Source organism: Saccostrea echinata, unplaced genomic scaffold, assembly GCF_033153115.1.
Source record: "Saccostrea echinata isolate AGI-Se365-2 ecotype Australia unplaced genomic scaffold, CSIRO_AGI_Sech_v1 ptg000015l, whole genome shotgun sequence".
Classification (NCBI taxonomy): domain Eukaryota; kingdom Metazoa; phylum Mollusca; class Bivalvia; order Ostreida; family Ostreidae; genus Saccostrea; species Saccostrea echinata.
The window spans coordinates 7,846,264-7,990,442 of record NW_026889764.1 but is presented as its reverse complement, the minus strand read 5'-3'; the positions used below and the strand labels follow the sequence as shown (position 1 = coordinate 7,990,442).

Here is a 144,179-nt window from a genome sequence, read left to right as displayed (position 1 = left end):
GTAGGAATATAAACAAGAGGCCCATGGGCCACATCGCTCACCTAAGCACATTAGCTAGACACAAATCAGTTCAGTATTGAAAAGATTACTGGGGGTTGGGGGGGGGGGGTGAATTTTAAACTACCTGATGATGCTTCCATGTCAATATAACAAATAGCTTTGTTGTACTTGAGAAGATTTTTAAAAAAAATTTTCCCATATATTCCTTTGTAAAATTTTGATCCCCCATTGTGGCTCCTCCCTATCCCAGAGGTCATCATTTGAACAAACTTGAATCTACACTACCCGAGGATGCTTCCATATCAATATGACTAAACATAGCTTTTCTGTTCTTGAGAAGAAATATTTTTTCTATGTGTTCTTATGTAAAACTTTCGATCCCCATTGGGCCCCAAACTACCCATGGGGGTTATTATTTGAAAAGAAAAAATTGAATTTACACTACCTGAGGATGCTTCCATATCAAAATGACTAAACATGATTTTCATTTCTTGAGAAGAAGATATTTTCCAATATGTTCCTATGTAAAAAAAAATTTTGATCCCCCATTGTGGCCCATCCCTATCCCCGGGGGTCAAACTTGAATCTACACTACCTGAAGATGCTTCCATATCAAAATGACTAATAATGGCTTTGCAGTTCTTCATCAGAAGATACCTTCCTATATATTTCTATTTCAGACATTGATCTTCCATTGTGGCCCCGCCCTACCCAAGGGGGTCATGATTTGAACGAACTTAAATCTATACTACCTGAGGATACTTCCACATAAATATGATCAATCAGGGCTTTGTGGTTCCTGAGAAGAAGATTTTTAAAAGTTTTTCCTATATATTTCTATGTAAAACTTTGATCCTCCATTGTGACCCCGCCCTACCCCCGGGGGTCATGATTTGAACAAACTTGAATCTACACTACCTGAGGATGCTTCCACATAAATATGACTTATCATGCCTTTGCTGTTGTTGAAAAGAAGATTTTTGAAGGTTTTTCCTATATATTTCTATGCTAAACTTTGATCCTCCATTGTGGCCCCGCCCTACCCCCGGGAGTCATGATTTGAACAAACTTGAATCTACACTACCTGAGGATGCTTCCATATAAATACGACTTATCATGCCTTTGCTGTTGTTGAAAAGAAGATTTTTGAAGGTTTTTCCTATATATTTCTATGTTAAACTTTGATCCTCCATTGTGGCCCCGCCCTACCCCCGGGGGTCATGATTTGGACAAATTTGAATCTCCACTACCTGAGGATGCTTCCATATAAATATGACCAATTAGGGCTTTCCTGTTCTTGAGAAGAAGATATTTAAAGGTTTTTCCTATATATTTCTATGTAAAACTTTGATCCTCCATTGTGGCCCCGCCCTATCCCCGGGGGTCATGATTTGAACAAATTTGAATTTATACTACCTGAGGATGCTTCCACAGGAGTTTCAATTTCCCTGGCTTTGTGGTTCTTGAGAAGAAGATTTTTAAAAGATGCTATTAATTTTTCACTAATTCTTTATTATCTCCCCTTGAAAGAGGGCATGGCCCTTCATTTGAACAAACTTGAATCCCCTTCACCCAAGGATACTCTGTGCGAAGTTTGGTTGAAATTGGCCCAGTAGTTCTGGAGAAGAAGTTGAAATTGTGAAAAGTTTACGCCAACGACGACGACAACGACGACAACGCCAACGACGACAGACAACGGACAAATTTTGATCAGAAAAGCTCACTTGAGCCTTTGGCTCAGGTGAGCTAAAAAAGTCGGGTAATTAAGGAACATAATTAGTGCCTATCTGAATTTCAACAATAACATAAAGATTGCTAGCTAGTTTTTGACTTAAATAGCGTCTGTATGAGTTAGGCATTGTTGCAACCACTATTGAAATAACGACCACTATTGAAATAATTATTTCAATAGTGGTTGAGAATGCATTTCAAAACTAAACACAGCTTGTAACCAGTATTGAAATAATGTTCACTATTGAAATAATTATTTCAATAGTGGTTGAGAGTGCATTTCAAAACCCAACATAGGTTGCAACCACTATTGAAATTACGTTCACTATTGAAATAATTATTTCAATAGTGGTTGAAAGTGCATTTCAGAAGCAAACACGGGTTGCAACCGCTAATGAAATAATGTTCACTATTGAAATAAAGATTTCAATAGTGATTGAAATAATGATTTCAATTGTGATTGAAATAATGATTTCAATTGTGATTGAAATAATGATTTCAATAGTGATTGGAATCATTATTTCAATAGTTGCTGACAATGATTTCAATATAAAAACCAAATTGCAAGCCTCATTGAAATAACCCCAATATTGGAAAAAATATAAGGAGAAATTCTTCATTATGTTTTCCAACATAATAAATTAATTAATTGAGTTTAAATATGATATGTAATTTTATGTTTTAATTTCTGTCCAGAAATACTATTAATACACGGATATCTGTGATTTAACTGATCTAGTAATTTTAAGTAATTTTCTTATATAATTTTCATCTTTGTTATTAAATGGGGAAAGTAAAAAATTATAAATACGGATAGTTGTAGAAATTAGAATATCTACATTAAAAAGAAGAAAGAAGACATCTATTGATATCTAATATGTGTACAAACTTTCTGATGAAAAAAAAAAGATTAATTTTAATCAAAAGGATATAGAATAGAAGTAAATTTTCGCTTATATTCTTGGGCTTGCCCACTCTACTAATATGGATAGTAAATCAAACGTTTCTTGTCAATACATTAAAATCAACTATTTGGGAAAACTAAGTATAAGTGTTATAACATCAGAGGTCGTTATTTCAATAGTGGTTACACATATAAAAACCGCTATTGAAATAATTATTTCAGTAGTGACCGTTATTTCAATAGTGATGACAACTTGGTTTAGGCTTTGAAATGCTCTCTTAACAACTATTGAAATAATTGTTTCAATAGTGAACGTTATTTCAATAGTGGTTACAAGTTGTGTTTGGTTTTGAAATGCACTCTCAACCACTATTGAAATAATTATTTCAAAAGTGAACATTATTTCAATAGTGGTTACAAGCTGTGTTTGGTTTTGAAATGCATTCTCAACCACTATTGAAATAATTATTTCAATAGTGGTCGTTATTTCAATAGTGGTTGCAACACTGGATCTTGTTATACCTACATCTACTTCAATATTTTAAAGGAAAATGTTACTAATGTAGTTCGCGAGCTATACCAATGAAGATTTACATTCCATCCAAAAATTTACCAATGTATCAATTCACGGAATCTTCGAAACATTCCCATGACCAATAAATTTTTGATTGTTCATGAACAATGACTCCACGAATTAGAAAAATTCCACAGTAAGTTGAGCTCTAATGATGAGTTGATGCCTGCCAAGTCATCTGGTAATGGCTGTCATGTTAATATTACTAATGTAGTAAATATATTAATTAATGGAGGGATGTGTATGGTATGTGTCAGTTTCACAGATTAAAAGGGAAAATGAGTATTAATTTTTCAAGATTGCTGTTTATTAAAATTCCAATGAAATATGGTGATAACGAACAGTATTCAAGCTCTAAGTCCATTAAAACAATACAAATCGGGAGCAGAACAAACACGGACCACCAAAAACATCAGAGGTGTGATCAAGTGCCATGGAGGAGCGAACATCCCATGCCGACACTCGCCATGTGCTCCTTGTTGTGATGGGGAGATAACGGAAAATCCGTCGACAATTCACTTTGTAAATAATGGCCTAACAAATCTGTCGAAGTCTTTGAAATGTAATATTAACTTGTCTGAAATACACAAAAAATAAATTGGTTTGTAATTTAATATACATTGCCTCACCTAATAAAACGTCTAAATGTAACTGATGTTATGCTTCTATATGTCCAGAAGCTTAATTTGTATTATTCGAATTTCACGTTAATAAGTTAGATTTGGTCGAATATATATATAATATTATCTCGGGTCCAGAAACCACATTCTCTAAAGTGATATCATTTATCAACGCGTTACTTGATAACCAGTGATATTATGAAATTCATTACTTAAGTGAAATGTTTGCTGTGTCTCGGTTGACAATAGTTTTTCTCCGAGCGAAAAAAAATTCAATGTTATCCTGCAATATTTGTACCTGTATTAAAGGTGCCAAGTGTTAATGTTTCTATACGATTACAGGCCTCTTCATCCTCTCTGGTGTGAATTTTCTTCTCAATAATCTTGTTGAAAATTTGCTGTAATACCTCTTGCAGGTACTTAATCTTACCAGTTGTTGATCTCATTCACAATGGTTTTTTTTTAACCTGGACATTTTAACCTTTATCTTTTACCTTTACCTTCACCTAGCTTTACTTTAATATTCTATAAGAATTATCGAAATCTTGTAAGAGCTTCTGTTTAATATTTACCATAAGCATTACCTTGAAGCTTCACGGAGTTTAGGACTGCAAACTCTTTAGTGAGAAAATAGCTCTGCAGAGCTTATGGGTTTTTTTTTTTTGTTTGTTTGTTTGTTTTTTTTTTTGTTTTTTGTTTTTTTGTTTTTTTGTTGTCAAAACCCGACTTGAAATAAAAATTATCTATCTTAACTTAAGGAGTCGAGATCACTCTTCAATTTAGTAATTTAACGTTTAACGAATTCTTCCGTCCAACCATATGTCCGTCTATCTGTCAGACTTGGTTTTCCTATCTTTTCCCTAAACGCTTGTAGATGGTGAGCTAATTTTTAGTACATGAGTGTACACCTTGATGATTTTTTGATGGAATTCCGATCATACCAGTAAGAAACTCAATACTGCTTACAAAGTACTTTGAGAATGTTTATATTTGTTTCTAAATTTAAACACATGACCAAGTTATCAACCAATTCATTTTAGGCCTTTTTTAATATCTAAGATTCATTCCATTCGTAATTGTCATGCATATCACTGGACATTAAAACGTCTTCCCATTCTTTTGGCAATTTATAGCTATTTTTGCTGCGATTTAAGCAGCGGCCGCAGTTTTGCTCATCTAAGGTACAACAGTCTAAAAAATAAATTCCTGCCACATTGAGGCATGTACTGCAATAAAGGAACAATAATTATGTTTGCTATTTATGAACAACATGTAAAACATTCATTTAAGAAAAGAAAGTCGTCCCATAACAGGTTTGAATTTTGTCTCCTAATTATATATGCAATTTTAAATAATAATGAATGTCGTGAATGACAAAGCTTTATCATATATCAAAACAACTGTCCTCTGTAGAATTCATTTTAATTTGTGTATATGATATGCACACTCTGAAACCTTGTCAAATATCGCTAATTAAAAATATGCCAAAATCTCAGCTAATTAAAAATATGCCAAAATCTCAGAACATAGATGTTTATTTTACGCTTAGTGTCATATATTAGAAATAATATAATTAATGTCTTAGAATATATCTTTAAAAGTTGGTGTTTGTATTCGTAAGATTTGCCATATAACACCGCATGTTGCAGTTCACCGACTTAGCGTAAAAGAGTCGCCCACTCGTTTTCATGTACTTCCTTTGATGTGGTGATAATGTGACGTAGTATTGAAACTTTTCGATATGGAAATCGTTAACACGTCATGAACAGAAGAATCCTTATGCTCTATTGCAAAAAGCTCTATTAGAACTATCTCTGTTTCATTTGCAAGACTTAGTAAACTACAGTTTAAAACTTATTGCCAAAACCGCCAAGCACCAGGAGCCAGAGGCCATGAAATTTACAATTTTTGCTTCCATTTGCTTAAAGATGCTATACGTATTTACCAAAAACCTTATTTGCACACAAACAATAATGACAAATTAATTACATCCACACAACTCTAAGAAGAAAAAAAGTTCATAAAAGTACACTTCTGTTCGGATATTCAATAAAATTATATTTTAATATTTGGCTTCAAGAGATGATCGTGGCATTACACAAACGATCAAGGTTTATTTGCCTTAAATACAGCATCAATCAACTTTCATCATATACAGTGTATAAAACGTTAAATTGAGGACCATTCTTATTATAAGCATGTATCATGCACAATCATTGTAATAGCCACCATGAAGGTTATATATGATTTTTACCTACATCATATTTGTATAAGTGTAATGAATATTGACATAATGGAGATACTGTAGAATGGACAAATCTCAGGCGTGATTAATTTCCTCCTGACTTTGCTACAGTGTATTATTTAATTGATCTTTATTTTAATCGCTGGGGTATATTGGATGCAATATGGGTTTCGATGACTGTGCTTGGCGGTGTGCCGAATCATCCAATAATTTTCCTTCTCGTTTATATACTACGTCCTGTTCTGGTATGAGTTATACATTGTGCTATATATGAACAATAAACAATAAACTACTCACACAAAGACTACAAGGAGATACTTTTTCACCAGCAAGTGTTAGGATTGAGGTAATTAAATTTTTACATCTCCGAGCATTTTATATATTTTCAGATGTACATGCAATTGCATAAAGATTTTATCTGCTAACAAAATTTTGAATGTAAACATTGTAGGAGCAATGTAACAATAAAATATTTCTGTATTGAGAAATGTGTTGATATTTAGATTGCTTATCTGTAGGACCATTCACTGTATCAGTTGACATTGGTACTTCAATTTACTTTACTTTCAATTCGTCATTAAAATATTAATAATTAGTCACTATGTTTGTTCTACAGTAAAAAAAGAAGTTCATATAATCGTTTTCTATTAAGTCTGTTTGATTTAAATTCACAAATAGCATATACGGTGTGATGGGTAGTGATAAAAATGGCAAGGTGCACATTCAGCTGAATAATCTCGAACAGGAAAATCTTTTTGGTATAGCCACAGTGTAAATTGTCATCTTTCTGGTATTGCCACAGTGTAAGTTGAACGAAGTTGTTTCTAGTGTAAGTTGTCATTAATTGGCTGGTGGTCTGGCAAATGAATAGAAAACTATAGTGTCATTTGATCTGGTAATAAAGATTTGCGATCGTGTACATTTCTATATATATATTTTGAGTTAAAACAAAACTGCTTCTTGCACAAAAGTTCAAAGTAAAATTAAGCTATGGACAGAGCTATCTTTATTCGATTTCTTGACAGTTTAAATTTGAGTAAGTAAAGCTAGTAGAAACAAACGTTGTTTGTAAATGATTATGTTGTCGCCAGAAAAAATTAAGAAACGATGCTCCACACTATTTCAATACCATTTACATGTATATGTCTATTGCTGGTTTTTATAATTTAAACGACAAAGTTAACTTTTAAAAATAGACCAATCATTCCATAACATAGTGTCTTGAGTAAAACAAAACTGAACAATAGTGTATTAGGGAAGCAATGGGTTGTCTTCTAAAGACATTATTGCATATATAACATCTTCTTTTTGAAAATTAATGTGTAAAGTTTTACACAGCTTAACAGTGAATAATGTTACATCCACTTCTCATTTTTGTGTTATGTTCTGGTTTCAGACTGCATAAAGTATGTGTTCATATAAGACCGCAGAACATTAACTGGCAAGATTGGAAATATGCAGCTTACGTCATTTCCATCTGTTACAGTCGAAACATGTATGTAATCACAACGTCACAAATTAAGTAATTAATGTTGTTATTGATCATATTCATCATTTGGCCTTCTTTGGTTCTATTTGTATGGAAGATTAAGGTGGTTTCAAATACACAAAAGAAAAACTCTGTTAATTTGATAATAATGAGTAAGAATTTTACATTGTCTACTTTACAGAAAAATGCATAATACACAGCAACTTGCCAACTAACCTGTAATTTTTTAAATATATTCACCACATGTCAATACAAGTTTGTCTTTTTCTGTTCAGTTTGTGGGTTAATGTAAGGTTGTTTTTGCGAGCAGACGAGAATAAAAAAGTGATTTACGGTACCAATGAAAATTCGTGGGTTTTGTGTGTATCCATCACCCAAGTATTTACATCTCATCCAACAATTTCCCAACATATCGTTTCATTGAATCTTCGAAACATTCCCACGAACCTGTAAAATTTTGACAGTTCACAAATAATGACCCCACGAATTAGAATAATTCCATAGTAAATTAAGCTCTGATGATAATTGGATGCCTGCCATATTATCGGGTAATGGCTGCCCAATTTTTATTACTTATGTTGTTAACACGTTAATACATGGAGGAATGTGTACAATATGTCTCGGTTTCACAAAGATTACAAGGGAAAATAACCAGCAAGTGAGTATCAAGCTTCAAAGATTGCTGTTTACTAAAGTTCCAATGTGTCGAAGTATTTGAAATGTAAACTTAACTTGTCTTAAATACCCATAAAAATGTTTTAATTAATTATTAAATATGCATCTTTGTATATGTCCAGAAGCTTAATTTGTATTATTACACTTTCATGTTAAATGTTAATGAGTTGAATATGATTGGTTTAAATATATGTAAAATTGTCATGCCCTTGTAATCGAAGATTCGGGAGTATTTAGTTTTAAAATGGTTCGCATTGTATGGTTTTTGTCCTGTCCATCTTCTGTTTTTCCGCAAAAACTTTAACTTTATTCATAACTTTTGATTGGTTGGACCACTGGCTTTCATATTTCACATGTGTATTCCTTGTGACAAAGACCTTCCTTTGGATACATATTTGACCTCTTGATCTTGACTTTGGATTTTGACCTACTTTTGCAAAAAATTACACACTTTAATCTTGGCCGTAACATTTGAAGAGTTGATGCTATTGCTAAGGCTATCATATTTCACATATGTATTCATCGTGACAAGACTTCCAATGACTGCAAATATTTCTTACCTTTTGCCCTTAGAGTTTAATCCACGTTTAAAAACTTCAACCTTGGTCATAACTTTTCAACAATAAGTGCCAGGGCTTTCAAATTTCTTCAAAACTTTCAAGGTATATTCCTTTGCATGTATATTTCTTATGACAAGGTCGTCCCCTGTGTACCATTAATTTTTAACCTTTGAACTTAACCTTGGAGTTTGGCCCACTTTTGAAAAACATTAACCTTGACTACATGTATAACTTTTGAATGGTTGGAGCTTGGGCTTTCATATTTACCATGTTTATCCATTGACACAAGTCCTCTCTTTGGGTAACAAAATTTTTGATCTCTTGACCTTGAAGTTTGACTTGCATTTAAGAAACTTAAATCTTCGCCATAACCTGCCATACAGGTGCATAAGTAATTCATTCCCCATTCCCCAATAAACTAAAGTCCAGGCTTTTTGATATCACTGACAGCTGCTTTTTCAATAAAAAATAGAACTCGTAAATTTACTTACCTTGTCATTCATTTGGTCACTTGCAAAAATATTTTGTGAAAAAAAACATTCTGATTGTCCTCACAAGTACTCTGAAGTTGATATTAAAAAGATGCTTGAGCTTCTAATTGACAATATATCTAGGGGGTTTTTGGAGACCAGGTCTTCCAACAATCTATTGGAATTCCCATGGATTCCAATTGCGCCCCTGTTTTATCAAACCTATTTTTGTATTCATATGAAGCAGAATTTGTTCATAATCTTATATGTGAAAAGAAGAAAACACTTGCTGTGGCTTTCAACTCGACATTTCGATATATCGACGATGTATTGTCAATTAACATTGGTCATTTCCATTCTTATGTCGATACGGTATATCATGATGAGCTTGAAATAAAGATATCACAGAGTTTGACACAAAGTCATCCATTTTATATTTGGATATTTAATTAGAAAAAGACGTTAATGGTAATCTAACAACCAAGCTTTATGATAAACGTGATGACTTTAACTTTTCAATCGTCAACTTCCCTTACTTATGCAGCAATATAACTTCATCACCTGCATACGGGGTATATATCTCTCAGTTGATTCGATACGCAAGAGCATGCTCTACGTATGTACAATTTCTAAAACGAGGTGAATTATTGACAAATAAGTTGATGAAACAAGAATATCAGCTGTCTCGTTTAAAATCATCATTTCGTAAGTTCTATGGTCGATACAATGACCTTGTCAGCAAATACAAATTATCATTGAGTCAAATGCTGACTGACGTTTTTCATACTAATTGTTAGGCCATTATTTACACACTGAAATGTCGACGGATTTTTCCGTTATTTCCCGATCATGACAAGGAGCACACGGCGGGTGTGACCGGTCGGCAGGGGATGCTCACTCCTCCATGCCACCTGATCCCACCTCTGATGTTTGGAGGTCCGTGTTTGCTCTGCTCCTATTCTGTATTGATTAATGGACTTTTGAGCTTGAATACTGTTCGTTATCTCCATATATTTCATCCGTATCTTCTTTTCTGTAACTCCCTGTCTCCTTTATTATAGTCCGTATCTTGTTGTCTGTACTCCCTGTTTCCTTTATTTTAGTCCGTATCTTGCTGTCTGCAACTCCCTGTCTCCTTTATTATAGTCCGTATCTTGTTGTCTGTAACTCCCTGTTTCCTTTATTTTAGTCCGTATCTTGTTGTCTGTACTCCCTGTTTCCTTTATTTTAGTCCGTATCTTGCTGTCTGCAACTCCCTGTCTCCTTTATTATAGTCCGTGTCTTGTTTTCTGTAACTCCCTGTCTCCTTTATTATAGTCCGTATCTTGTTGTCTGTAACTCCCTGTTTCCTTTATTATAGTCCGTATCTTGTTGTCTGTAACTCCCTGTTTCCTTTATTTTAGTCCGTATCTTGTTGTCTGTAACTCCCTGTTTCCTTTATTATAGTCCGTGTCTTGTTTTCTGTAACTCCCTGTCTCCTTTATTATAGTCCGTATCTTGTTGTCTGTAACTCCCTGTTTCCTTTATTATAGTCCGTATCTTGTTGTCTGTAACTCCCTGTTTCCTTTATTTTAGTCCGTATCTTGTTGTCTGTAACTCCCTGTTTCCTTTATTATAGTCCGTGTCTTGTTTTCTGTAACTCCCTGTCTCCTTTATTATAGTCCGTATCTTGTTGTCTGCAACTCCCTGTTTCCTTTATTATAGTCCGTATCTTGTTGTCTGTAACTCCCTGTCTCCTTTATTATAGTCCGTATCTTGTTGTCTGTAACTCCCTGTTTCCTTTATTATAGTCCGTATCTTGTTGTCTGTAACTCCCTGTCTCCTTTATTATAGTCCGTATCTTGTTGTCTGTAACTCAGAGAAGATATATTTTTGATTTAAGTACATGCAATTCATCCTCCTTCAGGTTTGTTTTTATCAGGTCCCCGGTTGTAGGATGAAGCTGCGGCAAGTGTTTAAACCTATACAGTAAATAAAGACAATGCAGCGCTGATAACTTTTTACCTATTCTATAGTTAGTATTTAATACAGATAAAAAACTATAAAATGTTTTAAAGGTGTTATAAGACAATAAATCTTCCCAAATTAAAGATGAAGTATCTCAAGTTTATATCACAGACAGGATTGGGTTACAGTGAGGTTTGTGAGATCTATGGTTGAATGTGGAAGGTGTATTTCTGTCTCTAAAACTTCTGTAGAACTCTGCAAATTATAATCGCTATTATTAAACATCTTAAAATAATGATAAATTATGCAAAACTAATTTATTCTTAGCGTTTTCTTCATATCTTAAAATTGCAAATATAAGTAGTAGTATGAAATTTGCAGAATTCTTATTTTTTGACAAAAAAAGTTTTGTGCTAACATTTTTATTAACTTTTTAGGAATCTTACCAGCGTTTTAGACGTATTTTGAAGTGAAGGCCAATTGTTCTTAAAAGATACAGTAACCTGGAAAAGTCATGATAAAGAGCTTTATTCTGGATTCAATGATGCATCTGATGTGATGGAGATGAGCAATTTTACACTGAATTTAACATTAAATGTGTCGACGAATACCACTGACCATAATTTTAATCAAGATCTACTCTTAAATGGATCAACACAGTTTCTGAAGTTCTTTACTTGGGAAGACTATGACTCGCTTTCGCTCAGATGGCTGGCTATGTCCACTTTAATCATTGGAGCGTTTGGACTTACTGGAAATTTTATTGCTTTTGTCAAAATTGTGTTCAGTAAGAAATTACATACGCCGACATTTGCTGCCATAGGATGTTTAGCATTACCTGATCTTTTTATGATTATACATTGCTACATCATTAGCTTCACGAATATTGAATCTTATTTGCGCGATAAATTTTATTTTGATCAACATCTCGTCTCAGTTTGTGATTTTTATGATAGTTTGTTTTATATGACTTACTACTGTTCCCTTGGCCACGTGATTTTTTTATCCATCGTGCGATATTTATTAATAACTGATCCTCTAAGAAGTAAGAATTATCTTACGGTGTCTTTCGTCGCTCGATATTCAATTATTATTTGGTGTATTTCTTTTATTTTATCCATCAGCACTGTGGCTCTTTTTATGGTAGATATGAATTTGACAAAAGATGAATCTTACCTGATTTTGGCCATCCTTCGAGCTATAGTAGGGTTCATTCCTATTTGTATCATCATTATTTTGCATTATTTAAAACTGAAAACTCTCCGAAATTCAACAGTAAATGGTCATGTTCAGAACAGAATGAGTTTTATCGTCGTTGTTATTCTGTCTGTCTTTACTTCTTATCAAATCTTCGTAATTTTCAAGCCCATTTTATGGGTACTTGACTTAAAATTTAACATAGCAAAGTCTGTTCAAAACACGTTTTATTCCGTATCGCAGCTTTTTGCATTTTTGCATTTTTCCTGCAATCCATATATCTATTTCTTCATTTCTGTTTTTGTTTCTAATCCTAAACGTGAATTAAGCACGCGACATTACGCCATCAATGGTAATCTAGATAAGTCCATAGACGTATAAGAAATATCTTATACCTCTATGATGTCTCAATAGTCAAACAATTAGCTATACATCATTTTGTGCATTATATATATATATATATATATATATATATATATATATATATATATATATATATATATATATATATATATATATATATATATATATATATATATATACATTACTTTTACAACAAATGTTGTTTACAGATAAATATTTTTCATATTTTTGGCAATGGAACATCACTGAAGTGTTTAAAATAAGTGAAGAGCAACACGAATATTTTTAAAACCATAGCCTGTTTATAAGGTCCTTGGTCTGATGTTAAGATTTACAATAAAATCACTTCAATACTCGTAAATTATATTAAATCTACATGCTATTTTCTAGTACATGTATATAAATGTAAACATTCGGGACCACGAATTAATAAAATAAAATATTATACCATGTTATACTAGACACATTTAAAAAAGAATCATTAAATAATATGGATTTGTTTAAAGTTTTTGCATAGGATGTTGAACAGTTTCACAAAGATTTGGTATTTTAAGATTTCCGAATACTCATGCAGCTAATTCATATCTTTTAAGATCATCCAAAACTGCATGATCTTTCGTTTCACAGAATAATTACGGAATGTAAAAATTGAACTCAGATTTTTCAGCAAATAACAAGAATGTGCATTGAAAATTAGTTTAACATTAATTTTTAGTTGAATGTGTTGTTATTTTGAACACAATAAAAGCTTTGAAAAGAAAAAAAATTAATGTGAATGTTTTGTTATTTGGGAGAAAGCGTAAAACTAATGAATAATATATTTGCTGTGGATGTCACAATGTACATAGCTTGTTGAGAAAAGACAAATAAGGGTTCATTTTTTTTTCATATTCTTTCAAAGTCAGAGAAAATTCAGTCCGTTATAATTTTTTTTTTCAACATATTTTGTGTCTGTAGTACACTATGAACACTTTATGTACCTTAATATTGATTTTTATGTAAGTTTTATGTAAGTTTTACTCTTTCTCTTTAATCAATATTTTCTACTTTCATATTCAAAATAAATCACTTTCTATTAATTGCTACGTTTATTATTATTTTTTTTTTTTTGCAAAATACAGCGTATTTTAAGAGGCACATCCCTGAATGTAATGTCATTTATTTCATGAAGTATATTTAATATCTACTAAGATAACAAGAGGCCAAGGGGCCACATCGCTCACCTGAGCACTTAAGCTTTGGCTAAGAAAAAACAGAAATCAGTTCAGTATTGAAAAGTTTAAATATAAAAGGGGTTAAGGGGGGTATGATTTGAACAAACTTGAATCTACACTTCCTAAAGATTCTTCCTAATTAATATGACACATAATGGCTTTGATGATTTTTATTTATCTGATTTAGGCAATCATGCAAGCCTTGTTCACCCATCTCCCTTAAATAATGATTATAACAACTGATGTTTGAAAAATATAATAATAAACATTACAATATCGTATGTAAAATAAATACTCAAAAATAGTATCAATACTTTTGTTCAAAAAAAAGTTTCCTGAAGTCTAAAGCATAAATTGTGACCTTTATACACCAGTAGATAAAAAATCAATGTTTGAAAGCATGTTTCTGAAACTCAATAAAGGCGAAAAGCTAAGTTAATTATTTTTGGCATGAATATCATTGCTATTTCGTATACCTTAGACAAAAGCATTTCATATCTTTTTAAATTAATGAGGTTCGAGATAAATTTTTAAAGACAATTTTTTTTCAAGATTTTTTTTTTTTTTTGGTTTGGTTTTTTGTTTTGGATCTTTTTTTGTTTGTTTTGTTTATTTGTTTTATTTTATTTATTCATTTATTTTTGTGAATGTAAACCTTGTTTTTTTTTTTTTTTTTTTTTTTTTTTTTTTTTTTTTTTTTTTTTTTTTTTTATAAAACATCACTTGGTTTCTTCTTAAATTCTGATTAAAAAACCTAATTAAGATTTAAGTCTGTTCTGTTTTTGTCTGGTGTCTGAAAAAAATCTGTGAATAACACGTTCCCTAATTTTATGGGATGTTTAAAGGCCACTTAAAAATTAAAATAAGCCATTTGTATGCATTTCTTGTTTGAAATCCTCCCGCAAGAAAAAGTATTTCTTTAGCAAAGTCCTTTCTAAAGCATTTGACCTTTTTGTCTTTTAATAACATTGTGATAGTTGTACATGTATATATACAATATTTTTAGAATATGACGATAAATATTATATACTTTGAAAGATATTAAACCAGTTATTTTGGAATCTAGTTGCTGGGGAGTATACTTCCTTAACCACAAAGATGACAATGATAGTAAATGATGAATGCGTATCCTTCCTTTGCATAATTTTACACTTAAAATCCAATTGCAGGGAGATTCAAAACACCAATGACCAAAGTGACCTTGCTGTTCTGGAAAAGATTTTGTTAGATTTTTTTTCTATATTAGCAAGTAAAATTAATTTAAATTTAATTCAGAATTTTTCTCCTTACCATGCTCTAATGTCCATTATTTGGACAAACGTAAATCCACGTGTTTTGTTTATCGATAATTTAGTTTTTACCTCTTTTCTTGATATTTTTTTTATTTCCTATATATACATGTGTACCATTTTGTAAACCTCTACCCTAGATGCCATTATTTGAACATATATGAACTTGAAAAAATTAAAATAAAAAAAAGCATCAAAACAAATGACTTTTCGACTTTTTATACAACCATTCCTCACAATTAATAATTACAAAGCAACCTTCTTCACATCATAGACAACTGCATCGTCAATGAAAATAGAACTGGAAAATTTTCAAACAGTATTTTTTGATTGGTCATGTATAAAATGACTTTGTTAAAATCATTCTAATTAAATGTCATTCTAGACACAAGTACACATGTACTCTGAAGTTTATCTAAAAAGTTACTGAAGTTCTTATTATGTAGTCTTCGGAAACTGGTTCCAATCAGATGGAATTTCCATGGGCATAAATAATGTTTCTTTATCATCCGGCCTTTTTTATATTCTAATGAAACTGAATTTTTTTCCGAAAACTTTCAAATAAGAAGACGAAATCTCTGGCTGTGGTTTTCAATTCAACATTTCAATGTATTGACCGCGTTTTCTCAATAAATAATTCTTATTTTCATTGATATGTCAACTCTATAAATCTTTGAAAAGGTGACTTGGATATTTTACTGACTACAGATGTCAATGGTCAACCAACAACTGAACTATATGTCAAACGGATGAATTCAACTTTTCCATCATCAACTTTTAGTATATATGTAGCAAAAATCCACAACCACTGTGTCATTGGTCATTTGCAAAATTTAAAAACAATCTGATTGTAAACAAAAGTACTCTGAAGTTGATATTAAAAAATGCTTGAGTTTCTGATTGACAAAATCTATGTGGTTTTTGGAGACCAGGTCTTCCAACAATCTGTTGGAATTACCATGGGTACCAATTGCTCCCCGTTGATAGCAGACCTATTTTTGTATTCATATGAAGCAGAATTTATTCAAAATCATTTACATGAGAGAAAGAAATCTCTTGCTGTGGCCTTCAACTTGACATTTAGATATACCGACGACGTAATTTTATATCCAAGTGAGCTTGAAATTAAAGATACCACAGAGTCTGACACATCCATTTCATATTTGGATATTTATTAGAAAAAGACGTCAATGGTAATCTAACAACAAAGCTTTATGATAAATGTGATGACTTCAACTTTTCAATCGTCAGCTTCCCTTACTTATGCAGCAATATACCCTTATCACCTGCATATGGGGTGTATATCTCTCAGCTGATTCGATGTTCTACGTATGAACACTTTCTAAAACGAGGTAAGTTATTGACAAACACGTTTATGAAACACGCAGTCTGGTTTAAAGTCATCATTTCGTAAGTTCTATGGTCGATATAATGACCTTGTTACCAAATACAATCTATCATTAAGTCATATGTTGGCTGACATTTTTCATACTAATTACTAGGCCATTATTTATACACTGAATTGTCGATGGATTTTTCCGTTATTTCCCGATCATGACAAGGAGCACACGGTGGGTGTGACCAGTCGGCAGGGGATGCTTACTCCTCCATGGCACCTGATCCCACCTCTGCTGTTTTTGGAGGTCAGTGTTTGCTTTGCTCCTGATTGTATTGTTTTAATGGACTATGAGCTTGCATACTGTTCATTATATCATATTTCCCTTCACAATTTTGATATTTATGTCTCCCAAATTGTTTCGATATTCGAAAGCATATTCTAATGCGAAAAAATTTAAACACAGGCAGGCTTCCGACATTGCAAGATTTTCAACTGTCTAGTTCAAAATAAGCATTTCACAAATATATTGAAAGGAAAACGAAATGAAATATGGAGATAACGAACAGTGATCAAGCGCATAAGTCCATTGAAAGAATTCCAAATGTTCGCAGAGCAAACACGGGCCTCTAAAAACATAAGAGGTGGAATCAGGTGCCAATGAGGAGTAAGCATTCCCTGTCGACCATTTACACCTGCCGCGTGCTCTTTGTCATGATCGGGCAATCAGACAATCCGTAGAAAATTCAATATTTAAATGAAGGCTTTGCAATTAGTATGAAAGACGTCAGTCAGCATTGGCCTCAATGATAGACTATATTTGCTGACAATGTCATTGACTCAATCATAGAACTTTCGAAATGATGACTTTAAACGAGACTGTTGATATCCCTCTGTCATCAACTTGTTTGTTACGTGGAGCATGCTTTTGTACATCGAAGCAACTGGGAGATATAAACCCCATATACAGGTGAAAAGGGTATATTGCTACATAAGAAAGGGAATTTGACGATAGAAAAGTTAAAGTCATCATGTTTATCATAAAGTTTTGTTGTTATGTTACCATCATCGTCTTTCTCTATAGTACAATATCCAAATATGAAACAGATGTTGTCAACCCCACGCCTGGGGGATGATTTGAACAAATTGGAATCTGAATTACCTGGGGATTCTTGCACTTCAATTTGATTAATCATGGTCTAGTTGTTAAAGAGATGGAAATTAAGTTTATAAAAATTTTCCTATAAATGTTGCACAATTCTTCCACGGGCGGTACATGTGTGATTTGAACAAACATGCAATACATGCATATACTCATTACATTATTCTTTTCTGATCCAGTGGTTCTTTTGAAGATTTTTAAATGATCCTATTCTACTTTCTCTTCATTTGAACAAGCATTCTCTTCACTCAGTAACAACTTTGACAATAGTTGATTATAGTTAACTAAACTAAAGTTTAAAATAGTATGTTATTTTAGGCTCGCTTTCGTCACTGATGTTGAAAGATTTCCATTTTACCAGTATTTGTCTAACTGTCTGTCTGTCCGTTTGTGTATAAATTTTTGGGGGAAATTGTATCTGAATAACCGCCCGTTTAAACCGTTTTTTCAGTCAATTCGGCTAAATACCGGTACGTATTTTTTCTGTCTTCACCACCTTCTTTTTTGCAGGGGGGGGGGGGGGAGGGCTATTCATGGATGCAAGAAGGAATCGTGTAGATTTGCCGAAGCATCACACAAATGATAAATGCATTATTTACACCCACGCTCCGAAGAGGAGAGGGGGTTATACTGTTTGACCCGTGTGTGTCTGTCTAGCTGTATGTGTGTGTCTGGCTGTCCTCAACAAATTTTCCTCGCATTTTTCTCAGCAACTACTCTACGTAGATGCTTGAAATTTGATCATACTCTTTATTTTGGCATGCTATAAGGCGGCAATCATTTCTGTAAGAATTCGATGTCAACTTTCTGTTTATCTGTGCGTGTGTGTTTGTTCGTAACAAATTACCATCGCAGTGTTCTCGGCAACTACCTATGGCAGATGCTTGAAATTCTAGCTCACTCTTTGTTTATGCATGTCATATGGTGGGTTTCATTTTTGTACGATTTTAATGTCAACTTCCTGTTTATTCCAGCGTTGCTTTGGTTCTTATTTTTTGTTACTGTGGACATTGACTTTCTGGATAAACTTGAATGGTGATAAAAGGATGAACCTTAAATGAAAAAAAGAATCATAGTAAGTGCAATATTTCTTAAACTGAACTTGTGTACATTCAAATGAGAGCGTATATTCCCACCAGAACGGGGGTAGACTTCTTGTTTCTTTATTTTTATCTGTATAATTAATTTTCTGCAGAATGCAAAATGAAAAGAGGGGTAACTCCGGCTTATAAACCCTTACAAAAAATGAACTATTGTGAAAGAGAAACTCCAGGCAAACTGTGCATTCACATCTTTTTCAAAAACTCCGAAGAACTTTAAGAAAAATTGAAATTACATTTAAAAAAAGAAACCAAATAAACAAACAAGAAACAAATAAAACAAAAACATTCATAAGTTATGACCTTTCCATGCTTTTTAAAACCATTCCTTACAATAAATCAAAATCAGAGTTTACGGACATAGGCAACTTCTACAATAAAAATGGAATTCAGAATATGTATCTTGTGACTTGTATTTACAAAATCACTTTTAAAAAATCATTTCGTTCTCTGAAGCTGATAATAAAAAGATGCTGAAGTTCCTCATTGACAAGATCTATACCATGTAGTCTTTGGAGATTAGGTCTTCCAGCAGTCTGCTGGCATTCCAGTGAACACTAATTGTTATCCTTTCTTAGCTGACCTCTTTTTATGTTGTTATGAAGCAGAATTTATTCGAAAACTTCTACGAGAGAAGACGAATACTCTTGATGTCGCCTTTAATTCGACATTTCGATAAATGGACGACATTTTTTGAATTTACAAGACTTAGTTATTTTCAGTCTTGTTCGGCTCCGACGGACGGTAATAGCCAACTACATGTAGTTAACAATGAAATTGTCAATTGCCTTCAGCTTTTCCATATAGTCCACTTCCCATATTATATTTATGCAGTCATCATCTCATCATCACGTATCTAAGCATCATTCTAGGAATTCATTTTCAAAATTTCAGAAAACTGTTAGATTTTTCATTTACTCAATCTTTACCTTCAAGAATCTTAAGATTAATCTTGGTCCAGACAACAGAGGGACATCATTGCAAATATACCGAACGCATGTACCAGTATTGCTTTAGACGCAACAGCACAAGTATTCTGTTAATTTCATTCATACTTGTGTACGCTTAATATTCAGTCTGTGGTTCGAAACTGGTTCAAAATCCGTGATAAAGGCGTTTCCGTGATAAACTGTAGTGTAAAAGCGTGTAAGGCGCCTATTTTGGGGAAGGATCGTACCGAGTCCCACGATTCCATAACCATCTGAAAATCTGGTAAACTTTATAAATTTGTCATCCAATGTAATATAAGTCTTGAAAGGCCATTTTATTATACACAATTAACAAAATATAAGTATTTAAAAACACAATTTAGCAGGAAAATAACACGCAATTTTTTATCAGAATGGGACGAAAGATATAACTGTATGTGCTTAAAGAAGATGATAAAAAAAGAAATGGCATATGAGAATTTGCTTTTTTTTAAAAAACCCAATGCATCAATCTGTTTTATTCAAGATCAAAAGTGAAATAAAAACATATCTTCCTTAGATGACCATTATGTAGCTTTTCTGTTATTTTCTAAATGCTTTTTCACACGCAACACGTATTCAATATGAATACACTTCAATTTTTTTCCTTTAAAAATCCTTTGTAAAAAAGAAAAAGCCCACCACACATATTCGTAATTAAAACTTTAATAAACTAAATACATTTCTTAAATATTCGTAATATACAGTACTTGAATGCTATTTTATTGTAATAATATTACCTGTATAATAATATAATAAATACAATTTTATTACATTTTTTACATTTAAATACTGTAATTTATCAACTGAAATAAAACTGTTTATTTTTATTAAATGTCAAATAAATCCCAGTAATATTTGGGCTTTACATACATGTAGCCTGCTGATTCAGCAGTATATCTCTTGCTAACAAATTGCTAGATGATTATGGATTAAAATATGGAAGAATACTTTGTAAATATGATATACATGTATTAATAGCTTTTCAATCATTATATAATATAATCCAATTATATCTTAAAATGTATAGTAACTCTAAAATTAATCATATATTATTAACATATATAATAATGTTTCTTTAAGATGCATATTGCATGTACCTCTACAATTATAATTTAAATGTAAACTCAACGTAAAGAAAAAATACGTAAATATGGAAGTAAAAAAATATCAAAAAGGGAAAAAATGTATACAATGTATAATGGTTGAATCAGTTATGCATAAACTTTTTCGACGTACAAAAGACTCCAGCTCCTTTAAAGCACGAAAATTCTACCTAAGTACATGTAATTCACATTTCTAAACTGAGAAATTCAGCTTGTGGTAAATTTAAGTTTCATCCATAAAATAACCTTGAGAAGTCAATATTTAGCCGCCACATCCACCACACGCTCCACAACTACCACACGACCCGCCACAACCTCCACAGCCACCACAACCCCCACATCCGGCTGTGTCCGGAATATCTGTCTGATTATCGCCATCTGCTCCGTTTTCGACAGGCGTGTCCTCTGCAGCAGGTCGAATTTCCTCAGTTGGATCTGCATTATTTTCTCCTGTTGGTGCCTCATCTGCTGTGGTCTCCATAACATCAATGGGATCTAAGGCATACATATAACCCACGCCATTTTGGTCGGTTTTAGATCCAGAAGCTCCTTCGGCACCATGTTTTCTATATATGTACTGGTTATTTGGTGTTTTTTCTGTGTACCCTGCAGCCACGACGAGTCCAAGGTCTTCCGATGGTAAGTGCTTTATTTCCTTCGAGCCTCTGATAGGAGTCCCGGATATTGCAGTTGCACCTTCTCCTTCCGGTGTCATAGGTCTTGGCTGACATAATACGTGCAGCAAAGCCACTCCAAATGCCAACACTAGATTTTCTGCAATCTCATTCTTCTCAGACACTATCTGAATGACGCCATGTTGTAAGTCAACATCAGTCTCATGAAGGTGAAATTTGAACACGTTTTCTAGGTAGGGTAGGGCCAATTCACTCCAGCTATTACGTGTACACTTGAAGAACCGAATACTTAATGTCCCAGGACTTCCAGGAACGCCTTTTCTTCCCTTCCGATGTTTACCACCTGTCAAAACGAACAAGACTTGTAAAAAGTTGTTCCAATTAGAGGGAAGTTTGTCAATAGAACATTTACAGGGCTCAATATCCATTGCATTCAGGTTCGGTAGAAAGACTCTGTCCCAATTGAAGATTCTCTTGTTTCCTAAAATTTAGGCTAAAATTTCCAAATAACAAGCAAGTGGAATTTTTCGCTGCTTTTTATGTTAAAATAACTTGAATTTTGAGATGATAATGATTTATAAAGACGTAATTAAGAAATAAGTCTACAATCTAACCCTTATCAACAGTAAAACATAATTTTAGTAATATTTTCAAATTTTGCGCCTTTTTCGATTTAAAATTCCATTAAAATTGTACAGGGTATAGGACCCTGAACAAAAAGGTCAATAAAAAGACATCATTAAAACTTAGAAAAAAAATATTATCATAAATTTCACAATTTAATTCGCTTCAAAATTTTTCAATCAATTTCCTCGCACAATGTATACATGTTAAAATAGCACTTTTATTTTGTAGCATTAAATGTTATTAATTATTGGAAATACAACCCTTGAGTGCCATTGGCTTCATCCTTATTGTCCCATCTGTATTAGTAGAACTTTAGCTAGAAATCACACGTTCAAAATATTACAGTGCGACTTCAAAATCAATACGAATCTTGCTCATATTAATCAATATCTTGTTAGTGAAACTTTACAATTAGCAGGAGAATCATATGTCATTTAAGGTAGTTTTTGGTACAAGAGGTTACTGAATCACAGGAATCAAGTTATAAATATCAAAAACTAGAAACTACAGTAACTGATGGTCCTCTATATCACTCATCAAAAAGTACAGGTTAAATGTAACATCACAATCACGGAATAGTAGTATGCTTAAGATGCATCATTGATGCAAGACTGATCAAAATAAAGATACTCAAACAAGTAAGATACATAAATGCTTGGTAGAATATATTCAAGATGTAAAATCTACACAAGATTGGTCAAGGCAATAAAAGCATTGTTTGGGGGGTGGGGGTGGATCAGCTCCAGAGGTATATCTAGAGGTACATGATGATTCATCGAAAAAATATACATGTACATGTATGTGTACCGGTGGAGGTCAGGCACATCTGAAACATGACTGGTAGCATATCTTGATTAAGAATATTATACAACTATTGCTGGTTTTTGAGGTCAATACGATGATTTGGACACCTGAGGAGTACAATATTCACCGAGCCCGAAGGGCGAGGTGAATATTGTACTTCGAAGGTGTCTAAATCATCGTATTGACCTCAAAAAACAGCAATAACTGTTTTATTATATGATTAAATGATAGCAAACACCTACAAGACTGTTTTTTTTTTTTTTTTTGCTTTAATTGAAAGTTTTAACGAGAAATTTCAACAAGAACACATTGTAACATGAAAAAATGGAACAGGAATAATTCATGATATTGACCTGCAATAATTCCTTATATTGACCTGGAAGGTCACGTGATTCATTATATTGACCTGCAATAATTCCTTATATTGACCTGGAAGGTCACGTGTAGGTCAATATAACGTAGTATTTTTCTAACATTGTTGGATCTCAGCCAATCAGAAAGAGGGAAATTATTCAATCATATAATAAAATTCCTTATTGTCATAACCCATGCAAGTTTCATGAACAAAGAAAATATGGCAACTTGGTGATTAAAGGATGTTATCTTAAACAAAAGGTCTTCGGTCACTAGATCAGCATCTGAAATGTTGTTAAACATCTTCAACATTAGCAGATAACTATTCCTTGACAGAATTATATTTTTTTATACCCACAGTAGTGAAAATACAAAAGCCAGTTCTAAGCAAAGCTTTCATAAGGAACCATTCTAGACATAATTTATCCTTTTCAGTCCCTGTGGATTCCTTGGTAAAAAAAAAATCAAAAATATAAATTGTCTCTATGACATGACCAACCATAAGCAAAGAAGATTTTTGCTAGCTTGCCATTACGTAAAATAAAGTAGGAATTCAAGTGACATTTTTATTGTTTGATTCACATCTTGTTAGGCCCCTGGACAACTAGGTTTAAATGAAAACATTCCAAAACCTTATATTGGCCAATTATTCCTATTAACAAAGAAGTCCTTCGGATGAGACCGTATAAACCGAGGTCCCGTGTCGCAGTAGATGCTGCCACGAAAAAGATCCCTCCCTGTTCAATTGCCCTAAGTGCCGAGTATAGGTCAAAATTTGCAGCTCTCCACCGGCAAGTTGTGGCGTCTCCATATGAGTGAAAAATTCTCGAGAGGGACGTTAAACAACGAACAAAACAAACAAAGAATTTGTGCTATTTCTAGGATGAGAGTCGATTATTAGAAGGTTTGATGGATAGGGATAACAACATTAAACCCAAATTTTCTTGAAAAAGTGAGTGTATTAAAATTCCAATCTATGCATAGTTTTAGGTATAACCTTTTAAATAATACACCATGACTAAAAGACCAAGAAGACATAGACAGGTAATGTACAAAATTGTATCCTGCCTAAACAGAGGCAAGCGCTCATTCCCTGGGTCCTAACTACATGTGTATTGTTGTGAAACAGAGAACAAATATTTTAGGAAATATCTTACCTGGTACGCCTGACTTGCCCCTTCTGAATCCTGTCCACTGCCCCGTTAGAATTCCCCAATCTCCCTCCTTGTTCTTGATCAGAAGAGACCGTTGTCCAGAAAGAGGGACAATGGTTGGAAAGCTTCTCGGCTCATCCACCTTAAATAAAAATTTGTTGAGAATAAGCACCGTATTTTTTTTAATATTCCACGTACCTGTTTATTTATTCATTTTGCCGAGAAGTTACTTACTTCAGATGACAAAGGTATTTGGTCTGTGCTGATCACGTGAGCTACAGCCGCCATCCTGTCGTGATAAAAGACCTGAATGGCCGACATTAGTAGAGGGAGACTGTGAATTACTCGACAAGTGAAGGTCAAATCCCCATTATGATTCACAAACCTAAAGGGGAAAGTATATGTGTACATCGAAAATATTTGAATATAAATAATCATAACTTAAAACAGCAAGATTAGGGTATAAGTTGTAAATTGTATACAGTTAGATTTACTTGTGTGTTGCAACGATGCACTGGTTGTCTTTTCCTGTTGGTAGCCTAGGTAAGGGAATTGGTCCCCACATTTGCTTGACATGTTCAGGCATGATGCAAATTCTATTGTCGTAATTTCCGTTTTTCAGAAAAAGTAGACATGGGCCTGTTTTTGGAATCAGTTTAACTGAAGCCTTGAGCTGGATACGAATGCCGTGTTCCTCATCAAGAGTCAGTGTTTCAGAAATCTCTGTTTCGTTTTCAGAAGATGCGTTCTCAACGTGGCTAAGCATCTGCAAAACACACTGTCCTAACTGTTCATAAGTAGAGACACAGAGGGGTTTATGAACTTGAAGAAGTGTGAACTTAATCGTGTTATACAATTTTGTGTCAAATGTAAAATTCAACTTCTTCTTCTTGTCCCATTTCCTGTTTGGTCCTTTAAGAGCGCCGACTTGCAGCCCTTCTTTTTCGTTTGCCATAAGATGTATCTTGATTTTGAATTTTTTCAACTCTTCTGGAAGTCCTTCAATTTCTACATTATCAAGGTTAATGTTTGCAGTCTTGGTTGAGAACTTGCGAACTTCCTCCGTGTTAGGCGGATCTAAAGCGTCATAGGGTGGATCCCCGCGGTACATCGCCCCAGCCTTTGAAAAATTTTCTTTGAAGACCTCTTTCCACAGCTCTCGTGTTTTATCGTCTGCTTTGTTCAACTTTGACCCAGGAGATCTATCAATCACAGAGTCGTCGTGGTTAAATAGCTTCCCCAGCACATTTTCTGTATCTTGTTTGTAACGAACCGGATGTAGTTGATGCGCGTGCCACACAAGGTCCATGTCGTAACATGGAACCAGGAACACACCTGGATTTTTAAATTTCAAATAGAGCATTTTCTTATATCGATTTACTGCCTCTTGTAAGTATTTCCTGTCCTTGAAATGTGGCAAGGACACTTGATAGTTAAAAACACGTTGACGCTGAGCAGCGGCCATTATGTCATACGAAATTTTACTCTCATATTCTGGAATAACTTCCGGAATATTTTCCATATCAAACGGAACATCCGGATACTTGTCGTTCCAAAGATTCTTCGAAACTATTATTTCTTTATCCCTTTCTGCACTAGACAAAACCCTGTGGTCTATTGTATGACCAAACATTTCCCGGCATGCATCTTCGTAATTAAGGGGAGACAACAAGTGACAGTGCCACACCCATTCGATATCCAAGGGGGCTGGCAGAATTTTGTCCTCATTTTCTGCTGCTAAAGGGAGCCAGTAAGTTTCGTAGCGATGAAGTGCGAAATGGATGAACTTTTTGTCAAAGAATTTGCTATTACTTTCGACAAGTTGAATGAAATTCAATTCTTTGAGTGCTGCCTCTATCAAATTTACACCAAATGTTATTTTTTCGTCCAAGTTTTCCGCACTTATTTCTGAGATGTCTTCTTCCGCCATTTTTGATCTGTAAAATGTTAAACATACATGTAACAAAATAGTTATAAAACTAGGTTGATTTTTATCACTTGTCTGTTTACAAACCAGACAAAATTTTTTTCAAAGCCTTCTGGCTGTGTGAAAAAAAACCCTTTTTTGATGGTTTATTTAGTGTTTGTTCACTTATTAGAGAGATGAAATGGGGTTCAAATTCTACAAGCAGCTGAAAAGTCTGGTTAACTGGCATTAATTTTTCCAGAACATCCTAAGATCAATGATGAGTATGGAGAAAAAGGAGATGAGTTAGGAGGCGAATTAAGCTAACTCTGATGATTTATGGTTAATCAAAAAAGGCAGAGGCTGCAGAAACACACCATACGATAATATATATATATATATATATATATATATATATTTTGTGCATGATGACGTATTTTAATTAGGCTTGTTGAAAGCCTTCATAAGTATACAAAGTATGTATGCGATAACATATGGAATTGTGTGTTATGATAGAAAAAACTTGTACATGTGTGAAGAAGGGTAGTATTTTTTTTTATTATTAAAAATGTTAGAGAGGTACATATTATGAAATAAACGTCATTCTAATTAGAATAAAGTAATAATATCTTAGAAGAAGTTTTGTTGTCAGTAGCTTGTACAGAGAGAGAGAGAGAGAGAGAGAGAGAGAGAGAGAGAGAGAGATGTTTTGCAGAGATAGCTATTGAACATTACGCATCTCAGCATTAATAACCCCCGAGTTTTGCTTTCGCTCTGTGCTATCGTTTACATCTTTCTCGGCGTATTTTATTGGATCAGCAAAGCCTATGTCAATTTTATACACTTCAGGCACTTGGGGAAATGTAAATAACACAGAAATTCATTTACAATATAGCCAACTGACGCAAAATCGTTACCCCACAGACTGCTCGCACCGGTCATTCGGTGACCAGATATAAAATGACTAAATAAATGAAAGTCGATACTGAAGAAAAAAAATTCAATAAAAGACAACCCTAGCAGAACGGACTCTTTTTCCACACTAAATATTATTGATAAATTATATTTAATTTCTCTGAGGGATAATAAGTATAAACTTACCTGCTTTAATTATTAGATGGCATTTTCTTCCTTTTTGATACGAACATGCATGTCTAATATCAAGCTACGTTCAGAGCTAATGAAATGAATCATATTCTTAACAGTTGTAATTGTGTGTAATTATGTACAATTTTTCACTGAAGTGGTTGAGAGTAGTTTTAGCCTATTCTGTATTTACAACTGCATGTTGAGGAAAACAGATGAATTTCCCGATGCAGTATTTTGATAAAATAGTGTGTATTATTTTATTAATTTTAACTAAGATGTTCTATTTTGTCGTGGTATCTATATTTGAAACAAAATTCATTATTTATTCACCTAACCTGGTAAAATCATTAATTAACAAACAAATAAATGAGACAATAACCAATCAATGGAATCAATTATCATTACCTGTTTATGAATTCTGACCGGAAGCAGGCACTGTGACGTCACAATCCTTTTGCAGCTAATAGTGCAGCATGTTGTAATATTGTCCTGGCTGGCACCACTTGCTTATAACAGATTGGAATTTTAAGAATATTTCTTCCGTCGGGGAGCCGTGAATATGATCAATAACACTAGCGTAGGCTAATAAGCCAGGAATCGCTAGTGAGGCGAGCAGCGTCAAATCTGCATTGCCTCGCTCGTCTTATCTTGGAAACTTTAGTTCTCTCCTTCACGGCTCTTCGAAGTTCCTTAGGATGCAGCAGAAACTTTATCTAAGATAACATGTGGCAGAGATAGCGGGGAGGGGGGGGAGGGGGTATAGAGAAATGGGGAATTTTTAACCTATATTTGAATACATGAACTATGTTGACATCTATATCAGTATACAATGTACTGGATAGAAAATGAAATCAAACGCAAGAAATACGAGGGGCAAGAGCCTGAACTTAAGAAAGCCTTTATAACTTGTATGCTGTTAAACTCATATATCTGTGTATTTTAACTACAATTATTGTGAGTTTTATAATTAGTTATTGAATTTTTAAGCCCCCCTCCTCCCCCTAAATTCTGCATCCACCGCTGTCAGTATTTTTTTGAAATAATTAATCAAGACATTAATGTACCAGGACATAACTAAATTAAACCAACAAATCTTGTAGTGATGCATATATATTATAAGCGATTATCTGTTAATTTAATTTAAATCGTGTATATACGAAAATTGCACTCCGCCGATATGGGCGTTTGTTCCTCTTAATGATCAGACTTTTATAGTACTTGACTTTTTCTTTAACTATATAGTTAAGGATAACCTATCTGACCTATTCTCTAACATTGTGCATATTGGTAAATTTCCTAAACTACCTTTCCCACCGATTTTCATACCCCGTGTCAATTAATTCCACAATAACGCACGGCGGGGAAGTCGGCGTGTCGCTGAATGCACGGTACCAAATAGACACGTAACGCCATGGGTATCCTATTTTGGGGTAATTTTTCTGCGTTTCAACTTTTTTTTAAAATCTGTTGTTTTTTTTTTACTATCCATCCACTTCGTATATTTGAACTTGCTCTTAGTACTCGGTACATCTATGTGAATGGCGAAATTTTAACGTGCATCCAAAGCACGACTGCACCGATGTGACGGGAGGGCTAGGCGACAATTGATGTGCTTGTTAACAAGGACAAATTAAGGATAAACTAGTGTTTGGTCAATATGCCCTTGAACAAATTCCACTAATTGGACTGGGGGAATCGCCAACTTCACTTTGTTGTCATGATTACAGGTATTTATTTTGGATTTTGTATGGATTCTTTTTTTTCTAAGTGAGAAATTTTTTTTGGGAAAAGCTAATATTGAACTAAATTCTATTGAAACCTAATTTTACTTTGCGCATTTTTTTCTGATAACGTTCTGGGACAATATATTAATAATTTATTAGATTTCATTTTAAGCATATTTTAGATTGTGATCATTGAATATTCAAGCCCTAATACAAAATACGATAGTGATGCATTTTAGAAAGAGAACAGATTTTGATTTTATCGCAAAAAATTTGCTTTATAAAAGCAAAATTTGTCAAAATGAAATAAACTTATTTTTGCCGAATAATCTTAATCTATTATAAATATTGTTGTTTCACCAGAGCATATTATTGGCTTAATGCATTGATAAAAGATATTCTATGTGTTTTAGTTAACTTTTTTTTTAGATAAACATAATTCTCACATGTTGACAATTTGCTGTTTATCACATTAAGTATGTAATTCTATAAGCATATAAATAAGAGTAGCATAGCACACACATGCACCGGAAGTGACCTGACTTGTTATTGCATTGACAGGAAATTATTTGTTCTGTGTATTCCTTACATTATTTTTTACTCCATTCTTGAAAAGTTTCTTTTCCCGTAAATTCCGTTAGCGTTCTATTCAGGGTTGTCCTTCTTGCCGTTGGATTCGTTCGGGACAAGCGATTGATTTCCTAAGCCACTCAGCAGAGTGACAAGTGCTTGATTAGCCTCGGGTTTTGAACACTCTACTAATGAGATTAGAGTCGTCCCCTAAAAAGTGTGCTTAGATTGTCGTTACTATCTTCTACCAAAAGGAAATCGTTAAAACGCAAGAAAAAACAGTTAGTATGATTGGATTGCATTTGGTGCCTTATATTCAAAAATCTCTCGAATTTTCGTGACAACAATAACTTTATACAAAGTGATTTTTTTTTATGTCTTGACTATCTGGTCTGTCGAGCTGAAGATTCTAAATTGTCACAACAGCTATATGTAGCATCGTTTAGCATGTTTAGGTTAAGTTTGGTATTTGGAGCGATGTTGTGATAAACGCGTCGGAGGCGATAATAAGCAAATCAGTACTACAGGCTCTCTTTAATATGCTTACATTTGTTTACCTGTGTTGTGCATGCCTTGTCATACTGTCTGTAGCAGTTATATAACACCAGGCACTTAAGTTACAAGTCATACTGACAAATTATAGATGTCATTTACTGAAGAAGGCAGGATGCCGGGAAATGTGATGCTAGCTCTGAGTTCTTCGTATCGGAGTACTTTTATCAATGAGATTTGAGAGTGATATGTCACAAGAGGAACTTCCGCTCTCAGATGATGATTTCTTGTACGACATCCTCATTAAAGTCTGAAGCCTCTCAAACAGATTGTTTCGTTTATGTGTATTTTGTCGACATTTGTCGGAGTTTTCTGTAACATTAATATTCTCATGACCAGCAGGACCTGTATCACAACCTCTCAGGAATGTTGAAGTGGGTACAAGTTGTTAATGCCAAAGTTAAATCCAAGATATGGAAGTCTAAGGCACTAAATAGTAAGTATCGATATCGAACGCGTTGTTTGTAGTTTGCGAGAATTCCCATGACGTCATGGGTATAAACAAGCGTGCCTTTTTAAATCAATTGTTCCTTTCATTTATTAAAATTAAGAAAAAAATCAAATCACAAAATGCATACTCCTATCTTTTTCCATTCTATTTTTAAAGATGCTGAAGCTAACTTCTTTTGATTCTTGCTTCCATGTGAACACTATCTAAGGAAAGCTATAGGGTGTGCGAAATATCAGTTTGTGCACAGCGTACTACTTATATAATTAGTCATTTTAAAAAAAATCAGACAGTTGTACACAGGTTTTTGAGAAAAATGTTTCTTGTATGATTTATTTGTATCGATTAGCAATATTTCAAAGGCTAATTATGAATGAACTAAACTAAATATTTAGTTTTTATGCCCACATAATCGAAGATTCGATGGCATATAGTGTTTGCCATGTCTGTCCGTCCGTCTTCCTGTCTGTCTGTCTAGCTGTCTGTCTGTTTGTCCTCAAAAACTTTAACCTTGGCCATAACTTTTGATTGGTTGGAGCTATTGCTTTCATATTTTACATGTGAATTCCTTGTGACAAGACCTTTCTTTGGATGCAAACATATTTGATCTCTTGACCTTAGAGTTTGACCCACTTTTGCATAATTTTAACACACTTTAACATTGGCCATAACTTTTGAATGACTGGTGCTAGGGCTTTCGTACTTCACATGTGTATTCCTTGTAATATAAATATTTTTGACCTCTTGACTTTGACCTTGGAGTTTGACCCACTTTACAAAAACTATAACCTTGGCCATAACTTTTGAACGGTTGGTACTAGGGCTTTCATATTTCACATGTGATTTCTCTTTGACAAAACCTTCCCTTGGATACCAACAATTTTGACCTTGACCTTTGAGTTTGACCTACTTTTGAAAACTTTAACCTTGGCCATAACTTTTTAATTTTCACTTGTGTATTCTTTGTGAAAAGACCTTCCCTTGGGCACCGACAATTTTGACCCATTGACCTTGACCTTTGATTTGATCTACCTTTGAAAAACTTTAACCTGACCATAACTTTTGAACAGTTGGTGCTAGGGCTTTCGTGTTCCACAGGTATATTCCTTGAGACAAGTCCTTCCCTTGGACACCAACAATTTTGACCTTAACCTTAAAGTTTGACCTACTTTTGAAAAGTTAAACCTTGGCAATAACATTTGAACAGTTAGTTCTAGGGCTTTCATATTTCACATGTGTTTTCCTTTTGACAAGACCCTCCCTTGGGTACCAACAATTCTGATTTTGTTTACCTTGACCTTGGGAGTTTGACTTACATTTGAGAAACCTTCGTCATGAGCTGCCATACGGGGGAATCACTGTTTCACTACCACTTCTTCATTTTATTAAGAGCAGAAGTGGATCATTTTATTACAGTCTATGGTGCCTGTTTAATATAATGTCCCCTTAGTGTCTGACCCACCTTGACCTTTTGACATGTAAAGTTTGAATACATGTGAAGGACATTTGTACTGATAATATGGACTTTGAGGTGGTAGCAGACAAACAACAAGGTGTACAAATTGTATTAAAAAAAAAAAAGAAACAAAAAAAAAAAAAAAAAAAAAAAAAAAAAAAAAAAACGTAGTATGAATACACCTTACTTTTCCATTGCTAACACTTTGGTGGGATTGCTGCACTAGAGCATTCGTCACTGTTTGACAGCTCTGTTGCAACCACTATTGAAATAACGACCACTATTGAAATAATTATTTCAATAGTGGTTGAGAATGCATTTCAAAACCAAACACAGCTTGTAACCACTATTGAAATAATGTTCACTATTGAAATAATTATTTCAATAGTGGTTGAGAGTGCATTTCAAAACCAAACACAGCTTGTAACCACTATTGAAATAACGTTCACTATTGAAGCAATTATTTCAATAGTGGTTAAAAGAGCATTTCAAAGCCTAAACCATGTTGTCATCACTATTGAAATAACGGTCACTACTGAAATAATTATTTCAATAGTGGTTTTTGTACGTGTAACCACTATTGAAATAACGACCTCTGATGTTATAACACTTATACTTAGTTTTCCCAAATAGTTGATTTTAATGTATTGACAGGAAACGTTTGATTTACTGTCCATATTAGTAGTGTGGGAAAGCCCAAGAATATAAGCGAAAATTTACTTCTATTCTATATCCTTTTGATTAAAATTAATCTTTTTTTTTCATCAGAAAGTTTGTACACATATTAGATATCAATAGATGTCTTCTTTCTTCTTTTTAATGTAGATATTCTAATTTCTACAACTATCCGTATTTATAATCTTTTACTTTCCCCAATTAATAACAAAAATGGAAATTATATAACAAAATTACTTAAAATTACTAGATCAGTTAAATCACAGATATCCGTGTATTAATAGTATTTCTGGACAGAAATTGAAACATAAAATTACATATCAAATTTAAACTCAATAAATTAATTTTATTATGTTGGAAAACATAATGAAGAATTTCTCCTTATATTTTTTCCAATATTGGGGTTATTTCAATGAGGGTTGCAATTTGGTTTTTATATTGAAATCATTGTCAGCAACTATTGAAATAATGATTCCAATCACTATTGAAATCATTATTTCAATCACTATTGAAATCTTTATTTCAATAGTGAACGTTATTTCAATAGTGGTTGCAACCTATGTTGGGTTTTGAAATGCACTCTCAATCACTATTGAAATAATTATTTCAATAGTGGTAAAAAGCTGTGTCTGGTTCTGAAATGCACTCTGAACCACTATTGAAAAAATTATTTCAATAGTGGCCGTTATTTCAATAGTGGTAACAAGCTGTGTCTGGTTCTGAAATGCACCCTCAACCACTATTGAAATAATTATTTCCATAGTGAACATTATTCCAATAGTGGTTACAAGCTGTGTTTGGTTTTGAAATGCATCTCAACCACTATTGAAATAATTATTTCAATAGTGGTCGTTATTTCAATAGTGGTTACAAGCTGTGTCTGGTTTTGAAATGCACTCTCAACCACTATTGAAATAATTATTTCAATAGTGGTCGTTATTTCAACAGTGGTTGCAACACAGCTCATTGTGACCCAATATAAGACAAAACAGCCCTCTAAATGTCCATACATTGTACTATCGATAAAATTGTTATAGAAACACGGAAATCTAGAAACATGACATTTTGAAATTTATCTGATCATTTTGTCGAAATCTTTCTTCGTTCTTGGTTCTCAAAACAAAAATAGGTCGTTGGCAATGTGTTTGGAAGTACTAGAATGAATGCAATAACGAACTGTGAGAATTCTTGCCAAGCATACTAAATGGTAGATTCCAACGACATACACTTATCACCTAACGTAATCCAATAATAGCAAACCCTTTTTTCTTTATCTCTCTCCTTTCCCAACTCTTAGAGGTACTTATACATGTACCTCAATATTTGCAATATCAAAGTGCATTTATTATCTCATATATTTTATCTCATCTGAGCCAAATGTTCTTTTGAGTCTTTTTTATCGAGCACTATACGGTGTTTATATGTATGATTGTGTTCTGTAAACTTAAATTTTCTTCTCCAGAACCATTGAATCTTGACTCGAGATATTCTTGAGTAAAGGGTTTTAAATTTGGACATATAAACTCCGTTTCAGGTGTCCATTATTCAAAAATAGGGTGAGGTCATTTCAAAATCTTACACTCATTAGTCACAGGGCCAATAAAAACGAAGATTGCATATGTTTTCTTATATTGAATAGAAATTTTCATTTACCAAATGTTGAACGCAATTTACAACAAATCAGCGGAGACACAATTAGTCACAATTATTATAAGGAGGTATCCTTATGGTTTGTATATACATGTACTTACATGTAAAAGGAAAGGAACATCAAAATACAAATATCGATTTAAATCTGAATATTAATATAAGAGATTTTTGTTTTTTATCCTTTCCTTTTGAGTGGCTTTAATGATAAATATGTATTTTATGACATAAGTTGCCTAACCGCGTCTTACTTTAGAACTTTGTCAGCGGAATCATGGCCCTTTTCTGAAATTGCAAAGAGGGGAAAACTATTATTAGTCAAGAAACTTAGTCGTGAATATAAACCATGTTTTTTCTCATATTTCACATGTATATTACCTGTGCCAAAACCTTTCCAAATATACTATGATTTTTGACCCTGTGACCTTGAAGTTTCAACTACTTTTCAAAAATTTTAACATTACTTTTACCTTGTTTCTAATTTTTGAACGAGAAGAGATAGGTTTTTCATATTTTACATGTACATTACCTGTGTCAAAACCTTTCCAAATATATTATGATTTTTGACCCTGTGACCTTAAAGTTTGCACTTATTTTCAAACATATTAACACTGGTGATAACTTTTGAATGAGAGAAGATGGGGTGTTCATATTTGACAAGTGATTTACCTGGAACAAGAGGTTTTCGAATATGCTATGATATTTGACCCTGACCTTGTCCTTCAAGTTTGACCTAATTTTCAAAAATTTTATAATTGCTGTTAACATTCGAAGGAGAGAAGAGGGCATTCATTTTTGACACATGCATTACCTGTGACAAGAGGTTTCTAAATGTACTATGATTTTTAACCCCATGACTTTGACCTTGAAGTTTGACTTTTTTTTCTCTTTTAGAAATTTTAACATTGCTGATAACTTTTGATGAGAGAAGACTAAACATTTATATTATTCTTTTCAAGACCTATCTGAATGTACTCTGGTTTTTGAACTTGTGACGTTAACATTAAAGTTTTACCTACAGTTTTTTGTTCATTTTTATGGGCAAGAATTTTTGAATGAGAGAAGATATGGCTTTCATATTTCACATGTATACATAACCTATGACAGCACTTTTCCGACAGGTATATATTTTTGACTTTATGACTTGACCTAGAAGTTTGAAGGGCACATAAACAACAATTACAATATGCCATAAATAATTGCATTCCAATCGCTGACTAAAGACATCGAAAGTGTGGCACCACAACACGCTTATTAAACTTGAATACCAGGAAAAACAAAAATTAACTGTTTCGTATTGCATTACAATGTGTTCAGGAAATTTATTCAAATTCGGTTATCACAAAAAAAAAAAAAAAAAAAAAAAAAAAAAAAAAAAAAACCAGAAAACAATAGGCTCTGTAGAACTTTTGACCGACATTGTTTTTAAAACATGTAAGATATGAATACATATACACATGCAATATACAATAAAACAATGGTAGCAACAAGACTGTTTTCTAAATGATATACTAAAATGATGAGTTTACGTATATTGAAATATAAAGCAGACATGTGGTATACGTCATATACTATATGTCAAGGATATAGAAACTTTATTAAGCATATAACAGCAATAAAACCTGCTGGAGCCGCGCCTACATGTGTACAGGAATCTCCAGTTATTAATTAGAGCTTTGAATTGATTAAAGGTTGAAACATTTCTAATTTCCTCTGGAAACTCATTCTAAACTTTGGCTCCTGCATATCTGAAAGATTGTCAGCCATGTTTTATTGTTCCTATCATAAAAATACTTGAAAGGACATTGAATAACTTGCAAAGACAAATAGAACTAATCTTGATTATCAAAAGCAGGCTAATACTAAGCAAAGTATTACTACGAATTTTGCTGTAACTTCCCCATTGGACCATATGCATGATATGAACAGTCTTGAACTACATTTTATTGGAAAGTTTGCACATTACTAGTAGTTTTTTTTTCTAGTCCTGTTAATCTTTAAAAGAATATTTTCGACTGCTTATCCAACTTTTTTTTTAAATTCTTGATCATCTTTCCTTTGGAGAGACGTGACCCTTCAAATCCCCTTTACCCAATTATGCATTGTGCCAAGTTTGATAGGAATTCGATCGGATGGTCAAAAATTATTCTCTTTAGAAAAGTGGACAGGCTCTCGCCTTTATCCACTTCATGAAGGGGAAAAGCTTGTTCAATTCGGTCAAAAATATGAAAAGTTTACTAGGAGACGCACTGATAAGGACAGGTAGACAAAATATACATAGACAAATTCTAGTTAAGCCTCATTCTTAATTTGTTTTCGTGTTCAGATATGCTAAAACTTGCGCTATAAAAGTGATTTTTTTTAATTAACTGAAATGAAAACGCATACCGGTTCTAGTTTTTAGTAAAATTATAAAAGCTGTTTTGAAAATGCTGTTTTCCTTGGTTATTTTAAACTTGCTTAAGTTGAAGTCTAAGTATAGAAATTGAGAATTCCAAATCAGTGTTTTGATACAAGTAGAATGTTTGTCTTTTTTCTCCTAGAAGTCTGCACATGTATTAAGAATGCTACAAACGTAAGGAACTTGTCTTTTAAAAGATATAAATGTAATATTGGTTGTAAATTTAAAATGTAATTCAAATAAGAGTCCATCATTCTATGTATATATTAATTCCCTGTACTTTTACGCATGAGTGAATTGTTTTTGAAATTCTACCTAAATTAACAATCCCCAAACAGCATAAGATTTCTTACAGATGCCTAAAAGTCAAGTGAGGAGCATAATCGCCTTCTCAATGTACATCTCGTACAAAATTCATTATATTCACAATTTTAAGAGAAAATGTCATAAATGAAATTGTTTACAAACTGGTTTCATCGCGTGTGCATGTATAGTCCCAGTCTTTTTCGGCTATAGAGTTTTGTTTTCCTTCAGGATAGAGTTTGCCTCTGTCATATCCACATTCATGTTTTAATTTTATCAACGTAAAGCATTGCATATGTATTATTGTAGTTAAGTCTTGTACTTGAAATTGTGAAATATATATGATAATAAATTAAATGCAACGCTAAGGAAATAAAAAAAGGATTTTTCTTAAAGAATTTTTAATTATCTGGTTTTATTAGCACATTAATCAATAATGCATTCAGTCCCGTACAATGTACATGTATATACATTACTGTCACGTAACACATGTATCTAGTAAAATTGATTTTCATATGAAATATGAAAGAAGCTGCTTTGAATGGACAAATGCAACATTTGCCTTCTTTATTTGTATTCAGTGGTTTTAATTTAACTTTGAGGATTTCTGTAAAAGTATATCTTGCATGAGTATCTCAGCGCGTGGACTCTTGCTCAGTACCAGACTAGAACCTTTAATTATTTATGTGAGTGAACTTCCTTTTCTCCGTCAAAAATCAAATATAATCCCATTCCATGCACGACTGTCCAATGAAATTGAATACAAAGTAATCCCGATAGGGAAATCCGATTTTCCTCAGTCTGCAATGCTTTACAAAAGAGCGACACTGTGCTTTACATATATGATTGTATTTTCAATATTTCTGAAAGGGCTCTAGGATATCCCCACTCAAATCAATGCTTCAAATTGGTCAACATATCCTTTATGCAATCTACTTTAGTGAATTTATTTGTCTTTTTTTTTCGACCTCCCCAGATACATCATTAGATTTATGAAAAATGTAGAGCAATTGAAAATTGATCTTATAAAATTATAATGCTTTTGTCCTGTATTACAGTATATGCATATTTATTTATGAAATAATATATATAATAAACTTTATATATTATTGTGACTTATGTGTATTAAAACACAGAAAGTTTTTTCTCAATGGTTAATGTCGTTTACAATTTTTCAATTTGATGCTGAGCATGATTACATGTAAAATTAACCCCTCTCCGTCCCCCGCTTTTCTTGTATAGGCAATGTATTTGTGGGCGGATCCAAAAAATAATGATAAGTATAAACATGTAAGTACAAAATCAATACCCTGCCACGTTCTAATAGATTGATGTACCAGGATTATATGGAGGGTAATTGTGGAGTTATGGGTTTTCTCTTTCACTTAATCTCTTTCATTGTGACTGCATGATCCTATCCCAACCCCACTCCAAAAAATAGATTTTAAGCTTAGTGTGGCGTTTTAAGAAACTTAATATAGAGGATGAGGTTTAAATCATTTTTCAATTGTTACGATCATTTTGTAACCTGTAGCATCTCAAATTCATCTCAACTTTTCGGCTTCATTTCTTTATCCACGATTTCTGCATTTTCTTTTTACAGCTTGGAAATTACTGGTAAAATCAAACTATCACTTCACTATAAACAATTAACAAAGATGTTATCGACATGAAATCTACTAGATCAACCCTATTCGCATAGGGCAGTGCACTATTATCAAAAGAAAAATCCCATTATAGATGTTTACTAACAAATACCTTTTTTACAAGCGCATAGTATCTTGTTGATATTAAAAACAAAATGTAATGAATACTTTGATGATAATCAAGTCCTGTTTATCAAGGCGATAAAACTTTTATGGAAAATTAAGCAATTTAGCTCTAGTTTGTGGTTCTCATCCGATGGAATGTTATCGGTCTAAATTGAGTTTGTTTGAAATAGTTTATTTTATGCTATGTCACCCCTGAACTCTTTGTCCGAACAAGGGAATTACATTTTTGGTTTTAAAACCCCTTTTAGCGCCGTCTGATATATGGACAATGACTTGATAAAGTGCATTACGTGTTAGATCTACTTATAAGCACGGGGATTTAGGAAAGGGTGCTTTGGATGTGGAAATATTTTGTGTTTTTGTACCATCGGCAAATATGTGTGAAAAAGTCCGAGTTGTTAGCTTTTAATTGGGTTAATTATCGCTCTGGAAAAGTCGGCTAGTCCTTAAAATGATCAGCCAATATTTATTTATCTCTCAAAAAGAAACTCCAAATGTGTACAAATAAAATTCAAGGATATTCGGCAACAATTCAAATACCAGATTTCTTAAGCAAACAAATTCACTTATGGTTATTTATTTTGAAATGTTACGGAATCTCACCCAGGGGGAGAGATTTTATACTAAATTCATAAGTGTTCATACGAAATTTAATCTCTACTGCATCAGTGCCTTTTTGCAGATCATTCCTTATTACAGAAGCTTAATAAACGACTATTCGAGTCCCGCAAAAGCCGAGTGTTGAATATCTACTTCTCAATTTCACTGACAATAGAAGTCAATCCGCTAGATTGCATTTTATCCGTAGAAAGCCGCATTTATCTAATTTGTAGCTTTCTGTGCGATCAATGGACTATTGTCGTGTTAATTCGGCCTGTGTTAGAGGGAAACATTTCCCCCCTGATTTTATTATTTTGCACATAAGGAGGGTGGTATAGTTTTCTGTGGACTTGAACAAATTTGACATTATTACCAAAGTGTACGGCTCTGTGAGAAAACAAATAAGGGATCTAATTTATCAGGAGCGTAATGTGATTGGATCCGCCATATAAAATGCTGAATAGATACGGATCGAGAATTTATTCATATATTTAAGTGAATTATTGACGATGTGTAAATGTTAGAAAAATTCAATTTTAAATGCTGTGTATAGAACGCGAAAGCTTTTAGGAAATGAATATAACAGCAGTAAGACCTATAAAATGACGCCTGGAGCCTGACGAGTGTTTCTCCTGGGACCTGGTTGGTTTTTTGGACTAGTGAATTTGATTGAAATCTTTCACGAAGGGATTGAAAGTTATTGGCGCTTTCGGTACCTCAGAAACAGAGAGACAATAAAATGACCACCTTTTCTGTGACACTAATTATCTTTCGATATTGGGGATCACGATAAGTTCTGAGAAATGGATCTCGCTAGATCGCGATTTTTGCGAAAACAGAATAGCGCTCCATGCCTGTATTTTCAGTCTCGAAGAGATGGGACAGACGAGGCGGATCCAATGATAAACAGGCGTAAATCGGAGGAAGGTGGCCTGGACGGCGATTCTGTCAGACGCTTGTATGGGAAGTTATTTTATCCCCGTGTCAGGACAATATCCGAGTCGGCTCTGGAGGAAGGTGAGAGAGAGAGAGAGAGAGAGAGAGAGAGAGAGAGAGAGAGAGAGTTTGGAAATAGTTTTTATACGGGTACATATAAATTAGATTTTTTCTTTCACTGATTTCGGAAAGATCGATTGGGCAATGTTATATTTCTTAAACGTTTAAAAATATTTGATATGTAGCAGTAATAAATGTCCTAAAAGTTTAAGATTCTAAGGTATTTTGTTTAAATACACATCTCTTTAACAGCAAATATTCCGGAAAGTTTTTATTTCATTTCAAATAATAAAGACATATCGCAGATTGAGCTAGAGATATTTGTTGATCATAAAGATACTGAAAACTTTATTTAAGTATATATAAGATAAATAACTGCCAACTATTCCTTGCACGCGTCCTACAATTGCATACTGAAAACGATAAATGTTCTGCACCTGGATTACATCAGAGGCACGTGTAATCGCCGATATATTAAGCAACATCGTCTGTGATATCGGAGACATTGATAGAAAATTACAAAATATGCATATTTATCGGGAAGGTATTTAATTAATTGATTGTAGCCATTTAGGTTACATTCTTTCTGGCACATTTTTACAAGTATACGAAAAGGAAATTGTTGAAAGAATTCAGTAACAGCAAGAAATACAAGTTCCATAATTAATGCGAGTTAGTTCCTTAATTAGTCTTTATTTTCAAGAGACACGTGCCTATTGAAATTTCTTTAATAAAATTAATCAAAATTAATGCAGTCTTCATACTTAACCCGACAAACTTTGTGTACCTTCTTCAAATTTTAGATAAATGACCCCTGAAGATAGGATTCACGTCTCTATACAGGGCCTACTTAATCATATACAGTATTTCAAATATATTCTATCTGTATAATACATATATGAATTGCCTTTTTTACCAGAGGACATGAACAATATGCATGGCATATGATCACAATGAACAAGTCAACGAACCGTCTAACAAATTTGTGGTATTCACCTTGGTCTCAGGGTTGATTATGTAACATTTAACACATTATGTATCTGAAAAATTTCTTTACTTCTGGACATCTAGTTAGCAGGAAACTGTTTGCGTGATTTCGATACATAAACGTAAAAACCTTTTTTATGAACTTTCACTAGGTATAACCATGGTAACCAAGAAACAGAGAAATGTTAGGTATTCATACTCACTACAAAGGTTGGTAAAATAAATAACGATAATGATACAAGGTCATTCGGACTAAGTCGTGGGGCGTGGACATTGGAGGGCAGAAGGATAAAACGTTTTATCCTTCTACCATTGGAGGAAGAAGTATGATATTCTATGGAAAGCCATAGGGGACCCCCATGTCATGTTTTATATATTTCATTGTAAATCAATCCTGGCCGGTCAGGATGGCAATAAATATATAGAACATGACATGGGGGTCCCTTATGGCTTTCCATAATATTTTTCTTGAGATCATATTTTAGTAATAGATCAAAACCCCTCTACTGACGGTAGAAATACTCATGGCAAGCGCATATCGTGACAAGGTCAAGATTTCCGGAGGAAAGATATTTTTGTGATGATCGTACATGTAAGCTTGTAACCAAACAACATAAAGAATTTATATGTGACTTTTAAGCGATTTAATAAATGTTCTTCATCTAGTACATAGTATGTGAAAAAACCCATGATACTCAGGCGAACTTGATGGCAAATGGGCCTACTCTTTAAAGAGCTCATTGCAGCAAAGCTCATGCCTCTGGGTGTATTAATATGTGGTAGACAGCAATATATATATGGATGCCATGTATTCTGTGAAAAAGGTTTCTAATATTTTCCTTTGTGAGACAACATAATTCGATTTGTTTCGGTAAGTAATCAGTTCTGACTGCGTTTCGAAATTTGGTTTCCTGATTCCCATAGGAACCTGAGCTAGAAAACACAAAGTGGAAAGAAACATACGGCATGTCATAATTAACGACATACTCAATAATTTGCAGTTATTCCAATGAAATATGTTGAGGATCTTTCTAGACTATAGCCAGAAATGACCCTCGTTCGTTAGTGTAATAGGATTACCTTAAAAGGCCTGGGAACTCCGGGTGCTTAGATGATAGTTCAGACATTGTGTTGACGGAATTGTGATCAATATTGTCACATTTTAAAGCGCTTAAGGTGTCAAGTGGTTGCCTTTTAGAAGTAGTTAAGTTCTACAAAAGGCATCCCTGCAGCAGGAACATTGGGGGAAAACTAATAATGACGAGGAATGGCGAGCAGGTGCTTGATTGGGAAAGAGAAAGGTTAATTAATGCTCAAAAATGGCTACAGTTAAAATGGGGAAATCTTAAAAGTAAGTCGAGATATGCCAAGTTTGCAACATTTTTTTTCATCTACATGTACATAAAGTTGATTAATTCTTTTGTGAATTTTTTGGGCCCAGAAAAATATTTTTTCACACTGTGTACAATTAAGAATAAGTATGCTTGTAGATGAAACTGTAAAATTATGTTTAGAGTGAACAAAATTATTTTATATTTTCATTTTTTCTATAGCTCGAAGCACTTTGTGGTTCTATCGGACCATCAGTATGTTTGAATTTTTGTACAAATACATGTAATTACCCAAACCTTCTGCATGTATTGATTTTATATATACAGATCAAATAATTAATTTACAACTACTCTTACTTTATGCTCAAACAATATGATATTGGTTTTATAAATAATAAATGGAAACAAGCATACACGTTCTAAGTTTTCTTTGGTGCTAAAATATGCGACTTTCTTTTGATTTCTTTATAATTCGATACAAAATTTTGCACATAATTTTAACATTGTGACAAAATCTTACAAAATTCACCCACTTTACACGGTAAACATTATTCAGATTACCCATTTGAATATAAATCTTTGAAAAATATTGCCGATTTCTGAAAAAAAGTTTGTGTTATTTATCCTTAACTCCCAACATTTTTGGGGAGTCTGATCAAATCACAACAATAGTTTTTTTGTTTTGTTTTGTTTTATTGTTTTTTTTTTTTTTTTTGTTTTGTTTTGTTTTGTTTTGATTTGTTTTTAAAGAGTTGCTATATAAAACTGTCTGATTTTTTAGTCCCTGTGGGAAATGTTTATACAGCAGTGTCAAAAGTAGATCAAGTTCACGATATATCGTTTTAAATTTTCATATTTAGTTCTCAGTTTTTTAACAGCACCTATGCCACTTTTTGGTTTTTACATGAATTCATACACCACTCCCTTTCGGAAGGAGAAAACTTAGATCCACTCATACATGTTTTGTCCTAATAATAATTTCTTTCTTCTAACCTTTTTTCAGAATACTTTATTTAAAATATTGAATGAAAATACAAATGCAACATGTTTTTAGTTACTTACAAAATCGTACAAAATTAGACCTTATGGTTTATATTTAAAAAAAAAAAAAGCTTTTCAAAACCTCGACTTGTGATAAGGTAATTAAAGGCTTTGTCGCCATTGTATTGGAAGAAAATATTTGTTCATTTTCTCATGGTAGATTTAGGGAAATTTTACATTTCAATTCCGAAATAAAAATTTCTTCCCTTTCTGTCGCCAAAATGAAAACATCCAACGTCTATCAGGATCGCAGTGGCGCGGGTCTTATACCTCAGCGAGTCGCTCGCCACTAATTTCCTAAATGTGTATTGTATACTTAAAGGATAAATATTTGTCTTGACGATTTCAAGATCGAGTGTTTTATCTGTTGTACAATTGTTGTGTATTAGAGGGAACAAGAGTTCGTCTAGAGAACGGTTTGGGGGTTCATCAGATCGTTATGGGACTATCTAAACCGATTAATTTTCATTAATTATATTTTCATACAGTTTGATATACCTTATAATTTGAATAAATAAATCTAAAAGAATGCCATTTATAAGATTAATGATGTGGAAAATTATGTAATTTTATCATACATTTTTAATTAGCGTCAAAATCCTGCTTTTATGTTCAAACATGCAACCATAGAGGCATTATGCAAGTTGAATGATAGAGAATTAGGGAAAAAAAAATTCACGTTAAGTATAGCCTGCTTCCTTAAATCTCGTTTAACAATACAAAGCAGCTATAAATGCAATTTGAAATTTGTTTATTTTCTCTAAACTTAAATTCTCCGTGTTCCACGAATGGCTTTACATTCTGTGTGACTGGCGATTATACGAACGGATCCTAATGCGGTCACTAAAAGGTTTGTTTTCATTTACGATATTCTAATAACAATATTTTCCCTTATTCATTGTATGTTTTAAAATAAACTACGGGTACTTGTAAATTCTAAGTCTATAGACCTATATGGGAAAAGGGTGTATTGGAGAGAAAGAAAACAACTTAACTTAATTCTCTTGTTAAGAAGTTTTGTGAAGAAATCTTCGAATATTTTTATTTGAAATAACCAGAAAGTTTATCTAAGGTTTTTATTACCCCCAATGTCTGTCATGTAAATTTTATGTAAAACGTGGACGTATTTTTCATCATGTCATCCGATATTAATATGCAGCGCAGAAATAGTGAATCTTCGCTTCTGGGGAAATTTGGAAGGAAAACGAGACTAACCAGACGTGTTTCCGTAACTTTTGGCAAAATTCGATGGGAACTCTTGCCACATACGGGTAGGCAATTTCTTCCTGCGCCGTATTAGTAATTTGGTATCATTAATGTTTTAAAGAAGCAAGATTTCCAGTAAATGTCAGTTTTTTTTTAAATACCTTTCGTTTATAAAATCTGCAAGGTTTTATGATATAGTACTATAAAAAAAATGTCAAGTATGTAAACTGCCAATAAACAAAGATAATGCAATACAACAGAATCATGACGCTTTGGAATGTTCAACATCTAACTTGTGTACAGTGATGATTCAAGTGGATTTGTTTGTAAAACAGTCATAATGAACCCAAGGTCAAGGTTTCTTGTAACAACAAATGAATTTATTTAATTTACATGTATACCATACTATAAGCGCAGCAATTTTTAGGTCATCTGAGTGACTGAGTCAATTAAGTGACCTATTGCTATCCGTTTTCGTCCGTCGTCGTGTGCACGAGCGTCGTAAACTAGTGAACATTTTCAGCTTCTTCTCTTGAACGACTACATGAACCAATTGTAACCAATTTTTGTATATGGATTTAGGGGTAAATGGAAAAACTAATTTGTGCATTTCAAGATCTCTGCCTCCCTGAAGCCTGAGGGGTGGGGCTATAACCATCAACATTAATGCAATTTTCTTTAAAAAAAAAAATGAACATCAAATTTTGAAATAGTAAAACAGTTAGCATAATAAGCAACGTGTCATCTACTAAAATTGTGAATTCAAAATTCATGGCCCCTGGATCAGGGGTTCTGATGTGAGGGCAGGATTCTCTTGATCATATAGTGAAAATGCATAAATTAAATTCATTAAAAATCTTCTTATCTCGCCCTTTATGCTTGCAAACAAAGTAAGTGCATGGTTATGATGAGCAAGTCTGCCTCTTCCAAAATTGTGAAATTCATGGTTCCTTGGGCAGAGGTTTTAGTGTTAAAATTGGGCTGTTTTGATCACATTGGGAAACTGCAAGCTACTCTGCTCTTTGCTAATAAGCAGAAAAACTAGTACATGGCTATGATGGGCAAGGGTTTCTCTTAAAAAATTGTGGAATTCAAGGCCCCTGGGTTAATTTAAGGGTTTTGGTGTTAGGGCAGGGATCTATTGATCATATAATGAAATACATGTATGCATTATTTCTTTTAACTTCCTTTTCTCTGCTTCTGAGTATTAAGCAGATATAGTGCTTGGTTATGATGAGCAAAAGGAGATGTAGGAGAGGCTTTTACGGACATTACTAAATATAATTGTATATTTTTTAAACTCTGTTTCTAACATTTTTATTGAATACCTATAAAACATTAACTTAACTTTGATTGACATGTCTATTTATAAACTTAAAATCTCTTGATATGCATGTACGACGTGCATGTATACATTGTTTAGCAAATTAGAAGTGCATGTGTGTGTGTCTGGCGAGGAGAAGCGGGGGGGGGGGGGTAGGGGTTACTTCGTATGTTGATCATTGTATTTTTATGCATCATTGTATTTTTATGGGCATGCAGAAACTATCTATTTCATTATTTGAAGAGAACGAGAGAGAGAGAGAGAGAGAGAGAGAGAGAGAGAGAGAGAGAGAGAGAATTTTATTTTTGCTGGTTTGCAATGCACATGATTTGTAAAACAGTATGAAATCTTACCTGTCAAGAAACCCCTTCCCGCTATATTTACATCTGCCAGTAAAAATAAATAGATTTCTTTTCTAAATTTTATGCATGTGCCTATCAAAAAGAAAAAAAGCAAACTGATACACTGATCAAGGAAATACCCCCCCCCCCCACACACACACACACGCACACATGTGCGCACGCACGTTTCTAATCTGCAACACCTATGATTTGAATACCAACTGATTTTAAATGGCTAATGAAATCAATATATGATGAAATCAGATCTAAGGTAAGAATTTGTGTATGTTTATTTTCCCTTTTGTTTTATTTTCTTTCTGGTTATTTTCTTCATCCACTACTCAATTGCAAATTATTCTTAACCTGACTGACCAAAAAGTATGTTATTACATTTTGCGTTTTTGCATGTTGCTTAATCTCGACGCAAAATGTAACAACGCAAAATGTAATAATCCAAAAATGGTGTTATTACATTTTGCGTTGATCTCGACGCAAAATGTAATAACGCAAAATGTAGTAATCCTAAAAAGTCTGTTTTTACATTTTGCGTTATTACATTCTGCGTTGATCTTGACGCAAAATGTAATAATGCAAAGTGCAATAATCCCGGTTCATTACATTGTGCGTTGTTATTATATTTCGCGTTGTAACATAGCTGTAGTTTGACGTTGAAGTACGGTTAAGTGTCTGTACTAGAGAAAGTTCAATAGAACATGCCATTGGATTAAAAGGATATACTGAAGCTACAGCTTACTCCACTTATATTGAACTCGCTTATTTTGAAATTCCGCTTATTTTGAATTAGAAATAAATCCCCAGATTTTGCCTCTCATATTCTTTGCATTAAAATAACGGTTATATTGAAATCGGTTATATTGAAATTTCGCTTATATTGAAGCCACTGATCGGTCCCCACAGGTGATAATGAGTTGTTTTAATAACGGTTATATTGAAGTACTCCCTGGCGGCTGTCGTTACGGTTGGTGACAGTAATTATGCCTGATTGAGCAGTTGATATACAAAGGTGTGAATAATTTAGTTTTCAACATTTGTGTTTTAATACTGCATGTTCTTACGAAATAAAATTCTTCACTGTTCCATTTTTTGCGTCCGCATATATAATACGGACATATTGAGGCTAAACAGCTAAACGTAATATACTAATCCCCACAGATCTAGGTAAAAAACATAACTTTGAAATTAAATACGTACTGTTAATTAATTCATATGCCTAAATTCGAAATAACTAAGGGATTAACCCGAGTACACTTACGATGAAATACAAGCAGCATTCAGCAGTACTTACCAGCTTACATGTAACTGTTCAAGTCTGTGAATTTTCTCCAAAACGTAAATAAATGCGATCGGGGAATAATAATGAGGGGTGAATCGAAGATTGTCTTTTCAATGAAACAGATTTAAAAAAAATATTTAAAACTTCAAGGACTCATATTCTTTGTAATCTGTTAACTGTTATAGATAAACGATGACAAAATTAATTTGTTCGGGTTTGTTCTTCTTTATTTTAGATCGGGATTGAACTTGTAAAAATGGCGGCTTCACGATTTCGCTTATATTGAATTACGGATATATTGAAATAATTTGCATGGTCCCCTGAATTTCAATATATCCGGAGTAGGCTGTATATTGTCTTAAAATCTGGTGATATACATGTGGTAACAAATGGGATATAGTAATAGCACTTACAAATATACTCAAGTATAAAGATCTACTTTCAGAGTATCTGAAGATTACTAGACTAACTATTTTGTTGATCCTTGATTGGGTCATATTTAAAAAAAAATGTTTGTTTGCCCTCTCCCGACCGACTGGCTAAAATGGTCTATCAATCATTATACTCAGGTGACCTTTAAGGCCCTTGGGCCTTTGTAAAAATATGTAGAACCATCAGATAAATATTTTACCTGTACTCTTTGAATGCAAATTGCAAGCTAGGGGTTTTGTCTTTATATACGTGCTTCATGTAAGAAAATGGACTTTCACACTAAATGGAATTTTTACAAGACTATTTTTGAAGATAAGGCAATTTTATCCCCTAGGCATTAACATACATTTGCATCTCCGGCGACTGACTGAGTCTTCATTATTCTGAATTATATTTTCTCTGCACTGCATATTGTGCTTGTGCTCCAATACATTGAAGCCAAGTAAAAGCACGTTTGAACAAGGATGTACCTATTATTAAAAGGCGAATTGATTAACATTAAAAATGTTTGAGATTGGTGATGTTCTACGGTTAGAAGAGTTATTTCTATATTTTCTTTTTCTATGTCTAGAAAAAGAGGAACAGAGAAGCCAGGGGGAGGATGGTGCAGACCTCAATAATGAACAGGGGCAGGACAAACCACCGCCTGTCCCACCACGAAAATCAAAGGTCAGTAGAAAATCGTCCCGGCATTTACTTGGCAACAGTTGGCCCCATGATGCTCAAAGAAATTTGAAAGGACACTTGGAAAATGATGAAGGTGTTCCAAACGTGGGGCAGTCCCGAACCGAGTGGGGGTCCCCTCAGTTTACTCGTTTTTCTAATCCTGAAGGTAGTTTGTTAAGGGATGTCCAAGACAACCTTAATGAGGACATTAACCATGGTCATTCTCAACCTACCATCAATAAAAGCCCGCGTGTTAAACCACGGCTTATGACCTCCAGGTCATCAAGTTCACTCTTCACTCAAAGGGACTGTGCTAATGAAAAGTACCATGACTTTCGACGGCGATTTTCAATCAAAAGTAATATCTCTAGCCGTGAGAACTTCCATCCAGGATCAACTGCGACAAATTCTGACAAAAAATGGAATTTATCTCAAAATGCTTTCCCAGATCTTCGACGGTCTCCGAACTCCTGGCCTCGACTTCAGATGGCTGAAACTGAAAATGAAGAAACTGATGTCGATGATCACGTTAATTTTTCATATGCAGCAAAAAATGACATAAGTGTTGCGAGGTCTAAAAGTTTGAATGACACTGTGTCACGAGAACAAAGCCAGTTTCATGGAAACAGACCGCATTCATTTAACGGGCTACGTGATAAAGACTTCTTGTCGGAAACAAACCCTATTGATTCTGATCAAGCGCGGATGGATACCTCATCAGGAATAAGGACACCAAGATCCGAGAGAAAATTTTACTCAGAATTGAACAGGTATGTTCTTATACTGAATAATGCATGCATCATTCCTTGGGAGAGATAAAAAGTTCCTTTATTATGAATAATTTCAAGATATACAAGGTTGGTAATTGTACACTTTTGGTCTGATGTTACAGTTTCATTTCGATCTCAATTTCAAGAACATGGTGACTTTAATTAATTTATGTCATGTTTGAAAAAAAAAAAACTTGTTTAGAATCGGTTTATGATCTCTGACATTCATTCATATGTTAGATGAAAGGCCCAGTGTATGATTAAAAAGTAAGAAACAGAAGAATGAGATTTGTGTTTGGAAATGAGAACAGCGGGAAAATATAAAGCCGTGTGAAAATGGTTAGGAAGATTCCCATTGCCAAAATATTAGTGTTGCAATTGATTTTGTATCATAATCAAATTGTGAAGAATTCTTAATTTTATATTAGGTTCAGTCTGTACACCCATAAGAGTAGTAAGAGAGTTTTCACTAGAGAGTTTGCATTTTTCTGTTCTAAAAATGGAAAATTTACCAATGCGTGCGACGTTCATGAAACAGCATGTGATATGTGTAAGTTTGCTTCATTCGTACATTTCGGTTACCAGGGAAACTAGCAAACAAGATTTTAGGGTCAATATATGAAAGCTCAAAATAATAGGAGCGGTTACTCCATTACGGTGTTGCGGACACAATATGTTAATCAATATGTTAATCAGTTGACCTATCAAACTAAAATAGGTTATAGAGGTTATAGGTGATAGAGAAAACACACTTCCTATTTACATGTATTCAATGTCAAACAAGTCAAGGTCAATGTCAATGCAATAACAAGCTAATTTAAGGAATTTATGTTCCATATGGACTAAAGTTTATTTGAGATATTAGCCAAAAACAATTTGAAACAGTATACGAATTTGTGCCCTTTACCTTTCACCTTAAAATAAATAGGGGTCCTTCTAATAAAAGTCATCACCTTTGGTTTCATTTGAAAAGCTTAAAAAGAACTACACTTATCATTGGGAAATCATTTTATGCAAGATTTAAATTTGCGACCTTGACCATTGATCTTTTGACCTCAAAATCAATTGATTTTTTTTTCAAGTCATATTTAGTTAGAATATAGAGTTTCATTGTAAAAGCTTATAAGGACTTTTAAAAATATCATCCGGAAACGAAAGTGTTACAGACAATCAGAATAACGGACAGAACTTTCAATTTCTTTAACCGTGACCTTGACCTTAAATTTAAACTTCGTTTTCTGGATTTCTAGTTCTTCTGTAGCAGGAGGAGGACTTAAAATCAAGTTATATACTTTTTTCTTCTGTGTTCACAATACCAGCATACGCATGTGTACTAAGGTAAATCAAACACGCGTACATTACACATGGATGGACGCAAACATTGGCCAGTAACTATTACTGTAAACTAACTATTATTGGCGTCAACTTTTATTCGCGATTCGTCAGTTTGAAATCAATCCGCGATGATTAATATTCGCGACTAAGGAAACATTCTCTACAAATACAAAGCAAAATAAATGGTTCGCGTCGATTAATATTCGGGAGTTAAAGTAGGTCGCAAAACTCGCGAATAATTCTCGCACGCGAATAAAAGTTGGTTTACAATATATACTCCTTTGTAACTTTGTTTTGAGGGAATAATAATCTATACAGGGGATAATTATTAGAAAAAGTAATATTTATAATTAAAATACCGATAAAATTGCGTAAAATATCTCAATGGAAGGGTTCAAATTACTCGGTAGCATTGTTGATGACACCACAGATGGCTGATGCTCAATATATACATTGATAAGGCGGCCTGTTTTACCTGTAATTCATATGCCCACTACAAGGGATTGGTTTTTGTTTAAATATGTCGATTTTTACGTCACATTTCTAATAAACTCGAGACTGAAATTGGTTCAATTTTTTTCACTTGATATGAGAAAAAGATTTTATGGTTTTTATCGTCATTTATAAATGTCAGAGAGTTAACAGATTACAAAATAGAGACTTCACTGAAATATGTCATTCTGTTGTTACTTGTCTTGGGCTCGGGATATTGCATTCCAAGTGATGGAAGATTCTTAGACTACTAATTTTTGGGGAAAAAAAGTTCTGATTTAAAAATGGATTTACAGTGCAGCTGGAGGTAAAGAACAACTTGAGATGCAGAATGTGAAATAACTGATATCCTAGGCACGTAGTATCGTTTTTGAAAGGGGGGCAACTTACCTGAAAACTTTGACAAGCCAAAAAAAGGAATATTGTCCAAACTCGAAAGGGCGGGTCCCCCCTGATACTACGTGCCTACATCCTGTTTGTGTATAATGTGAAGATAAATATTTGATATTCTCATTTTTCAGCGGTATTGAAATCTCGCGCGAAAATAATTTGCCATCAGATGGCGAATTACAGGCGGTGTTTGCCGGGATACCTGGACTAGAGACGGGTTCTGTTACCGTGCTGTCGTCACCCCGTGTTTCACCGGACATATTTCATGACATTCCCGGACTCACAGTGACGTCAGAATCGGAGGATACCTCAGGTAGCAACTATTAAAACATTCTTAAGTTAAAGATCTAGCAAGCATTGAGTTTTTTCATGTATTTAAACACTGATAAACAGCATTTAATAGTAATGTTAAGTTAATATTCAGTGATGCGTGCAGTGTTAGCAATTCGAATACTACCCGATATAAGAGAGCTTATTTGTTTATTGTAAGGTTGTGAAGAACATGAAGAATCGACGTTATTGATGAAAACGAATAATTTATATGTCAGTTTAAATCTTTGAAAATTATCAAAATTGTGAATAAATGTATTGGAAATGCATTTATGTCTATACCCCTATAAAATGAAACTAAAATTTAGGTTTCAAATGTTGACAGGTATTTTTTTTCGCAAGCCTGCTTGTTCTGCCCGCACAGTAAAACATCTAGCTATAGACCCACGTCACACCGGATCACGCTAACCCAATCAACTTAATCCACAATGCTTAAAATCTCCAAATAAGTTTTTGTAGTGTGGAGCTGTGAATTATTACATGTATCTGTCTGATCTAACCTTCATAAGATGCAGATTTCTATGCAATAAACAAGGGAAACTCTGTAAGACTTTAAGATAACCTCTGTAATTAATTATTCCTGATATGTTGAGCAGGTGATTCCAATACTAGTGAATCTCTGATACATCTACAGAAAGGACAGCAATTTCTAGCCGTTCCCAGAAAGGTTCGTATTTTGTATATCTTATGTGGAAATATTTCAATTTGGCAAATTATAAAAATATTATTGAAGCCAGTTGATGATGTTTTGAAACAAATAGAAAAGGGGATCATACATGTATATCTTTGGCACTCTTTTCTTTTTTCCCTTGAGTGATGAGGCTTCGCTCCTGGAGTACATCAATTGGGTTTTCTATTCACGGCAAGATAGAATTGCACAATTAAATTCATTTGATAAACGGTACATGTACATGCTAACGTTTTGGACCTACATCAACAATAAAAATGTCATTTGTACACCTGTACAGTTGCTGTTTAAGATTGAGTTTCAATTCTTTTTGATTTCTCGAAAAGCTAATAACCAAACAAAAAAGGAGTAAATTAAAAATAAAATATCAGTTTATTTGAATCCAAAGACGGAAGAGATGAATGTAAATTGAAAAAAAAGATGAAAACAAGGAACTGAATGAAAAAATGCGTATGTATTAAACATTGATGTCCCAAAATACTGTATGGCAAAATTAGGATGTAAAAAACAATTATTTCCTGGATATAGTCAGATATTAGTCGAGCGATCGATCGATCGAAAGAGAGCAACCCGACATTTGCATTTATACTTAACTTCCAGTAAATACAAAAGTCAGAAAGGTCGAAACTACACTCTGTAGTACAACCGATCCACTAGTTATTTATTAAAAAAAAAATAAATCACAAACAAACGGACGATCGCGAACACAGGGTTTTTTGATCTGAGTACACTTGAAAGGACATCAGGTCGATATGCGTGGCAAATTTTGAAGAGTTTAACTAGTACAGGTCAAAGTTGAAGCCAAATACTCATTTCTTTGAACACAGACGGACAAAACATTATGCTCCCGGATCTTCTGGGGCATATGTAAGCTTTCAAGTGAAACAACAATGGGACTGAATAGCGCAGAGTAACCGACAGGAGCGCGCATGCTCAAAATAATATTAGGAAATTTAGTCAAAGACTATAAAAATCAAAACATTTATCGTATGTGTTATAATTTTTACAATGACAATATTAAGAAACGTGACATAAATATATACCGTTTTTTTTTTCTTCATTTTTTACAAAGAAAAAAATGTCTTTACGGGACACGTGTCAAAAAGTCATGTGATTTTGCATTTCTTATCAGTCTTTAAGTATTTTATGTTATATTAAATCGAGAGAGGAAGAAAAATGAAAATGCTTGATACTCCATAGACGCTCCCATGTAATTTGAAAAATAATTAATGACGAAATGTTTACAAATAGGTCAACCCCTCTATGCTATAAAATCATAATCAACAGTTGGTTTTATAATATAGAGGGCTAGACCTATGTACAAAAAAACAAAAACAAAAACAAAAAAAAAACCCATCATTTCGACATTTACAATTTTACATGGGGAGCGCCTATTTAATATTCTACATTTTGAATAATGCTACTCTTCATACAGGGTTTCTTTGGGGGTTGTTGCTGTTGTTGTTTTTTGGTTCATTTTTTTTTTTTAAATTCGCTCCGTATATCAATAAATGCAAATTTCATCAAAATACATGTATATAATTCAATTCATTGATTTTTGTGAGTAATGAGAACTTGACGTTAATAAATACGGAAGATTCAGTTAATAGCGATTCTCTGTAACCACTTAAACTTCTTTGCCACGCATGGTCACCGATTTTGATGAAACTTTGCCCATTATTACAACTTGACACCAGAAACATATATCAAATAAAATTTCGTTGCTATGTGTCTTGGTTGCCATGGTAACAGCCAGAAAAGTTGAAACCAGAAGTCTCTGATGAGACTGTAGCTCTACTGGTCTGTTTGTATAACAAAAGAAAAGTAGCACTTGGATTTGAAACATTGCAACATGCAACAATAAATAGAATTATGTATCTTAATGTAGTCTACTTTTGTGACAAGTTATATTGAAATCAAATGAAAACTAGGAGTAGTAGCGTTTTGAAAGTATTTCATGGAAATTTCTATTTCTAGTAACCATGACAACACCATTCACCCAAATAAAAAAAAACAGAAATACATATTATGTATTGTAGTGTATTCTAACTGTGTGCCAAATTAGATTGAAATCAGACCAAAATTGTAGGAGGAGTAACATTTTAAAGGAATTTCACAGAAATTTCTATTTTATGTAACCATGGCAACACTGTTCATCGAATTCAAAAACCAATGCAATAAATTATGTATCTTAGTATAGTCTTCTTGTATGCCTAATTATATTAGAAGCAGACTAAAACTGTAGCAGGAGTAGCGTTTTAAAGGAATTTCACAGAAATTTCTATTTTTAGTAACCATGGCAACACCGTCCATCGAAATCAAAAACCGATGCACTAAATTATGTATCTTAGTGTAGTCTACTTGTGTGCCAAGTTATATTGAAATCGGACCAAAACTGTAGGAGGAGTAGCGTTTTAAAGGAATTTCACAGAAATTTCTATTTTTAGTAACCATGGCAACACCGTCCATCGAAATCAAAAACCGATGCACTAAATTATGTATCTTAGTGTAGTCTACTTGTGTGCCAAGTTATATTGAAATCGGACCAAAACTGTAGGAGGAGTAGCGTTTTAAAGGAATTTCACAGAAATTTCTATTTTTAGTAACCATGGCAACACCGTCCATCGAAATCAAAAACCGATGCACTAAATTTTGTATCTTAGTGTAGTCTACTTGTGTGCCAAGTTATATTGAAATCGGACCAAAACTGTAGGAGGAGTAGCGTTTTAAAGGAATTTCACAGAAATTTCTATTTTTAGTAACCATGGCAACACCGTCCATCGAAATCAAAAACCGATGCACTAAATTATGTATCTTAGTGTAGTCTACTTGTGTGCCAAGTTATATTGAAATCGGACCAAAACTGTAGGAGGAGTAGCGTTTTAAAGGAATTTCACAGAAATTTCTATTTTTAGTAACCATGGCAACACCGTCCATCGAAATCAAAAACCGATGCACTAAATTATGTATCTTAGTGTAGTCTACTTGTGTGCCAAGTTATATTGAAATCGGACCAAAACTGTAGGAGGAGTAGCGTTTTAAAGGAATTTCACAGAAATTTCTATTTTTAGTAACCATGGCAACACCGTCCATCGAAATCAAAAACCGATGCACTTAATTATGTATCTTAGTGTAGTCTACTTGTGTGCCAAGTTATATTGAAATCGGACCAAAACTGTAGGAGGAGTAGCGTTTTGAAAAATTGTTTACAGACAGACGGACAGACAGACAGACAGACAGACAGACAGACAGACGGACGGACGACGGACACCTTACTATCGCATAAGCTCTTCTGGTCTCTGACCAGTAGAGCTAAAAATTGAGATTTTCAGCTACTTTAAATCTTTATTAAGTCTTAATAAAGACTAAGAAAAACAAACAAACCATTCTCCCAAAAACATGACACCTTCTTGCCACTTATGCTATAAAGAAACTATTTAGAATTAATCTCTAAGTAAGTGGTAACCATGGGTACATTTGGAATACATTTTAGATGCTGAAAAATGCTGAAAAACGCTCTATAGTCACAAATGATAGATGTTACATGATCAAACTCAATCAACAATGTAAGAAAAACTAAAAAAAAATAATAGACTAATGCATTGGGACAAAGAATATAACATAATTACAGATGCACAATTTGGATTCAAGCCGGGTGCAAGTACCATTGATGCAATATTTGTACTACAGACGCTAGTTAACAAATTTTTAAGGAACAAAAGGAAACTTTATTGTTGTTTTGTGGATTATCAAAAAGCCTTCGATTATATCAATAGACTTAACTTGTGGCTTAAAATTAGTTCTCAGGGTATTCAAGGGAAATTACTTTGTATTATTAAGTCTTTATATGATAATATCAAGGCATGTGTAAAATATAATGGCTTACTTACAGAGTATTTTGAAATTACGTCTGGTGTGTTACAAGGAGAAATTTTATCACCATTGTTATTTTCTATGTATTTGAATGACTTTGAACGTCACTTTATTACAAATAATTGTCCATCAATTGAACTGCAGATGTTAAATATATTTTTACTGATGTATGCAGATGATACTGTTTTAATATCTGACTCTGCTGATGGTTTACAAAGAATGTTGGATGCATTGTATACATACACCACAGAGTGGAATTTAACTGTAAATGTTGAAAAAACAAAAATATTAATTTTTCGCAATAGTCGTAAAATCCTTGAAAATGAACGTTGGATATACAACGGTTGCATTGTTGAAGTTGTTAATCAATTTAATTATCTAGGAATGTTGTTCAATTATAATGGCAAATTTGCTGAAACACAGAAACATTTTTCATGTCAGGGTAAAAAAGCTATGTATGGTGTAAACAGTAAAACTAGGGATTTGCATTTTAACGTAGAAACACAATTAGCAGTATTCGATACCTATATTAACAGTGTAATGAGTTATGGAGCTGAAGTGTGGGGATTTCACAAGGGTCAAGATATAGAAAATGTTCACTTAACTTATTGTAAAAGAGATTTAAAAGTCAGACAAAGCACCAGTAATGATGCAGTTTATTGTGAATTAGGTAGATTTCCACTTATACTAGAAAGGAAAAAGAAAATTTTGAAATATTGGGTGAAATTAAAAAACAGTGATAATTGTATTTTACAATCATGTTATCAAGATATGGTGGAAAATAATGATGAATGGATTGTAAACATTAAGAAGGAATTTCAAAGGCTTGGTTTAACTGACATGTATAATAGCAATTGTATTGATAATAATTCTTTGAACATCGTATTTCAAAGAATGTATGACGGTTATAAACAAGATATTATGGCAAGAATTTGTAATTCTCCTAAATATTTTTTATATCAACATGTAGTGGATAATGTTGTACTTCAGACGTATTTAAGAAAACCATTACATTCAAAGTATAGAATACCTATTAGTCGTTTAAGACTATCAGCGCATGATTTAAAGATAGAGAGGGGAAGGTATTGTAACATAGAAAGAAAAGATAGAAAATGTGAAATATGTATATCAAATGAGATAGAGGACGAATTTCACTTTGTATTAAAATGTCCTCGATATGAAGAACTAAGAATTAAATATATCAAGAGTTATTATTTTAAAAAACCATCAGTTTTTAAATTAGTACAGTTACTGAGTTCCACAAATACTAAAGAACTATGTAACCTAGGTAAATTTCTGTATTTTTCTTATCAATTAAGAAATGATGTTTTAAATAGTGTACAGTAAGAAATGATAATACATTAAATGCTATTGTTTATGTAATTGCCACATGTAATGTATATTGTATAGCATATACTACACTTATCCTGTGCAAAGCTTATGTATAAATATTTATGTACATATTTTGTATACCTATGAGATGTAATGTCTCTGGTTCAAATAAAACAAACAAACAAACTCGAAAAACAATGAAAAATATTTGACCTCATGTAATTAGGTATTGGCAATATTATTCTAAAAATAACTTTCATGGTTGCCATGATAACACAGTGTCACCATGCAAAATCTGTTGCTATGATTGGGTTAATGCTACTATCGTGAGGAAAAACAATAAAATTCATGACTGGCACATATGCATCCTTAGGACCTTGCAACACCGACAACATAAGAAAAATTGAGATTAATTGTTACTTTGCAGTGTAACCATGGAAACAATGTACTAGTTGTTTAAAGTGATATTTTTTTGCTGCTTTGGGTATTTACTAACCTTTTAATCAAGAAAAATATTATTTGAATCACCTTGAATAGTACTTATCTCGTAGAACTAATGTTGAATATCATATATTGATAAAGGTTATTGAAAAATACAACACTGTTGCTATGGTTACCAAGAAGAGAAATTGTTCGATTTTGTTAATTAATTGTCAATATTAGACCCTATGTGCCAGCTTTTTGCATCCAGTTAGAGATTGGGTGATAGTCAAAATTGAAAGTCAGGTTAGTTGTTCACATATATCAATCATTAAAGTTTTGGGAATCTACATACAACGGTACGTATCCAAGGAAACAGAGTATTTTTCAGATTTTTATGCATGTTTTTTCGCCTTATTTCCATAGCAACGCACTATTTAAAGAATTGAAATTGAATTTGTTGAAATGTAAGAATTAGGGTCACACCAAGGCCTTTAAAAATTGATCATCAGTTATATAGAAATATGCTTTTTAAAAAGATAGGATAAGATTAAAACACTAGGAGAGTAAATTTAAAATCCCTTCGTGGTATTAAAACCATGGCAACCATTGCCAACCTATAAGAAATATCATATTTTGTCCTTGGTATATGTTACAAGGATCTCTTCTCTATTAATTGCTTGCATTTCAAGCTATAATTGTTTTTATTCTTAAGTGTATGACTTTATAAAATTAAATGAACAAAATTATTACTTTTGAATACTTTGTTTCCATAGTAACGTATGTTAAAGATGATTTACCAAACATGTTTATCATGCATTTAAGACACCAGGCCTTCAACTTTCAGAAACAGTCATTGCCACTTGTTTGCTTTGCTGCAAACGTTAACTGTGGGACTCTGAAGATGTTGAAAAATGCCATTTTTCAAACTTTAAAACATGTTGCTATGGTAACCATGACACGTAGCAACCAATTTTGGCCTGATTTGAGTTTACGGTATCAAAGTCTTTTATCATAGAGAGTTTGGAGAAATTCTGAGACTATGCGTGCCACAGCTCCTATATAAAAGTTCAAGTCATTACAGAGAATGGCTCTTAAATTTTTTGATGCATTCTCTCCAACTTTTGTCTAAATTTTATTAACCTTTAAGCAGACCCGTGACTCTGTTTATCGATTTGAATGTCAATGAACGCTGTTTTTTCACCTAAATTACAACGCCTTTATTATATCTCTTTATGTAAGTTTTGTGGCGAAAATATGTAATTGTGATGCACTGATGGAATAGGTATAGATATCATGCGTACAGTAGCTATTTATACTAAAATGGCGGATATCCTGGAACGTATAATTACGAACACTTTACTGATATAAATTAGACATGTTAAAACGTGATGTTTGATATCAATTAATGTATATATATAATATATAATGCACATGTAATAAATTGACTAATAATGCATCAAAATCCCTGCGATGTGGTTTTGGGTGTAAGCATAAGAACATTTTAAATATTTTCTTCATCTTATGACGGATTAAAATTCAAAGTGCTGTAGACTTATTAAAACATTCGATTGAAAATTTAACCAAAAAAATTTCTCTTATTGTTACATACATGTAAACATCTATACAGTGTTAAAGTTGTCTTTTTATTTTGTTTTCTAGGTGCATCGAGGTCGAAGGCGACGCCTATCAGCTAGTGCCAGTTGTTCGGAGGAGAGCGATAATGAACCCTCCCCTCCATTGTCACGTAGAGGTCGAAGGTCAGCTATCGTGGACACAAAGGTAAAACAACAGCTCATTTCCCAGGAAATTGAAATCTAGAATCTATTCTGGGTAAGCTTATTAACGCCTTGAGATTTTTTCACAGAATGTTGGCGATGTGTCTCCTACAAATCTCTCACCTGAGGGATCTCCTGGGAATTCCTGTGACGAGGGGGAAAATCGTAGGTAGGTTATAGGTGTATTATTGTAAATACTCGTCAATAAATTTATACATTTACTGATATTGGGAAACTATAAAATTTTTAATAAATACCCTAAACTCGTTACATTTTGATTTGAAATATACAAAATATTTGAAATTACGAAAGGTGCACCAAAAATACAAACATCTTTGATATTTTTTTTTTCAATAAAATTTCTGTATATACGTACCTTACTTCTTAATAATATTATCGAATATAACGGCAACATGGAATTATAGCTGTTATATATAAGGAAGAAGTATTGAATATTGTCACCCATAATCGTGATAATTTTGTGATATCTGTATTCAGTGGTATTAGAGCAATTTATGCTCGTTGTTCCTGTTAACTGTTTTCAGCATTAACAGAGTTCAGCGACATCGTTCTTCCCTTGAAACAACCATGTACACCCACCCTGGGGAGCTCCTGGTCGCTGATCAGCACCGGAAATTGTTAAAAAGAAACACCATCGCCGAGTTCTCTATGTCTCGTGGTTCTTCTGTACCAGCCAATCAAAATGATGGTAAGATTTGAAAAGAAAGTATGATAATTCAATTGGTTAAATAAGAATATTAGTAAATAATCACCTATGCAAAAGCATTTCATTTAAAAAAGGTCAATTTGAATTCAAATACATAGTTGAGATGACCTTTATGAAGACGAGACCTTTTATTTTTCTTTCAGATTCTAAAAAAGGACGACAGTCTACATTTTCCCTGCTCAAACTTGTGAGTATAGTGTCTGTGATTCAAATATACATGTACAATAGGTGTGAGGGACAAAAATCGTCAGCTCTTGTAATCCTATTTTATGATTAGCTTCGGTTGATCACAGTTGATCCCACCTAAGACATCCGGTAAATGTAACCATTTGCAGTTGACGTAACGGACTACTTTGTTTGCTCTGCACTGACAACTTCATGTAAATTTATCATATGTTACATGTTTGTACGAAGGAACTTCTTGTTAATGCATTGCATTTATACAGTTTCTTACTTTTTTTTTCTCTCTGTGCGTAAGAATTTTATTCTTTTCCGTTTCGGAAGTACACTGTACACCTTTAAGTATACCTTTCCTTTTAAAGAAAAGTTGAAACGTTGATGATATAGTGTTTCGAATAAATCTCGATTGCACTAGTGAATTTGGTTTATGAGGTTATTGACTGTGTAGTACAGTCTGTCCTATTATTTACGCAACAAACTTGACTCTCCCTATTTCATTTCCTGATCACTTTCCTTAAAAGGAATAATTTTTCTATCTATTTTAGATGCGCTCTCGTAGTAAAGAGTCCATGGCAAAACTTGAAGACGTCCTGTTGAATATGAAACCCAGTGAATTTAAGGACAATCATCTACTGGCTTACAAAGTACGATAACTCGAAACAAGCAGTACGTCAGACCAGATAGTATTTAAATGTTAGGAACTGCCCGTCAATCACAAGACCCTCTTCAGTTAATAAAAATCTGAATAATTACTTTCATAGATACTGAATATATTTTTCATTCACTAAAAAAGTTGTACACAGCAATTTCATATTTAAAAAAAAAGTATTTTGTAAGAAAAATGGTGATATCTGAGAAGAAAATCCCCTTTTAAAAAAAAAAAAAAAGAAAAAAAAAATCCCTCTACTTTATTTCAAAGCATGTGGTTGGCAAGGATTGCATGATAAAAGCACGAATCATTGAAATTTTTATTGGGGTTTCTATCGTATTTTTCTGAATTCTTTTGAAACATTTAACATCGTATTTTTCTGAATACTTTTGAAACATTTATGTAATGAATATAAACGGTGTTAATATAAATCCATGGACATTAGCCTCGACTTTTAAGCCAAAACAATTCTTTATTGAAATAAAATTAACACTTTGTACATACCTGTCAATTGTAAAAAGTCACTTCCCTAATTTTAATGATCACTTCTATTAGAATTTACACTGGTCTGAGCTGATAGCGAGCACGGACAAACACAACGACAAGGCCAGCGATCAACTTCAACTCACGGAAAAGGAGCGGAAGCGCCGCGAGGCAGTCTGGGAATTATTCCAAAGCGAATGTGTGTTCCTTGTTAATCACCTGATGGTCCTCAAGCATGTACGTGTTATCCAAGTCTTGGTTAATACAATGGAAGGTTCAAAATGGCCATACATAATATTTCAAAAATAGACAGTCACGTAATGTTATTTTTGAGTTTGGGAGTTTTCACAAACAAATGGTTCACTTGAAATTGAAGCAAGAACTGATAGAGACATTACAATCTTTGTACTTTTGTATACGACTAGATTACAACAAATTCAATTATCAGTTCCAGGTCCTTATTGCTTAGTACACATAGGAAAAATAATAGAATCACCTTAAGCCAACTATAACATGGCCCACATTTGACTATTATAAACATATCTCTTTCATTACTTCAAAGGTTACATCAACAGGTCATATGTTTATGACTTGTGAAAAAAGTCAGGACATATTACCGAAAGTAGGAAAGTACATTATGTACTCTTGAATTTTTTTTTTTTTTATGAATTGATACATTTGATCAAAATTGACCATGCTCACCCGAAGAATCATTTATACTACCAACTAAAACAACAGAAAATATTGCTTAAACAAAAAAGGAAAATCTATAGGTTAGGTACACGTTTAAAAGCTGCTTCGACGATTTTGACAGTTATTCTTTAAAAAAAAAACCCCATAATTATCGCATTAATTAAAAAACAAAAAAAAAAAAAAAAGGAAAAAAGGAAAGAAAAGTCATTCTACGTTAATGGTATATAAAGAAATTAAATTTACTACGATTTTGTTTTGAAGTGTTTTATGGAACCTTTAAAGAAGTGCCAGGTAGAAGGTCATCTGATGTATGCCGAGCCCGAAGATTTGTTCGGTAATCTAGACGAATTATGTTACGTAAGTGAAAAAGTATAGAAATAAAAAAAGAAATGTGATATCTATATGAATATTTGAATTTTGTTGCAACCACACTAATTTTTGCTCTTCAGTCACAAATGTATTATCTTGTTTGTAGGTTAGCTACACATTTTGTAAAGATTTTATTGCTACATTGGTCAAAGCCATGAGCTCAACAGAATTCGGAAGCACTACCGTTCTTCTAAAGGCGTTTGACAGGGTGATTTGATAAGTTCTCATTTATTTGAAATTGCCACACTTCTTATTTAATCATACATGTACCTAAAACAGAAGTAAATTACCTTAAACACATTCGATAAACCGATAACACTCCGTCTTTATGCACGGGTAGTATTCAGGAAACAGCTGATTTTAAGACATTTCAATATTAACATTCATGTGTATTACATTTACAGTACTATATTCTATGCATTTCAAAAGAATTTTATTAGAACATATTGTATGACCCTTTATGATATTCGTAAGATTACTTATTACATATACATGTACTCCCTTAATATTGCAGTTTTAATGCTTGTAGTTTGTGGCTGCTCAATGTCATTATAATGTAAAAAAAAAATATATTGGCAAATGTAAATGCTTTCAACAAGTTCTTTGACCTAGTTATTGATTACACTTTTATAATGTAAAGGACGTTGAAGATTGCACTTCAATTAACAGATAATAGTTGTTAGTCTGGGTCAGTTCGACTCTTTCGACTTCGATGCAATCTCTAAATTTGACCTAAATCGAGCTAGACGTATCTGGTTGTCGAGACTAGTTGTGTAGAATTTTTTTGTGAAATTTAAAACCTTAATGTTACAAATGCTGTGATCATGTGTTGTCTTATTTTTTCATTTATTTATTTCTCAGTTCTCTTCACATTCCAAAGATGGAGATGTTTATCACACGTATTGCTTGAACTACACCAATGCTTTGACGTGTTTAGAACGTTTACGGAGAAACGATGACTTTAACGAATTTGAAAAGGTAAGTCTATATATTGCAAAAAAAAATTATAATTCCAAAAAATTTCAATAATAATTACTTTGCAATATTTTAATTGGCAAAAATATTTGTTTAGATTAGAGTTTGTTTTAAGGAATTGCATTGTGGCGATTCAAAATAATAAACATTGCTAGGAAGACTTTGAAAAAGGAACTCTTTTTTCAATTTAATAGCTGCGATTCCGAATCTTACTGCAAGACTTAAATAAGGCCTAGAAAAAAAGTTTGTTTCCGTTTCCCGAAGCGACTCTAATTTTTTAGTCCGATCCTTTTTGAAAGTGTTTTTGTCCCACGCAAGAGCAACTTGAGCGAAATAGTCGCCAACTTCGCAAGTTTTTCAAGACAGAAAGAAGCTATTAAGTTTCATATGCCTTCCCTTTTTTTCATTTACTATCATATAAAATATTCTTTCTTTCATGAAAGAGGAAATTGTAATAAATTACAGTTCTCATGACAGTTGTCCATAAGCTAGCTGTACATACATTTGTACTTGGATGACTGCTACGGATCTGTAGCAAAGTTTTTTCGCGATTGCAGTGACACACGAGTCATAACAGATTAACTTGTTCAATGTAGAATTTTCATCCCTTTTATAAAATTGGCTTTAAGTAACGATCAAACCCTTACCTTGGGTGTTACATATCAGTGTTTTTTTTTTTTTTGGGCTTTCAAAAGGCATGTTGTCAAGATCCCCGATGCCAGCGACTAAAGCTTACAGACCTCCTGGTGGCCCCGTTGCAGCATTGCACCAAACTACCTCTATTGCTGAGCAACATCCGCAAATACACTGAAGTTGAGGATGAAGTCGACAAATTAACCGAGTCTATCTCAAGGGTGGAAATGTCTTTACGTAAGTGAATGTCAATATTAAGGATGCATTCTGTTGATATAACTTGAATTCAACTTTTAAATTCTGGCACTTTAATTCGATGTATTCATTATTGACATGTAAAATAAAAATATGAGTGAGATACAAGGCATTGAAAATATGACGGTAAACCAGACTTCTTGGGATTTTGCACAGACATTGAATGGAAAATTTCTTTCTCTGAAAACTTATGATTTGGAATTAAACTTTTTTTAATATTTTTAGAACCTGTCAAAACTACAGAGAATCAGTCAAAATACAAATAGATAATAGGGGGTTAGTGGGGGAAAATTTATACATATTTTGATTGATAAAACCAGAGAAGTTCCGTAAAAATGGCTGACACCTCAGCATAATCAGCAGAATACTTCCTCCAATTCAGAGATTTTTTACCGGGTGGTAAATTCCAGGTGATCATAGCGTGGTGTCTTTGTAAGCGTTTTTTTCAAATAATGTCACTGAGAGTGAGGTGACTGAGGTCTAAATTAAAAAGAAAGAGAAATAATATACATATCATTCCTTCTAATAAACCGGACAAATTAGCTCGATGATTATTTAAGAACAGCAATGCAACTTTTGTCTTAAACAGAAAAGATGGAAGACAAAATGCAGTGGGCAAAGAACTACGAGAGAGTGCAGGAGATCGCATGCCAACTGTCATGGCCGCCGGTGACTGACTTTGACCCCAGAGTATTCATTCCAGAGGCAAGTTACCAAGGGAATGTGTCTTATTTTAAATTTTGAAATAAAAGTTGGACAATGACCACATAAATCACATGACTATATTTACTCAGAGCTCTAGAGCTAAAAACACATTAAACCAAGCATGCGCCGAGTATTAGTACTTCCTTTTCAGCCAGGGCGTAGAAATGGATGGTGGTTGTGTCAATACTTATTCAAAATGCTTATCACATACATCCTGCCAGTTTTGATTCGTCGTCTTGAAGATTTTATCATTATACATGAAACTGTATTGTTATTAGGTATAAACACAGAGTTTTATGTTGGTAGTAAATTCAATATCTGATACAGTATTTTGTTTTCTACACAATTTAGAATGAAGTGCAAAAAAAAAAAAACTTCTCGTGAAAAAATAATAATCATCTTTGCAAACATTTAAGCAAGCCGAAGAGTGAAAATGAAAACCTGAATTTCACACCATTTTTAAGTACAATCTCCACGGGAGGAGTCACGTATACATATACGTTGTCAGAGACGGTTATTGATTTTTTTTTTTTTTAGATTTCATTTCAGACATTTATAGTGTACTAAATTTTCACCCACTTGTGATTTTATATGTATTTTCTGTAAGATATACATATATTACTGATCTTTAAGAACAGGTTTTTGGCAAAGAATAAAAAAAAATCTATATAATTAAATGGAACGGATTCCTGAAAAAATCTGAAAAAAAGTCCTTTAATACAAGAAAATTTAACTGGTATTAATTATGTTCACAAACTTTGGACATTAAACAATATGGATTAGCTTAGAATTTTCTTTGCAGTATTTAAAGCCGACATTACTAAAACAGCCGTGTGATCACCTTCTACTGACGTGTCCTGACCGACAGCTTCTTCATGAAGGGCAGCTAACTCTAATAGGTGAAGTCTATCAGAATTGTCATTTCCTTGTCTTACGCATGGTTTTGAATCTTTAATTTAGATGTATAGTAAATGTATTGATCAACAGATATTTATTGTTACTTACGGTGAAAAAAATAAGCATGTGTTTCCCCTCATTTAATTAACAATCATATACCGGTATATTGTTTCACAAATTACATGTATATGATTGGGTACTTTTTATACACATTTTATGTACTTAAGCAATTTAAGGTTGTACATTTATCACAGTACAAAGAGGTTTTATATGTTTGTAAATCAACAGTTTTAGCTTTTTTTTTGTTTACCTAAAATTAATGATAATGTCTCCTTTCAACATTTTTACAGAAGCCACCAAGATGCTCGACATGTACCTTTTTCTCTTTGATGATATTTTACTACTTACCCGGCTGAAAAAATCTGCCAAAAAAGTAAGACGCATAGTGTTCATATTATGTTTCGTTGCACCACCGTGATAAATTCATTTAGTTAAATACGGATCTGCTTTTTAATAAAGTTTCCTTCCCTTTATGTTTATCATATATCGATCTGTTCATTTAAAATTTTGCTTTAACATGTGAGATTTTCAAGCTAAATTATAATTTATAGTTAAAATCAAACAATATCAACATACTTTGCGAAGCAAAATTTGACAGAAATGGACTTTATAAAGGTTTATTCCAGAGTTATCTCTCTTATATGAGGGTCGATAAACCTTAATTGTGATCGTATCTAAAATAAATCATTTACACGTGTAACACGTGAGATGAAATACCACAAACACCAGATTGGTTTCATAGGTGTTTGACTGATATATATTTTAACTTTGTGTAGAAACAGCAGACATCCGGGGGTGACTCGAAGACCCCGCTCCCCGGGGACAGGTGTCTGTACACGGTATACAAACAACCAATCTCCCTGGATAGGATCTGTCTGCACGATATTCCACCAACGGAAACAGTGGGTGAGCACTATTGCTTTTCATAATGTTAGATATCTATGGGCAGTGTTACATTGTATTTTGTTTTATTCTATAATTGCAAATGAATTATAAATTATTATTTAAAACAAAGTAACAAACAAACAAATAGAATACAATTAAACCAAAAAAATAAATGTTTTGAGCTTCAAAATCAGATGCGGTTTTATTTTATGATTACAGTTACTGCTCGCTAGCAATTTATTTCAGATATCAAACTATCATGTCAAATATATATATAGTTATTTTTTTTTCTAGAAATGTCACCAATCCACTTGCCTTGAAAGAATCACTAAAATTTCGAACAGGAAAATTGTGCCTGTAATTAAGTGAAGGCAATACATAAATTCCCTGCATGTTCTTAATTGATATTCGAAATTAATTCCATGTTTTTTTAGCGAACGGGATCAAGTCAGCATTCGTTCTTGTCCAGATCAGCCGTTATCAACAAATTATTGGAGTCTTCACGCTTCAGTGCACAAATGACGCGGCGAAGGTTTGTTGGATCTTCAGTGTTAAAAAGAACGAAAGACTAAAGTTCAAATTTTATGATCCAAATACTATAAACCAACTTTTTTGCCTGAGAGAAATATTCGCGAGTTTGGCGACCTTCTTAAACTCGCGAATATTTCTGTATTTCTAATTGTGTATTATGCGGTATAACTACTCACTTGCGAATATTGATTTCAAACTGAGTGAAAAACTGCGAATAAAAGTTGTTGCAAATAATTGTTGATTTACAATATTTACTATAGAATGTATATTCAGGTTTAAATTTCTTTCCTTTTTAGAAATCTTAACATTTATTTTAAAAACGCAAGAAAGTTCAACATCTCGTAGTTTTTGGTTTGTTGTATAAACATGTAAACATGAGGATATTCCTTGATCATCAAAATTAATATTTTATTGTAGTTGAAATGGATGGATAAACTCCGAGAGGCTAAGGAAGGATTAGAGAGCGTGGTTTCAAGACGAGGAACAAATATTTCCGATAAACAATCCACTGGCAAATATTAAAATTGCTCTCAGACTGATTTAAAAAAGTCACGTTTTGTGGGAAATATTTGCGTTTGTTAGAGAGGGAAAAAATAAAAATCATTCTTTGTTATTTATGATGTTACAAAAATAAATCTTGTATAAAGAAATAATGCTCATTTATGTTACAGTATAGAATGATGTCCTCAGGCAAGAATTGATATAGTTTTGCTAAAGGTTGACATGAAACCATTTCTTAGGTGGAAGCTTTTTATAAGGGGGGGGGGGGGGGGGGAGGGACCGGGTTTATTGTTGTGATTGCAGAGGGTTAAACCCAAAAATCATTAAAAGCCTTAAATAAGTACAGTGAAAGATGTGTTTTGGAAACACTAGTGCCTCCGTATTGCAACTTATGGCTAAAATAAAAGTTTTTCAAAATTAAGTCGAACTCCAAGGTCATTAGGTAAATATTATTGGTACCCAAAGAAAGGTCTTGTCTCAAGGACCACATGTGTGAAATATTACAGCCCTAGTACCAACCGTTCGGAAGTTATGGCCAAAGTTAAAGTTTTGAAAAAGTAGGTCAAGTTTGTGAGGTCTAAAATATATACACCAAAAAAGGTCTGCCACGAGGAATATACTTGTGAAATATGACAGCCCTAGCACCAACCGTTCAAAACTTATGGCCAAGTTTAATGTTCAAAAGTAAGTCAAACTCCAAGGTCATGAAGTTTAAAACGTTGGTACGCAAAGGACGGTATTGTCATAAGAAAAAAATATGTGAAATTTAAAATTCTTCAACTGTTCAAAACTTATGGCCAAGGTTAAAGTTTGCGGTCAAACAGACGAAGAAAATTTATATGCCCCCGATGCCCTTCTCATTCTGTACGGGTAATGTATGCGTTATAAGCATTTAGTAGATGGTATGATACTAAAAAACTATAGAAGTGACTTTTGCACAATGACATATTACAGCTACTGTGGATATGAATGTAGAATTCTTGCATACATTTATAAAAGCGTGTCTTGGAAAACAGAGCGATTTTTTTTAGCTTCGAAACAAAAAATAAATAAACAAGATGTGTTTGTGAAACACTGATGCCCCCGTATGGTAACTTATAGCAAAGGTTTTAATTTTTCTCAAATGCAAATCAAATATGTTGGTACCCAAGTAAGGTTTTTTTCTCGAGGAATAAACCTGTGAAATATGAACGACCTAGCAGCAACCATTGAATAGATATGGAAAAGGTTAAAGTTTTTTCAAAAGTATGTCAAACATCAAGGTCAAGGTCAAATGGTTAAAAGTAATGGTGCCCAAGGAAAGGCCTTCTCCCAAAAAATACACAATTGAAATATGAAAGCCAAAGCACAAATCGTTCAAAAGTTTTGACCAAGGTTAAAGTTTTTCAAAAAGTAGGTCAAACTCCAAGGTCAAGGTCAAAGGGTCAAAGATGTTGGTATCCAAAGAGAGGTCTAATCACACGGATTACATATGTGAAGTATGAAAGCCCTAGCACCAACTGTTCAAAAGTTATGGCCAAGGTTAAAGTTTTCCAAAAGTAGGTCAAACTCCAAGGTCATGGTCAAAGGGTCATGTATGTTGGTATCCAAAGAAAGGTCTTGTCACAAGGATTACATATGTGAAGTATGAAGCCCTAGTATCAACCGTTCAAAGGTTATGGCCAAGGTTAAAGTTTTCCAAAAGTAGGTCAAACGTCAAGGTCAAAGGGTCAAAGTTGTTGGTATCCAAAGGAAATTCTTGTCACAAGGATTACACATATGTGAAGTATGAAGGTCCTAGCACCAATTGTTCAAAGGTTATGGCCAAGGTTAAGGTTTGGTTAAATTTTGCAAAACTAGGTCAAACTCCAAGGTCAAAAGGTCAAATATGGTGAAACCAAAAGAAAGGTCTTGTCACAAGGAATACACTTGTGAAATATGAAAGCCATAGCTCCAACCAATCAAAAGTTATGGGCAAGGTTAAAGTTTTTGCGGACAAACAGACATACGGACGGACGGACAGGGCAAAAACTATATACCCCCGAATCTTCGATAGGGGGCATAAAAAAGAAATAATAATTACATGTGAAATTTTGCTAAGAGAGTGCATTTCCTCTTCCTAACTGTTCTACCCTTTGTAAATCATGTCATGGTCTGGATAAATACCGGTGTAGAAGGAAAAATAAATAACGTGGAGTTTAATTAATACATCAATACTTAATGATAGAATATATATGCACAGCTGTTGTGTCTTTTAAGCATTAGATTGAAATCGGCGACAAATATACATGAGAAATGATTTGTCGATACCTTGTTAAAATTTTGCAATTCTGAAGGGAAAAGGGTGGTTTATGATTAGCGGGTAATGTACAAGTGACTGAATTGTAGTTTTTATCCACCACAAATTTCAAGGATTTTATTTTTATGGAAATTCTACAGACTCTTGAGTCGAGCGATTAATTTGCAACGGTATTGCAGAGTTCGTATGACGCGGTTTGGATTCGAATTCACCTCCTACACTGCGCCCGCGGGTAGTGATAACTTTTTGTTTTTGTTTTGTTTTGTTTTTTTTTTCTTTTTTCAAAGATCGATATGGATTTTGATTCTATAAAAGTAGATATCCAGAAATCAAAGGTAAGGATATTTTCAGGTAAGAGTGTTACAAGTAAATGACAAAATAATATAAGAAAACAATTCAAACTTACAAGACACGTTTTAGTTAAAGACGTATTCAGTCTCATGTACGAAGATTTATCAAGATGGTGTTGGGTGTTTAGTGTTGAGTGATAGACAATTATAAAACAAACTAGAGGTGCAGTATACTGTGAGCACTGAGCTCCAAAAATAATACACCCCTCTTTGATACATATGAGTATCCCCCCCCCCCCTTATCAGTAGAATGACAGTCAACGTTTTGCTATCGGAGACCCGAAATATCTGACTGATCAAAACGTATGTACACTGTAATACAATGTAGGTGTTTCACAATGGCACTATGCAATAAAGTCTCTGTGAAAGTCTCATTAAATTTTATTCAGTGGAATAGGAGGAGTTGCTGAAAAGAGATGGGTACCCCCCCCCCTTCAAGTGTTAAGGACGTACAGACGAACGGACACACCTATCACTGTAAGGCCCCGCTTTTCAAGCAGGGGGTATAAAAAGTCTAACAAACACACGATTTGATTACTGTAATTCTAGAAAAATGCAAATTTCTCGGCATTTAATGCTATCGAAGATGGTGAAGCTAATCATTAGCTTCACCATCTTCGATAGCCAAAAATAACGAGGAGGGATTCAGAACCCTGGGCTTGGAAAGATATGGCTTCACTTTCTCGGTAATAATATACAATTACAATCCATTATGTCGATGGAGGTGACACGTTAACGAGCATGAAGTTAAAAAATTACCCCTAAACTTTACTAAACTTCCAACAGAACACGCTTATATGTTTGTAAATCAGAATTTCGTACACGGTGTTGCACCAGTCCCCAATAGTATTACAGCATTTAAAGTAAGTGATTTTGTCTACACTAGTGTAAACTTATGTATATCAATATTTTCTTTGAATTACTAGTACCAGTAATGTGTACATTTACCTCTTATATTTCATCAGAGGAGTTTATACTATAAAAGATAGAAATATATTTTTCACGTGATGTTTCTTTGAAAGCTACATTGCTTTAAGCCTTCTTTGACATACAAATTTCTTCAGGAAAAAAGTTTTTGAATTTACTATCTAGATGTAAATTTGAATTAACCCCCATCCAGTATAAATTCGAAATTAAACACGGTAGAATGAACAGTGGTAGCTTTCATTTTCGCACGCTTTACATCATTAATCTTTCTTTTATATTATTTTTGGAACATAAATTTAGTTTGTTCTCACTTATTTGGAAAACCGATAGCGCTATTTAGCGTTGGTCAAAGAGTTATTGGGTTTGTTTGCGAAAAAAAGTAACGCTGGGTCTCGTCTAATTGTTGTTGTAACTTCTTCATATCTCTGGAAATTGCTTTTTCTGTTATTAAGCGAACAATTTAAGGGAAATCAAAGCCGAATCTCTTCCATTAATGCTGGAGTAAGATCTGTAAGCGGTAATCGATATTTTTTGGCAGAGGCATCAGCAATGTTGACTTTATAAACGGTTCTCTATATTGATCAGAGAATTCTCCAAACAAGTCACGTGGTACACGCCCTTGCGTCGAGGACACTTTCGTAAACAATTACGTGATTTGCTCGAAAAGGATGATCTCCTATGCTTTATTTCACTTCTCCAATGGATGGGTATCGGTCGAAGACACAGCGCACTCTCAACATCAAAAATCAGTCATTCTTTCTCTAGAAAGTTATACGTTCGGGGCATTTACCGTCATGAACGCGATGCTTAACGTAGGCCTATTTGCTGGAGTTCTTTTAATCGGAACTTTCGGTAATTTACTGATTATTGTTACTATAACACGCAACACGACATTTCACAGGGCTCCATTCTTTTTCCTGCTCAATCTGTCAATTTCCGATTTGTGCCGAAGTCTGTTCTGCATACCATTTGTGATTGCTTCCATTGTACAAGATGTCGGATGGATTCATGGAGAGGTATCCTGCATCGCAATTGCTTTTACTAACTTTTTCTTTGTGTTTAATTCGTTTATAAGTCTGATGGTCATCGCAATAGACCGTTACATATCAGTCGCCTACCCTTATTGGCATAAGCGTTGGTTGCAAGGACCTACGAGCCTCACTCTGGTTGCCGTAGGCTGGATGCTGTCGGCGCTTGTTTCGCTTCCGCCCGTTTTCAGTGACGGATCATACACTTTTGTGGAAGAGGAAAATCAGTGTACTTTCAAATACACTTCCTACAAACACAATGACACGTTTGGATTTCTTCTTGTTTTGACAGCCGTGCAATTCGGTTCCATTTTCATCTACGCTAGGATATTCATTTTCCTACGAGATCATCGACGAATGAAGCCTGTGGAAACACCAGCTGCTACGAGTTCAAACTGGACATTTACTGGCCTTGGGTTAGGTAATGTGTTCCCCAACGCATGGACTGGACTCCCTCTTCGTCCAATACCTACCATCACCCAGAATCTGTCTAGCGGTAATGGGTACATTGGCCCAGTGAGCGGAAGGAGAAATGAACACCTTACTCGGCTATTCTTTGCTGTGACTTTGTGTGTATATTGCTTGTGGTCTTTCTATTCAGTTCAGTATTTTCTGTTGATATTTACAGACACTGTGATTCCCAAAAGCGTTCGACGATTCACCACTTTGGCTACTTTTCTTCAAGTTTGTGTATCTCCTGTTACTTTTACTTTTCATTACAGGAAACTCTTCTTAAATAACTTAGTACATTTCCATTTGAGAAGGGAATTCCGATAGATTGGTTTACGGACCAAAATGGATAATATGTTTTTTAAGCTCATTTGCGTAAATTGTGAGCTTTGATTTCTGATCAAAGTTTCTTCGACATCTGTTACATTTTGAACTTGTTGAAACATCTTCCTCCTCTATAGGATCACTGCGTTGAAATGGAAGAATCCCACAATTTCTCCTTAAACAGCATTGCAGTCAGTGCGTTGAAAAATCCTCAGGTTAACGCAACGGAAGTGCATAGAGAATATATTACCTATTATGATAATACCCGAGAGAGATTATTACGTCAGACCAAAACTCTCTCGGACGTTATCGTACAAGTAATAAGTGAAACATTCTTGGTGTACTTCCGTTGCGTTTACCTAAGGATTTTTCAACGCACTGACTGCAATGCTGTTTAAGAAGAAATTGTGGGATTCTTACGAGATGCAGACTGAGTCAATCCAATAGCATGAATTAAGACAGAAATATATGTAGAGACAGTGTGAACCGACCCTGTCCACAAGTACCTGTGTATAATACCTGGTATTGGGGCACCAAGTTTACGTTCTGATTGGACAGATATCTGATCTTGACTCAGTCAGGGTTTGTTTGTTTTTGTTTGTATGCTGTTTAACGTCCCTCTCGAGAATTTTTCACTCATATGGAGACGCCACCACTTGCCGGTGGAGAGCTGCAAATTTTGTCCTATACTCGGCACTTACGGCCATTGAGCAGTGAGGGGTCTTTTTCGTGCCAGCACCTACTGCGACACGGGACCTCGGTTTATACGGTCTCATCCGAAGGACCGGTCTCCACCTCCCACAGTGGGATTCGAACCCGCGACGTAAGGATCAACTCCTTACTTTGCGACCCTAGAGTAGACGCTCTAACCACTGCGCCACGCGGGCGACCTCAGACAGGGTAACATCAGTAATATTGAAATTTAATAACTACTATTATTTAAAATGTTGAATAGTCGATTAAAAATATTATTCAACAGCCATGCTACCAAAGGTACTTGTGGACAACAGGACCCCCCCCCCCCCCAATGTTTAGACCAAGGACCAAGAGATTTTGTTTTTCCCGCCATAAATTATTCTTCTAGTACTCATTTACAAGGTGTTTAATGTGCAGAATGCTCCAATACTAGAATAAATGTTTTATTAAACAAGAAATGTTTTATAAACATAAATGACACCATATATATGTTTAACATTTTATTCTCTACCGACATTTTGCTTCAAAATATGCATTTTCAGACCCATCGATTAAATACGAAGATTCCATTGCGACAAAAAGGGATTAGCTTCCTAGATGTTACAATGAAAAAATAATCCACTATTATGCAATTGCTAAATCAATGTCAGTTAATGCAACTTCAAGAACTGAAAGTGTTACGCAACATAACTAAATAATGATCTTCAGGGATCGCAAGACACAGTAACCATCTCTGATTGAGTAAAATTGTGATTTGAATAGGGATTGATTTTCTGTCATATGAACAATTAAACAAATCCCTATTTTAACATATATTAGCAGGGCAAATACGGTTAGACCTCTGGAAACATCAGAGGCGAAATCGGGTGCTATGGAGGAGTAAGAATCGGCTGTCGACCGGACCAGTTACGCCCGCCATGAATTCCTTTTCATGATAGGGTAAACGGAGGAATCCATGTGTATACTAAATAATACTTAAAAAATTCTAAAGCTACTAAAGTATTGTATACCTTAAATAATAAATTGTTGAGAGATAATTATTTTGAAATTGAATTAAATGAATTACCTGCTAGTATATTTGGATAAAATTATTTTTCAGATAATTCTACACCTGTAAAAAAAATCTTAAAATTCGAAAAATAATAAATACACTACAAATATATACACTCTACCACATCAATATTTCAACCCTTTTTTAACCTCCTAGTGTTTTATATATGTCCTTGATTCGCTGCATTTACAAGCTACACACAATGCCCGAAATTGATTTCTGTCCTTCTCTTTACCAAACCGAGTCAGTCTGATTAAAATCAAATCTTCACTAGCTCCTTTTTATTTTGATTTCAATCAGACTGCGAACCTAGTCTGTTTAATTTATAGGAGATCACATCCCTAATACCAATGATGAACAAAAAATTAGCATTAATATTGACTTTTTTTGTAAGAGCATGTTCTACGTACTACTGACAAATAAGCTGATGATAGAAGGGTTGACTGACATTTCTCATACAAATTGTCAGACAGTTGTTTTCATAATGAAGTTTTTATACTGAATTGTTCATGGATCCCTCCGTTTACCCAATCATGATACATGTACTGAGAAAACCCTTTTATCTAAATATAGATAAAGCAAATACGGAGGACTTCAATACAAGGTTGGAGATACGTTAAACTGATGCATATTTGCAAAGAATCCCTCTAACCATAGACAAAATTTTCCGTTAATTTAAGATGCACACATTTTCCGTTTAAGATACTGTACTCTTGCTAATGTAGTAGAGTTAGTTGAATAACAACATTTTCCTTTGTTCATATAATATTTATTAAGCATAATGAATACATAAGACGTACCCTTTAATATGGTCAAAAGGTCTGAATGATACACAATAACGTGTAGATAATTCCTACATTGAAGACATTACAGCCCTGAAATTTTGAAATCCCTAAACAGTGAAAATCAGAAATTGTACTACACCAAGACATCTTGTCTTCTCAAAGTTCTGAACAACAAATAAAATGACAGAGTTCCCTCCAAAAGATTGACCAATGAAATTTCACTGACTTCATACGTCACTCACCTCTCTGTTCTTTAAGAAAAACTTACGCGGTCTTGTGATATTTCGCAATGTGTGTGGAATTATTTTGGGAGATGATTGATTGATTGATTGTTTGTTGTTTAACGTCCCTCTCGAGAATTTTTCACTCATATGGAGACGCCACCACTTGCCGGTGGAGGGCTACAAATTCTGACCTATACTCGGCACTTACGGCCATTGAGCAGTGAGGGATCTTTTTCGTGCCAGCACCTACTGCGACACGGGACCTCGGTTTATACGGTCTCATCCGAAGGATCGGTCTCTACATCCCACAGTGGGATTCGAACCCGCGACGTAAGGATCAACTTTTTACTCCGACGCTCTAACCACTGCGCCACGCGGGCGACTTTTGGAAGATGTAAGGGAGGAGTGCTACACGAGAATTAGTGGAGACAGAAACTGGGAAAAATCATATCTCAGTGGAACTCAACAATTTAGTCTAGACACATGCAAGCCCATAGAAAGCAATTTCAGCTTGGTTGGTACAACTGAACAGAATTAATTCCCTGATCACAAGCTTTCTAGATGAGGGGTAAAATCAGTTTTATTGCATACTAAATACATACAATATGTAGTGTATATACTGGCAAAACTATTGGGGCAACCCCCCCCCCCCCGTTTCCTTCGGGCATGCGAAAGAGTATAAAGAAAAAGGGTCATATTCTGTCTATTGTGAGAAAGATAAATTTAAAGTTATGTAGTATTCTTTGTGCATGGAATTGTGTAAATTTTGTTTCTACATGCTGCACCAGATTGATTCGGGGAAAGTGTGAGTCGAAATTTTATGTCTAGACCAGGAAATAATGAACTAATTTCACTTACCAAGTTTATTTTGTTCAGTATTGAAATAATCACGGACCTTTAAATTTCAAAAAAGATAGAGTCGTTTTTGATACAGTAACTATAGCTATTTAATTACTGGAAAAAGGATGAATTTTAGATAAATAAATTTTGGATCGAAATTATGCCAAATGATACAATTTTTTTTCTTCTTCTGAAATTGGTCACCCTTTCATGTCCTTCAATTTGCATGTTTTAAACTCACTGTCTGATTTTTTACAGACGGAACTTAAGTTTTAAACTTATTTATTACAGATGAGCTTAACTTGAACAATTAAATGGTGGATTTCGAGCATGCAAATTTAATTCCTGAGTCAATATTCAAGATTTTATTATCAACACATACCTTCAAATTAGGACGGAAGAAAGGAGGTGTTGAAATATTTTGTGCTGTAGGCCTATTTTAGGAAGTGGATATAGGTCCTGCAACTGATTTTCCGATTAGATTTTAAAAATTCGATCTCGATTTGGCATCAACAACTTGGTCAATTTACTGCTTAAAATATTAGTGAATTCTGTGAAAGTTCCAAGCAGACGATAATTTTTCGTGTAAATATTGGTGAACCAGAACCATCTCGTTCTCTGAACAAGTGAAAATTATTCTCTCAACAAAGGGAGAGCACTCCAGTTTACAAATCGCAAAAAAAGCACTGTCTTTTTTGTCCTTGGTTCCAAGGATTGCCGATTGGCCGCTAGGGACAGACTTTTGGGCGCTTGGGCTCACTACTTCTCACCAGAGGGCGTATTACGCTACGCTACAATAACTGGAGCGCAGCGAGAACGATAACCAGATAACTCTGGGTAGACGCGCTCATTCAGCGGTGCGTCGATTTACCCAAAAGGACCAAAGAACCCAAAAGGAACCCCAAAAGGACCCAAAAGGAACCCCAAAAGGAAAACAAAAGGACTCAAAATGAAGGGGGCGATCGGCTTTTAATGAACATTTTCATACTTAATTCAAAGTTAAAACATTAAGTTTGGAAAAAAGTTGGGGAGGGGGGTCACCTCTCCTCCCCCCCCCCCCATGCTATATGCCTTGAGTAAGTCATAAAATAATTTTTTTTTCATTATATATAACATATGCTAAGATATGATAAAATAGAAGGGAAAATATGATAAGAAGATGGTATTTTCAGCTTTATAAAACAAAGCATATTTAACAACATTTAGTGTTTGACGTGTAAACATGTTCTTATAAGACGTTTGATTATTTTTGAAAGAAAAGTTGCAAGTGTATAAATTTAGGTTTTGGCCAACTTTTATATAATCTTTATGATATAGAATTCATTATTTAATATAAATTATTAATTTTCATTATGTTATAATATATTCACTAGACTTTGACCCGTGCGTGCACGGGTTGACATTGTTATGAATGCATCCATGTGCATATATCGGACATTTACAAAATAGATACATCGACACATTCATATATTGTAAGGTACTTTTGAAATAAACAATGAATGTGAATATAATTCTGGTTTTTTTTTTTTTTTTTTTTTTTTTTTGCAAAATTGTTGCGTAACGGCGTAGCGCAGAATGGGTTTGAACCCCATTTAGCTATAAATCAAGTCATGAGTTCGAATCGATCACGTCGGAGCTTACATAAATTTCACCTTTCCAAACAGATTTAATAAAAGAAATTATGGATATTTATTGAAAATATGACAACAACAAAGAGTTGAGCACTGCTGATACATATCAAGCAAAGTAATGAAAATGAAGAAATGTGTTTAGCTGGTACTTTTACACAATTAGTTATTAAACTAAAGATGTAAAAAATTTTGTAACAATTTTAACACTGCAGGTCTCAACTTGTTCAAAGTATGACCTCAACAATAAAAGAGTTATTAAGCACTGCTAATACATATACTTTATATATAGACAGGTAATAGACATGTATATAATCTGTAAAAGCAGAAATGAAAATGGACAAATGTGCTATACTGGTATTTCTACAAATTTAGCAGATGTGAAGCAGAACAGATTATCTTGCAAATACCCCCCCCCCCCCCACAAAAAAAAAAAACATACTGGTTGTTCAAGAGATCATAATAAAAATTAATAATATCAAATGTACTTTATATATAAGAAAATGCTCTCATGACTGTCTGTTTTGATAAAAATTAATGTAATATCCTTGAATTAGTAATATTTTGAATCGATTCGATTAAAACAAAAACCTCGGTTTTTGAATAATTTTGATTCAATTTTTGGAAACAATATGTTTTCTTCAGTTGTGTTTAAACCTGTTATAGTTATTATAAATTCGAAATAAATAGTAACCAATTTGAAAGTTTTTTTCATCTTTTATGATTCAACAAATGTATTGTGTTTTACTTTTTAGCTCACCTGAGCTGAAAGCTCAAGTGAGCTTTTCTGATCACATTTTGTCTGTCGTCAGTCACTCTAGCTGTCTGTAAACTTTTCACATTTTCGACTTCTTCTCCAAAACCACTAAGCCAATTTCAACCAAACTTGACACAAAACAATTCCTTATGTGAAGGGGATTCAAAATTGTTAAAATGAGGGACCACGCCCTTTACCAAAGGGAGATAATTAAGAAATATTGAAATTTTTTGGTAAATCTTTAAAAATATTCTTCTCAAGAACCATTTGACCAGGGAAGGTGAAACTTATGTGGAAGCATCCTCAGGTAGTGTAGATTCTAAACTGTTAAAATCATGACCCCCAGGGATAGGGTGGGGCCTCAATGGGGGGTTGAAACTTTACACAGTAATATATAGGGAAAATCTTTAAAAATCTTCAAGAACCTTTTGGCCAGGAATGTTGAATCTTATGTGGAAGCATTCTCAATTTCGTTTCATCAATCTTATCATGACCTTTCATGACCCCTTGTGGTACGGTGGGGCCACAATGGGGGAGGGGTATCCATGGGAGTATTTATAGGAAATTTTTTTTATGAATTTTCTTTTCCAAAACTACTTGACCAGAGAGGTTTTCTGAAATGTAAAATTAATTCATATAATGTATATTCAAATTTGATGATGACGATCACAGGGGGTCATGATAGGGTACAACCACAATGGGAGAGGGGGGAACAGAATATTTACTGTAAATTTTACATAAGAAAGTCTTTGGAGAAAAATCTCAAAGTTAGAATATGTATCAAAAACTTAATATAAAAAACTAAATTTGTACAGATATTTATGATTTGTTAAAGCTGTTTGGGTTGGAGTAATTGACCATAGTTGCTCAGGTGAGCGGTGTGACCCATGGGCCTCTTGTTTATACTAAGTATAAAATATATGGGAAACATAAATTATCATTATCTTAGATAAGCCAAGCAAGGGTATCCTAAGTAGGAAAGTAGGAATTTGAAGGTACTTCTTGCTGCAATAATGAAGCCTTTTCCTGGGGTTGGGGTACAACTCTTTTTGGATCATACAATATCATTTCCATTTTTTAATTGAAATCATACAATGTAATCAGGAACATTTTAAAATAAATGTTTCTAATATTATTATTCAGAGCATAAATTTTTCCAAAATATTTAGTAAAGTCTGAGTTTACCGCAAACTTTTAAGTTTACTGACCTTTACCGATTTTATTTTGGGGCAGCCAATGAGAATTTGGGAGCGGATCTTGAACTGAATATGGGAATTTTTCTTACTTTATACGTAAATAATGCAGCAAAAATAAAATACATACCTCATAAACATTTATATATCTGTTTAGTGATAACAAAAATTAGTCTACTGCAGTATTAAACGTTTTCAATCAAAAGTCATTACATCACATGAGAACTGTCATGGCTGCTGAAGAAGACAACTTGTTTTCACGCTGGTGTATTTTTTCTTGTGGCGATTTAATAAAACATAAGTTTGTTTGCTACGATTAAATATAATTCATTTCATCATTGAATAAATATTTTTACGATCTTAATTTTGTCCCACCTCATAGTTTTGAGAATTACTATGCATGGATTAAATTTTACAAACGATCGATATTTTAGCAGCATTGATAGAATGAACTGTACGAGCCGCAAGGGCTGACTTCAGACTACCTATCAAGCGTAGTTACCACGACAACCTTTACATATTAAGAAGAACAGGCTGTCCCTTCTATATACATATTTCACCCACTTTTTTTTCAAAGTTAAAGAAATTTTTGGAGGTGAAGTTATAAATCTCAGCAGTGAAGGTAATAGTAAACATGGCGAACAAATTCAAGTTGCAATCATTTAGACACATTTCAAATTGAAAATATCGGTTATATTGACGTTATTTAATTATTTCGATTTAGTTCAAAGTTAAGAAATGAAAATAATGTTATTGTAATTTCTGGCGGAAAAAGAATGCCTACTTCACTAAGATGTGATTCTAGCTGGAGTTGTAACCCCCCCCCCCCTTTCCCTTCAAAAAAAGCATGAAAGAAAGGAAGGATAAAATAAAATCGGGTGGTTACATTAATATTGCTCCTACGATCATGAGCTTTTTGCCTCCGTTGAGATGACCAGAGACATAAATAAATTATAATAAATGCGTCTCTGAGATGGCGAATGATTACCCAAGTGGCCACAATATCACATTTGCATGGATAAACTCAGAAACATTAATACAAATACGTGTAAATTTTCATTGGAAATATGCTATATATTTTGTTCATATATATTTATGATTTCTTATTAGAGAAAATTATAAAATTACAAATGTATATCTACTTAGTACAAATTACTTTTGTCTTCTCTGATTTGAACACCGTGATTTAGCGTGAATGTAATACGCACGCGCAAGATTGTAAAATCCAAAACATTCAGATGATTTCCGGAATTTTTTGAGGAATTTTCGTTGATTATTAATTAGCGAAGCTCAAGGAGGTTGGATCCTGCCATCAAAAGTAATGAGAATTTTTTACCAAGTATATTTTTAGAATTTATACACATGGCTTTATTAAAAATCAAAACAAAAAATGGGGGTCAATGCGCTTCTTTTGGCACTACAGAGCATTTAGTTTGACCTTTTTGCACTGTAAATACGTCTTACACATACATCTATTTTTAAAGTTTTTCCTCCAATATTTTTTGTTCAAATAAATTATGGGAACAAAAACAGTCTTATTTCATCTTAAATAGACACACTAAAATTTGTGACAACAAAGAAATTTTCAAATTACTCCGCATGTTCAATTATTTGACCTTTTTGCACTAAAACATTTTCATTTTTCTGGCATTAAAAATTTAACAAGCAAAAAAATCATTTAAAAGTAATGACATTTTACTGAATTTAAGAAGAATGGTTAAAAATATCGTATATATTCATAAAAGAATATTAAAAGTTGGGGTCTGTGATGTTAATTTTTAGATATTCCCAAAATAGTGCTAATTTTAAGCTTAAATTAGGGCTATTTTTTTCTTCATTTTCACAATATATTTGCTATATTTATCAAATATGATGATAGAATTCATGACAGTTTATTAAATAGATAATTTAGGACCAGTATAAAACAACCCACTGCACAAAATAACTATATGTGCAGACTGTATGTAAAAATAGGAATCCAAACTTAACATACTTTTAATACTTCGAAAGAGAAAAAATGATCATTTTCTTCTAAAAAACCTTCCGCCACAAAATATAGTTCCTCATTCAATGCTTTTGGTATTGAATTTAATCATGGAGTTTTAACTGAATATAGTTAAATTGGCATTGTAGAATCCAAATTTATTGTAAGAATTAAAACATTATGCAGAATTTTTGAAATATAGGTTAAGATAAAAATCTGCTCAAAAGCTCAGGAGCGAACCTCGTTAATTGAGAAAAAATAAAAACAAATTGGTAATCTTCAAGTACCAATGATGTTTAAAATATATAAAACAAACGACAGTACTCTTCCGATTTATCGGTATTAAAGGCCAAAAATTCGAATCTATTATTTTAATATAGTAGTATAGATTTAATTAGCGTCATTTTGGGTTCTGGGTAAATCGACGCGCACCTCAATGGTAGGGAACCAGTCTAAAATCGAAAATTAGACTGGTACCCCGACATTGGAATCAAGGGCAGGAAACCAATACTGAATCAAAACATCGTAGATGAAAAAAGTTCCAAAATGGATTGTTTACCAACTCACTTGGCATTAACTTTGTGGAATTCTACTAAGATGTGAATCAAATCATGAGAGAAAATTGAATTGCACAAGTAAGTTGAATATAAATTGCCGATTAATCAGTTTATAATCTTCCCGAATATAATTTAAATATCTTGGCAACTTATATGTCACGTTTCATGGACATTTCGAATTTCCTCAAAAACAGTCTTCTGTTTATCCATCGTTTAGACTTAGTAGACTAAAATTAAGTGTTCTATATTATTAAATTGGTAGTGCACTTCTTTGCCGATGATTGTGTTGTAGTTACTTAGTGACCAGGTGACAATGGTATCAGTAACAGAATCGTGTGACATTACGTATGATCGTACCTCGATGCCACAAAAGGTGAAAAATTGTAACGATCGCATCAGACCTGAAAACTCCATCCTTATTTCATTGTGACATGTTCTAAATTTTGCACATAATGTTAACGTTCTGTGATGAAAATGTAACAGACATGTAGTTCTCTGGCAAACATTGGTTAAAGATTATCTAATCTTAAAGTTGAATAATTCAATTTGAATATTTATGATTTACATGTAAGTATACTGTATTTAGTATTTATTCATTATATGTAACTTCTAGCCAGTCTAGAATGGCACAGCAGTGCCATAGTATAATAATAATTATCCATCATTTTGTTCAATGAGGACAGGTTGAAATTATTTACAGAATGGCTAAGGTTTTCCTAAAGTTTAATGGAAATTAACTTACTGTAATACATTGAATCATCTTCAAGCACTGCAATATAGAAAGCCATAAAATTGAATGTAAATTGTTTAATTCAGTTACTTTTCAAAAGTAAATTAAACTATCATTCAATGAAAATTTAAAAACATCAATAAAGTATTCACACTATAAAAAATTGTTCCATGTTCTACATGTGCATTTCATGATCAAACAAACAATATTTGTTGTCCCAAAGATGTAAGTTTTTTGTAGTTTTGTGAATATAGATAGTTTTTGATAGACCTGAATTTAGCAAGAGTTATTTCCTGTTGGCTGCCATACTGGATATCCAAATGGCGAATTTTAAACTTGTATGGCAGAAATAAAAGGCCAAAAATCTTTAAAGTACCAAAATTACGAATGAAAGGAAGCTTGTGTTAACATAAATTATGTTATATTACGTTATGTTAAATTAAAATGAATAAGAAAAATTGTGTTATCTTCACCCAATTGCCCAGTGTGACAAGTTTAAACTGGTTGAATAATGAAAAAAATTGGGCTTGTATACATGTACTTCCAATATGGTGACCAATGGGAAATAACTCTTGCTAAAATTGTGTCTATCGAAAACTATCTATAATTGGAGTGTAAATCACAGACTTGTAATATAAGCATATTTCATGAATTGCAATATAATATAGCTCAGTAATCTGCCTCTGTGTATATTGATACCATTATTATGCGCATGAGCTTACACAAAAATGGTATTCAAATTCAAAATTATATCTTCAGTTTTCATGAGACTGCATGTTAAAGAAATATCAATGTTTTTAACACACATTTGTAATTTTTAACTCTGATAAGTGCTAAATTTAAAATAAAAGTTAATTGTATTTTGAGGAAGGAGGATGGTGCAAAATATATCACTTAAAATTCAGACTCATAATGTATTAAATGTGAGGACTTTCCAACTGCTGCTGGACATGCTGGAGGAAAGTTTTTTATCAAGGGGTCGTGGATTTATTAAAAGTTGTTTTTACTACCAGAAAAAATACCTTTTCCCTTAATTTGAAAAAAATTAAATATTCCCCTTCTAGATTCATAAAATATCCTGATTAATCATAACATGTTTAAAAAATATTTAAGAAAGTTTTGTTTTTGTCCAATGTTAGTTTATAAGTTTTAATTTTTTTTATCATTTTTGGAAGGGGGGAGGGGGGCATTCCCCTAGACATCACTAGTGGTTGTAAATATTCTGCATACAGTGCTCCTATCAATCAAGCCTTTGATTTGGCTCTCATTATTCCCCTTTCATGTGATAAGGGTAGTAAAATAAAGTGGAACTCTAAATAAACCCCTAGCTGGCAGTTACAGGTAATCATGAAATAGTATGATTTAATTATAATTATTACATGTATTACAAATATATTCATCATGTTCATGGATGCTGTGCTTTTATTAGGTTAGTTACAAGGTAACTTAAATGTCACACCTACTTAATTATTGACTTACTTTTAACAATAAATAATTAAATTACTTTGTTGGTTATAGACACATTCAAAGATCAACTTTGAAGGAAATATGACTGAAGTTTATAAATCCTTTGCTACAAAAGATATCCACAAATATTAACATGTGCATAAGATAACAATAAAATCAAATGATTAAGTTGCATTTTAAAGGTCTTGTCATGTAATCAACATTTCTAATGCTGAGAGATAAACTTATACGTACACTTATAAATACACTTGTGTTTACATCTAATTTTAGTTCCAATATCCTGGTAATCAGCATGCATGGACTGACAATTCAATGTATTCATTATAGTAACAACTTTGTAAACAACTTTTAATATTTACCAAAATCCTTCCAGCTAAGTTGTTTCAAACTCCACACAACTACAAAACAGCCTGTATGCCTTACAGTTCACTTACGTTAGATTTTTCTGGTTTCCCTGATCAATATCTTACTGAATTCTGCATCACTGCTTTTTGTAAAGTACCTGGTGCTGGCTAATTCATGTGTATTTGTACCTGTATCTCCGTATTATACCGTTAAATGACAGGTGTTTATAGATTATAAGCAACAGCTGTAGGTTTGTTCTTTGTGGAGAAAATTCAGCTTGTGATTGTTTTAAATGTGGAGCATTTTTTAAGAATAGCCTGATGCTGATGATGACTATTGCGACCTGCCATCTTGAGATTAGCTGTTTCTTTTAATTGACTTGTTTTTATGGAATTATAATGACTTGGTAAAGACATGACACTATAGTTTGTGTGTCTATATACCAACCTCTAGGCTTTCTGTGAGAGGAACATTGGAAATTTGAGATCTAGGAAGGCAGACTTGTTTTTTGTAATTCTTTGTGTTTCTCACAAAAGAGGAAGAATATCACAATGAATAGAAGGAGGCACTATAAAAAGCCCCACTCCAAGTGGATCCACCACATTTTTGGTAGGTGTATTAACCATAATGTGTTACTATTAGTTATTGTCATCATTCAAGTGATTGATGTGTACCAAAGGGAAACTACTCTGTAAATTGTGGTGGACTGTAATGTTTACAAATTGTGTATGTGCATTGTTGGAGCTAGCCTAGAGTTAACTGAAAATAAAGGCTGTTAATTAATCCTTAAAATACATGCCTGTACAGCAAATAGATTCATTGATTTAGGAGGCAGTGCCAGTTATTTCAATCAAAGGATGTTCAAGTTATTTGTACAATCAACAATGTGTCTTGTTATGAATGTACACAAAGTTTCATTGTTACGTATCAAGTTGTTGATGTATGCACATGCATCTATGTGCAGCAACAGATTTCTACATGGCTGTCGAATATATCTTAAATTATTCTTTCTTTGCTGCTTTTTCTTCTGAATCATGCTTATGATCTGTAATAATTGAATATTCAATATATTGATTCAAGCAATTTTAATTTGCATGGTTTTCACCCTAATATTGAATTCACTGCCTTTAAAGTATTAGAATAATACAAGCACTTATTAGATCTGCAGTAGAGCCTATTACAATTTATGTAGAACCTGACCCATATTGGAATAATAGTTTACAAACATGTATATATAAATAAATTGTGGTCTATATTTAGATAAAGGGGTTTTCTCAGTACATGTATCAGACATAAAATTATCTTCTCCAAGCTGATAAATAAATAATTTTTAAAAAAATTTGTATAATTTTTAGCTTACTTCCTCAAAGTCAAGACAAGCTTTATATGCTAAACAACCGCTAATGTGTGGTGGTCGGCCAGCATGATGTGTTGGTGTGTCAAAGTATTTTGAGCAATATTCTATTCCCAAGTATATAAAACTTAATTGTATGGCTAATGCATCTAGGGATGTTTCAAATGCTGGATGTGACCTATATAGTTCTATAAACATATATGGTAGAGTAAAGATTGAATTAAGAATCGATATGCAGATCTGAATAATTGACAGAATATAATTATGCAGGGAAATTATTAGGACTATGTCATGATCATTGTTGGAACCCACAGGTTTTCTCTCTGTTACACTATACATTCAACAAGCAAGCAATTCAGAAATGCAGGAATCCCCTTTATGTGACAGTTTGTTTATTTTGTGGTTGTACCCCCTGTCACAGGGTAACTGTTGAATAAATTTTAAAAGGTTGATTTTGACATTAAATTCATCACTTTGTAGATTAGTAGAAATAAGTGACGCAAGTTTCCTCCAAAAGCTTGACTGCAAAGCTGTATAAATACATTTATATTAAGCTGTCACAGTATATTTATTGATGTTATAAGGATGAAGGTCTTCTTTTCTGTTTTCTGTATGAGGAAGTCCTATGTAGACTATATTAGTGTATTGCAGATTGAAAGAATAAGTCAGGCAAATCAGTAAAGAGTTGTGCAAATGGCCGTCCTGCTTTTCTGCGATTTTGTTTTTGCAACCTGTCTGCTTTTCCGTGACTACTTCACACTGCTTCTCCACGATTGATTTTTACCATATATATGTTTATCTTTTATTTTAATATATCTCCTTTCCGCGATTTTTAAAAGGTCATGGTAAGCACTTAGCATCTAAGTGTTGCCTGTATTTACCTGTATTTCCCCACAGAGTTCTACTCAGTAGTGAGTGCTATCTCACAGTGTTAGAAAAATTGAATGAATTTTGCATTTTACACTGGTTGGTGATATGTTTTAGACATTATGGAAATTGTTCATACAGAAACAAATATTATATATGGAGCTCGCAGCAAAATGTGAAAGCATGCATATTTGTTCTCTGGATATTTTAATATCTAGACCAGTGGTTGTTTTGAATCTTTATTTTATCCAGTAGTATTAGTTTTGAATCAATGTTTTATAATTAGACTTATCCTGCTTCAAATCCTACTTCCACCTCCCCATGGTAAGCATTAATGGGCAACTTTACCTAGCTAACGGAAGAAGTACATGTTAAAATAGGTTGTGGAAAAGCAAAAAATTTAATTGCCGAAAAAGCATTATTACATGTTGATTTAGAAACTACTATTATATTAATATTTGTGCAGGTACAGCATCTTGTTACTGACTTCCATTTGCTATTAAACACAAAATTAATTTTCAAAATATATTTGAAGGACTGTCATTTTGTGAAATAAAACCTTAAGCAAATATTTTCTTTAATAATTTTGAAATCTTACATTTTACAATTAAAAGCTATTGGACAACACATTTAAACATAAGGGTGCACATGAACTTAGGAAATTCCCGAAAATTAAGTTCACTATTTCTGGGATGATTAATTTGATACATTTAGCTCCTATCTGACGCACATAGATGTCAGTTAATATAAAAAGACAACATTTTTTTTATATTTAAAAAGGGATTTAGTTAAGTAAACAAATACACATATTGAAGTTTTTTTTTTTAAATTAAAAAAACAAACAACACAACAAACTTAAAGGACTAATAATATTGTTGAGGTATGGCTGAAATTGAAATCTTCAGTTTCTGTTTATTTACATGCTGAGGTAGAGTTGTTGAATTTTTTGGTGTAATTTGATTTATTATTCTGTTTCTGAAGTGACACCTGAATGACGCAATGGTTTGACCTCAACAAACAACTAGCCTGTCAAGTTTTACAAATATTACATGTACTGCATTAAAAAAAAATAATGATATGTTTTTAAGAATTTCTTATGCTCGTTTGTTCCCATAATAAGATAATTTCATATTTTCTGGCAAAAATGTGACGTAATTTATTTCCCCTGTAAGCATTAAATAAAGTGTCGTATACACTGTTATAATTTACCTGTACAGCTTACCTGAGGAGAGGTATATGTGAGACTGCCGTTGTCTTACCTGGACATTCTGTTACTGCAGGCTCACCTGTGCAGTACTTTAACCACAGAGTTTAAATAATCCGGTCAAGGTGTAACAAATTACTCAGGAATTAATAGATTTTGTACACTTTCTTTGGGAAAACTGGTCAGTATAATTAAATATATATATATATTTCAAATGAATTGATAAATGATTTACATGTATAGTGTGTATATTGCATTAAGAGTAAGCATTTATAAAAGTATGCAATATTTAATCATGATTAGATTGCTGTGATAATATAGACTTTTGCTATTGACACATCAATGAATGCACTTGTATAAATGTCAAAGTAATTTGATAACCCTGATGTACTTGAATTTGAAAATGTAATATATATATATTATAAGATGCCTCAGCAGCATTTTGATAAATCTTGTGCATTTTTTGTTAATTAATTAACTTTTTGAAGTATACTAAATTTGCATGATCAAGTTGCTGCAGTTTTTGTATCCATATCATTGCCAGACTTCATAAGATTGTTACATGTAATAAATCATTGTCACAATGCATGCTCTTAAATGATTAAATGACATTAAAAAATAAATTGGAGGAATTCAAATTCACACATATTAAATTTTAATTAAAAACATGTACAACCTTAATGAACAAATGTGATAAAAGTTATTGTCTGCACACAAGATATAGCTTAATATGAATTTCAAAGAAAAAAAAACTTACTTGCTAGATAACAGTACTTTTTGAGTTACTAGGGAGATAAGATATGAATGGTATATATCGGTTATATAGGTCTGCATCTAAATTTGTCATTCTTGAAGTTTTGGCTTTTTTGGTGTCTGCAGGGAGTTCAGAGTTCTCAGACATTTTAAGTACGCTAGGTTTATTTATATAAGAATGTACTTGTAGACTGCATAATATTTAATTATGAAAAATTTCAAGTTTATTTTTGCCCTAATTTTGCAGTAAAAATAGACAGTCTTCTCACGTGAATCCAATTCACACCAAAAAAAAAAAAAACATACTGCATCTCTAATAACCTAATTTAGTTTAGGAAAAATGACGACCCTTGATCTACTTTCTAACAATGGATGGAGATCAAAATAAAGTGCAGCAAGGAAGTAAAGAACATATATGGTGAGGTCTATAAGGGGGATAGGGGTGCTTAACCGAGGCTCTTAGATATAACATACTGGGCAAACTTTGACATAAATGAGTTCATGTTAGAGTTATCTTTCTTACCAGATGGTCACTGCTCCTTAAGATTCAGGATCACACTGGTAGATAATTCTGAGGTACAAATAAATTTTCCATGATTTTATACTTAATGATTTTTTATCTTTATTTCAGTTTTAAAGTCTGTCTTGACTTTAAGGTTCATCGTACCTTTTTTTACTTGCACAAAATTTTGCTTTTATGCTTATGATTTCAAAAGAAATGTAATTTATAGCTAAACTGCATTCCTTGCAGGGTAAAAATTTGACAGTAATGGCCTTTAAACTTGACAATTTTATAAAGGAATCATAGTCATTTATCCCAGTTAGAGTTATCTCTCTTATCAGGGGGTCAGTGAACCTTAAATAACCATACTGAATTAGAAATCTGTGCCAGGTTATTCGAAAGGTTTAGAATTAATAAATGTGCCATTCCTGCATTATTGTGATTCAAAATATCATGGAGATTAATTCATCTTTTTTTTCTTTGACTATATCATATTTTAATTGAACCACTTTTTGAAAGGACCATAGCTTCATTATGCCCATATATAACAATCGACTATGCTTTCCAGGTCCTTTTAGATTTTGGGAGAAAACAAAATTCAAGTTCTGGATTTAATTGTTACATTAAGTTAATGAGGAGTTACACACTTGGTAAGATTACAAAAGATGGAAGTCATGAGATCAAAATGATTAACTTTTGATATTGAAAATTATTAATGGGATGTATTGAAGAAAAAAAAAACTCGATCTGTGATGGATTGTCTCATTTTGTTTCTGTGTACATGGTGTATTAGCATTGAAAGTAATTATAGTCTTTAACCTGTCTGAGCTGTTACAATACCTTATAGTGAGTGTATAGACATGAAGGCAGTTTAAAATTGGCTTTTAAGTTTTCATATATTAGACAATAATTCCAACTAGAGAAAAATATCTTCCTTAAAATAAAACTAAACTTTGATTTCTGAAGTTAATTAAGAATGCTATTGATTGACATACATATAGTTGTCCTTATATATAAACATTTTTCACTGTGCTTGATTTAAAAAAAAAGTCTGTGCTGTACAGTTTTGGAGATATCCATCTTGACCTTGACCTTTTCACATGACCTCTCTGCTCAGAACAGATTTATTTTTCATGCATGTGAACAAGACTTCAGCACATACATGTAGTAAATCTCCCACAGCCTAAATGCTTAATACATGTGATTTAACAAAAGATTAATTTGTTATACATGTTAAGGTGTCCCATTTATCTTCTAAATGGCCTCCATGTGTCATTTGTTGGGGGTCAGTTTTATGGGTCTATAAGCAGCTCCTGTGTGTGGAGCTATAATAGTTCATTGTTTCTCAGGTGTGAATTAAGTGAGAGAGGACATTTGTTAGCTAGAATTTATGTGTACTCAGACATATAACATAAATATGATTTTTCATGAAAGTATGGCTAAAATGATTGTGTTAATGGAGTGACTAGATTAAATGTAAGACTGGAATTTTAGTTTTAATCATGTTAATAAGGGGACCACCAAAATAAAAGTACAGTTAATTAAGCATAAATTTGTAATTGAGTTCTAAATATATTTTGTAGAGTTTCCTAAATAAATAATGTGCCTAATTTAGACAGGCAGCCTTCTACTGATCCTAAATACATGTAAATCTTAAAATTTTTCATGGGATACCAGTATTTATTTCAGTAAAAGCCATCGATTGATGTACAAAATATAATTAACAAGCAATGCATGTGCATTTCTTCAGGAAAGATAAAGTATGATAAGTTCACTTAATTATTCACATAAAGTGAATTCTTAATGTTAAATCTATAATGTCAGTGAATCTTTTCATAGTGTAATGACTGTGATCCCTCCTTTTTTGCTACTAAAACATGATTTCTATTCACATTACAAATTAAGCTACTTATCACTTAGTAGCTTTGATGCAAATTGCTTATGTTCAAAACTCAAATAAAGTGGTCTAGTCCTGTAAGCCCTTGTCTTAGGAAACCATTCAGTTTTGATGAATTTGATGTTACAGGGATATATCACAAGTATTAAATGTTTCTATTCTTGTTGGGTCAATGTGTATTGTTTGATCAACAAAATCATAAATAACATATGGAAAGCTCATTAAATCAAAAGTTTCTGCTGGAAAATTCTTGAGTGTGCACGGTGTAAGTCTCAGCTGCACAGAGCCATTGTAAGGAATGGATCAAGGTAGCTTTTTCTTTGATGTGTAGATAAGCTGTAGTTAAAGTCTGACACAAAAGTATTGTAGAATTTATATTGTCATATATCGTCCTGGACTTTCTTTTGATCTTGATGATCTTGGGTGCCATGAAGTTGGTGACGGTGTGTATTTTTTCAATTTAAGGACATTTAGTTTAATTCCAGTATGTAAGTGTTTCCAGTATATCTATACATTCAGTTAAATTTTGCTGCTTTTAAAATTCAGTGTCCTTGAATTGACATTTCCTTTAAATTGGTAAGCATTGCAAAAATCTATAGATTATAAAGCATTATATAATAATTGCAGAGATGTAAAATAAATGACATTTAAGTTCTGTACTTCAAAAGTGAAAAAGGGGGGTTTCATTATCTGACCATTTTAATATACATGTATGACCGTTAATTTTATTTTAGATCTTTAATATGACTATAATTACATCTGTATATATTTTAGTTATATATCTTACAAAAAAAAAATTATTCCTTTAGCAGTAGTGCATTGATGTATCTGTATGTTGTTAATGATATGCAGTCTTAATTCATATTATTGGTGACGTTATAACCATAACCTTTAATTGTAATAAAAGAAATGTCAATAAACTTGTACCTGCAGACACAATAAAGAGCTAGGTTCACTTTATGCATAAAATGGCCCTGTCCTTATATCAATTAATTGACTATCACCCTCTGTCCCATTTCATATATCAAAATAAAGTAGAGACTTGTGCTTTCATTTCCTAGAACAAATTTTTTTTGGAGAATCCAGGTATTGGAAAAAAGGCTTTGAGAAAATGCAATGTTCTTGAATTTTGCAGAAAACATGCGTATTTGACTACCTTCAGCAAAGAATTAAAATATGAGCACAGCCCATGATCCAAAAATTAAAACATGTATTGTGATCTTCAGAAACAGATCTTTCATTATTTAATTGCATATTTTGGATCGGAAGTTGTGCTCTATATGAAATATTGAAAAAATACCTCAACATTTGGCCATTTCTAAGGGAATTTAGAGGAAATGGGGAAAATGACGCGTTTTATGACGTCATAATACATTGACTAGAGAGAAAATTACGCCATGTTCAATAGATAAATGGTCACCAAGGGTCCAAGTTATAAATACTGCATTTCAACCAAAACTGAGCAGTTTTGATTTTTCAGAAATTCTCAGGGCCAAAAAAGGCCCTTAGTGGCTCTTGCTCTTTCTATTTTGTTTTTCATTACCGTAAGTTTAATGTTTTCCTTAGTTTTTGATAAACTTGCAGGTATTGCATATCTTTCCTCTAACTGTAATGAGCATTTTGTTCACAATGATGTAAATTCCTTTTTATTGTCAAGGTTATAATCCAATTTTCAAGTGTTTAGGCTTGAAGATTAGAGGTTGTTGTTAATATTAAATAACAAGGTTTACATACCATTCATTTCAATGTTAATTAAAAAGCCAAGATTCTTCAATTTTTCTGAATAATAATTAACATATCAGTTGGAAGGTCTCAAGTGGACCTGTGATCATATATGTAGAGAATAATACATGGCAAAATCTGTATCACACCCCATATCAACCCCGAGACTCCAATATCAGCCCGAGGGCCGAAGTGATGTAAGCTTTGCTAAATGCTAGTCTCAGTGCACTAATTAAAATGATGTTATGAATCTTTGATCCATTTCATAAAGATTTTCATCAATATGCTAAAGCAGTATTTATCATAAAAACAACCTTTTGAATAAGGCACAATTAAATTTTTATTTAAACTAATTGACATTCAAGTATATATGTAGTAGAAATACGAATTGATATTTATTCTGTGTATGTGTATTTATATTATAATTCCTAATAAATTTTAATTAAAATATCATACTGAATATGTTTAAATATTTAAATTATTAATTAATGTGTTCATATACATAATTTTTTTTTTAAAAGAAACCCCAAGATCTGGCAATTTTGCAGACCAGGATCGAGCCTCTTTCTATAACTGTACTCTCATAAGCATGATAAGTTTTTTTTTTCTTAGATAATGAGAGCATGATTAATAGGTACATGTAGATGGTTATAAGCACTGGGTAGAACCTTTGTTTAATAGCTCTTAACTATGAGAAATTCATATCTTAAAAACAAGAAAAACTTCAAAGCAGTATATTTTTTGTAAACTAATTAATGATTAATATAACAAAGATTAATGTGATTTAATTCTGAGGCGAATCCCGTCACATCCTGTAATCTACAAGACGATATACATGATGTAAAGTGTTTAACTTGTGTAGTGTACATCAGATCCTGGTTATTGAAGACACAGTGATGTCTGAAATATATAATCTGTTCACTTAATAAAATGGCTGATGTCATCTTCATGAGTTGTCGGATGTGTGTATAAAGTTTGTTTCGTATACACATAACTGAAACGTAGCACAGATTATTTCATACTTATTTATCAATAAACTACGAGTACTTTATGACATGCATTTATTGATGAAACATGAAATACGAAACTTTGATTGAAGAGGATTGTGATCCTCAATGTGAAAGTCCCACTGATGATGAAAATGGTAATGTACTACATGTATAAATTAACGAGATTTAAATTCTGCTGAGATACGTTTACCTATTTAGTGTACTGTAGGTGCACTATGTCATAAAGTCACAAAATTCTTAGATTTTCAGTTAAGAATTTCAGTGTTTACATGTAATGCAAAATGAAGAAATGAAATAAATTTTCGGCCATTGATCTATGATAAAGTCTGTACTAAATGAACTTTCTTGCACACACTTTACTACTTTTATGTCATTATAAGAGATGTCTTGCAAGCATGATGTTTAAGCGTTTATTTTTGTACTGTAACAGTATATGTTCTCAAAATGATTAGATGCATTTTGAATTGTTATTTTAAAAGGTAAGAAGAAGATGAGTTCTGATGATGTGGAGTCTAGGGAGTCACTGTTGGAGCCAAATGGACACGCCAAAGTGGTGGTTGAGCGACCTGTGTTCTCCCAACAGAAATTTGATGAGGGATTTAGCCCGGGGGCACGACCCCAGACCACGTTTAAGGAGAGCCTCCTTAAGTCTTGTAAAAAATGCCAGTGTTCCAAAGACTGCTTCCTGAGTTTTCTGTATAGGATTTTCCCATTTATTGGGATCATGAAGGACTATAATATCCGGACTGATCTGACAGGGGATATTGTGTCTGGACTCACTGTGGGGATCATGCACATCCCTCAGGGTAAGAGAGATGGAATGTAAATACAGTAAAACTTTTAAGAGTCTGGAATGATGTCTTAACTGGCAAAGAATTCTTTCTATGGAGCCAGTGATATTGAGGTACAATTTATATAGACAAGTTTTACTGTATACATGTATGTACAGTACTAGTGTATATTTTAAGACATGGGGCATAGTAGGATATCCATTGTTAAGTAGCTGTGTTTCTTATGCAATGGGGTGAGGAATGCAACATGACCAATCATGGAAAACTTTAATAATTTTATTGTTATGATACAGATAATCAAAGTTTATTTAAGAAATGAATTTAATTTTTGAAGATTCATGAGGACATGAACTACAACGCTTCACGCCGACATATTTCATGAAGCGCGTTAGTGCTTCATGATAAATATGCCGGCGTGAAGCGTTGTAGTTCATGTACCTCATGAATTTTCAAAAATTAAATTCATTTCTTATAATTACATTATTTTTCTGATGAGTTTCCACAAGTTATGCCATTCAACTGTCATTTTTGAAGCAAAACAGTTTGCACTATAGTTTTGACGTCTAGTACGGTACTATGACGTAACAATGGAAATATTCATGCTCAGCTCATGGTAGTTCATGAGAGAATGAACAATCTTCTAATTTGCAAAGAATTTTAAGGAAAAATACTTGGAAATGTAAATATTTGGTTATAAGTTTCGTATTTTTAGGTTAATTTGTGTACAGGAAATATTTATATAGTAGACATCCAACTTGTCAAGGTCAACTTGAATATCTTCCTTACATGTATCTATAGCCATCAGTTAGATTGGTCTAACAATTTACTATTTCATGGAAGTGATTAATAGGTCTGTACATGTAACTTTGTGTAAAATTTTAAAGGAGAAAAGTGAATTATTGCATCATGTGCATTAGCAAAAGTTGTGAGACCTAGACCTAAACTTTTAACTTATGACCATTGAGCACTGAGGGTTCTTTTTTGTGTCAGTACATATATCTCCTATGACATGAGACTTCAATTTATGGGTCCCATCCAAAATGACCGGTCACTTTGACCTGCTGTGGGATCCAAACTGCTGTTATTAAGAATTAGTTCCTTACTCTAAAATGAAGCAAAACCTTCTCTGTAACTACTGTTCAAAAATTAACAAAATAAATCTAAATAAAAAAAAGAACTCAGTGAGGAATCATATAAGCCTATGTACATGTATAACTTTTTGAGTTTATTTATTTTACATGTTAAATGAGGTATGACTGTTTATTGTATACATGTACATATTTTGTAGGTATGGCTTATGGAATGCTGACCACTCTTGATCCAGTATATGGCCTGTACACTTCATTTTTTCCTGTGATTCTGTATTTCTTTTTTGGAACCTCTAGGCACATTTCTATAGGTAAGACATTTATGCCTGCAGTCATACTAAATCTACTATAAACCAATTGTTAGCTCACCTGAGCTGAAAGCTCAAGTGAGCTTTTCTGATCACCCGTTGTCCGACTGTCTGTCCGTCTGCCTGTAAACTTCTCATATTTTCAACTTCTTCTCAAGAACCAATGGGCCAATTTTAACCAAAGTTGGTACAAAGCATCCTTGGGTGAAGGGGAAAGGACCAGGCCCCCCTGCAAGGGGAGATAATCAAGAAAAGGCAAAAATAGGGTGGGGTCATTAAAAAATCTTCTCAAGAACCACTGGGCCAGAAAAGCTTAAACTCATGTGAAAACATGCTGGGGTAGTGTAGATTCTAAATTTTTTAAATCATGACCCCCGGGGGTAGGGTGGGGCCACAATAGGGAATCTAATTTTTGCATTGAAATACATACAAAAAACCCTTATTGATCTCCTTTACAAGAACCACTGGGCCAGATATGCTGAAATTTATGTGGAAGCATCCTGGAGTTAGTGAAGATTACAAATTATTAAAGCATGACCCCAGTGGATAGGGCGGGGCTACAATAGGTATTACATTGGGGAAAATTTGGTGAAGAACAGCAGGGCCAAAGTTACTCAGGTGAGTGTTGTGGCTCATGGGCCTCTTGTTTTATTTTGTCATGTGTATCTTAGTTTCATGTTTTCACTTAGTTGGGAAATCATTAAAGATTATTGCTCTGTTTGATTATTTCCTTTCCTTTTTGTAAAAACAAAGACAGCTAGAGATAGACAATAGTGAAAGAAAATGGGAGATAATGTGCATGATCGAATATAAAAAATCAGCATAAAATAAGTATTGATGAACTGAAGTTGATTTATAGTAATTTAAGTCCATTGCTATATTTTTCATTTAATGTTTAATTTTTTAGCTCACCTGAGCTGAAAGCTCAAGTGAGCTTTTCTGATCACCCGTTGTCCGTCCGTCTGTCCATCTGTCCGTCTGTCCGTCCGTCCGTCTGTAAACTTTTCACATTTTCAACTTCTTCTCAAGAACCACTGGGCCAATTTTAACCAAACTTGATACAAAGTACCCTTGGGTGAAGGGGAGTTTAAATTGTTAAAATAAAGGGCAAAGTCTCCTTACAAGGGGAGATAATCAAGAAAAGACAAAAATAGGGTGGGGTCATTAAAAAATCTTCTTCTCAAGAACCACTGGGCCAGAAAAGCTGAAACTTATGTGGAAGCATCCTGGGATAGTGTAGATTCTAAATTGTTAAAATCATGACCCCCGGGGGTAGGGCGGGGCCACAATAGGGAATCCAAGTTTTACATTGAAATATATAGGAAGAATCTTTAAAAATCATCTTCTCAAGAACCACTGAGCCAGAAAAGCTGAAACTTATGTGGAAGCATCCTGGGATAGTGTAGATTCTAAATTGTTCAAATCATGACCCCGGGGGTAGGGCGGGGCCACAATAGGGAAACATTGAAATATATAGGAAAAATCTTTAAAAATCTTCTCAAGAACCACTGGACCAGAAAAACTGAAACTTATGTGGAAGCATCCTGGGATAGTGTAGATTCTAAATTGTTCAAATCATGGCCCTCAGGGTAGGGCGGGGCCACAATAGGTATTACAAGGGGGAAGTCTGGTAATGAACAGCATGGCCAAAGTTACTCAGGTGAGCGATGTGGCCCATGGGCCTCTTGTTTACTTTTGAAACACTATATAAGCAGAATTTTTAGCGAGGATTCAATTTTGACATTATTAGGAAGGGTTTTGAGATCGCTAAAATTAATTACTGCTAACAATTTATTCTGTGTTGGTTGCTATAGCTATCTTTCTTGACATTATCAAATTGCTAAAATTACTTCTTGCTAAAATTAAATACCCTTTTTTTTTTTTTTGGATAAATCGCTAAATTTGCATCTCAATAAAAATTCTACTGATATGGTACATGTATTATGATTGTAGGAACCTTTGCTGTAGCTTGTCTGATGATGGGCTCAGCCATTGAGAAAGGTTTGAAGTCTCCAGGTGTACATATTATTACAACATGTGTCAATGAATCAAGTGCCATGGCAACCATGAATCTGACCAATCAGAGTCTTCCCCTGTACACACTGTCATGTAGTGACAACACAGAGTCGGTCAAGCTGGAGATAGCAATGGCCGTCACCTTTGTTGTCGGTCTGATACAGGTGATTATGAAGTCCAACTATAGCAGCTGAAAAAATTAGTTGATTGTGGGAGGAAGAATTTTTAGAGGGAACAACCTAACCCCCTGCTTTGTTACACAACTTTTTCTGTATAGATAACAATTTTCTTTAGTTTACAGAAGATGGTAAGGAAAATAAGTTTTAAGCAAAATTAATAATTTTATGAGGCAAAATATAATAGAAATCATATGATTTATTAAATATTTATTTAAAAGAAAGATAATGACTTAGTAAGTTAAGGGTTATAATTTCTATTGGAATGTATATTGTGTTTTCAACAAATGTATTTCCAGTGTGTGAAGTGTCCAGATCATTGGTGTCCAGATTTACAAGACTATACTTTATAAAACATTTGTTTTTCTTTGTACTTTGTCAAGTAAATAAGTGAACTATTAATTACTTGTTAAATGTCTGTGTCCTGTGCCTTTTCAGCTTCTAATGGGTGTGACCCGCCTAGGCTTTGTGACGACCTACCTCTCTGACCCACTCATTAGTGGATTCACCACGGGGGCGGCCTGTCATGTATTTACTAGTCAGATCAAACACGTGTTTGGAATCACAACTGACCGATACAGTGGGGCTTTTAAACTTATTTATGTAAGTATAAGGGTGTGCATATGTTCAGATACATGAAATTAATTTTATAGTCTCAGTTTAAAAATTTTTTATTTCAGACATACATTGATTTCTTTGGAAAACTGGCCCACACCAATGCAGTAACCCTAATAGCTTCTGTGTTATGTATGGCGATGATCTACATTGTAAAAGAGTATATCAACAATAACCCAAAGATAAAACCCAGACTCAAAATGCCAGTCCCTATAGAACTCATAGCTGTAAGTACTCATAATGTAGAACCAGACTCAAAATGCCTGCTCCTTTAGAACTCATTGCTGTAAGTACTCATAATATAGACCCAGACTCAAAATGCCTGTCCCTATAGAACTCATAGCTGTAAGTACTCATAATGTAGACCCAGACTCAAAATGCCAGTCCCTATAGAACTCATCGCTGTAAGTACTCATAATGTAGACCCAGACTCAATATGCCTGTCCCTATAGAACTCATCGCTGTAAGTACTCATAATGTAGAACCAGACTCAAAATGCCTGTTCCTATAGAACTCTTAGCTGTAAGTACTCATAATGTAGACCCAGACTCAAAATGCCTGTCCCTATAGAACTCATAGCTGTAAGTACTCATAATGTAGACCCAGACTCAAAATGCCAGTCCCTATAGAACTCATAGCTGTAAGTACTCATAATGTAGAAACAGACTCAAAATGCCTGCTCCTTTAGAACTCATTGCTGTAAGTACTCATAATATAGACCCAGACTCAAAATGCCTGCTCCTATATAACTCATTGCTATAAGTACTCTTAATATAGACCCAGACTCAAAATGCCTGCTCCTATATAACTCATTGCTGTAAGAACTCATAATATAGACCCTGACTCAAAATGCCTGCTCCTATATAACTCATTGCTGTAAGTACTCATAGACCCAGACTCAAAATGCCTGCTCCTATATAATCATTGCTGTAAGAACTCATAATGTAGGCCCAGATTCAAAATGCCTGCTCCAAAAGAGCTCATTTCTGTAAGAACTCATAATGTAGACCCAGACTCAAAAGCCTGTCCCTAGAGAACTCATAGCTGTAAGTATTGGTAATGTAGACCAAACTCAAAATACCAGTCCATATAGAACTCATTGCTGAATTACAGAAATGTGGAAAAGTTGCATGAGTAAAGTTTCTATGAAGCATTTATGACACATTCAGCATAGGTTACAAATTTGTATGCATGCAGCAAAAAAGATTCTCTTTTCTGAGGAAAATGAATTTCAAGAAATCTCATGAGTAAGTACACATTCAATATAAAATGGAAACTGACTTATAAACATAGTCAAGTTCACAGCATTTGAAAATGAGTTGAATCATTTCATATTTAGGCTTCGTATCTGGTAGAGTATAAAGGCTTTTCAATTTGTCTTTTTTTTTTCAGGTAGTACTAGGAACTGTGATATCATACTTTGTAGATATTAACAACAATTACGGTGTCAAAATAGTCGGAGATATTCCTACAGGGTAAATGATCTTACTATGCATTACTGTATAATGTTAAAGAGTTATTCCATTTTATTCTGTTGTCATGACATAATAAAAGTTAATTGATATCATACAATTAAAATTTTTCTAATTTTGGTCAACTTTGAGAGTTTGGATCTATTATTATTATTATTACTAGTATATGTTTTTGTTAATTTCTGTTGATTTTGGAGAGATATTTACTTTTAATTAAAAATCTTTTTTACTTTAATTTGCCAGACTTCCTGTTCCCACTGTGCCAAACTTTTCCCTGATGCCTGATGTTATAGCTGATGCCTTTGCTTTAGCTGTTGTTGTCTTTGCTATCTCTGTATCTATGGGCAAAATCCTTGCCAGGAGGCATGGATATGAAATTGAGTCTAACCAGGTATTTACAAACAGTGAAAGTTACACAGTTATAGTGTGTAGTCTAGGATAACATCTCTTCCAAACAAAAATGTATTGGCTAGTAAAGAAATATAATTATACAGGTTTTGTGCAACATTGCAGTATGATAATTTGTTTGCAGAAGTTTGTTACATGTACATGTACATGTATCTTATAAAAGTGACAAACTGATATAATTACACCGGTTGTGTAGATCTGGTTTTGAGTTATGTTGAGGAATTCTCTATGTGAGATGCATCTACATATTGAGATATATATATATATATATATATATATATATATATATATATATATATATATATATATATATATATATATATATATATATATATATATATATATATATATATATATATATATATATATATATATTTTACAAGCCTATTTTACATTACAGGAGTTGATTGCCTATGCTATAACCAATATTGGCAGCTCTTTCTTCTCTTCCTTTGCATCTTCTGCATCTTTATCAAGGAGTCTCATTCAGGAACATGTTGGAGGGGTCACTCAGGTCAGTATCATAGTGTCAGAGGTCAAATGTCATAATATACAGAATTTATACTTATCTGTAGGGCCACATACTGATACAAAAACTAATGCTGTTAAATTAAATGTGTTAATCATTGTATTTTGTAATTTAAGTTAACAAACAACTATGTCAAAACAGAGAGGAAATTTCACACAATATCATACAGACATCTAATACAGTTTCATGTCTTGACAAGAATGAAGCAAGAAGAACTGAGATTTGATTCCTGCTTTCTGAGCAGGAAATGGCATTACATTTAATCTAACATGACTGATATTCACAAAAACTTTAAGTTACCATTTTTATAAAATTATTTCAAAACATAACTCAGTAAATTTGCCATATTTTTGATGTAAAAAAATACAAATGTATACAAAACAAATCAAACAACAATATTCTAAAAAATATACAAAAGAAAATTCAATATAAATGTATAAGATTTAATAAAAAAGATTCTATCTGTATATCAAATTTGACTAGATTTTATGACAGTAGAGCAGATAAAATTTTCAATTTCAGAAATGGCACAATTACCAGTATCCAAGAGTCATGGGTTTCCCCATGAAAACAACCGCCGTTTGAATTTATTCCCATTTTTGTCAGTGATTTTAAAACCCTATTAGTTTTTAAACTTAAACATGATATTAAAAATCTCTGACATTAAATTGGCACAAAGACCTTATGCACAAATCCAAGCATGGCCGCTAGTTTCATCTAGCAAATCGGACAGGACATTGTACCATGAAATTTCTATGTCGAACTGGTATATCTGTTCTTCAGTATACCTTTGCCTTTTAGAAACACATTATCATAGAGATATGCCATCAAATTCTGTTATACCAAGTTGGCAGCCATTGCTTGGATTTGTGATGCACATTTTATTTAACATTACATAGATGCTTTTAAATAAAAAAAACAGTTCAATCAGTCAAGCGTTTACATGATTCTCTCTCATCCTGTGTATTACTCAAACCTATAAGTCCTAAATTCAGATGAATATAATGAGAAAAAAAATATGAATCCTATCGGTTGAAAAAATTTCTTCGGACCACACCGATTTATGTGAGTCGGCCAGCAATGCCAAATAAAGCTAATTTTATTTTTGGCCTAGTTGCGTTAAAAACTGCTCGACTGTAAGCCACATCATTCCAAAAACTGAGAGTAATAGAAGTAGAAATTTATATGATGATATTAATTTCCTATATACATGGTCAACTTCCTAATTTTTACTCTCTAATATACCTGTAACATGATGTATCATGGAATTGTAGAATTCCAGTTGTCTTATGATATTTTCTCCTTCTACAGCTGACTGGGCTGGTATCTAGTGCTCTGCTCCTCCTTGTGCTTCTTGTATTAGGGCCATACTTTAAAACTTTACCCAAGGTAAGTCATAAAAATCTTCTTGTATAAGGGTCATACTTTAAAACATTACCCAAGGTAAGTCATAAAATCTTCTTGTATTAGGGCCATACTTTAAAACTTTACCCAAGGTAAGTCATAAAAATCTTGTATTAGGGCCATACTTTAAAACTTTACCCAAGGTAAGTCATAAAAATCTTCTTGTATTAGGGCCATACTTTAAAACTTTACCCAAGGTAAGTCATAAAATCTTCTTGTATTAGGGCCATACTTTAAAACTTTACCCAAGGTAAGTCATAAAAATCTTGTATTAGGGCCATACTTTAAAACTTTACCCAAGGTAAGTCATAAAAATCTTGTATTAGGGCCATACTATAAAACTACCCAAGGTAAGTCATAAAAATCTTCTTGTATTAGGGCCATACTTTAAAACTTTACCCAAGGTAAGTCATAAAATCTTCTTGTATTAGGGCCATACTTTAAAACTTTACCCAAGGTAAGTCATAAAAATCTTGTATTAGGGCCATACTTTAAAACTTTACCCCAGGTAAGTCATAAAATCTTCTTGTATTAGGGCCATACTTTAAAACTTTACCCAAGGTAAGTCATAAAAATCTTGTATTAGGGCCATACTTTAAAACTTTACCCAAGGTAAGTCATAAAATCTTCTTGTATTAGGGCCATACTTTAAAACTTTACCCAAGGTAAGTCATAAAAATCTTGTATTAGGGCCATACTTTAAAACTTTACCCAAGGTAAGTCATAAAAATCTTCTTGTATTAGGGCCATACTTTAAAACTTTACCCAAGGTAAGTTATAAAATCGTCTTGTATTAGGGCCATACTTTAAAACTTTACCAAAGGTAAGTATCTTCTTGTATTAGGGCCATACTTTAAAACTTTACCCAAGGTAAATCATAAAAATCTTTAAATTTTTAGCACAAGGCAAAGCAAATATCCTCTCAAAAATTTCAGCATAACATCTTCATAATGTGGAAAAACTTTGATCTTTCTAATTTACTCTTTCACTTTTCAGTGTGTTCTGGCTGCAATCATTATTGTAGCTCTAAAGGGAATGTTCCGTCAATTCCTGGAGCTTCCCAAACTCTGGAAATTATCCAAGATTGACTTTGTAAGTGATAGACATTGTCTTTGTTTCATCTTTTATGATACATTAAATTTATATGCACTATCTGAAAGAGTATTTTATAACCATTGAATAAATAAGATAAAAATTTGAAAAATCTTTGGAAAGTGTTTTTGCTATAAATGTATTTATCCTTATAAACAGTTAAATTCTGTATCTTTTTATGTTTGATTTGGATCCTGTTTTGTTTTGCCGAAGGCTCAGGTGAGCTTTTCTGATCGAAATTTGTCTGTTGCCTGTTGTCGTCATTGTCTTCATTGTCGTAAACTTTTCACATTTTCCTCTTCTCCTCAAGAACCACTGGGCCAATTTCAACCAAACTTGCCGCAAAGAATCCTTGGGAAAAGTGGATTCAAGTTTCTTCAAATAAAGGGTCATGCCTTCTTCCAAGGGGAGATAATTATGATTTTGCGAAAAATTAATGGCATCATTTAAAAATCTTCTTCTCAAGAACCACTGTGATTAAAATTATGAAACTTATATAAAATCATTGTGAGGTAGTGTAGATTCAAATGTGCTCAAATCATGAACCCTGTGAATAGGGTGGGGCCACAATGGGGGGTCAAAGTTTTGCATAGGAATACATAAAAAAAATTAAAAAATCTTCTTCTCAAGAACAGCAAAGCCATGATGGGTCATATTCATATGGAAGCATCCTCGGGTAGTGTAGATTCACTTTTGTTCAAATCAGGACCCCCGGGGGTAGGATGGGGCCAAAATGGGGGATCAAAGTTTTACATAGGAATACATAGGAAAAATCTTCTTCTCAAGAACAGAAAAGTTGTGATTGAGCTTATTGATATGGAAGAATCCTCAGGTAGTGTAGATTCAAGTTTGTTTAAATCATGACCCCAAGGGGTAGGGTGGGGCCACTACAAAGTTTTACATAGGAATACATAGGAAAAAATCTTTAAAAATCTTTTCAAGAACAGCAAAGCCATAATTATTAGACATATTTATATGGAAGCATCCTTAGGTAGTGTAGATTCAAGCTTGTTCAAATCTTGACCCGGGGGGGGGGGGGGGGGGGGGGGGGGACCAAAATGGGCGATAAAAGTTTTACATAGGAAAAATCTTTAAAAATCTTCACAATAACAACAAAGGCATGATTGGTCATGATAATATAAAAGCATCCTCAGTTAATGTAGATTTAAATTTGTTCAAATCATGACCCCCCAGGAGAATAGAGGAGCCATAACAGGGGATCATAGTTATACAAGGGAATATAAAGGATATATCAATAAAAAACTTCATATTAAGAACAGCAAAGCCATTATGTGTCATATTGATTCAAAAGCATCCTTAGGAAGTTTAGATTCAAGCTTGTTCAAATCATAGCCCCCCCCCCTTTTTATATTTAAATTTTTCATTACTGAACTGATTTCTGCTTTTTCCTAGCCACAGTGCTCAGGTGAGCGATGTGGCCCCTGGGCCTCTTGTTATCCCAGGTTACAGTTTAACTCCATATCTAATTACCACAGATTTGGATCCTGGCTTGTTCTTATCCCTACAGTATAACTCCATTTCTAATAACAGCTGATTTGGATCCTGTCTTGTTCTTATCTCTGTTTACAGTATAACTCAATATCTAATTACAGCTGATTTGGACCCTGTCTTGTTCTTATCCCTGTTTACAGTATAACTCCATATCTAATAACAGCTGATTTGGATCCTGTCTTGTTCTTATCCCTGTTTACAGTATAACTCCATATCTAATAACAGCTGATTTGGACCCTGTCTTGTTCTTATCCCTGTTTACAGTATAACTCTATATCTAATTGCAGCTGATTTGGACCCTGTCTTGTTCTTATCCCTGTTTACAGTATAAATCCATGTCTAATTACAGCTGATTTGGATCCTGTCTTTTTCTTATCCCTGTTTACAGTTTAACTCCATATCTAATTACAGCTGATCTGGATCCTGTCATTCCTAGCCACTGTGATATTAGATGTAGATCTCGGCCTGTTGTTTGGAGTTATTGTAGCTATATTTACTGTTGTGTACAGGGTACAGAGGTAGGTTGGATTCTATGAAAAGTCTATTGTCATTTTACTTAATATTAGTATATTACTCTGTAACAAGTTGAAAATTTTGATTATTATGTGAATTCCTTTGCTAATTGTAATTAATGTGATGTTTATCAGTGGCTTTTATACATGTATTTAAAGTTTTGAATTTACCAATAGAGAGTTTTTTTTTTTATTAACTTTGAAAAGCAGTTGTAGTCTACTCCTCTTTCATTGTGTATAAATGACACACCTATAAATTTTCAGACCTTATGTATGTGTACTGGGACAGATGCCAGGTACTGATATCTACAGAGATATTTCTGTTTATAAAGAGGTAAACAAGCAGTTTAATCCTATTTTCTTGTTTAAAGAAGACATTGTAAGCCATTTTCTTAGTTTTTTTGTTGTTGAACATATTGTTACTAAAAAGACTGCTTAAAACCCAATTAAAAAACAATAATTTATTTCAGGCACAAGAAATTCCACGTGTAAAGATTTTCCGTTTTGAAAATGCCTTATTTTTTGTGAGTGTGGAACATTTTAAAAACATGCTCTTTAAGTTCACTTGTAACCCACGGCATGTGAAACAGGATATTGAAGCAGCTAGATATCGCATACAGAAAGAGAAAGACAAGTTTGACAAAATTACATTCAAGGTAATAAACTAGTCATTGTTAATAAACTGGTCATTTGTTAGCATGTTAATTGAGCCAGTCTAAATTACTTAGGGAATAACTATGTAGCTTTTGGTTGATGATTGGATTGGAACACATGGAAATTTAAAGGAATGCAGAAAACATACATGTACAAAATAATTACCCTATACTTCAAGAGACTTATCATCTACATAGACTCAAAAATGTAGACAGTTGTGCTGTTTTTTAATACACTTTTGCCCACTAATAATTGATTGTACATGTAAAACTCATCACCAATTTTAGATGATTCTGTCTGTTAATCATCACTTAATTAGTTGATGGTTAAGAAACTAATCAACTAATAGATATAAATATTGATGGTAGTCAAAAAAATTCTCTGTAATAAAAAAGTATTTGATTTTTAAACAAGAGGAATCAAAGTAACATGATAGAGTTATCTTTCAATTGTAGAGTTAAATATACTGTGTTATTTTCTTCATCAACTTCTATAGTGAGCTGGATTTAGATGATACTAAGACTTTCACCTTTAATTGTAAAAAAAAGTATTGAGAAAACCAGCATATCATGTATATTTTTAGAATTCCACTGACGAGGTTGAGATGACAGTGAATGGGAACGAGACCCAGATTTCAGAATTCCAGTCCTCCATTGTAGAACCTGAGGTTGGCTTTGACACCATCATCTTGGACTGTTCCACATGGAGTTTTATTGATGCCATGGGTGTGAAAGCCCTCACATCAGTAAGTGTGCTAAGTGAATGTTTTTTTTTTTTAAATTATGAATCAGTGTTATATGATAATTTTTTTTTATCTGCATATGTACATGGGAATATATTTTTCATACTGGATTGGTCAGTAGTATTCACCAGACATATAATGGATTTTTTTTTCTACAGAAGAATCACCATAACTGAAGTAATTTTCTTCCAGATGCATAATTATTTGTTTTTAAACCTTTGCAGGTTATCAATGACTTTCGAGAAATAGATGTTAAAATTCACTTGGCTTTTTGCAAAGGTAAATTATGTAGCGTTACAGGTCCAATAAATATAAGACTGCTGTATGGGTTCTATTCTTTTATTTAGTACATCTTGATGAATTGAGCCCTAAAATTGAAAATATATTATAAATACATGTAAATCTACAAAACAAATAATTACAAACACAAACAATCATATATATCACATGAAATACAATGGTATAACATTATGCTCAACATTATACTTTCCTTCATGATACAGTATGTACAGCACTCTGAATAAAGGGCAATAACTCTTAATTTCAACTAAACAGATTTATAGGGCTTTACAGATAAAACATAAAAAATAAAGGTAAAAATGGATTTTGGTAATTAAGCTTGGTAAATCAAAAATATTTGTCAAACATACTTTATAACCAATAGCTTCATTAACTAATTCAAAGTAATAAAAATACCTAAAATAAATAATACATGTTCTTACCAAAGACAATGTGTCTGGAGGCTTACTGATTCAGATTTATATATTTACAACAACTTGTCATATGGTAACCCAGCACCTAGTCATCAAAATAATATAAAACAGTTCAAGGTGCTGCATACACACTTAAATGTAGTTTTTAACATTCAGATTATTTAAAACCAATAAGTCTTTTAATCAATCAAAATAATTAACTTATTCAAATCTTAAGCTTTAGATAAACTTTATATTAACTTTAAATGTCATAGTCAAAAGTATAGAGAATTAATTTAAACAACAAAATTAGTAAAATTAGTAAGAGAAATCTAACCTGCTGCTACATGTATCAGGACCAAGGTCTGGCTAGAAAGTGAAAAGCATGAACTGCATGGGATAAATGTACCACCTGACTGACCAAAATGACTTAACCAATAGCAGAACAGGGCAAGACCTCAATTATAATAATAATACATCACATGACACTACCAAACTGGACAAAACACTACACAGAACACAAAACACAACACAAGCACATGGCCAGGTAAACATTGAAATTACATAAACAAACACATTTAATATTTTAATAAATTTTATTAATCTGACCTTACTACACAAGCTCGCAAAAAATTATGATTTAATATTCCAGCTTTATCAGCTTACCTTAATGTGAAGTCATAGTAGCTACATGTACTTTCTTTGCTTAAACTTTATATGGAAAAATCATCATTACAATATAATTCACTGTAGACATTTCTAACATGATTTTGAGACAAGTTGTGATAACTTATAATAAACTGTTCCTAAATTTTACTTGCAATTATAAATATTCAGTTTCCCTTGTTGAATGACAGTGACAATTATAGTTGCAATAATAATTGTTTTTTTAAATGAATGCCAAGCAAATGAACTAAGAAACATCATAGTACCTTTTATAATATTAAATGGCAAAAAAAATATATATATATATATAAAGAGAATGATTTAACTGATTTATAAGTATGACTGATGAGACCTTGAAATGCAGAAAATACATGAAAATATTCAATGCTAAAATACTACAAGAAAATCGATTTCATTACCTACTTGGTAAATATGATACATTGCTGAGAGGTTTTACAATACTATTTTAAAAGATGAACCTATCCACTGTTAATGTCCTTTAGAGCATCAATAATCTGATATTAATATTTTTTCAGCTGGAATTCGAGAAATGTTCGAGAAGACGGGTTTCTTTGGTTGCCTAGACAGACACAACTTATTTGTGACTGTACATGATGCTGTTTTACATGCTCAACATCAGAAAACAAATGGAGTAAGTTATAAATAATTATTAATTTAATGTTTGTGGTCGACAAGATTGCTAGTTATCCCCTCACAATGAAGTTGGAGGGGATATAGCAATGTGTTTGTGTGTGTGTGAGTGAATGAGTGTGTGAGTATTGGAAGTAACACAAGTAATAATCTATATTGGGATCAATGTGCTCTGTATTTAAAATAGTTACAGTATCATGTAGTGATTTACAAAGTAAGGACAGTAGTTTGAAAGCTTTCTGATTCTTAGGATTAAATATACTTGTATTTAACAGAACAGATTGAGTACACCTATGCTAAAATTAGATTCTTAATTTTTTTAAAAAAATTTTATCAGGATAGTGACTCTGACTCGCCACAAGATGGCGCTCCAGGCTCTCTAGCAGTGGTGGTGCAGTCCGCCAGCAGTGGGAGTGAGACTGATGATAAATCATGATGATTTAATTGATCCTATGCAACTGACACAAACTCTTGTGGAGGGTTCAACCCTGCCCAATCTCAGGCATAAACAAACAAACAGCATTCCATCGAGCCTTTGTGTGAACAACACATGCACAATATGAATTAGTTGGATGAGGATGATCATTATTTGAATTACAGGCAAACCTCAGTATCTCAAAGTATAAACTTCAATATATCCAGGGATTCTAGATATAAAATTAAGACTGAAATTTATAGGATGTCAGGATCTTCCCTTGTTATATTTGACATGTTGGTGATTGCTATTCTTTTCAATATGTCAAAATTAGTTATCATTACTGATTTGATGTGGGGTTTTAGATATGGCCACATTTTTTCAGTTCAATTCCTTTTATTTTATCACTTTCTTCTTTTCATTTGTGTGGCAGTTAGACTATGTGCTGTGAACTTAAAATATAGTCATTACATTAAGATTTGTGAATTGAATCTTGCTGTCATAATTTGATACCTTCATGTTAGAGTGAAGCAAAATGTAACTTTATGAAGAAAGGTGAACTTGCTAATGTTATATGTGATGTGTTTAACAACATGTTTTTATTGGTTATCTGTTTTGTTAGAACTTTTTTTGTATGCAATGGTGTAGCAGTTAAATATTTTCAGTTAAAGATGATATAATTTGTTACAGAAAATCAATATTTTTATATACAATTTTACTTCTACATATGCAATATTATTTACGGTTTGAAGTGGGAAATATGTGATTATTGTATTTGAGGGTTTTATGAGTTCCTGTACAAAGTGGATGTGCTCTTATGTTGTTTGTTCTTCATGTAGAGAATATTTTGTACCATATTTAAGTTAAACTAATGAATTATTGATCACCACTGAATATGCATTATACTTTAAATATGTTGGAAATGTTTTACTTTGAATGATAAATCTCACTTTGATGTTAAACACAAAGGAGAATTGTATGAAATGTAATGAACTTTACAAGTAAGAACTATATGTCTTTAGACAGAAATCAAGGTTTTTTTAAAAAAAAACATCAGGGCTCTATTACATAATTATATATAATATTTTCTTCCATTGATATATGTTACATCCCACATTATATTTCATTTTCTTTTTGTATTTAATAATTTTTTTTTGTCTTTCAATATGCTGAAGACATTATTGGGTGCAGTAACATCATAAAGGTTATCTCTCAATCCTCATGTTTGACATCACACTGTACTATAGAATTTTAGGGTATGTCATAGAGAAAGCTTGAAGTTTAGCAAGTGTACAATGGGAAAAACAGGTTCCATAATTCTTTCTTTTTTAGTTTTTCTCAAGTTAAAAAAATAACTAACTTGCAAGGGTTTAGGAGCCTTTAATTTGTTCCCATTCTATCCATTAGTTATAGTCTTAATGCACGTAATATTGGTAAAGTATATTTTTGCAAATTTATTTATTTAAGCAATAGCATAAGATTTTCTTTGAGTACATGTATATATGGATTAAATTGGGCTCAGTGAAATTTGTGATTTTCTATGACACAATTGTATATGAAGATTGGTGTGTAATATTTATGTTCTTGAATGTTAAGTTTAGTTATGCTAAGTATAATTTCCTGCTTTGTTTTGTTTCTTTTTTTCATTCCAGTTTGAAACATTTGCAAGGCAAAAATTTTATTGTTGTGTTTTTAAGAGGTATGTTAATCACATTATATAACCAATATTCTCTGTATACACATGTTTATTTTTTTCAAAATAAAGGTTGTCATTACATGTATGTTGTCTTTGTAAAGATAAGTAATTTCTACAAAGGTAAGATAATGTACTCTTACAATACCGTGGTGTGAAAAACCCCCAATTGAAATATGCATATTGCAGTATTTGAATTTAAATTCTCAACATTGTTTCAAAAATGCTTACAAAGATGTTCATTGCCAAAAGTATTTAGATAATGTGGTATATATTTTTTACAAAAATTTCGAAAACACTAAACAAGTCCTATAATCACTTCTTAGAGAAGAACTTTATTAAGCGGGGGTAACCCAGTGTTTTTCATGCTCAGGATTCAGAGTGCTCCATTATTTATATAGTTTGACAAAGACATTGAAATGTAGGTAAAGTTTTGTATAGCATACCATGTAAAATACAAACTCTATCAAGTAGTACTGAAGAGGCTGTAAGAACACAGGAATGCTGAAGATAATAAATACATGAACACGTTGGAGAATGATGCCATTAGAAATAGACAAGAGTATTTGAGACATTTTCAGTAGCAGGATGAAAAACCATGGCAACAAAGTATGTCCAAAGTGTTGAATACTATGATCACATCAAGTCTGAGCACAAGTCCTATCAATTTGGAGAAGACCAAGGATATACAAAATAGCCTCACCCAAGCAATGTTGCTGAACTGCAATCTTTTTTCTTCTAAATTCAGAGGCATAGAAGATTTTCGTCAGCATGCTGTTGTACCTAAAGGCTTCGTGCAAAAGGGTCGAGTTTTCCTCAAAATATCCTTCATATCATCATGTTTTTTTTATTTTCATTGTTCCTATTTATTTCCTTTGAAACCAATGTACCTTCTCTGATAGGAAACGCATCCTCAAAAGATCCCTGAATCAAGGCAAGTGTACGAATTACACCTAGACATTTGGAGCACATTCTCTCGTGTGATTGCCTCCAAACATAGATATGTTTTTACCTATACATCACTAAAATGAGGACTTTTGAATGAAGACAAGTGGTTAAATACTATCCAATAAAAACTTTCAGCAAAAACTCCTCTTTCTTATGGTTATCACTCAAAACGAATTTGCCAATGTCTTGATGTCAAAACAAGACACAGAAATGGCTTTCTTGCCTGCAAAATAATTTTCTTAAGCCGACTGTGCACTGTTTTTGCACCAATATGATCTTGGTAGTTACCGATGGTGGTCAGAGAGGTTTCAACAGCAGCGGTATCCCTATTTCTCAATGGATGAAAAGTGAAATGCCTATCGTATCGTTTAGATGTCATCAAGTGCTTTGGCACCAAGTCTACCAGACTTTTAGTTGCCACAGATATGCGATACAATCTTGCAATATTCGTTTGGTGTATATTATTTGCCGGGGCCTTGCATAGAAGACATTTGTTAATCTAATCCCAGCGTTTCTTACTGAAGAAACAAAATCTTAATTTGTTTGTGTTTTTTTAAATGCAAACACGAAGAACACAAACCATGGAAGATAATAGAAATTTAATAACACACAAAGACGCAAGTGCTGTCATGGACGTCAGTCTTACAAGAGACCAAATATACATGATGTCTCCTTTGATTCACTTTTACCTTGCGTCAATAAAAAGTTAGGTCTATATTAAATCCGCACCAAACTTTACTGTTTCTAATCACTTCTCCGTGTCATCTGATCCCACCTCTGTTTTCAGTCATTTGTGTTCATTCTGCTTATAATTTTTTACCTTGAGAATGATCAGTGTTTATTATTTTCACATTTCATTGTCCATTTGAAAAGGCTAGAGAACGTTCATATTGGATTCTTTAACATCAGAATATTTAACTGTAAAAAGATTCATTCTTGAATTCCACCATATTTTAGCTAAAGTCCACGCCTTGTATTTCTTACAAATATTCCACTATTGTTTTCAAACTGTTTAATTAAATAAAATTCTCTACACTGCCTACATATCGACTATCTGATAAGTACACGTGTTCTTCTCCTTACAACTACTATATAGTCCAGCTGGACACGTAATTACTCATGATGTGAATAAAGGTAATGAGAACCTTAAAACACTCCTTTTAACAGGTCTGGAACCCCGATGTTCAATTTCATGAGTATTATGAATTTTGGGCCAAGATTATGCGAGACGATGGATTAAAATGAGGGATAAGATGTCAGAACGATGAAAAAGTATTAGATGGATCTAGAAATCTCGTCCCAAGGACTGACGATATGTTCATCAGTAATAAATAATTTACCACAGCAATTCGTGATTGAAATTTTGCTACTTAAAGAAGTTTTTTCTCACAAAAAATTGAGGTACATTACCAAGCATATGTGCAAATTTTAGAGGATGGTATTTACTATATAATCCTACTGGAAATCACTTGAATTGCTGATATAATAATTTTTTGTTTATACACAAGTATTGTTTTAGACATTATAAAAACAGTTTAGAAATCAGAAGACGATAATTATCAATATTTCTTGTTTATTAAGAAAAATACAAAAACGGTTATTTGAGGAATGTATCGTCATTCAGTAGTAAAATGCATACCATCTTTATCGATGACATTTTATCAAATAATAAAATTCATTTTTTCTTCATATGTTGATTTGATATTATGTATCCCAAAGAAGACGAAATAAGACATCACAGAGTCTGGTACACCTGCTTCATACTTGGGTGTTTTAATTGAGAAGGACTTACAACTGTAGATGGCAAAATAACACTTCACTTTGTCATAAATTAAAAGTGACGACTTCGACTTTTCTATCGTCAACTTTCCTCATTTATGCAGCAATTTACCATTATCAATTGCATATGGTTTTTATGACTTTCAGTTGATTCGATACGCATGGGTATGTTCTGTGAACAACCGATTTTTAAGCCCCTTTCTTTGCTCCTCGCGAAAATATTAACAGAAGAAAGCGTCATCAGTACTGCGAAACTACATATCTCAGAAATGATTCTTACCAAATTTGGATACTAATAAACTCATCAGAACTTTTTAGAATATTTGAAATCACAACATTTTGCTAAAATCAATGGTTATCAAAATAAGCTATTCTTTATGATAAAAACACCAAGCATTTTGCCATCACAGAAAACTGCTTCTTCAATAAAAATGAAACTCGGAAATTTTTATCTTGTGATTGTTCCTCTACAAAAGTATGTTGTTAAAAGTCATTCTGATTCTACGCACAAGCGCTCTGAAGTTTATATCATTTAGATGCTTCAGTTTCTGACTGACAATACCTATGTAGTCTTTGGAGACGAGGTCTTTCAACAATCTGTTTGAATCCCATGGGTATTTTTTGTACCCTTTTACTAGCAGACCTGTTTTTGCATTCTTAGGAAGTAAGATTTATTCAAAAAGCTTCACATAAAAAGAAGTCTCTAGCTGTAGCCTTCATGCAATTCGACATTTAGATATATCGATGACATTTTTCTCATAATGATATTCAGTTTTCTTCACATGTTGATTTGATATAATGTATCCCAAAGAAGACGAAGTAAGACATCACAGTCTGGTACACCTGCTTCATACTTGGGTGTTTTACTTGAGAAGGACATAGATGGCAAAACTACAAGTGAATTTCTCATAAATTAAACGTGACGACTTCGACTTTTCTATCGGAAACTTCCCTTATTACTCAGTAATGTATCAATGTACCATTATCACTTCCATATGATTTTTATGCCTATCAGTTGATTCGATACGCATAAACATGTTATGCGTACAACTGATTTTTAAACCGAGGCCGGCTAATTACAAATAAGTTGATGTTACAAGGGCATCAAAAATCTCATTTTAGTAAAAATTTCTCATATTTTCTTTGCGATACATTAACATTGTTTTCAAATACAATCAGTCCTTAGGTCAAATGTTGACTGACGTTTTTTTAATATAATTGTTAGGCATTTTTTTTCAAACAAAACTGCTTATTTATCCCTTTACCCAATCAAGAAAAAGGGCCCAAGACCGGTCGGCAAGGGATGCTTAATCCTACATGGTACTTGACCCTCCTCTGAAGTTTTCATGGTCGGTGATTGCTCTCTACTCAATTTGTATTTTTTTTCACGTTTGAGCACGTTAACTGTTCGTTATCTTCATATTACATTCAAACGCATACATCTATAACAAAAAGATAATTTCAAAGAAGTTCTGTATTTGTTACGTCTTTTAGAGTCTGTCTACGATTTACTTTTACACTCTGAAGGAGCACTCTATGGTCTTTCATAATTATTTCAAAAATATCTCCCACTTCAGGGCAATTTTTCTATATTTCCTAGTTTGTTCCTTTTTTTCGAAATGTTCTTAAACAGTTCCACAGCTGTCATTTCTTAAATTTTGCAAACACTCCATACAAGAACAAGACAAAGACAACAGAATTAAAATTTGTTTTTGTAGACATTTTGAGAATATAAATCTTTCCCTCCTAGATCACTCTTGAGTCAGTAGGACAGACTACCCCTGTTAAACGGTTTATGCATACTGGATATGCAGTGCTGAAAACAAACTAAGATAATTATGCCTATGTAAATATTTTTATTAAGAAATGAAATATTCTATGGCACTGTCTTAATGAAAGAAAGTCTGAACATCTACAGGTTTACTGACTTGAATTGTGAAATATGCTTTCAACATGTTCAACTGGAATGGAAACCAATGTCACAATCATTAATACAATCATTAATACTTGTACAGGGCGCAACTAATCCTAAATAGAAAATCCTGATTGAAAGTAAAAAGATACTTTTAAAGGGGGCATAGACACGGACTTTAAGTTCATATTCTTCCTTCAAAATTTTCGATTGATTTTTAATACTTATATTTTGCAAGAGCTTTTCAAACCGATATATCTTCAAATTGTGCGTCGATACTGCCTTCATTTGAAAATTAAAAAAACTAGAGTTTTATCTTTTTCTCCAAAAAGCCAACACACTTAACGTACAGGACTATATAATGAACTTGCATGACGACATACTTATGTTCATGTCAATATAATAACTCGTATGGCGTTATAAAGAAGTCAACATACAAATTTTTCATTTTGCATGTACATGTATGATGTCTTTGAATTAAGTGGTGATAGTTATAAAACGTACAGGACTATGTAATGAACTTGCATGACGACATACTTATGTTCATATCAATATAATTAACTCGTATGGCGTTATAAATAAGTCAACATACAAATTTTTCATTTTGCATGTATGATGTCTTGAATTAAGTGGTGATAGTTAAAATACCCATATTAAGGTATTCAATGTATAATGAAGGGATTTTGAAGAATTTTGAAGCATTTTAAACTAATTAAAATTGCATTGCTAGATAACGATGAAAGTGAAATGAACCAAATTCACATGACTGATAACATATAAGAAGCTGGGCATTCTGCACTTTTAAAGTTTTTGAAGAGTTATCTGCCCTTGATGCAAAGAAGAAAATTTAAATTTTGTCAAAATATCTGTGGTAAATGATTAATTTTATTTCATATCTTAATAATCAGAGAGTGTATGCATATTTTCACCAAGAGCTTTTTATGAAATTCGAAATACTTTTTGCAATATTCTAATAACTCATGCATTGCCCATAGACTTCAATGTAAAATTCAAGGTGCAATTAATTTGACAATAATAAAAAAATTTTTAAATTTCTTTGGTGGAGTATTTTTATTTCACAACACCATCAAAATGATACCATAATTACAAATATAGGACCATTCATTTATTAGATACAAAATATGGTCGTTATACATTGAATACCTTAAGATAATATTTTCTAAAAAAAAAAAAAAAAAAAAAAAAGATTGGCAACTTGAATTATACATAATTATCTTGCAATATTGTTGACATTCTTTTATGGCATACTGACTTTATTTATTTTGCATTATAGGGCAGAATTATGTCACCATATGTTCCTATGCATATAATCTTCATTCCAAATATTGTTTGTATCATTCGTCTACTACTTCTTGTTATTCAAGTATATATTATATTATGTGTTGGTCAAAACCTCAGTAGAACCAAAGTTACTTTTTAATTCGAAAATCCACGTGAAATAAAGCTTAGCGTATTTCATTGTATCTTATCTCTTTTTGATCTTTTGAATGGAATATACGTCCTCAGATTTTTAAATGTTTAAAAATACAAATACGGGGGTTCTTGCCAGAAAATTGAAGAAACTGTTGGACAAGCTTAGATGATCAATTTTCTACATTTTAACAATCTGTGCCTACTTTCATAGCAAAATTATTCTTTGCTTAGAGTTGTTAAGTCATATTTTAAAGCGGTAAATAGTTTAAGACAGTCAAATTATTTTCTTACTGATTTGAGCAAATACGGAATTAAACATTCTTCCTTATCATTGATTTGTATAATTCATTATATAATTCAAAAATATTTCTTCCTTACTTCATGAAAATAAATTCATTATATCATTAAGCTAAAATGTTTAGAGGAAGAAAATTGGACGAATCTTATTGGAAAAGGACGAGCAATTATGCAGTATTATTAGTAATCTGATAAACACAGTTAAAATTGCATTCTTTTAAGAGTTTTAAGTAGACAACTTGTGTACGTTTAGAATGACCTATTCCTAACTGTTTATTATGAACTTCTTCCTCTCACTTGTGAGAAGTACCTGCCATTACATTGAACTGCTTTATAGGTAGAATAATATGACCGGAAAAAAGAAGAATTTAAACAAAACGTGCATGTTTTTAAGAAATCACAAGGTTAAAAATGAACTTGGTTGGTCACGTGATCAAATATTGTCATGTTTGAAAAATTATCCACCTGGCATTACTTCTAGTAAACGTTAAAGATTGTAATATATTCAGCTGCACACCTTGAAAACTTCTTTAAAAATATCATTTATGTGTTTTTGATACAATGTTTGAATTTGAATAATGTAATCGAACATTTTTATACTTATTTGTCAAAGATCTTTGTTATGATAATTAATATGATTTTTTTTAAAAAATGCTGATAGGATAATAAGGAATGATTAAATAAATTCACGTTGTAATATTTGTCAACAACGAAACTGTGTTAACGTTATTAAGTATATATTTAGAATATTTTCTAAATATACATCGAATACTGATTCATTTTACTTCCTTTCCCGTAATGGCTCCGGTGTACTTGACATGGTTTTTGCTGCTATATGAAAGAATTGTCTGTTATGGTTTGTATGTTTCATTTTATTTCATTTTAACCTCCATTTTCAATTTAATTGCACTTTATGTATGAAATGGGTTCATGGAAAGTAATATAATTTTTTTAAGTATACAACTTTAAGTATACAAAATGCAGGTTATCTTAGATGTTGTCGGAAGATATTAGATCTGAAGTAGTGCTTCTGTCTGTAATTGATGCCAACAATCATTGTATATATATATATATATATATATATATATATATATATATATATAGAAAGCACAAAGAAATTCACTTTTATAAGGATACCCACTTCCGCCCCAGCCCGGGGTTGAACTCTCGACCTACGGAATCTGTCTCCTAGCAGTACAGGAACAGCGCGCTAGACCGCTCGGCTATCTAGGCAAGTCAAAAAACTTACTTTCGATGCCCATGGAATTCTCGCGGCGCTGCTCTACACTACACGGTCATTTAGAATGGAAGTGAGATACAGTTATTTGGACATTAGTTTTATTAGATTAGAGGATCGTTACCAATACACGTTGTTATGAAATTAAATTTTTATTTATAAAGCACATTTTACAACAACTCTTAAACTACCGGCAGTTATGTTAGTTTAAGAGTTGTTGTAAAATGTGCTTTATATATATATATATATATATATATATATATATATATATATATATATATATATATATATATATATATATATATATATATATGCAGGTTTGAAACTATTTTCACTAATTTTGAGCATTGATAAATAATGGATTTGTATGGTAAACTCTCTCTCTCTCTCTCTCTCTTAAATAAAAGTACTTTCACTTATACTTGTCAACTGATATTAATTCATATTTTTTAAAAAGCTATTTTGCTACAGTGTAATTGCAAGAATATTTTTGACATCATAGACAACTGTTTCATCAATTGTACATTTGTAATGTTTATATAACTCGTTAATATTCATATCTTGTGATTGGTCAACTACAAAATGACTTTGTTAAAAATCCTTCTGATTCTACATATTACAAATACTCTGATGTTGATATGAAAAAGATGCTGGGGTTCCTCATTGAGATTATCTATGTAATCTTCGGAGATCAGGTCTTAAGCTTGCTGGATTAATGCAATTGATCACTGTACGTTATCTTTACATTTTACATACATTGATTACTGAATAACCATCCTTACATCAAATCATTAGCTTTTAAGGGTAAAAATTTAATTATTTGACTAAATTTTCAATGAATATTAAAAATAATTTATTTATCAATATTTTAGGAGTGAGAAACGTTTGATATTTATTTCTTTTGGTTTTTTAACTTAAGGATATGGTATTAAAAAGGCACTGTACCAGTTGTTTTTTTTGTTTGTTTGGTTTTTTGACTCATACTAAATAAGTACTTAAGCTTTTAACCAAATGATATTTTATTGTAGAAAGATATATATGTATTTTATAATGATATTTGAGTTTGAATATAAATAAGACATAACTATTTGTTGTCACTGAGGTACATGTATATTAATTACAAACTATTAACGTGTTTGATTTGCATTTGCAATATTTGCACATTTTCCTTGCCATCAAAAATGATAATTGTACAATGCTCAGATAATTGGAAACTTAAAATAATACCAATAATTTATAGAGGGAGAATTGCTTACTCGCTATCTTAATTTTCTCTCAACTCTGACATTTCTATAAAATGAAACTGAAGTAAGAAAATATCTTTCGCAAAGGACTTAGTGTATTTACTACATTAAAAGTGAAGGAGATAAGAAAATTTATTTACCCACAAAAAAACCCCAACATTTTTTCCCGAAGGCAACACCTACATCTTTTAAAATTATTTTTAGAAAACTTATGCAGAAAACCAGGTATATATGCAAGCCAAAGTTCAGACAGAGGAGGTTTTCCTGCAACAAATGCTGTTGATGGTTTCTACAATCAGAAGTATGTTTTCTGTGCACACACAGCGCCTCACCAGTCAAAAGCTTGGTTTCAAGTGGATCTAGGGAATCCCTATAGACTCAACTCTGTAAACATATTTTACAGGAATGGTATAAAAATATATAATATTACGAGCGTCAATACTGATCCAGATGAATTAAATTGCAAGATTTACATACTTGCAAAAATATGGAATACGTTTTAAATTTAACGTTGACTTCCTCGTGACGATGAGCATAACAATAGCATTTTTTTTCTTTTGAAAAATCAAGGTTGTATGCATGAATAGTTATCAAAAACCAAAGGATTAATTTATGCGATCAAAATTAATTTATCAAAAAATTAATGGCTATACAATGAATGAAATATGGAGATAACAAATAGTATTATGGCTAAAAAGTCCCTTGAACCAATACAAATCGGGAACAGAGCAAACACGGACCTCTAAAACCATCAGAGGTGGGATCAGGTACCATGGAGGAGTAGGCATCCCCTGTCGACCGGTCACACCCGTCGTGTGCTCATTGACATGATCAGGCAAAATTCAAAGACAATTCAGTGTTTAAATAAAGGCCAAATAAGCAGTATGAAAAAACACCAGTCAGTATTCGACTTAATGATAGATTGGATTTGCTGATAAGGTCATGGTAACGACAATAGAACATGCACAATGTTGACTTAAAACGAGATTGTTGATATCCTTGTTCCATCAACTTGTTTGGTAATAGTTTGCCTCCTTTTAGAAATAGAGAATGCTATAAATATTGAATCAACTGGGAGATATAAACTCCATATGCAGGTGATAAGGATATATTGCTACATAAATAAAGGAAGTTACCGATAGAAAAGGAAGTCATCTCGTTCATCATTGGTTTGTTGTCAGGTTACATGTACCTCGAACGTCTTTCTCTGGTAAATTATTCATATATAAATAGATGTGTCAGACTCTGTGGTATCTTTTATGTCAAGTTCAGTGGGATATATCGAGTTGACATATGAATGAAAGTAACTAATGTTTATTGATATATGTAAATGTCGCGTTGAATGCCACTGGAAGTTTTTTTTTCGTATCATGTATACGTTTTTAAATAAATTCTTCTACATATGAAAATAAAAATAGGTCTGCTAATAAAGGGGCGCAATTAGTACCTATTCCGATTGAATCTTGGAAGACTTGATCTCCGAATACTACACAAATATTGTCAATCATAAACTCAAGCATCTTTCAATATCAATTTCGTACTACTGTGTGTGCAATCAGAATGTTTTTTAGCAAAATAATTTTGCAAATGACCAATGACAAGGTAGGTAAATTTACGAGTTCCATTTTATTGAGAAAGCAGCTGTCTATGATGTCAAAAAGCCTGGAATTTAATTTATCGTTGGGAATGGTTTTATAAAGTGTAGAAAAGTCGTACGTTTTAATGTTTTTGATTTTCGTAAAAGTTTTTGATTTTTGTAAAAGTTTTTGATTTCAAATTTTCTTAAAGTTCCTTGGAGTTTTTAAGTATCCATTTAAAAAAGGTGAAACTAATGAATAGTGATCAATCTCATAAAAAACTACAAACAATACAAATCTGTGAACAGGGCATAAACACGGATCCCCTGATATTCCAGAGTTGGGATTCTGATTAACACTACTTCTCGAATATATTGTTGTACAGTACTTCTGAAGTTTCTCCTTCACTGCTGTTGATATTTTAGGGAGGAGTAAAGAAAGAGGCTTATCATATGTCTCTTGTAATTTAGGAATCCAGTACAAATATGGTAATTCAAATTTGATTCAATTTGATTGTTGGGAATATTAATAATATTTAAAACAGACATACGATATTGAAGAGCTTTGGGTATCAGCACTTGCAGAATTAAATTCCAGTTCCTCTAAAATAAATAAATAAATAAATAAATAAATAAATAAACAAATAAATAAATAAATTTAAAAAAAAAAATTATGAGCCATACAAACTAAGACAATATTGTTACCTGCTTTGTCAGCTGGAACCATTCCACATTGATCATGCAATCTATCCTATTCTTTTTTATACATTTATTTAAACATACACTTCTTTATTGTATTTCTTAGTTTTTGTAACAATTGTTTTGTTATTCATTAGCAAAAATAAAAAACCCTCTGGTATAATGAGTTAATATTATTTATTTCCTTTGTAGATTATGTAATTCATTCTTTCCCTTCATATGCAGAAAATGGAAAAATAATTTAATTACAGTCCATTTAAAGAAATAAATTAGAAACAGCTAATTATTCTATAGTTTCTCCTTAAAATAATGTCAGAATCTATTTTCATCGACATCTTTTTGTCTTTTAATTTTATATGTCAAAACTTTAGCAAAAGCTTTCAATGATGTGTGAGAAATGTAGAAAGATTGATTCACAAAGAATTTTTGGAGGGTTCGGATACAGAGAAGATGCTTGATTTTTTTTCTCTTCTTTTTCTTTTTGCACATTTACTGTCAGTATAAAAGATTTCCCTAAAAAATTGGAACCGATTTTTCATATTTAATTGTTAGAAATATCGAGGTAATTTTTCATAAAACAAACCAGTTTTAGTTACATGTTTTAGCTGACTTTGAAATATACTTTTAAACAATTGTAATAACTTTAAACAACATGAAAGACTTTAATTATACTAATTACCATATAACTCAAATTATGTCAATTTAATCAATTTACTCAACATGTCATAAGTCGTTCTATCTAAGCCATTTATCACCTATGCTCAGAATTGTTCTAACTGTCATTGTTATACTTTATTATTTATATGTTACATGCAACATTGTTAATCAGTCAAGTCCAAGGCTTTGAACTGTTCGGATGTAATTTTTGGATTTCCAGAATTCGCCCTACCGACCTAAGTTCATAATAAAGTGCCATTCCATCGTTAGCATTTCTTTGTTTCATCGTTGCTGGGAAGTTTTTGACTTATTTTTTTTGACTAATTTGGTGGTGATATCCTAAGGGTATAACACCCAGGACTGCTTCATATATTTTGTAGCAGTTTGATCCTGAGTTCCAGCAACTAAGCGAGTTTTCCCAAGTTTTTTTTCTCACGATAGATTTTATTATCAGAATTGATCGATAGTTCTTGAATATCCTTATTCAAAACAATATTTTGATTTTGAAGTTTTAAGATTTCGATTCACACTCTGCTTTAATTTGTTAATTCAACCGTCATATTCTTCTTCTCTTTAGTTGACATGCATAGTTGAAATGTAAGATTTTTCAGCTCAGTTCGTAAAGTGCACGATGTATCACATAATGTACGAAACTGAGTGTCTCAAAAAGAACTGAAAGGCAATTGCCGCAGTATTTGTTTATTTTCGAGATACTTGCAAAATCGTTTCATGTCTCGCACTTTTTTCCTGCTAGCAACCGGTCCGTTGTCGTCACTTTTTGGCTTTGTTTCTTTAATCTGTGTGAAGCACATCCTGGAATTATGTCCAATTCTATGACATCGGTAGCACTTCTAGTTCAAGGCGTTAGGATGCACATTTCCGCAGCTTCCTTACACTGGAGGCTGACATGAAGGGAAGTTGAACTTCTTCGGTCTCCACTCCACAACATTCCATTGCTGGTCCTAATGCGTCTGCTACATCTGTAAAAAGCACTGTCAAAGTCTGAGAAAACTCCCTATTTCGCTTTTGTAGAGGTTCAGGATCTGACTACTACAAAGTATATGTAGCAGTCTCGGGTGTCGCTACCTTTAGGTTTCTCCAACCAAATATTGGGATATGAATTTGTCCTTCTCATACAGGTACACGTCGCTAAAATGTCACCAGACACTCAATAACTGTTTGCTAATTGATTTCTTTATACTTTTGTTATTCCTTTTATTTTGCTCCATCTTTGTTCAGTATGTATGTTTTGTTGTTAAAAATTACAGTCAGTTGGAATCAGATCTTCGGTATTGATACATCCCAAACTCGTGTTAAAGTATATTCCTTGCTAATTCCATATAAAAGTACAAGAATTGTAACTCGTGTTTGTGTCTTGAGGTTTTAAAGAATCTGGGTTCAACAATAAGAGGAAAACTCACGGTTGGTCCAGAATTAGAATTTGACGCAAAAATTCACCCCGTAATAGAAATAATGGCATTTAGGGAAGAATTTTCAACTGATTTGCACTCGATTGCGTCAAAGATTTTCCAATCTTGTTAATATGGCATGGGTTTATGTTAACCTAAAATATTGATAAGAAAATATTGCTCAAAAAAAAAAAAAAATAAATAAAAATAAAAATAAAAAAAAAAATTAAAAAAAAATAAAATAAAATAAAAAACTAAATATTCAAGTATATATTTGCTAAAGAAGTGTGTTGAAGGTTTGAATTAACACACAACACCTGATAGAGGAATTAACGTTTTTTTTTTTATTTTTTACAAAACCCAGACATTACTTGGAGACCTTACCGGTTTCGTCAATTCTACTTGGATGTATCAAACACATCTGCAGCTCTCTCCACCACATTAACTCCACAGAGGGTGCGATGCTACAAGGACAACACAACAGATGAAGCCATACCCCCCGCCCTGATTGATATTCCTTGTACACAAACAGCACAATACGTCATCATAGAAACAACATATAATGCGCCCGAAAATCCTAATAGCGGAGATGGACCTATGCTAGAGATATGTGAAATAGACATTTATGGTACATGTAACAACATACATGGCTTGAAGAAAATATTGCATTTCTCTCTGGACCTTTTTTTCTGAAATTCTGCATAATATTTTTAGTTCTTATATTAAATGTGGATTCTACAATGCAAATTATATTATATTCATTTAAAAACTCACAATTAAATTCCATAAAAAACATTCAATGAGGAACTACATTTTGGGGAGAAGGGGTTTTGTTTAGAAGAAAATGATCAATTTTACAGTACTGTTAAGGACAGATGATACAAACAATTTTTTTCTTTGGAGGAGACTTGATATCATGTCCCAGTTTTAGAAAATAAATATACCAAGCAAGGTGAACTTTATGAGGAAAAGCAAAATGATAAAAATCACAAAGGCCGATTTTTACCATTTTGCTTTTCATCATAAAATTCACATGGCTTGTTATATTTTTAAAAAGTTTATATTACACTTTTAGCACCAAGTTAACATATTCTGAAGTTTATTTTCATTTGTAAACCTTTACTGAGTGTGATTTGTCCATATTTGTAATTTTATTGAAGTATCAACTAATATTTTCCAAGTTTCATTTCTTTTATGCAAGAAAATACATCAGGTTGTTGAGTAAGTGTAATATCAGTTCACTCTGTGCTCCTTTAGAAACATTTTTGAAGAAGAAAAGAGGGTAAATGAACGAGGATTAAACAATTTCACCATGATTACTCTAGTTGTGTACTCTTTGGGGGAAATATGGAAGGTATTTATTCTCCAAGTCTAAGGAGAAAAACATCAAAAAATTATCCACTTTTCTAAAACTGTGACATGATGTTAAGTCTCCTCCAAAGAAAGTTTGGATTCCTTTTTTTTCATACAGGTTGCACACAGAATTATTTTATAAAGTGAAATGCTGGTCCTGAAATATATTAAAATATCCATTATGAATTCTTTCATCATATTGGGAGAAATATAGCAAATATATTGTGAAAGTCCAAGAAAAAATTGGTCCAATTTGACCTGAAAATTAGCACTTTTTTTTTTTACTAATATCTAAAAATTTAGTAATACTCCCACTTTTAAAGAGCTAGGTTCACTTCATGCATAAAATGGCCCTGTCCTTATATCAATTAATCGACTATCAACCTCTATCCCATTTCATATATCAAATTAAAGTAGAGACTTAGTGCTTTCATTTCCTATCACAAAATTTCTTTTTGAGAATCTAGGTATTGGAAAACAAGCTTTGGGAAAATACAATGTTCGTGAATTTTGCAGAAAACATGCGTATTTGACTACCTTCAGCAAAGAAGTAAAATATGAGCACAGCCCACGATCCAAAAATTAAAACATGTTTTGTGATCTTCAGAAACAGATCTTTCATTATGTAATTGCATATTTTGGATCAGAGGTTGTGCTCTATATTTAATATTGAAAAAATATCTCAACTTTTGGCCATTTTAAGGGTAATTTATAAGATATGGGGAAAATGACGTATTTTATGACGTCATAATGCATTGACTAGAGAGAAAATTACGTCATGTTCAATAGATACACGGTCACCAAGGGTCCAAGTTATAAATACGGCATTTTCAACTAAAACTGAGTAGTTTCGATTTTTCAGAAATTCTCAGGGCCAAAAAAGGCCTTAGGTGGCTCTTGCTCTTTCTTTTTGAATATATAAGATAACTTTGACCATTCTGCTTAAAGTCAGTAAAAGTTTAAGACTTTAAAATAAATTTTTTTGCTTGTTAATTTTTTAATTCCAGAAAAATGACATTTTGAGAGTGTAATAAGATCGAATAATTATGCGAAGTTGTTTGAAACTTTTTCTTTGTCACAATTTTAATGTGTCTTCTCGAGATAGAATAAGACCATATTTGTTCCCATATTTATTTGGATGAAAAATATTGGATGAAAAACTTCGAAAAAATGTGATTTATATTTAAGACGCAATTTCAGTGCAGAATGGTCATGTTAAATGCACAGTAGCACCAAAAATCGTATTGAACTCAAATTTTCGTTTTTGTTTTTGATTAAGCCATGCGTGTAGGTACCAAAAATATACTTGACAAGAACTTCTTAAATCATTAAAAAATGTGAAAATGATTAAAATAAAGTTTGAAATGTAAATCAGATACCTGCCAATTGAAATGGGTTTGACCTAGAAAAGTAATTTAACATGTTAAACTAAAAGAGTATTTATTTACCTGAAAAAAAAAAATAAAAACAAACAAAACAAATAAACAACATCATCAATAACAACAATAAAAAATCAATTAGGTTTTTTTTAAAAAAAAGTCTGTATTTCAATGGAAACGATTACACATTTGAACTCAATTAAAATGGTGCAACAGCCAATAATGTACAAAACCATTAGAACATTTTAAAAATGGTGAATTCTTTGTTGACCTATGCACAATCTGGATTTCATTCGTTGATTTGACTTATTTACTGTTCTTGCAAATTCCAGCAAACATTCAATTTGATAAATATTTCTTGCAAACTTGCTGCGAACCACAGATTAGCATGTATATTCCTCGCAATGTTCCTGCGAACATTTGAGTTCCTGCTTATTTTCTGCAAGCTTGCAGCAATTGCTGCAGCGTTTGCCACAAGATCGCATTTGCGAACAAGAAAGTTGTGTTTTTGCAACCAATTTTACAATAAACTTGCAGCAGATTTACTGCAGATCTTCAGGAAACATAGACAAATAATCAGAATTTGTAACATTTATTATTTATTTTTTCTGCTTTAATTTCCGATGTAAATGTGCAGATAATAAACTACTTAAATTTTATCTTTTCTTTCTATACTTCTTTTTTTAGTTTATTTATTTATTCATTAACTATCGATGTTTGTTTTTATTTGAATACTTTGTTATTGTCCACAAACCAAAGAAAATAGGAATTGATTCGAATTTCCTCAATAGCAATTTCAAATTTACTTGCATTGGAAATTTTCTATGAGGTCTCTAAAAAACATGATACGCATTGGACTGTTTTTGAGCTTACATTTTGATGAAAACACATATAAATTTTATCTGTTTTTCTTTATATGGAATTACCAAAGCTTATTTAGAAATTTGAGAAAAATTATAATAAGAACGAATGTTGTTAAGCTTTAAGTTTGAAATAAAATGCTAACTTCACAAATACTAATGGTTGATGACCATAAGATAACCAGTGAAATAGTCTCTATTATATAAAGTTATTTTTAGGTCAAAGAGATGGGGGGGGGGGGGCGGCGAAGATGTTGTTTGAGGTCTCTAAAATAAAATTAACTATCGAATAATATAATAGTTTTTTTTTAAGTTTTAGTGCTATATGTACATAATTTCTCAATTTTCAAATTACTTTTAAATAAAATATATGGAGACAACTAACATATAATACCTTTCAGGATGTAGTACTGAATGTTTTGGAGGTTCATGCTACTCAAATGGTGAATGCGGCACGTGTGGAGGAGGTCAATGGGGAGATACATGTCAATACAACTGCTCTTCTAATTGTTATGACGGGAATTGTGACAAATATAAAGGATATTGTAATCGTGAATGTAATCTTGGATTTTGGGGATATAACTGTACCAAAAGATGTAGTGATCATTGTTTGAATGATGTTTGCGATTATTACAACGGATCATGTATCATGGGATGTAAAAGCTACTTTACGGGAATTATGTGCCAAAGTAAGTATCACAAAAATAAAAATTAACAATCCACAACTGCACAGCGGTGTTCAAACGTCATTTTATGATTATGCTGTTGCAATGGATGAAGTAATAAAGTTTTTTTTTTTTGGTAAAAGTTATAATTAGTTGGCAGCTCTGTCTTTCATATTGTTTTGTACAGTTGTATTATTTGTATTCCGTTACTGATGTGTGAAGTCCATACTCAAATTTTTTAATTGATTATGAATATCATTCTGCTATTTACCTGGGAGGCTAACTTAAATATCTCAGAAGATAGCTAGGTAATGATCTCCAAGAGTAAACAGCGAGTCATACTAAAAGAGTTCAGAACTACACAAGTGATCGCTTTGTCCTTGTTTAAATCTATTTAGTGAGCAAAATTTTGAACCTTTACATTCATCTCCAGCTATAAGAGAAACAAATTTGTGCATTATTCGTAAAACGTATTTTATGTATTTTTTCACAAAACCTTTACACATTCCATATTTATTTCATATCTATCAATCAATTATTTAAAGGCCCTTCTCTTTATTGGACTATTTGACTCAGAAAAACACATACATGAAAATAATAGCTAAAATTCTTTTTATATACTGAAACGCAAAAGAAACGCAACAAGCAGTATTTTACAATTATTTGAATTTTTTTCTAATGATTTTCAAAAATGAATACAGTAAGGTAAAACTCGATTTAAAAACATCAGAGATTTCATAAAAATGTTAAATGATTATCTTTTAACTTTAGAGAGTAACACATGACTGTCAAAACACCCCCACCCCGGCCATTCAATTACAGCGTGCAAAGCTGCTATGCACAACAATTGTAGTTTGATTTCTACGATGCAATAGGTTCATCACTATCGAGATCTGAGCGAAAGAAATATTCTTTGCCATTTTTTAAAAGCCTGTTTTTCAGATGAGGAAGTGGAATTTTCTCTAGCCTAGCGTAGTGTAGAAACCACTGGAATTTCGGTCCAAGGACTGTTATTTATGCTAATGATGCGTAAGAGCCTGTTAAGGCGTGATGTAGTGCAAATTTGCATCTGTAACCCTCCATCACCTTTATTTTGACATTTTCCAGCTAGAGCAATGGAAATGCGTCCTTAAGTCATTTTCAGGAAGCCTTGCCATCGCTTACGGAAAAGAAAGGAGAATTTATTTTCAGAATATTGCTGCATTACTTATGATGAACAGATACAAACCCTTAAAACATATGATTGCCAAATGATTGGTTAAACATGCAATTTTTGATTTTTGTTAAGCGGGCTTAAACCTAACTTCCAGTAATGGTATGAAAATCATTCAATCGTTAAACTACCGATATTTAAAAAGTTGAAGATATCCTTACTTTTTAGATACAAAATTATATCCTATATATAATATTTCCCTCTAATATAGGATGTTGCGTTTCTTTTGCGTTTCAGTATGTTTATTGTATATCATTTTGATCTTTAACTTATGTGATAACAAATATATCAGATCTTTCTTCATACTTGAGTCAACAACGAGGGCTCTTCGGAAATTATTAGAGCATTCTGATTATTTTCCTTTCTTATCAACGATTTTTGGTGAAGATAGGTATAAACATTTAACAACCACCAACTACATGTATATATAAAAATAAAATATTTATATCAGAAATGTTCACATTTTTCATTTAAATGATCCATTAATGTGTCGATATAGGGGTACTCGTCTTGATATCAGGTGTTAGAATTCTGTAACTAATACGTGCTTAATCCTGGATGACCAAGAAAAAATAAAGATTCATTAAATTTTATACACTATCTCGACTTTATTTTGCAAGTTTGAGAGATATGGTTATCATAATTATTCAACAGGCTATTGAAATATGATTATGACGGCAAAATTAATTTTCACGTCAAGGCGGAGCTGCGGGAACACACAAATTTTTTTTATGAAGAGCTTGGTGATTTTATATTCAGAAAATGATGTTCTATAATGAAATAAGGAGAACAGTAATCAAGCTCAAAAGTCCATTGAATCAATACAAATCGGGAGCAGAGCAAACACGGACCTCTAAATGCATCAGAGGTAGGATCAGGTGCCATGGAGGAGTAAACATCCCCTGTCGACCGGTCACACCCTCAGCGTGCTCCTTGTCATGATCGGGCAAAATGAAAAAAAAATCCATAGATAATTCAGTTCATCATGTATATATAAAAAATTCTGAAAAATGGTTTAAATATAGTGAAAGCATATGGGCTGGACGACCATCGTTTAACGTCCCCACCTAAAGCTGATACCGAATGATGCACGTCTTACCGTAAGAGATATTTCATGGATATTTTTGGATTGGGTAGGCAAGAATACACAAGTTTAAAAAGGGGGCGTGGGTGTTCAAGAATGAGGAGAATTGGTGCCTGTTTGGTTTCTAGAACTATATCAAAGATAAACAGAAAAAGAACAATTGAGGCCTCCAGATTGTGCCAGATTGTGTCAATTAAGAAAATAATTTAAGGAAGCTCTTAACACTGCACACTAAAGAGTTCTATTTGTAGGGTAGTTTTGTTGAGTTAGAGTGATCTGCCCATAGAAGAAAAATAGAATAAATGGGCATCGACACTTAATGACACGATTTCTTATGAATTAAAGTATTCTAAATGTTATGTTAGACCAAGATTAAGTAACTGAATACATTATTCCCATTAATTTTCCCGATGCAAGTAAACAACAGTGATTTCTGTTCACAAATAGTTCATTGTCTTTGAATAATATTTCTGCAGAAATAAGACAGGCACCCTATGTTGAAAATTAACTAGATACACTGAATATGTGCAACTTTATATGATATATTTTTCTCAAAGACCAAAAAGAATTTTTCATTAGTGTTTAGAGCTATGTTGAGACTTCCCAAAGCTTTAAAATGTGCTCAAATCATAATATGTCATTGCGAGGACGGTTTTGGTTTTAATTTATAAGTATTGAACTTTAGTACTTCCAATTTATATACAGGGTTTCCTCGGCTATATATCAACATATTTGTTATGATATCACATGACTTTGTTGATCACGTGACGATCTTTTATAATTTTTTGAAGTGTTTCATATAAATCGCTTCGGCGCAGCTGATTAACACAATAATTATTAACATTTTGTTATATAAATAAACTCATCGTATCCTTGTGTATCCGAAATGTGCTTGGGAAAAGTCATAGTATTACTTGTGTACAAAATATTTCGTGAGAAATTCAACTTACCTACAAATTTGAGGGTGTTTTCCACACAATATCGTAATCTGTATTAAAACAAAGCCATACACATTTTTCCCAAGCAAGATTCAGTTAGAGAACAACCTCTTCTTACAGATTTTCACAAAAATTCTCAGATTAATCCTCATTAATCACCTGCGACAGAATCTTTTATACACACAAAATAAATTCTACCTCCAACCACGGGTATAAAACAGAGTACATTTCAAAAGTATATTTTTCATAAGCATTTTGAACATGCGGAATTTCAGTCAAGGGTAGGTAAGCGGTGTATTTTTAAAATAATCGGACATATAAGACTTAAAAAACCTTTAACGACCCGTGAATTTTGCAATAGCTATGTAGCATTTTACATGTAGTTTGAAATAGTGTTAAGTTCATGACACTCTCCCCGTCATAACACCTCAAGTTTGCAGTGACTTGACGTCAGTTTCCATTATGACGTCATATTTTGGTAGTTCAGAGATGTGAAGGCACAGAGTGCACTGTGATATTTCTTCGGGAAGCCTTAACCTACCTGCGTTCCTTAACGCTGAAATAACGTAAAAATGACATGATAATCACATTCTAATGCTCCATATCAATAGACATATGCAAGTTTAGAATTTCACCGGGACAAATCAAATAATATTAATAATACCAACAAGAAAAGTTGCATATCTGCATTATTTGTTCTTGATAAATACTAAATCCTATCTGGTGAGCGTAAATGAATTGTCCACTTTCTTTACTGGAGTTGAAGTTAATGTCTCAATAATCTCAAATAAGCCTTCCTGTTGACAAACCGTCACGGCAGCTCAGTCGGTAGAGCGCTTGCTCCGTGATCAGAAGGTCGTGTGTTCGAATCACGAATCACGGCCGCAACTGACCCAAGTCGATAGGTACATGTAGCAACTGTTCGTTCGCCAAGAGATCGGCACTTCGAAGTGAAAGTTGCGGGTCCTTCGGTTGAGACCTTAAAATCCGAGGCCCCGTGTCACGGCAGGCATTGGCATGATAAAGAACGCTCACTGCTCAATGGGTAAAGGTCTAAATATTGAAGCCTTCACCGGTATATGATGACGGCTCTATATGAGTGAAAAATTCTCGAACGGGATGTAAAACAACATACAATCAATCCAATGTCTTCGACCTGACAACTGGCTGCCCGGTCATGACAAGAAGTACTCCATGGCACCTGATCCTACCTCTGATGCTTTTATACGTCCGTGTTTGTCTCTGCCCCCGATTTGTATTGTTTCAATGGATTTTTGAGCTTGATAAATGTTTTTTATCTACATTTTTCATCATGATAGTATGTATTACTTTCCAAACTATTAAAATATTGAATGATTAAGCAATATATGTGCAAAATATCAAATCCATACCTCTTGCAGTTCTCGAGATAAAAGGAATGACAGACGGGCAGAGAGAGAGAGAGAGAGAGAGAGAGAGAGAGAGAGAGACCTGGTAAAGTGATCCTCTGCTCTGCAGATTGATTCATTCAATATTTCATTCAATATTTGAAAGGTGGCACCTGCGTTCTTTGAAACACTCTTGTTATCAATGACAATAATGCAACACACGTTTGGAATCTATTTGGAGGTCCAGAAATAATTTTCCTTCCTTATATTAGCAGCAATGTAAAACATTGACATGGTAAATTTATTGGCTTCGAAAAATTTCTTCATATTTGTATTTTTTATATTAAAATATATCTAATCTTGCTAGAATAATTTGGAAATGATAAAACATCAAGTTCAATGAAAATTTGTGAATGTGTATGAGGCAGAGTGAGAGACCAATATGCACGACATCAATGGATATTTATACAATTTTTGTATTTCTATAATAATATTGAATGTGCTTATAAAGAATAGTTTCTGAATAAAATAGAATTTTGTTTTAATCAAAGTTCTCTGGTGTAGTTAAAGCTGCGAATAAAATCCCTTTGCTGTGGCTGGTATAAGTTGAAGTTGTCAGAGGTCTTACTTTTGAGCATATTGTTATTGAAATTTATCTTATAGGCCTATGCTACAAAGACATGTGGAAACTGTTTAAGTGGATGTGTTCTTCTTAAAGTACTGATACATTACTTGTATCTGTAATAGAGGTTGATGTGGCAGAATACATATTGTATTCAATTTGTGAATATATTGATGGAGATTAAAAACAATCTTTTTTCATTGACCAAATGATTTGCATTTCTTTTATATATATATAGAATGCAGTGAAAATTATTACGGACCTCGATGTGATCAACAGTGCAGTCCAATTTGTCTAAATGGAACCTGTTTTCCAAACAATGGGTGGTGTAAATACGGTATCAATAGCACCTTCAATATTGATAAATGTATTCAAGGTAGTTAAACGTCTATCTTTAGCCAATAATAAGTTTGAAACTTAAATTGACAAATGATTTGAATACTTTTCAAAAAGTTTTCATTTCTTTTATGAATACTACGAAAGATAAATAAGTTTAAAAGAGAAATATAATAAGCGAAGCCTCAATAAGTAGACAAATGTTACGTTCATATTCCAAAATTTCAAAGAAAGGAATTATAAGTTTATAAGCAAGTTTCTGAATTTTAATGTTTACAGCTTATATGACAGTACATGAAAAGGTTGATTCAAATTAATCTACATAAGTGAATGAATGCGAGTTAGTTCTGTTGGGAAAAGGAAGACTAGTTTTCATATTAAAGACCATCAGTAGTATAAAGAAAAGTATAGATACAATTTGGAGCATTGGACAACGGTAATTGATTAAATAGCACATTTATTAAGGGCCCGCTCTGTGGGACCTTATAATATTCAGTTTGACAGTCTGTCCTGTCCATTTTTTTCTTTTTAAGTCCAAAGTCTATCCTGGTCCATACTTTCCCATCTGTAAAGTGTGTGCAGTGATCTTGAAGTTTTTAGTCAAAAAAGAAAATAAAAAGTCTCTATGTAAAATTCTTTTTGAGAACATATATTCTCTTCTTTCCTCAGTTTGGCTCATATTTTTTTTAGCATTTTTTTTAAAATTGAAGTTGATGTGTTCAGGAAAGATTAATATATAGTCAAATCATTATTAAATTATTCTGAAGAATTTAATTTGCAAGCTAAAGGTTCTCGAGAGCATGCGATTCTGATTTCCATGAGGGGCTGGGGGTTGGGAAAGCAACAAGCAAATTCAAAGAATTGTGGCCCCCCGCTTTCGGTGTCTTAGTGGGTGAGATGCCATTATTTATGGCATATTGTGTCAAATATGATTGCCTTTCCATATGTCATTCAAAAGTAATTCCAAAGTTATTTTTTTTGAAAATTAGGTCAGACATGAAGGTCAAGGGGTCAAAAATCATAGAATGCTCGGAAACATTTTGTCGCAGGTAGTACACATGTCAAATATGAAATACCTATCTCTTTTCAATCAAAAGTTATAAGGAAAAATAACATTTTTGAAAAGTAGTAGGACTTCATGGTCAAGGTCACTGGGTAAAAAATCATAGTATATTTAAAATGTTCTTCTCACATGTAATATACATGTGTAATATGAAAGCCCTATCTTTTCTCATTCAAAAGTTATGATCAATTTAGTGATGTTAACATTTTTGAAAATTAGGTCAAACTTCAAGGTCAAAGTCACAGGGTCAAAGATCATAGCATATTTGGAAAGGTCTTGTCACAGCTGGTGATGTACATGTGAAAAGCCTATCTCTTCTCATTCAAACTTATGACCAAGGTTAAAGTTTTTGTGACAGACGGACAGACGAATGATATTTAATGTCCCCTCGCTTTCGCGAAAGCGGGGGACAAAAATAAACTTAAACAAGAATTCTGTGAGCCAATGCTTACTAGTAATATATGTACCCCCGCTCTGATGTGAATATACGCTCTCATGAATCCTACCATTTGGCATGTCTAAACAAAGAGTGTGCTAAAATTTCAAGCATCAGAAATGATTGGTTGCTGAGAAAACTGACGGAAATTTGGTACGGACAGACGCATGGGTAAACAATAAGTTGACATCGGATTTGTACAAAAGTGAATCCCATCGTTTGGCATGCCTAGACAAAGAGTGTGTTAAAATTTAAAGCATCTGTAATGAGTAGTTGCTGAGAAAACTGCAACGAAAATTTGTTACTGACAGACATACGAACACACAGACACACAGACAGAGACACACAAGGGTAAAACTAATTAGAATCATCATCAATAAAACGATAATAAATCTGCTAGCTTTTGTTGCCCATGTATCTTTTCTGTTCTTTTGAAGCAAACAACCAGGAGTTTGAGAGAAGCACAAAGTATTTCGTAATCACGATTCTCGTCATAAGTCTTTCTCTCAACATATTTTTCATTGTGAGGTGAGTTTTTATTGATGTGAAAAATTTAGTAAGCATAATAAATATAATCTGAGTGTTGTCCCACTTTTGTGGACAGTTGACAAACATTTACTTGGGTTTTAGTGTTTAATTGTATGTTACAGGAAAGTCAGAAAATCCATTTATAAAAGACAAAACTCGAAGAAAGTAAATAGGCGCCAGAATTCAGCGAAAGACGCAAACATAACTATACATGACAAAGGTGAAGATAACACAGGCTACCAAGAACTAGGACAATTAAGCCAACCATCTCATTATGAAGAACTTAAGTGAATGCAGGAAAAGGATTGCAGCGATTTTAAATTTGTTTTTTTTTCTTGGAATTTATGTCTGTTAATGACAAAACATTAATGGTAGGGTTGAAAAGGCTTAATATGAACGCTATCTTTGTGCCATTTCTATGTTCATTAATGTTATTTGTTCAAATCATAATTGAAATGACTCTCAATATTACCTTTATTAATATTTCTGACAATTAAGCATTGAGAGAGAGAGAGAGAGAGAGAGAGAGAGAGAGAGAGAGAGTTCTATCACAGAATGATATATAACTTGTGTCAATCTTATGTCTAATATTTTTTCTATATCAATATTTCTTTTCCTTCAGTTTTCCCACATTTGTAGAAGACAACTATTTCTTTTCCACTCTACATCAATCAAATAAAAGCAATTAAACACATGAACAAAATATATTTTATAAATAATATCGAGATTTTAAACCAATCTCTTGGAAAGAAATCGCTATCAGATGCCGGAACATACCAAGGAATTGCAAGGTATTTGGTATTTGTTAGCATATCTCAACCGTTTATTAAACCTCAGAAAAAAGAGATACAACTAACAACTATAATGCAGGTTCCTCACATGTATGGTATGATTTAAATAAGTCACTAGCAATGTATACTTTAAAAAAAGTTTTTGATATATCCTTTGTCTCATACATAAATATATCAGCATTTGTGTTACAGTTAAAAAAAATGACCTAGCCTTGTTCGATATATGTTTCTAACTTTTTCTAACTCTAATGTTACATCTGAAATATATGGCTATCGTACTGCTAAATTAACTATATGTTGAAACATACTTAACATATTTTTTGTTCTTAATAGTAAAGTATAGTGCAAAACTAAATGTAAAATTATATCTTTTCTCATGGGTAACTTGACACTATATATGCATAAGTTAACTAAAACCGACCATGTGGATTATTTCCTCGTAATATTCCAAGTAAGGATACTATAGGATACCATATCAAAAGAAATATTTTACACGAGAGTGTTGCTAGTCGAATAAGAAACAATAAGCTTGTTAAATCACATGAAGGTAAATATTTAAACATATTCCTTTGAAAATAACGATATGAATCCCATAGCTAATAAATCCATTATGAATTCAGCCATATTTGCATTGGTATCACCCTACAGCATGATAGAAAAAATGTAAATCATCTCTTTCTTGGATTCTTTTGTTTTCAGAAATAGTTAAGCAATAAAATGTAACATGATACCTAAGTTTAATTTTATAATTGTTTTATTGATCAGACTAAACTTTTGATACTAAAGTATCATGAATAACTGCTAAGAATTGGCTATGAATATTTTTTAACCTTCCAGTTTTAAAAAATCTCCCTCAACACAATTAATCTAAGGTGAGATGAATCATATCTCATTATGATATTGAAGATTTTTATTAAATCCAATTTATAAAAATTAGTATTGTTTATTGTAAAAATGATGACCACAAACGGATATTTTTTATGTAGAGATTTGTAAATAAATTCTCTATAGTATAAAAACCAATCGGCTAAAAATGGGACACAATTAATAACCATGGAATTCCACAGTTAGTGGAATTATTTTTGTACCGTTCTCTTCTCAATATATTTCCAAATTTAATTTAAGCTTTTTAAACTTTGCAGTCCTTACATAATTATTGGAAGTTGTCATGCAGGAAATCTTGAGGATGCATGAAGCCAAGACCTCAAAATCAATAGGGTTCTTCTTTAGGCCATAGGGAGTTGCTATGCAAAATTTCATTGCGAAAGCTCAAAGGGTTCTTAAATATCGCGCGGAAACGAAAGTGTTACAGACAGACAGAAATACAGCTAGACGGACAGACGGACGGGCAGACAGACCCAAATTAATATCCCCCACTTTCAGTGAAAGCGGGGACAAAAAATAATATGTCAAGAACTTTATCGTTACATTGAAGGCATTTGGAATCAACGTAATTTCCATCACAACCAAAAGTGCATGTTCCATTGTTTGGATGACAGGTTCCGTTAATACAATTAATGCTACAGGGCAACTCACAGTCCTTTCCGTAATGGTCAGGTAGGCAATCTGTCAAGAATAAATTAATACTCCTTATATTAATTTCCTAAAATTTAATTCATACAATTAAGCAATTATTTATTCTGTTCGTTGACAAAAATGACTTCTTGGATTTACTAGATGCGTCTTCATTTTCTTTTTAACTGTTGTTTGCTCAGTGATGCAAGAGCCCTCGGTTTTATTCTATTCTTCATTTTCATATTATATTATACTTAATATATACATATATTTAAATTAAATCAAAATTTTATCTTTTTTTTACATTTGTAAATGCAGTTTTTGAAAGAATTATATAACATTCACATTTACTTTCTTATCGATGCGCGCCAACAGGAAGTAACAACATATTTCCTTGTCATCAATTATACAATGGAAATTGATTGCATCTAGTAAAACAAAAACTCATCATTATCCGTCTATCAATATACTTTGGCTTCCAAGTATTGGGCATGTTTTCTACTGCTTTTTGAAAGATGTATCTGTTATGGTTTGTATGAGATTTTTTTAGTATCATTACTTCAGAGCAACACCTTTAATGGAATATGACTGTGGAAATAACTGTGATTAATTCTTAATCAGAAATGCATGTTGTCTTAGATAGTGAAAAAAATATTTGTACCTGCGCTAATGTAAAGTTTATTCTGTTTTATACCAACAAAGTAGATTTAGATTTTAAAAATGTAGATTAATAGATTTAAATTACACGAGGCCTCACATGTCAATTTCAATAGCCCCCGCCCACTGACGTCAAATACAAAGACAGCCGCACGAGAATTACAAGCATATTATTCCTCCTTAGCGTCAGACACAAAGACGGCCGCACGAGAATTACATGCATATTAGGCCTTCTTAGCTCCTGAGCTTTCGCTTGGCGAAATTTGCATTCCGGTAGAACATGTCCTCAAACATATACCTTTATTTTTGCTTAAGAATTCCCGTTATGGACTCTGTAATGGACCTTTGGACATGAAGAATCAAAACTTCATAGAGATGGAGCAATATCTGTGCAGCAGTATCTGTGCAATATCTGCACGTCCCATTAAAGAATTTTTCACTTATATAGAGACGTCACCGTATGCCGGTGAAGGGTTTCAAATTTAGACCTACACTCGGCACTCATGGCTATTTAGCAGCAAGGGTTCTTTATCATGCTAACACCTACTGTGACATGGGATCTCGCTTTTTAAGGTCTCATCCGAAAGAACGGACGGAGACTATTACTTCCAATGCAGGGCGTTTGGTGAAGGAACGACCACTAACTATGTTTACTTCATATCAATACTGTGACCAGTACGTAAAGATTTTAAGGACATATCTACACACAACTGTTTAATATTTGGATGTTGTACTAGAAAAGGACATTGATGGCACACTAAATACTATACTTTTCTATCGTCAACTTCGCTTATTTATGTAGCAATATACAAAATCACCTGAATGTGGGGTTTGTAATTTGTATTGTTTGATTGGACATTGAGCATGATAACTGTTCGTTATTTTTAACTTTTCACACATACAAGATAAATCATGGTATACAAAATATGAAGAAAAAAACTATTGGAAAGATTTTTTCAAGATCAAAGTCCTGCTCCCTCTTAATGGTGTTTTTTTTCAGAATTGTAGTTGAACATCCATAAAACGTTTATACGGTTATTATTTGCATTCCGACACAAAAAAACAAAAACAAAAACAAATCAGAAATGTTTAGATTTATGTAAAGAAAAAATACAATCATCCTACTTACAGACTAACCTTCACTTTCCCATAGGGCATCTATAAGAATGCACAGTAATTTTGTTTCTTGACTGACCGTTTCAAAGCTTTAACGCCTACTTTGTTTATTGATAGTTTTAATTAGATTTGTCAGGCGATGATTTCTAGATAACCTTAGTAATTCATGTATGAAATATAAAGATAACGAACATTAATCAATCTCAAAAGTCCATTAAAACAATACAAATTCGGAGCAGAGCAAACACGGACCTCTAAAACATCAGAGGTGGGATCAGGTGCAATGGAGGAGTGAGAATCTCCTGCCGATCGGTCATGCCCGCAGTGTGTTCATTGTCATGGTCGGGAAAAAAACGAAAAAATCCGTAGTCAATTCAGTGTGTAAATAATGGTCTAACAATTAGTATGAAAAATGCCAGTCAGCATTTGACTTAATGATAGGTTATATCTGCTGACAAGGTCATTGTATCGACCATACCACTTCCGAAATGATGACTTCAAACGAAACTGTTGATAGTTCTGTAAACATAATGGGTAGTGGATTTTAACAAGCTAGTGCGCGAACAAAGGTATAAGCATTACAAACAATCGTCTTCGTAATATATATTAATCATCAGCAACAAAAACGTCAGCGAATGATAGCGAATAGGTTATCAACTTAAGGTGAAATTTTTATATGAATCTAATTCAACTAAAATTCATCTGCGAAAAAAAACAATGTTTAAAGAGAAATGAAAGATTAAGAGGTAATTTATACACATACATTTACGTGTTTCGAAGTCATGGTACGTTTTAAAGTCTGAGTTCAATGGCATTAATTTTACACCCCTTATCAATGGGAGTTGGATTTAAAAGAAATCATTAATGGACTCTGAAATTATTAGTGTTATTAGAGTTATTAATAGTGCTATCAAATCGAACGATTTTTAGTATCCGGTTACTCGCTTACTTTTCCGATCAAGTTACTCGGATGATTTTTCATGAGATCCTTTACACATCCTTTATATACCAGTATTTTTAAAACACAAATGTTAGTCTTTTTAATCTTGACTATCACAGGTTAAATAGGGTAATTACAACCAAGTCTTCAGAATTTGAATACCCTCACCACACAACAACGAAAGTCATGATCATTACTCAATTAGATAAACTAATAAACTGTGAAAAATAATCAAAGCAAAGCGATCCTATTTGTGGAAGTTTAGATCAAATCTTACGGTATATAAGGGTAAATAAATTTGTGAACATGTTTGAATACATATATAAACATATTTAATTATTTATTTTATAAAATGTATATGCATGAATATCCGATTAACCAAGTAGCAGTTTTGCTAACCGATACTCACATCGTTCAAAGATTACTGGATTATCAAAGTACTCAATGACAACACTATTGTCTTTTAATCAATTACTTATGAAACATTCTTTGCATTAAAACAAATTATAGCAAATATACCTGATGAGTG

General features: G+C 32.9%; 6 protein-coding genes across 12 annotated transcripts; 5 read left to right on the top strand and 1 right to left on the bottom strand.

The window, feature by feature from the left end:
* Positions 1–7,474: 7,474 nt before the first annotated feature.
* On the top strand, positions 7,475–12,850 carry LOC133187814 (C-C chemokine receptor type 5-like). 2 transcript variants are annotated; one of them, XM_061323215.1, is made up of 2 exons: positions 7,475–7,569; positions 11,653–12,850. In XM_061323215.1, the coding sequence occupies exon 2, from the start codon at positions 11,774–11,776 to the stop codon at positions 12,791–12,793; it is 1,020 nt and encodes a 339-aa protein (XP_061179199.1). In that variant the 5' UTR covers positions 7,475–7,569; positions 11,653–11,773; the 3' UTR covers positions 12,794–12,850. The 2 variants fall into 2 exon arrangements, with proteins under 2 accessions (XP_061179199.1, XP_061179200.1); XM_061323216.1 differs by lacking the exon at positions 7,475–7,569 and adding an exon at positions 8,133–8,221.
* An 8,038-nt stretch (positions 12,851–20,888) lies between these two features.
* Positions 20,889–28,170, bottom strand: LOC133187473 (uncharacterized). The gene is made up of 5 exons (XM_061322861.1): positions 27,925–28,170; positions 25,019–26,461; positions 24,759–24,909; positions 24,528–24,666; positions 20,889–21,928 (listed from the first exon to the last, which is right to left on the bottom strand). The coding sequence occupies exons 2-5, from the start codon at positions 26,452–26,454 to the stop codon at positions 21,213–21,215; spliced, it is 2,442 nt and encodes an 813-aa protein (XP_061178845.1). The 5' UTR covers positions 26,455–26,461; positions 27,925–28,170; the 3' UTR covers positions 20,889–21,212.
* Positions 28,171–30,512: 2,342 nt separating this feature from the next.
* On the top strand, positions 30,513–69,388 carry LOC133187464 (uncharacterized). 3 transcript variants are annotated; one of them, XM_061322850.1, is made up of 20 exons: positions 30,513–30,801; positions 49,191–50,055; positions 52,404–52,585; positions 53,196–53,269; positions 60,578–60,697; positions 60,783–60,862; positions 61,239–61,402; positions 61,564–61,607; positions 62,146–62,244; positions 62,805–62,969; positions 63,687–63,782; positions 63,901–64,002; positions 64,656–64,772; positions 65,465–65,639; positions 66,247–66,362; positions 67,165–67,261; positions 67,610–67,692; positions 68,096–68,225; positions 68,639–68,736; positions 69,153–69,388. In XM_061322850.1, the coding sequence occupies exons 1-20, from the start codon at positions 30,732–30,734 to the stop codon at positions 69,255–69,257; spliced, it is 2,982 nt and encodes a 993-aa protein (XP_061178834.1). In that variant the 5' UTR covers positions 30,513–30,731; the 3' UTR covers positions 69,258–69,388. The 3 variants fall into 3 exon arrangements, with proteins under 3 accessions (XP_061178834.1, XP_061178833.1, XP_061178832.1); XM_061322849.1 differs by lacking the exon at positions 30,513–30,801 and adding an exon at positions 40,471–40,684 and having other exon boundaries at positions 53,199–53,269; XM_061322848.1 differs by lacking the exon at positions 30,513–30,801 and adding an exon at positions 40,471–40,684.
* Positions 69,389–73,383: 3,995 nt separating this feature from the next.
* Positions 73,384–74,857, top strand: LOC133187813 (probable G-protein coupled receptor 85). The gene has a single exon (XM_061323214.1). The coding sequence runs from the start codon at positions 73,460–73,462 to the stop codon at positions 74,594–74,596; it is 1,137 nt and encodes a 378-aa protein (XP_061179198.1). The 5' UTR covers positions 73,384–73,459; the 3' UTR covers positions 74,597–74,857.
* Positions 74,858–84,274: 9,417 nt separating this feature from the next.
* On the top strand, positions 84,275–113,679 carry LOC133187462 (prestin-like). 4 transcript variants are annotated; one of them, XM_061322845.1, is made up of 18 exons: positions 84,275–84,386; positions 96,639–96,965; positions 98,239–98,349; positions 100,300–100,526; positions 100,977–101,141; positions 101,219–101,380; positions 102,546–102,628; positions 102,869–103,016; positions 103,434–103,547; positions 104,874–104,951; positions 105,963–106,058; positions 107,982–108,088; positions 108,347–108,416; positions 108,553–108,738; positions 109,320–109,481; positions 109,703–109,757; positions 111,373–111,488; positions 111,825–113,679. In XM_061322845.1, the coding sequence occupies exons 2-18, from the start codon at positions 96,650–96,652 to the stop codon at positions 111,921–111,923; spliced, it is 2,295 nt and encodes a 764-aa protein (XP_061178829.1). In that variant the 5' UTR covers positions 84,275–84,386; positions 96,639–96,649; the 3' UTR covers positions 111,924–113,679. The 4 variants fall into 4 exon arrangements, with proteins under 4 accessions (XP_061178829.1, XP_061178831.1, XP_061178828.1 ...); XM_061322844.1 differs by lacking the exon at positions 84,275–84,386 and adding an exon at positions 87,369–87,459; XM_061322846.1 differs by lacking the exon at positions 84,275–84,386 and adding an exon at positions 90,433–90,456.
* A 7,084-nt stretch (positions 113,680–120,763) lies between these two features.
* LOC133188057 (uncharacterized) lies at positions 120,764–127,482 on the top strand. The gene is made up of 3 exons (XM_061323445.1): positions 120,764–120,821; positions 122,651–122,854; positions 127,152–127,482. The coding sequence occupies exons 1-3, from the start codon at positions 120,764–120,766 to the stop codon at positions 127,478–127,480; spliced, it is 591 nt and encodes a 196-aa protein (XP_061179429.1). The 3' UTR covers positions 127,481–127,482.
* Positions 127,483–144,179: the final 16,697 nt, after the last annotated feature.

Bases quoted from the DNA above. Each gene is read 5' to 3' on its own strand.
- LOC133187814 (XM_061323215.1), top strand. From the start codon at position 11,774: ATGGAGATGAGCAATTTTACACTGAATTTAACATTAAATGTGTCGACG.
- LOC133187462 (XM_061322844.1), top strand. From the start codon at position 87,402: ATGAATAGAAGGAGGCACTATAAAAAGCCCCACTCCAAGTGGATCCAC. The intron at 87,460-96,638 runs GTAGGTGTATTA...TTATTTTAAAAG, and splicing joins GTGGATCCACCACATTTTTG to GTAAGAAGAAGATGAGTTCT. The intron at 104,952-105,962 runs GTAAGTCATAAA...TTCACTTTTCAG, and splicing joins ACTTTAAAACTTTACCCAAG to TGTGTTCTGGCTGCAATCAT.
- LOC133187473 (XM_061322861.1), bottom strand. From the start codon at position 26,454: ATGGCGGAAGAAGACATCTCAGAAATAAGTGCGGAAAACTTGGACGAA. The intron at 24,667-24,758 runs GTAAGTAACTTC...TTTTTATTTAAG, and splicing joins AAATACCTTTGTCATCTGAA to GTGGATGAGCCGAGAAGCTT. The intron at 21,929-24,527 runs GTAAGATATTTC...TCGTTTTGACAG, and splicing joins GGGCAAGTCAGGCGTACCAG to GTGGTAAACATCGGAAGGGA.
- LOC133188057 (XM_061323445.1), top strand. From the start codon at position 120,764: ATGGCTCCGGTGTACTTGACATGGTTTTTGCTGCTATATGAAAGAATT. The intron at 120,822-122,650 runs GTTTGTATGTTT...AATTATTTTTAG, and splicing joins TGAAAGAATTGTCTGTTATG to AAAACTTATGCAGAAAACCA. The intron at 122,855-127,151 runs GTATAAAAATAT...TACAAAACCCAG, and splicing joins AAACATATTTTACAGGAATG to ACATTACTTGGAGACCTTAC.
- LOC133187464 (XM_061322848.1), top strand. From the start codon at position 40,471: ATGGATCTCGCTAGATCGCGATTTTTGCGAAAACAGAATAGCGCTCCA. The intron at 62,970-63,686 runs GTACGTGTTATC...TTTGTTTTGAAG, and splicing joins ACCTGATGGTCCTCAAGCAT to TGTTTTATGGAACCTTTAAA. The intron at 66,363-67,164 runs GCAAGTTACCAA...TTTTCTTTGCAG, and splicing joins CCAGAGTATTCATTCCAGAG to TATTTAAAGCCGACATTACT.
- LOC133187813 (XM_061323214.1), top strand. From the start codon at position 73,460: ATGATCTCCTATGCTTTATTTCACTTCTCCAATGGATGGGTATCGGTC.